The 144,179-nt window shown below is 39.7% G+C and overlaps 2 protein-coding genes across 6 annotated transcripts; one reads left to right on the top strand and one right to left on the bottom strand.

The window, feature by feature from the left end:
- The first annotated feature begins 55,478 nt into the window (after positions 1–55,478).
- On the top strand, positions 55,479–82,349 carry cracd (capping protein inhibiting regulator of actin dynamics). The gene is made up of 6 exons (XM_069924617.1): positions 55,479–55,609; positions 62,051–62,242; positions 64,150–67,006; positions 71,686–71,876; positions 76,889–77,054; positions 81,681–82,349. The coding sequence occupies exons 1-6, from the start codon at positions 55,508–55,510 to the stop codon at positions 81,839–81,841; spliced, it is 3,669 nt and encodes a 1,222-aa protein (XP_069780718.1). The 5' UTR covers positions 55,479–55,507; the 3' UTR covers positions 81,842–82,349.
- Positions 82,350–87,802: 5,453 nt separating this feature from the next.
- On the bottom strand, positions 87,803–137,301 carry aasdh (aminoadipate-semialdehyde dehydrogenase). 5 transcript variants are annotated; one of them, XM_069924611.1, is made up of 15 exons: positions 136,922–137,301; positions 132,827–132,947; positions 129,930–130,267; positions 124,508–124,700; positions 122,199–122,440; positions 120,755–120,861; positions 118,835–119,007; positions 117,459–117,678; positions 108,147–108,268; positions 99,310–100,156; positions 98,785–98,948; positions 97,017–97,142; positions 96,481–96,612; positions 90,147–90,562; positions 87,803–89,415 (listed from the first exon to the last, which is right to left on the bottom strand). In XM_069924611.1, the coding sequence occupies exons 1-14, from the start codon at positions 137,230–137,232 to the stop codon at positions 90,149–90,151; spliced, it is 3,510 nt and encodes a 1,169-aa protein (XP_069780712.1). In that variant the 5' UTR covers positions 137,233–137,301; the 3' UTR covers positions 87,803–89,415; positions 90,147–90,148. The 5 variants fall into 5 exon arrangements, with proteins under 5 accessions (XP_069780712.1, XP_069780713.1, XP_069780714.1 ...); XM_069924612.1 differs by having other exon boundaries at positions 87,803–87,930; XM_069924613.1 differs by having other exon boundaries at positions 87,803–90,267; positions 90,404–90,562.
- Between the last annotated feature and the right edge of the window lie 6,878 nt (positions 137,302–144,179).

Below are 144,179 nucleotides of genomic sequence, written 5' to 3'. Positions count from 1 at the left end.
GGGAGCAGGTAAAGAACAGCCCCCCCTGCCTTTTAATAACTCTCTGTGACCAGGTCCAGCCACATAGCCCTCTGGGCTCCTGTTTGATAGCCAAGGGTTTCTACAAGCGCAGGCAGAAGGCATATGGCAAGTATCCCTCCCGATCTACTGCAAGGACAGCCTGCTCCCCCAGAGACAACCCCAGGTAACTCCAACTCCCCAGAGGACGCCCATGCTTCCCCAGGATTGACAGAATCAGAGACTCAAGTTTAGCCAGGTGCTGAGGCCAGACAGGCTGGAACTGGACCCCAGGACCCCCGGGGCAAGCACTCACTTCAACAGAAGTATTTCCTAAACTATGTGGAGGTTGATGGGCTGTCAGAGGAAGAAATGCTTATGCTACTGCTAGTGCAGCTGGGGAATCGCCCGTAGTCCTTATACAGGATGCTAAGTCCTATTAAGAGGAGATGAGCACTTTGCAGAGACACTTTAATAAAGGGCACAGCGAGCTCCAATCCAGACACAGGCTCATGACCAGATCACAGCAAGCCGGGGAGTCTGTTTGGGATTTCATCCTCGCCCTGAAGGTCTTAGCTAGGGAGTGTGCTTTTAAAACTGTATCTGCTCGACAGTGTACGATCAGCTCATAAGAGAAAGGATTGTAGCAGGCGTCAGATCTACTGAGATCAGGCAGAGGCTGCTAGAAAAGGGGGACAGTCAGGCTGGAGGAGGCAGAAATTATCACAGAGATACTAGAAAGGAACTAGAAGATACTAGAAAGGAACTGGAGGAGGATACTTTGTTGGACTTATTAGCCCTGCACAGGTAGAGGAATACTAGTGTTCAAGGGCAACATATAGGACCAGTGTCCCCACTGGAATGCTCCAAGTGCTCCTTTTGCAGGCAGCACAAGCAGCCCAGAGCACTCTGCCCAGCTAGAGAAGCTAGCTGTTCAAACTGCAGAAAGAAAGGGTATCATGATAATGAATATGCATGATATGTATTAACCTGACCTGCAGTCAGATTGTATGCACTGGAGGTGGAAGGTGCCGGAATGAAATAAGGGAAGCAGGAAAATAAAGACACTGAGATGTTCAACTGGTAAAGCATGTGGTGATGATATTATTAATTTCACATTTCGGGCCACAAATGTGACATTGGCGACGAGGATAAACATTGTGGATTTTAAATGTGATAAACATTTTGGATTTTGAATCGGTGGCTTTGAGCTGCAAGGTTTTCTTCATGGCAGTCACAGGAGCTGAATTTCTAGCACTTCGAGGTGTTCCTCGTTTTGATCCGACGGGTGATGCAAGCACTGTGAGTGTGAAGTGGAAGGCATGGCTGGAGGAATTTGAAGCCTACGCCGACAGTCGTGGCCTATTTCTCGATAGCAGTACGGCGGAACAGAAAGCGCAGCGGAGGGCGTTACTTCTCTTCACTGCAGGACCCGCAGTTCGAGAAGCTTTTAAGATGCTTTTGAATACTGGAAGGAAGGAGGAATACCAGAAAGCCGTAGATGCATTGAATGCACACTATGTGGTGACACCGAATGCTACATTTCAACGCCATTTGTTTCACAAAACAAAACAAGAAGATGGAGAAACGGTTGCCCAGTACGTGACGAGATTGCGACAACTGGCTGTGGGATGCAATTACGTGGTAGCTGATTTGGACAACCAGTTATTGGATCAAGTTGTGCAGCACTGCAGATCAGACAAACTCAGAAGGCGACTGCTGGAAAAAAGGGGTGAGTTGAAACTTACCAATGCTTTAACAATGGCTGCTGCATTAGAGGTTGTTGAGGGGCAATTTCATAGCATGAAACTGAAAGACAACTCAAGCCAGCCCAGTAAAGACAAAGTTGGTCAACAAGTAAATAGGCTCTCACATAGCCATAGCCAGCCAAGAAATATGCCAACACATGACTTAGAGTGTTACAGATGTGGAAACAGAGGTCATTTTGGAAAAGACCCATGCTGCCCAGCGAAAGGCAAAGTTTGTAGAAAGTGTGGAGGTAAGGACCACTTTGCAAAGAAGTGCAAAAATAAGTCAAATGCAAACCAGAATGGGAAGAGTACAGCTTCTAAGGGCAAAGCTTGGGGGAAAGGAAAGTATCCTGGAAAGAAAGGCACTATTCGCCATATAGAAGGTGACCCAGAAAGGGACGATGATGATAACAACCAGGATGGGTAGAAATTCTATCAGTTTACATTGAATGATGTACATCATGAGAAGGTCCCAGTGATAATTGGTGGTGTGTCAGTTCCGGTCATTGTAGACTCAGGCAATGACAGTAATGTAATTGACTGACATTTATGGGAGAAATTGAAAAGAAAAAAGATCATTTGTACATCAAAGAAGTGTTCAAAGAAACTGTATCCATACACAGCAACCAAGCCATTGCAGACCATTGGATGTTTCACTGCGACTGTTGAAGCTGGTGACAAGTACACCGAAGCAGAGTTTGTTGTCATAGACAAGAGGGGAGAACCATTGCTGAGTAGACGCACGGCGCAAGACCTGGCAATACTTCATATTGGAGCTCGTGTCAATTCAGTTCAGTCATACGAGGATATGAAGCAAGAATTCCCCGCAGTTTTCCAGGGAGTAGGAAAGCTGAAAGGTCGACAACTAAAGCTAGCAGTGGACAAAACGGTCAAACCCAAGGCGCAACCAGTGCGCAGAACTCCATTTGGACTTCGTGGGAAAGTCAAGGCCAAAATCAAAGAGTTGATCGAGCAAGAGATTATTGAACCTGTAGAACATTCAACACAATGGGTCAGCCCAGTAGTGATCGTGCCCAAACCAAATGGTGACATAAGACTGTGTGTTGATATGAGGATGGCCAATGAAGCTATAATTCGAGAACAACACCCCATACCAACAGTGGAGGAAGTACTTCAGGAGTTAACTACCAGTCAGGTGTTCTCAAAAATTGATTTAAAATGGGGCTATCATCAATTAGAGCTGGACCCAGAATCCAGGGACGTGACAACATTTGTGACTCGCTGTGGATTGTACCGGCATCAATGCAGCTCCTGAGATCTACCAGTATGAAATCCAACGAGTGATTCAAGGCATTCCTGGAGTTGCCAACATTTCTGATGACATCATAGTCCATGCGGCGACAAAGGAAGAGCATGACAGACGATTGAGGCATGTGCTATCCAGACTACAGGGGGCAGGCCTTACTGTGAATGGAGACAAGTGCCAGTTTGGTGTCTCAGAGATGGACTTCATGGGACACAGGCTTACATGGGAAGGACTGAATCCAGCTGATGCCAAGGTGAAAGCTGTTGCAGATGCACATGAACCCCAGAATGCAACGGAGATGAGGAGCTTCTTGGGATTGGTTAATTATTGCGCAAAGTTCATCCCTAACTTTGCTACACTGGCAGAACCACTGAGGAAACTAACTAGGAAAGGTGTACCATTCCATTTTGGCTCTGAGCAGAAGGAAGCATTCACAGCTCTGAAACAAAGTCTGATGAATGCCGATACTCTTGGGTATTATGATCTGGCTGCACCAACCAAAGTCAAAGCGGATGCTAGTCCTGTTGGTTTAGGAGCTGTGTTGGTCCAGATGCGTGATGTGGGACCAAGAATCATTGCCTATGCCAGCAGATCTTTGACAGATGTGGAAAGGAGATATTCTCAGACAGAGAAAGAAGCACTCGAACTTGTATGGGCCTGCGAGAGATTCCATGCATATTTGTATGGCATTGAATTTGAACTCATCATGGACCATAAACCATTGGAGGTGATCTATGCCGCCAGGTCCAAACCGTGTGCCAGGATAGAATGATGGGTGCTCAGACTCCAACCGTACAAGTACAGAGTAGTTCACATTGCTGGGAAAGCAAACATTGCTGATCCGCTGTCCAGATTGTTGAAAGATGGATGCCCACAATCCAAGTCAGAATTGGGGACAGAAGCAGAGAGCTTTGTATGCTTCGTAGCTATTCAGTCGACACCGGAAGCTGTGACAGTGAGGGAAGTCGAGAGAGAGTCCAAACATGACCCAGAACTCATGGAAGTTAGAGAATGTATCCAAAGTGGTCAATGGGACAAATGCATTCACAAGGCATATATTCCCATTAGAGACAAACTTTGTTGCATCGGGCAGTGTGTATTGAGGGGGTGTAGATTGGTGGTACCACAGAGGTTGAGACCGAAGATCTTATCATTAGCTCATGAAGGACACCTAGGTATTGTTGGTACCAAGCAAAACTTCAGGAGTAAAGTATGGTGGCCAGGTTGTGATAAAGACGCAGAGAAATTCGTCAAAACCTGCCATGGGTGTCAACTCACAAGTAGGAGTAATCCTCCAGAGCCGATCCGGAGTACGCAACTCCCGACAGGACCGTGGATCGATGTAGCTGTTGATTTTCTCGGACCTTTACCAACTGGTGAGTCAATCATGGTAGTGGTAGATTACTACAGCAGATACTATGAGTACTTTGTGATGAGGTCAACAACCACTGAAAAAACAATACAAGCATTGGCAGAGATCTTCGCGAGATATGGATTGCCTGTTATGCTATACTCTGACAATGGTCCACAGTTCATTTCAGAGACATTTGCTGAATACATGAGGACCACAGGTATCCACCATCATAAAGTAACTCCTAAATGGCCGCAAGCTAATGGGGAAGTTGAGAGACAAAATCAGTCCATCGAAAAACGATTATGGATTGCTCATGCAGAAGGACAGAACTGGAGAGAAGCATTGCTATCCTATGTAGCTGTCTATCGGGCAACGCCTCATGCAACCACAGGAAAAAGTCCAGCAGAAGTACTTTTTGGGAGAAAAATCCGCATAAAAAAAGCCCGAAATAAAGGAAATCAGGGACGACCAGGAGATGAGGGACCACGATGCTGAAAAGAAGGGAGCAGCAAAGCTGTATGCAGACTCGAGGCGTGGGGCCAGGTACTCAGACATCATGCCTGGAGATAATGTTCTGATGAGGCAAGAGAGTGGTTGTAAGCTAGACACACCTTATTACCATCAACCCTACACTGTTGTATCCAGAAGCGGCAGTATGGTGACAGTCAAGTTTCCAGCTGGAGTCCTGTACAAAAGAAACGTGCCTGGTGTCAAAAAGTACCAATCCAGAGCGACACCGAGTGAAGTGGTTGGAAGTCCAATACGAGATGCTCAACCTGAGGGACCAGATGATGTTCCAGAGGTAATTACCAGCATTCCCGATGAAGTGGCCAGAGTACCAGAAACACCAGAGGCTGCAGCAAGCAGTGTTTGCGGTGCTGAGGGTGAACAACCAAGTTGCGACAGTAGCATTGCAGGAAGGCCAAGACGGGACAGGAAACCACCTAAGCGATATGAAGATTTTGTGCCATATTTCTAATCGTGCCCACATTATCACAAAAGTGAAAGTTTGTGATAGTTGGAAAGAGTTTCAATGAAGCGCAGTAATGTTACTCACCAAGGAAGAGAAATGCTAATGGGAACATTTGGACAGTGATTTGATTAATACATCATAAAGTACATGTATGAGTGCTGTATGAATTGCATTTTTGTTTAGTCGACTATTTGGTATTAAATGAAAAAAAAACAAAAGTATTGGAATTTAAACATGGGAGGTGTATAAAGTTAAATGTTTATATTTTGCATATGAGGTGAGCATTGTATTAGTATAATTACAGAAGAACAGTTGAGCTATTATATTACATTTGGTTATAACATGTTTATGTTACATTTTGTGAAGAGGGAATTTGAAGTTGTTTTTGTTTTGAATTTGAAGTTGTTTTGTTGGTTCAGAAGGCAGAAAAATGCTATTGATAGTGTTAAAGTGTTTACATTTAAACATAAAGATATAAAGTTTATTTCTGGTGAAAGGAGGGGTGTCATGATAATTAATATGCATGAGATGTATTAACCTGACCGGAAGTCAGATGGTATGCACTGGAGGTGGAAGGTGCAGGATGATGAAATAAGGGAAGCAGGAAAATAAAGACACTGAGATGTTCAACTGGTAAACCATGTGGTGATGGTGTTATTAGTTTCACATTTCGGGCCACAAATGTGACAAACGGTATTATGCAAAAGTCTGCAGAACCCTAAGGCTCCTACCCAAGCCTCTTCTCATGCAAATGAGAGGGGGGAGACCTCTTCTTCTTCCTCCTCAGGTAGACAGAAACAGAGTGCCATGTGCAGCTGACCATGTTGGACAAAGGATGCCAGACAGAGGACACCACCATCAGGGGAAGAATACGACCCAGAGTTATACTATGATCAGGACGCTTAATACCAGAACAGAGGATATGCCATGTTGGCCTCTCTACGTCTGAACCAGGCGAGTCTACACAATTTATCAAATGCGACTGTTAGTATTAAAATTTTGGGGTCGAAATTAAACTGCCTGATGGACAGCAGGACTACTGAAAGTTTCATAGATTGGGGGCTAGTAGACCGCCTTACCCTGAACACATACTCTTGTGACCACCAGATTTTGTTTGCATCCAATAGCCACACAACTAAAGTGACACACTTTTTCAAGGTCACGTTGGAAGTACAAGGCAGAGTACAAGGAATTTAAATTGTTAGTTTTTCCCTGTCTCTGTGCTCCCGTCCTGCTCGGGCTGGACTTTCAATGTCAATTGGAGAGCATCACAACGGTTTACAATGGGCCCCTTCCCCCGCTGCTCCTTGACTCGCCTGGTTCAGACGTAATGAGGCCAGCATGGTATTCTGGTATTCAGCGTCCTGATCATAGTATAACTCTGGGTATAACTCTGGGTCGTATTCCTCCCCCGATGGTGGTGTCCTCTGTCTGGCATCCTTTGTCCAACATGGCCAGATGCACATGGCACTCTATTTCTGTCTACCTGAGGAGGAAGAAGAAGAGGTTTCCCCCTCTCATTTGCATGAGAAGAGGCTTGGGCAGGAGCCTTAGGGTTCTGCAGACTTTTGCATAATACCCTTTCTTTCTGCAGTTTGAACAAACAGCACTGTAACCTGACAGCCCTGAATGTAGAAAATCCCCCACTATTCACTCACCTCACCCAGGACTGCACGCCAATAGCCACCAAGAGCAGGAGGTACAGCCTCCAGGACAAAGAGTTCATTAGAGCCGAGGTTCACACACTCCTACAAGAGGACATAATAGAGAAGAGCTTCAGCCCCTGGAGAGCAGTTGTAGTAAGGTCGAGAGGCAGAAGCAGCGGATGGTGGTCGACTACAGTCAGACCATCAATGTTTACGCAGCTGGATGCCTACCCACTACCGTGCATGGTGAACAGCATTGCGCAGTATAAGGTGTTCTTCACTCTAGACCTCAAGGCAGAGTATCACCAATTGCCAATCAGAGAGAGCGACCACATATACATGGCGTTTGAGGCAGATGTCAGACTGTATCAGTTTCTCCGTCTCCCCTTCACCATCATTAATGGTGAGTCACTGTTGCAGCAGGAGATGGACCACATAGTAGATGTGTATCAACTCCAGGTGGTGTTCCCTTACCTCGACAATGTTACCATTTGCGGCCACTCTCAAGTCGACCATGATATGAATCTCAAGCATTTCTCCAGACAGTTAAGGAACGTAACCTAAATACAATAAGGACAAATGCATCTTTAGCGCTAAGAAACTGGCCATCCTGGCATACGTAGTACAAGATGGGGAAATCAGCCTGGACCCCGCCTGCATGCGCCCTCTCCTAGACCTCCCAGTCCCTCACACACAGAAAATGTTAAAGAGATGTTTGGAACTCTTCACGTACTATGCACAGTGGGTTCCCAACTATGGCATCAGGGCCCGACCACTCATAAAAGCCTTGGCATTTCCTCTCGGCCCGGCGGCTGTCAAAATCTTTACAGAGATTAGGGACCTGATTGCAAAAGCAACCCTGCAGGCCATAGATGAGACGATCCCTTTCCAAGAGGAGACAGATGCCTCAGATGTAGCATTAGCGGCCACACTGAATCAGGAGGGGCGACCGGTAGCCTTTTTCTCGCAGACCCTACAGGGGTCAGAGGTGAAACACTTGGCAGTGGAGAAGGAGGCACAGGCCGTCGTAGAAGCACTCTGGTCTTGGACCAACAATCAGTGGCATTCATGTTCGACAACCAGAACAGGGGGGAAATAAAAAACAATAAAATTTTGTGCTGGAGGATAGAACTATCCATGTATAATTATGACATTCTATACTGTCCCGGGAGGCTCAATGAGCCTCCAGACACCCTGTCCAGGGGCATCTGCGCGACCCTCAATCACACATCCCAGCTGCAGAGCTTGCACAATGAGCTGGGCCACCCGGGGGTTGCTAGATTGTTCCATTTCATAAGGACCCACAATCTCCCGTTTTCGGTGGAGGAAGTAAGGACAGTAAACAAGGGCTGTCCATCTGCGCAGAATGCAAAGCGCAATTCTACTGGCCAAACAGGGCTACATTGATAAAAGCCACCAGACCCTTTAAATGCCTCAGCCTGGACTTAAAGGCCCGCTACCCTCCTATGACAGGAATGTCTACTTCCTTAATGCCATAGATGAATACTCCCGCTTTGTAGAGCGCGTCGAAAGAACCAAAGACTTGTTGATCCAAACCAAGGCTTTTATTAACTAAAAGACTGGAGCATATCACAAGTAGGTCGACCCGTCCAGAATGACCCAGTCTGGCTAGGAGCAATCCTTTAAGACCTGCCAGTAGGTGTGGCTACACTCTCAGCCAATCACAGTCATCCTACACTACAATATGTACATGTACACATTGGTGATAGAATTTGTACTAACACACACTTCCTTTTCATAATTCCATGCCCCGATGTGTCGGCAGCCACAGTAATAAAGTGCCTGCAATCTATTTTCAGCATGTGTGGGTATCCTAGCTATATACACACCAACAGGGGTGCTGCATTCATGAGTGCAACAGTCCAGCAGTACCTACGGGACAGAGGTATCGCCATAAGCTGCACTACAAAAAGAATTGCCGACCAATACACCTCCAACAGCCAGTACCTGTCCGGAAACCCCTACATCCCCCCAGCATGCCTCTACTCTGCAGCCGACAAGCAGCCCTGCACCCTCAACCGCCCAACCTTCACTCTGTTTCGTGTGGTTGATGTTGGCCTCAAGTGTGGCCTGTTCTTAAGGAGCAGAGGGGGAAGGGGCCCATTGTGTACTATCGTGATGCTTTTCAATTGGCACTGGAAGTCCAGGCCCAGCAGGATGTGGGCACAGAAGTGAGGGAGAACTATCAACTTAAATTCTTCGTACTCTGTGCCCTGTATTTCCAGTGTGACCCTGCAGAAATGTTTTACTTTAGCTGTGTGTCTGCTGGATGCTAACAAAATCTGGTGGTCACTTGGGTACGTGTTTAGAGTAAGGCGTTCCATCAACCCCTGGTCTATAAAACTTGCAGTACTCCCGCTGTCCATCAAGCAATTTACTTTTGACCCATTAATTTTAATACTAACAGTAGCATCCGATAAATTGTGTGGACTCGCCTAATTCAAACGCAGAGAGGCCAGCATGGCATGTCCTCCATTCTGGTAGTATTCGGCATCCTGGTCTTAGTAGTACTCTGTATCGTATTCATCCCCCAATGGTGGTGTCCTCTCTTTCCACATTTTAAACAGTCATTTTCTCTAGCTGGGCAGAGAGCTCTGGAGTGCTTGTGATGCCCACAAAAGAGGTACTTGGAGCACTCCAGTGGGGAGGCTGCTGCTATGTGCTGCTCCTGAGCACTCGTACTCCTCTCTTTGTGAGGGGCTAACGGAGTCCAGCAGTGTATACTCTTCCAGTTCTCTCCTAGAATCCTCCAGAGCCTCCACAATAGTCTCTGTCTCTTCCAGCCTGACTATCCCTTTTTCCAGCATCTTTTGTCTGATTTCTGTAGATCTGACGCCCGCTACAATCCTGTCCCTTACGAGGTCATCCGCATACTCTTGGGCTGATACTGCTTTAAAAGTATACGCCCTTGCTAGGTCTTTCAGGAAGAGAATTAAATCTCTAACAGACTCTCCCGCTTGCTGTGACCTGGCCATGAGCATGTGTCTGTAGCAGAGCTCGCTGTGCCCTTTATTAAATTTGTCTCTGTAAGGTGCTCATAGCCTCTTGGGAGACCTTAGCATCCTGTATAAGGGAGTATAGGCAACCCACCAGCTGTGCTAGCAGTAACATCAACCCCCCCCCCCCACATAATTTAAAAAACACCTCTGCCACCAGCTGAAGTGCGTGCTTACTCCAGGGGTTCTGGGGTCCAGTTCCAGCCTGTCTGGCCTCAGCACCTGGCTGAACCTAACCCTTTGATTCAGTGGCTGGGGGGGTGGGGGTGCATACCGAGCCTGATCCCTTCCCCATGCGGCTACTCAGTCCTAGGGAAGCATGAGTGCCCTCTGGGGGATCAGGGTTAACTGGGGGTGTCACAAGGGCAGCAACCTCTCCATGCAGTCCTGGCAGTAGATCGTGATTGGGAGGGCGACTTGCCGTATGCCTTCTGCCTGTGCTTGTCACGATCCTTGATTATAAATCAGAAACCTGGGGGGTTGCATGGGCGATCCCGGTTCCGGTGAATTAACTAACAGGCGGGGCTCTTGGCTGCTCGTTACTGCTCCAGGATACTTCTGTCCCCCTTGTAGTCCATGGTCACTGGGTGAGTCCTTCTCTCCACCGCGATTTTGGTCCCGCAGCTCTCCGTCTGGTCCGTACTCAGTTGCACGTGCGTGGGAGCTATCTCCATTTCCAGGTCCTTAGATTGGGTTTTGGTGGAGTCGGGAACATGGGTGAGGGCAGAAGTAGCTTCCATCCTGGTTATATATTAGTCTATTAAATTGTGACTAACATCAACCACACGGAACAGAGTGCAAGTTAAACGTTAGTGCAAGTTAACGTGCAAGTCTAGGTCAGAAGGAGGAATCCAGCTCCAGTCAGCCCCTGGTGACCTAGTGGTGTAATAGCATATCACCACAAGGGTTATATGGTTTTCTCTGAGTAAGAGAGAGAGAGAGAGAGAGAGAGAAAGGAGAAGAGCGGAGAGAGAGAGAGAGAGAGAGAGAGAGAATTCAGTTCTACAATTTAAAAGCAGCAACTGGGACTGAAACATGATCAGCTAGCAAGCTTGTGGAAAACCCCATTTTGAAGACAAGCTAAAGTCCTAGTGGTCTGTACAAGAGGAGAGGACTGGCTGTATAATGTTTTATTTGAAATAAGGGAAACAGAAAAGGAACTCTGTTGTGACATGAAAGTAAGAGGTTAACATCTTGAAAACCCTGATGGGGCAAGTTTCTTCAATAAGATACTGAAGTGGCTGATTGGAAAGGATTAGTGTGGGTGTCAAACGAGCAACAAATCTCTCTCTGAAAACCATCAAGAACCTTCCTGAACCTGCTGAAATTCATAAATGTTAAGTCCTCTGCACAGTATAATTGCCTAATACCAGTGAACTTAGAGAAGTAAGGCTGGACTGTGAATCAAAGAACTTTTCTGAACTTGTATACACATTACATACACATTGCACTTAGAATTAGAAGGGGGTTAAGGTAGGTTAAGTTAATAGTAATAAGTTAAAGTTTGATCTTGTTTTCATGTTCAAAGATAATAAAAAGCAACTTTTAAATAACCATTTGAACCATTTGTCTTGGTGAATTTCTATTCCTGCTGGGTTTTGGGGTCCACTGGGCTCATAATATTATTAAAATGAGTGTTTAAAATGCCATGATACTATTAAAAAGCTGTGTTTATGCTTTTTGCTCCACTAATGTTATTTGCCATTTATTAGTCAATGATTGAATATTGTCTAGGTCTTGGCAGATGGTTTAGTTGTGGACTGCGTTATTGACTGATAAATTGAAACACAATTGTTCATTCATCAATAAATGTTCCCACTTCTGACCTTAAGTGTATCCATGAGGCGGCTAAAAATGATTAAGTTTATGATACTGCCCCGAGGAACTCCGGCGTGATACCCTAGAATGATTGACCTGCCACAACTACAAGAAATTTCTGTGAGGTATGACTCCAACTGTAGGAGTATTTCACCTTGATATTCATTGCCTTCAGTTTTGGCAGGATTATTTAATACTACATTTATTCAAATGGTGCTCAATCTCAAGCATGGTAGGGGCAGCGCGGGTGGCATTCTGGTTGGTGCAACCCCAGTGATCAGGACTGGGGTTTGAATCCCACATTGTCTGTAAGGAGTTTGTATGTTCTCCCTGTGGCTGTGTGGGTTTTCCAAGGCGCTCTGGTTTCCTCCCACCGTTCAAAACATACCAGAGGCTGTAAGTTCATTGGGTGTAATTGGACAGCATGGGCTTGTGGCCTGTTACCATGCTGTCTGTCTAAATTTTTTTAATTAACTTTAAATTTAAATAGTCATCATCATTTTGCCTCTAAAACTCAGCATTTTGGACCAGGGCTGTGATGTGTTCTGGAGCCTCGTGGTCCTGTCTAAAACCAAATGGGACCTTTTGAGTAAGTGTTCCTTGATAGAACTACTCCTGACAATAGTTAGTTTGGTGATGATTTGGGTACATTCTGGAACACGAGGATTGATTGCAGTATTAGAGTTGAATCCAAGTTAAAGAAAATTCACAACTTGCAACCAAATATTCTTAAATGTATTTCCTGGAAGCAGATCAAATGGACTCTGTGAATGCAGGTTCTGAAAGCTGGCTTTCTTGCTCGATGCTTCTTCGTACATCTCCTCTCAGCTGCATGTTTTATTGCATGGACTCTCAATCAGCCTTCCAATAAAGACATTGAACCTTATGTGCCTTACCATAAAAGGTTTACCTTTGACACATAATGCAGAAGAGAATAATAGGTTTTAGACTTTGACTCCTCCAAATATTGTAAATGTCTCTGTTCCATTCCCTTGGCTCACACTTGCTGGAGCCTGAGTGGATGACAGTTGAACAACACTGGTGAGTTTAGAAAATTAAATTGTGCACTTCAGTATGTTAGGAAACTGTGAAGAGTGATAGATATTTCCAGCTGTGCAAGAGACAATGAACTCTGATAATTCTCATGAATAAGGCATACAATTTCTGGAACTTGCTGAAATCATCCCCAGGTTTTTGGGATGAAAGTCATTCAGTCTATTAAAAATAAGGCTCTATGTGAAATGAACTTAATTTCATCCCTCCTAGTTTTTAATGGCCATAGAACTATGAAGACTGTTTAGAGAAATATTAAAATGGCTCTTGAGGGGTATGCTTCTGAGATGGATCAAGGCAGAGTAGCTGTGCCTTCTGTGCTTTCTGACGATGGGACTGATTAACTCAGAGCCTGTAGAGACTTTGCAGAACAATATAATACTGCTCTTCGGGAAAAGTTGGAGACAGAAAGTGGGAAACTATAGGTCAGTTAGCCTGCTATCTGTTGTTATTGCGGGACATTTAGAAAATCATAAGATTTTATGACCAGGAAATCAAGTTGAAAAAATTGTTATGGATTCTTAAAAGTTGTAACCAATAGGGTGGATAAAAGGGAACCAGTAGATGTAGACTATTTGGATTTTCAGGATATATTCAAAAAGGTGCCACATTCGCAAGATTAGACTGAATGTTGTTGATGTAATATATTGGCTAGATATATTTGGCTCAATGGAAATCAGAGGTAAATGGATCATTTTCGGATTGGCATTTAGTACCTGTTTGATGCAGATATCAGAACTGAGGCCTCAAAAATGATCTCAATTAATGACTTGTATAGGGGTTGGGAGTTGTTTCATAGCTAAATTTGCTAATATCACCAAGCTAAGCTTTGAAGAGAACACAAAAACTTCAAGGGTACATAGATTGATTTAATGTATAGCCAAGAAGATGGCAGGTGGAGTATAATGTGGGAAAATGTGAGGAAGAATGAAAAAGCAAATTAAATGGAGTGCGGCAATAAACTGTTGCAGTACCAAGTAGTGAATCATTTGCTCATACAGCAAGTAAGTAAAAATAGATTGTAGGACTTTATTGCAAAAAGTGGAAACATGTTCATAGAGCTTTACAGGATTCTGGTGAGACCTGAAGTACTGTCCAAAATTTTAGTTTTGAAATTTAAGCATGGTTATACTTCCCTCACAGGCAGTATAGAGAGGGTTCACGAGATTGATTCTAGGAATCAAAGTATTGACGTGAGGAGAAAGGTTGAGCAAGTTGGGCCCATGTTCATGTGAGTTTAGCAAATGAGAGATAATCACAATGAAAATCTGAGCAGTTTGACAAGGTGATACTTTCAGGATGTTTCCTCTAGGAGATTATCTACAAGCATGGGGGCAGGACATAGTTTAAGACCAAGGGGTTGCTTGCTTCATATTAAGGTGAGGAGCAATTTTATCTCTGATGTACAGGAATTTTAGCATTTCTAACCTGTTATGGAAGTGATTGAATGTATTCAAGCCAAAGATTGAAATTTCAACTACAGGGGAGTTAAGGGGTAATGGTGAGGGTGGGAATGTTGCATTTGGATCAAGACCGGATCAGTCTAGATTTTATTCGATGATGGAGCAGGGTCAAGCATCAGATTATGTCCATATATAGGTTGTTATGTTTCACATTTATGTTGCCTTCACTTTAGTTTTATTTTAAACAGATGTAGGTGTTTGAAAAGCCAAACTTACTCCACCCAGAATATAACCTTGATGCCTAGTTTGTTTGAATATTCAAGTTTCATCATTTGGACTTGAAACTTGTCTCCAATTACACTATAACTATTGCACAAATTTTATTTGATCAGGTATGATGTAAGTCTCATGATGGGTTATTGTAAGTCATGGAGCGTATTTAAATACTTTTACTTCATGGTCCAGTGAAATTCCCAAATAAGGGAAGAATGCCTATAATAAATTTCACATGAGGCTTGGAGTAAATGGCCCTGACCCCAAACATTGTTTGTAAAAGACTTGAAATAATAGTGAATTAGAAAGCAGGCACCAGAGATTGGATGAGTTGAGAATGTGTTGATGGAAAGTTTCTTGTGCAAGTACAAGGAGCTTTGCTTGGTTTAGTTTTGATTTCTTTTTTGTTTGGCACCTCTGATGCACCATCAATGACTCAAAAGACTGTGGTTGAGAAATCAACAGGCTTTTATTCACTTAAGAACAAAGGCATGTAGCCGACCACTACAAAGAAGCGCACACACACACACACACACACACACACACACACACACACACACACACACACACACACACACACACACACACACACACACACACACACACACACACACAGAGTGAGGCAGGTTAAGCTCACTCTTTTATTAGGACTGGAAAGGCCTCTTTTATACTGTTCAAGATCCCGCTGTTTTTGCTGATTGACTGAGCAAACCATATGAATAACTATAGCGGGCGGGAACGTTCATGCATATGAATGCCCTCTTCCCTTACCTGTTTCTGCTGAGTTAGCAGGTCAGCTTGACCAATGCTATTTTAGGCCTGTTGGTCTGATGCTGCCCCAGCTTCTACCCCCACAAGTTCGTTGTCCTGGGAGTCGCTTTAATGATCTCTGTCCATGTCTGCTGCCGCGCAATGTGCTGGCCCAATATCCACAATTGCGGGCCACCACAGGCACATCCATACTGTTCTACTGTCCTGCACTGAAGAGGGGGCTATGGAACAGTCACCTTTATACAGGAGCCTGTGGTTAGGAGCTACAGGTACAATCGGTCAATAGCTTGACCAGACAATTATACATAACAGTGGCTTCTCCCCTTGTTTTTAAAAAGAGTCCAGTGGGGAGAAAAGGAACTTACAAAATTACAAATTTAGTCTTTCAGGCGGACTGGTCATTTGCTGGGACCATCGTAGAACCGATTGTGGTTGCGATGCAGCAGCAGGGTCCTGGACGGTCTTGGGTGCCTTTGCATACTCATCAATGTTGCGCCGATGAGCCTGGTGCATCCTCACTCAGGGTAGAGGCAGGGTACAGGGTGTCAGATGTATCGATTGTTTTCAGTGGAGGGGGGTTGTGGAGTGATCAGCAGTGGTCTCCAGGGCCCCTGAGGGAGCCAAGTCCCTGACACAGACAGTGAGTTCGTGTCCGTCATGGTATGCCGTCTAGGTATATTTTGGGTGGCATGGAGGAGACCAGGGGGTCAGACATATGGTTTCTCACATGCTTCTGGAGTAGGATGGGCCCTGGGGACATCAGCCATGCTGGTAGTGTGGTCTCTGTCACAGATTTTCTAGGATATGTGGTATGGCGTTTGTGGGAGTGCATAGCACTTGATAGAGTGGAGTGCCTCTGGAAGAACTTGCCAGCAAGAAACTGGGAAGCCCTTAGACTGCAAGGCTAGGAGAACGGCCTTCCAAACTGTAGAATTCTCCCTCTCAACTTGCCTGTTACCCCGGGGATTGTAACTAGTGATCCTGCTTGTGGCAATGCCCCTGACCAACAGGTACTGGCGCAGCTCATCACTCATAAAGGAAAGCCTCCAGTCATTGTGGATATAATTGGGGAAGCCAAACAGAGTGAAGAGGCTGCACAGGGCCTTGATGATTGTGGCAGGGAATGGCAAATGGAAAATGGATGTAATCATCAAAGATATTAAGAAAATAGATATTGTGATCATTGGAGGGAAATGATCCTTTAAAATTGACACTGAGCCACTCAAAGGGGCAGGTGCCTTTAATTAATTGTGCCTTGTCTATCCTGTAGAAGTGCAGCTTGCATTAGGCGCAGACCTGGTAGTTCTTTGTCGTGGACCTGATCTTGTTGATGGAGTATGACAAGTTGCGTACTTCGACAAAGTGAAAAAATCTGGTAACCCCAGGGTGACAGATCATTGTGGAGGTTTTGCAGCCGGTCAATCTGTGCTCTGGCGCAGGTCTACGTCTACTGGCTCATTAAGTTTCCCCGACCGGTACAGAATATCGTAATTATAGGTGGACAATTCAATTCTCTACCTTACTGTTTGTCATTTTTGATTTTGCCCTGCTTCTGGTTGTTAAACATGAATGTGACAGCGCGTTGATCAGTCAGCAGGGTGAATCTCTTATCGGCCAGGTAATGACACCAATGCTGCACTGCCTTGACAATGGCTTGGGCCTTTTTCTTGACTGAAGAGTGTTAAATCTCAGGGCCTTTCAGGGTGTGTGAAAAAAATGTGACTGGCCAGCCTTCCTTATTAAGGATGACTGCCAGGGTGAAGTCTGATGCATCGCTTTCCACCTGAAATGTGGTGGATTCGACCATAGCATGAATTGTGACCTTGATGATGTCTGTCTTAATGCGATCGAAAGCTGCATGAGTCTCCACCACTAGTGGGAAGAATGTGGATTTGATAAGGGGGTGGGCCTTGTCTGTATTATTGGGGACCCATTGTGCATAATAGGAAAAGAACCCAAGGCACCTCTTAAGGGCCTTGAGGTTGTGTGGAAGGGGAAGCTCCAGGGGTGGTCACATGTGGTCAGGGACCAGGCTAATGACTCCATTCTCCACGACACAGCCAAGGATGGCCAGATGGATTGTGCAGAACACACACTTAGCCTTAATGTATGTCAGGTTAAGGAGCTTGGCTGTTTTGAAAAGTTTCTGGAGATTAGTATCATGTTCCTGCAGGTTGTAGGATCGAGGTTGTAGATGGTGATGTTATTGAGGTATGGGAAAGTGGTCCACAAATCGTACTGGTCCACTTGCTGGAAGATCAAGATGATGTTCGTGACATCAAAGGGAACCTGCAGGAAGTGGTAGAGGCAGACATCTGCCTTGAATGCCGTACACTGGCAGTCCTCTGGGTGGATAGGGAGCTGGTGGTATGCCGACTTCAGGTCAATGGTTAAAAAGACCCAACACTGAACAATTTGGATGACTATGCCAGCGATGCGTGGAAGGGGGTGTGCATCCAATTGTGTGTATCTGTTGATGGTCTGACTGTAGTCGATGAAAATATAACCATATAACCATTTACGGAGCGGAAACAGGCCATATTGGCCTTTCGAGTCCACACCGTCAATCCTATTCTTTTCCCCATTCCGAACCGCCACTACCTGCACTCTCCAAGGGCTGGTACTGGCTTTGATAATCCCCTCCTTGAGTAAGTGCTGTATCTCCCCAGATGAAGGCCCTGTCTCTGGCACTGTACCATCTACTTTTAGTGGTGATAGGATTACAGTCAGGAGTGAGGTTGGCGAATAACAACAGGGGGATGATTTTAAGTGTGGAGAGACTGCAGGTCGTGCTTGGTGGGCAGTTTGGTTGCTGGCCATGTACAATGGGGGATTGAGGAGGCTGTGTGGCACATAGTGGTCGGTTGGAAAATTGCCAGTTACATACGATGAGGTGTGGATGGGGCCCATCGAAATCTACTGTCACGCTTTTAAGGTGACACTGAAAATCAAGTCCTAATAGCATAGCAGCGCAGAGCTGCGACATTACCATCAGTCTAAAGTCCTTATATTCAGTACTCCATACTGTTAGAGTCACTACATAGAAGCCCGGGATGTCCACAGTATGCGATTTGGATGCCAAGGAGACTTTCTGGTTCAACAGCAATACTGTAAGGGAGAGGCACCACACTGTGTCTGTGTATAAGACTCTCCGTGCTCCCGCTATCAAATAAGCAACTCGTCATGTGGCTATTTACCTGGATATCCTTAATCAACCTGATGAAGTTGATGCAGACTGTCCTGGTTGAGTGTGATGGAGGCCAGTGTCGAGTCACTGCACATCGCTGTTGTGGTAGATGATGGTGTCCAAGATGGCAGCCTCCACGGCCCGCACGTAGCACTGCTTTGTGCCAAAGATGGCACCCAAGATAGTGGCACTCATGGATGGTACATGACACTGCTGTCCCCGGCTGATGGCAGTGTCCAAGAAAGTGGCCCCTACGATGCTGCTTGCGGTGGTGCTAGGAAGAGATTTTGATCTGCGCACATTGGTGTAGTGGCCCTTCTTCCCACAGCTGGAGCAAGTTGAATCCTTCACTGGGCAGTGTTTCCTCTGATGCTTGCCCAGGCCACAGAAGTAGCACTTTGGGTGTTCCCGGAGCATCGAGGCTGTGGTCAGGTCGTTACCAGAGCTGGCCGAAAGCAATGGGAGATGGTCGCAGTACTGCTGCTGTGGTCAATTTGATAGTGGAGCAGGGAGGTGGTGGCATGTCCCAAGATAGCAGCGCCCAGGGCAACCACAAGGTGGCTACATTGTCGGTCAAGTTGGCCTCTGTATTCTGGGAGCCACCTCCAGCATACCTGCCAGCTTGACTGCTCTCCACAGACTGCTCTCCCCTTGCTTCAAGAGTCTCTGTCATATTTAGTTCGACCTGATTCCTGTGACATATGCATCCCAGTTCAGGTTCTCTGAATACTTCGCAGCGCACATCCTTGCATTTGCAGGCCCTCCCGAGGGCTTGCAAGGCCCAAAGATATTCAGTGTTGGATTCACCGGGTCATTGTTTACGGGTCAACAGCAGATGTCTTGCGTAGACAACATTGATCTTACGCAGGTACTGTCCTTTAAGAATGTCCTTGGCTTCCTGGTACGATGTAGCATCCCTGATCATGGAGTTCACCAGGCTACCGACCTGGGAGTGCAGTACTTTTATCTTATTGGTCTCTGATTGCACAATGGTGGAGGAACCCTGCAGGAATGCTTCAAAACAGTGCAGCCAAAGCTCAAAGTTGGTGGATGCCTCGGCCAATTGGGGGTCGATATCCAGCTTTTCTGGCTTCAGGATCTGCTCCATTGTAAAAAACAAACTTTGTGAATAAAAATGATGAACCATCAATTACTCAAAAGACTGTTGTTGAGAAACCAATAGGCTTTTATTCACTTAAGAACAATGGCACATCCATGCTGTTTGACTGTCCTGCACTGAGGAGGGGTCTGTAGAACAGTCACCTTTATAAAGGAGGCTCCCCTGTGGGGAGGGACCACAGGTACAATCGGTCAATAGGTATGCCTGACCAGACAATTACATGCAACAGTGGTTTACCACAACTCCCTCCCTCATCTTCCCCATCCATTTCTCCCAGGTTCCTCCCCATTTCCCTCTAAATCTTCACCCCTTGCCCTGCCTAATCTCCACTGCCAAGGTGAAGCAGCCCATAAAATGTCCGAGTACCCTTTTCAAGGCTGCTCATCAATTGCTGATTGTCTCCCTGCTGATTCCCCCTGACCCCATGACCCTGCCCAGCCCCCATTACAACAACTATGCTGCTGAAAGCCTATGGCCTAGCGTAAACTACTTGGTCCTCTCCATTTCAATTTTTTTAAACAAAATTGGTTTTATTTTCATTTTTTTTTCTTTTTTTTATTTTTCACACTATAAACCATACTGACCAAAATACATACAGACACTTTTCTCTTGAATATATAGTCATTTTCTCCCCTTTTCCCTCCCTCCCTTTCCTCCCTCCCTCCCCCCTTCCCATTTATTCAAAGTTCAATCTATAAGATACATTAAACCCGTTAAACAATGTCATCACTTAATAATAATAAACTAGAAATTTTTGTCTTTTACTTTTATATACTGAGTCAGTTCATTTCGTTGTCTTCTCCTTCTGTCATTTTAAGTGGTGGAGGTCCATGGTAGGATTTCTCTATTGTATTTCATGTATGGTTCCCATATTTGTTTGAATATTGTGATGTTATTTCTTAAGTTATATGTTATTTTTTCAAACAAGGGAAAAACCAGATTGGACCAGATTAGAGCTAGATAAAATAGGGGAGAAGACACCTGAACATATACTATACAAGTGGGATGAAAAATTGGTACAATGTAGGAATTCACCAGTATTGCACCATCTGCTCAACATTTGGAAGAAGATTCACGTAGAAAGGAATAAAATAAATTATCAACTACCAAAATTAATATTGACACAAAATCAACTAATCCCTTTCACAATAAATAACCTTTCCTTCTGAGAACGGGAGAGAAAAGGGATCAAAAGAATAGAAAATTGTTTTTCAGGAAATAAATGATTATCTTTTGAACAAATGAAGGACAAATATAATATAACTCACGATACAAGGTTTGCATACCACCAACTAAAAACCTACTTGAAGGACAAATTGGGAAACAGTCTGAGGTTACCAGAAGGAAGCAATTTTGAATATATGATTACAGACACAATGATAATTTAAAAAATTATAACAAACATGTACATCAAACTGCAAGAAAAGGAGAATGTGGAAACAAACTGTAAACCTAAACAAAAATTCTTGAGAGAATCTCTAGTTCATGCTTCCTGAAATCAGCAGATCACCCTTTCCTTGTGCTCAGTGGGCAGGTAAATGAGTTCCAGAGAGTGATTTCCTAGCCAAAGGAGCTGGATTTACTCTGCAGTTGTGGGATTATCTCAGTTGGCAGCTCTTTTTTTTAGCTTTATCTATCAGTATTATTCAACAGAAAACTAGTGACCTTAAGAACAGACCATTAATGTGGTGTCAGAGAGTTGGACAATACAGAAACAGGCCCATCAGTCCAACTTCTCCTTGGTGTCCAAATTGTCTACCTGAGTTGATTCAGTTTGCTTGAGTCATGACCATGTTCCCTCTATCTTTCCTATCCATGTACCTGAACAAATATTTTGTAAACATTTTAATTGTACCTTTCTCAGTCACTTACTTAATATCTACCACTCTCTGTATGAAAATGTTGCCGCTCAAGTTCCCTTTAAATTTTTTACCTTCTCACCTTAAACCCATGCCTCTTAGTTAAGAAAATTTCACCTTGGCAAAATCATTATTACCATTCACCTTGTCTATGCCCTTCATGATATATATCTCAGTAACAAAGTGGAAAAGATCTTGAAACCTGCTGGGAACCTTAACAATTGTGGATGCTTCAGTGCTCTAAAAACTCTCTGTGAACCAAATATTCAAGGACCCATAACACTAAGTATTTATAGTGTCAGAGAAGCAGTCTGTGGCTATTAGGACTTTGTCCTGGATGTCTGTGTATGAATCCATCCCACTTGTTATGTACCAGTCAGCAGAGATAGAAATCAGCCCGATGGTGTTATATTTAAAATAATGTTTTTAATTATTAATTAACAATGATGTAACATTTATCTAAATATAACTAAATTTATCTACACCTACCTAACTTAATCCCAAATATGCATGAATATACTTGTGTGTGCAGAATACACCAAGCCCCAATTCTCGAAAGGCAGTTCTGCAGTGAACTCAGATTCACTAAAAGCCCCTCTGAAGATCATGGTAAGACCCTACCCTCAGTTATAAGCTAATAAAAGCATATGTTCTCCCTCCAGTCTGAGAGCTTTTATTCACGCTACAAATTTATTTGCTTATTCCCTAAACGATTGAAGTGCTACTCAAGCCAGGTATGCTGCTGAGAGACCCTCTGTCCCCTGACGTGGCTGAGGAGTTCACGTATTGGCTAGACTGCTTTCAGGCCTACCTGAATGTGACCAGAGACATCTTCCATACCAATGAACTCAGTAGGTCCGCACTCATTTTGAGGGTAGGAACGAAAGGCTATGCAGTCATCAGGGATTGCTCTGCATATGATGCTGTCTTCAAGGCGTTGAAGGCTCAGAACCTAAAGTCGCAAAAGAAGATCCTAGCAAGGTACCAACTCGCTCTATATCATCAACAGCCAGGAGAGACCATCGATGACTATCTGTTGGATCTGTGAACACTTGCCAAGAAGTGCAGGTATGAAGCGGCTACAAGCTGCGTTCATGAAGAAAAACAGATCTGGGATACTCTAGTCATCGGGGTCCGCTAATGGTATATGAAGCAGAAACCACTAGTGTTGGGTAAGAAGGACCTGGCTAGTCACGTTGAACTGGCCAAATCGTTGGAACAGGCCAAGCTTGAGAACGACGACCATGAAGCTGCCTCTTCCTATGCTAATGAGTGCTCCTACGCTAGGGAGTGCTTTTTTTTGCGACAAGAGCTAGCATCCCCAACAGCGTTGCCCATCTAAAGTCTCAGTGTGTTCCAGCTGAGGCAAGAAAGGACATTGGGCGAGGATTTGCCATGCGAGGGGAAGCCTGGGGAAATCCGTGGCCTGCACCACTCCCAGATCCGACTCCAGTCATTCTGCCCAGAATTCACCTGAACCCACTTGCTGCACTACATGCTAACGGAGGGTGGCAGTGAGGAAATGGCATGAAAAGGCTTGTCAGCCATCTTGCTATGACTCAAATTTAAACTCAGCACCATCACCATCAGAGGAGGAAGGAGGGGGGCCATCTTACCGCGCCACAACTTTGACGCCATCTTACCCACGGGCAACCCTGGATGGTGGGGGCTACTTGTATGCAACTATTCATCTCAGCTGTCTATTGTGCTATATGTAGAGGGGAGCTTCCAAGTAATTGCAATGCATTTTTTAGCCACTGCTAAGGCTATTTTAACAAATTAAATTTGGAATTGGTCAGTTTAGTACTTATTTCAATAAAATTGCCCAAAAGATAAAGCTCTGGATTGCCTGTGAAGGTCACCCATTATTCTTGTTAATATTTCAATAATATCCTTCCAAAAAGGTCTCACATTCACACACATCCACGTAGCATGCAAGAACATTTGTATATCTATCCCACATCTAAAACACATTTCTGATATTTCAGATTTTGATTTATGTAATTTCTATGATGAGGTATAATTAATGTAGGAAATTATGTTGCATTATCCATATCTTGCCATCATAATTGATGTCATGCTATCCAAACACCAATCAGACCAGCATCTTTCCATTATCGTAACACCTAAATCTGACTCCCATCTCTCTCTTGATCTCTGCAAACCTGGTTTTGCACTTTCATTCTGGAGAGCATAGTACATCTTAGTTATAAATTTAAGCATATTCTCCAACCAAATCATTCGTTCTATTTCAATAATTTCAAGTGGAACAAAACTTGGCCCTTATTTTTCTCTTACAAACAATCTTAGCTGCAGAAAACAAAAGCAAGTCCCATTAGGAATCCATATTGATTTCTTAATTTTTCAAAAGATTTAAGAGATCCCTCCACATAACAATCATCAATATATCTTATTCCTTCATCATACCGTGTATTTAATATTTTGTTTCCCGGGATCATGGGCAGGCAGAACATTCTTACATAATGGTGTTCTTAATGAGATACTTGCTTTATTTTCCAGTGCGCTGATTAATTTCTTGCCATATTCTAATCATATGTAATATAGGGTTATCCATCTTTTTTATTATTTACTAAACACTTATAAATAAAGTCCTTTCATGATAAAAAATTTTGCTTGTGCAGATAAATAATATTTTTTAAATCCAGAACTCTATAAGTCCTCCCATATTAGCTCTTCCAATGAAATTCTCAGCACTTTGTTATTCCATACAAATTGCCTTATATAATTATTCAATAATTTAAAGAAATTTTTAGGTAATGCAATAGACAATGATTGAAAAAGATACTGTAATCTTGGAATCACATTCATTTTAATATAATTTACTCTTCCTGCTAGAGCAGTGGTTCCCAGCCTTTTACTTTCCACTCACATACCACTTTAAATATTCCCTATGCCATATGTGTTCTGTGATTAATAAGGGATTGCTTAAGGTGGTATGTGGGTGGAAAGTAAAACTTTGAAAACCACTGTTTTAATCATTCCAAATTGATTTGTTATGTGGACAGTTTCATATCTCCAAAGGAAATTTTTCTCTGGCAAAATATTTCAGTAATAATTGGGTCTCGAGCAGTGATTCTCAACCTTCCCTTCCTCCTCACATACCACCTTAAGCAATCACTTACTCATCACAAAACACTTATGGCATAGGGAATACTTAAAGTGGTATGTGAGTGGAAAGTAAAAGGTTGGGAACCACTGCACTAGAGTAATTGGCAGGTCTTTCCATTACTGAAAATCTTTCTTGATTTTTTTTAAATAAAAAAGGAGTGTAAAAAGATTAAAGGTTAAAAGCTCCATTTATTGTTACATAATATTATATTTAAAATGTAACATACATGAAATTCCTTAACTTTGTTTACTGTAAGGAAGACCTTTTTCCAGTGCCCCTCACAGAAATGAGGCCCCAGCGAGGAATGAACGTGACCCCTGGTTAAAAAAGACCACTATTCTAACCACTGAGCAGTCAGAGCCTCCTTAATTATATAATTAGATTTATATAAATTCTATAAGTTGATATCTGTTGTTATTCCTAAATATTTGATTCTATCTATCTTCTATTTAAATCTACTACCTTTTTGATATCTTTCATAATCAAAAATTTTCAATTGCATTTTCTTACTCTTGTCCATATTTATTTTCTAACCTGATATTCTTCCGTATGTTTCAAATGTTGTTTGTAATTTTATCAAGGATTCAGCCAGGTCTTAGTTATATAATGACACATCGTCGGCAAATGAACTAATTTTATGTTCTTCCTGACCAACATTGAAGCCCTTAATGTCCAGATCTCTCCTTATAATCTCCACCAATGGTTCAATGGTTAGGATAAAAAAGTGCCAAAGACAAAGGACACCCCTGTCTACTTGACCTATTCAGGTAAAAACTGCTGACATTTGATTGTTGATTATAATTGTGGCTTGTGGTTTATGGAAAGGGTTCTAATCCAGTTTGTAAATTTTCTTCCTCTACCAAATTTTTCCAATGTTCTAAATAAGAAAGACCATTCTAATCAATTAAATGCTTTTTCTACAGCTAGAGAGATGGTTATGCTTGGATTCAACTTTGATTTTGCCATTTGTATTATGTTAAATAGTCTACTTAGACTATTTGAAGAATGTCTTCCTTTGACAAATCCCATCTGATCTGGATGTATTAATTTTGGTAAATATTGTCCCAATCTATTAGCTAATGTCTTTACCAATTTTTTTATAATCTGCATTTAGGAGTGATATGGGTCTATATGATGAAGTTTATAATGGTCTCTACCTTTCTTCGGTAGAACTGAAATTATAGCAGTTGAAAAAGATTCCGGGAGCATCTGGGTCTCCACCTCCCAGCCCAATATATCCATCATAACAGATACCAATAAATCTTTAAATTGTTTGTAGAAATTGGGAGGAAACTCATCCTCCCCAGGAGATTTGTTAGCTTGTAAAGTACCCAAGGCTTTCTCAATTTCTTCTTTCGTGAAAGAGGCATCTAAATCAATTTGTTTTCTAGCTTCTAATTTTGGAAGTTCAACGTTTGTTGAAAATTCACCCATCTTATTTTCATCTCCTAATAGTTATGAATTGTATAGTTTTGAATAGTATTGTCTAAAAGCATTATTTATTTCTCTTTGTTTATGTCTTTTACTAACACTCTCTGTTTTTATTGCATTTATCATTCTAGAAGACTCCTCTTTCTTTATTTGCCAAGATAAGGCTTTGTGCACCCATTCCCCTAATTCTTAAATATTTTTGTTTAGTTTTTAATATATTTCTTTCTGTTCTATACATTTTTAATTTGTTATATTTCAATTTTTTATTCTTTAATGGTCTATATTTTTATTGTGACTGTTCTCTGATATTCTTTTGCCAACTTCTCTAGACTATCTAGTTTTGTAACATGCTCTCTCTCAAGATTTTTTTTGTATAGGAATCCACTTTTTGTATCCTCTTAGATAAGCTTAAGCATATCCCGTATTAACATAACATAATAACATAACAATTTACAGCACGGAAACAGGCCATTAGGCCCTTCTAGTCCCACCTCCCTGCACAATGCCCATAACCCTCCATCTTCTTCTCATCCATATACCTGTCCAACCTTTTCTTAAATAATACAATTGACTCCGCCGCCACTATTTCTCCCGGAAGCTCATTCCACACGTCTACCACTTTCTGAGTAAAGAAGTTCCCCCTCATGTTACCTCTAAACCTCTGCCCCTTAATTCTTAACTCATGTCCTCTTGTTTTAATCTTTCCTCCTCATAACGGAAATAATCTATCCACATCCACTCTATCTATCCCTTTCATAATCTTAAATACTTCTATCAAATCCCCTCTCAACCTTCTATGCTCCAAAGAATAAAGACCTAATCTGTCCAATCTCTCCCTATACTCTAGATGCTTAAACCCAGGTAACATTCTGGTAAACCTTCTCTGCACTCTCTCCACTCTGTTTATATCCTTCCTATAATTAGGCGACCAGAACTGCACACAGAACTCCAAATTAGGCCACACCAACGTCTTATACAGTCTCAACATCACCTCCCAACTCCTACATTCCATGCAATGATTGATAAAGGCCAGCATACTAAAAGCCTTCTTCACCACCCTATTCACGTGAGTTTCTACCTTCAGGGAACGATGTACCATTACTCCTAAATCTTTCTGCTCTTCTGTATTCATCAATGCTCTCCCATTTACCACGTATGTCCTGTTCTGATTCTTCTTACCAAAATGAAGCACCTCACACTTATCAGCATTAAATTCCATCTGCCATTTATCAGCCCACTTTTCTAAGCAGCCCAAATCCCTCTGCAATCCTTGAAAACCTTTTTCATTATCCACTATTCCACCTATCTTAGTATCGTCTGCATATTTACTAATCCAATTTACCACCCCATCATCTAGATCATTAATGTATATAACGAACAACAATGGGCCCAATACAGATCCTTGAGGCACACCACTGGTCACCGGCCTCCAACCTGACAGACAATTATCCACTACCACTCTATGGCCTCTCCCTTTCAGCCAATGTTCAATCCATTTGACTATCTCAAAATTTATACCTAAAGACTGCACCTTCTTAACTAACCTTCCATGTGGTACCTTATCGAAGGCCTTACTGAAGTCCATATAGACAACATCCACTGCTCTACCCTCATCCACATTCCTAGTCACCTCTTCAAAAAATTCAATCAGATTGGTCAAACATGACCTTCCTCCCACAAATCCAAATTGAGTGCTCCTGATCAGACCCTGTCTATCCAGATGTTTATAAGCTATTATCAGTAGATGAAAGATTGGTTTCACAAAATAGTTCTATAAGTCTCTTTATATACTCACAAAAGTCCTTCCTTTCCAACAGTGTGGCATTGACACACCATCTGTATACATGTGTTTCCATTATTGCAATAGTTAAAGTTAGTGGTGAATAATCAAATAAAAATCTCGCCAAATAATCCATTTTTACCACTCTACTTTTTAATTGGGCAGACATTAATAACAAATTAATCCTTGTATGTGAATCATGTACCCTTGCATAGAATGAGTGTGGTTAAGCTGCTTCCATACATAAATCAAATTAAGATCCTTCATAAATGATAGTGTCAATGTTTCATCTTTTGCCCTTGACACTGTTCTGCCTGATTTATCCAGTATTGGATCTAGACAGACATTAAAGTCTCCTCCAACCAATATATTTTGTCTTCCCTCTGCTGTTTTTTAAAAACAAACATCTTTCATAAAGGCTTCATCATTGTAATTTGGTGCATAGATATTCATAAATATTCATGATTCTGCATAAATTTTACAATGTACCATTACAAATCATTCGGCTTGGTCAGTCAGCGTCTCTTCTATTATTATTGGTATAATTTTATTAATTAGAATCCTTACTCCTCTTGCTTTTGAGCCAAATGAAGATGATATTACTTGTCCCACCCATCCTCTTTTAAATTTAGCATGTTGTGATTTGGTAAGGTGTATTTCTTGTAGAAAGACTATATCTGCCTTTACTTTTTTAGGTGTTCCAAGACCCACCTCCTTTTCACTCTCCCATTTATCCCATTAACATTAAGACCAATAAATTTTAACTTTCTATCAATATTGATTTTTCAGACAAATATTGATTAATACTAAAACCTTTACAATTGTTTAAATAATACAGTGATCTTTCCCCTTTAAAAAAACACATACAATGTCCCTGCCCTGATGGTGTCGTAAACAGGAAACCCCAAAAGCACATGAAAAAAAGCCATCAGAATCTCTCAAGGAAGAAGAACCCCTCCCTTTATCACCATCTTTTATAGACACTCCTCTCTGGGCACCATTCTCCTCCTTAGAACGGAGTCTCCACCTTTTCTGAGCTCTCCATGAACATTTCAATAATAATCTTTATTAAAGATTATTATTCAACAATAAATACAAGACAGTTTTTTTAAAATACCACTTTTACTTAGTCCCATTGTAATCATTCTTCACAGTATTCCTCTTTGGGAGCCTTAGTCTTTTTATAAGCCTCACAGAAAGTCTTCCACCTCATTCTTAGTAGTGAAAAATCATCGACTAACTTCTGCTATTTTGACCCTCAGAGTCATGGGGTATATCATGGAATACTTCAGGTTTTTGGAATACAATTGTCTTTTTACATCATCAAACTCCTTCCTTTCTTAATCAGAGTAGGAGTAAAATTTTTAAAAAGAATAGCACTTTTTCATGCTCAATCTCAGCTGGACCATTATTTTGCTTAGAGTATTTATATGCTGCTCCCAGAATCATCTCCCATTCCTGGGTCTTACCAGGACTGTCATGGTCGCTGATTGCTGGCTCTCTTGCATTAAAGGGTCTGGTGAGCTATTTCAATATGCAGTTTTTCTCTGAATTTGTCTTCTCCCAACACTCGTGGGATCCATGATTCAAAGAAGTTCACTGGATCGCTTCCCTTGATTCCTTCTTTTGTACGTTATTTCGTCTGCTAAAATTCTCCATGTGGTCAATCTTGTCCAGCAGACCTTGTCGGTCTGGCTCCCATTGTTTCACATCTTTCTCCAAAGTTTTGAGCTTATCTTGTGTTTTTACTAAGTCTGCTTCTGCTTGGGTCATTCTTTCCATTAAATCTTCAATTATTTTTTTTAAATTTCAGTCATCTTTTCAATATTTGTCTCTTATTACATTTTCAGTGCCAGCAAATCAGTTGCTTAAGTTTCCATCTCCTCCAGGATAATATTTAGATATTTCCCCGAATCCCCAACTCTGCCGGGGTCCGCCAGTCCCAAGACCACCTTCGCGCTGCTCCCTTTCAGACTTCCGTTCGATGTTGCTGGCCGCATTGAAATTTCTTCATTTTTTTTTTGTTCTCGGCTGCCTTAGTTTCTTAGTAGTTGTTTTATCCATTTTTTAGTTAAAAAATTCTTAATTTTAAAGTTATAACCATCTTTTTAATACTCTTCATGGAGAGCTCAATCAAAACACATCTGTCTAGGTCCTTCGCATGGCCACAACTCTCCAGATATTTTTGCTAGGAAATACAGTGAGAAGGTTTCTTTTCTAAGTTTATCTCTAACATTTATATAGCTATGAAAAGAGCACAATTACAAAGGAAAGCATTGCAATGGAAAGGAGGTTCAAAAGCCACAAAGCATGGGCTGCATGATAGCACTCTTATGGGGTTCATTCAGAAACCTGATGGCTGCAGAAAAAAACACTCTTTAAGCTTGGCACTGTGCATCTTCACACTCTTAGGCCTCTACCTGATGTGAGGAGAGAGAATAGCTTGTGTCTGCGATTTCCTGGGCCCTTCAATATGCTGGCTGCCTTTCCTAGACAGCAGGAGATGTAAATGGAGATCATGGAAGGGAGGAATGTTTGCGTTATGTTCTGAGCTGCATTCACTATCTTCTGTAGCTTTTTCAATCTTGAGAAGAGCAGCATCCATACCATGCTGTGATACATCCAGAGTGTATGCTTTTGATGGTGCACCTGTACAAGTTGCTGAGGGGTTAAGGGGGACTTGTCGAACCTCTTTGGTCTTCTAAGGAAGTAGAAGCATTGGTCCACTTTCTTGACTGTCACATCAATGTGCTTGTTCCAGGTCAGGTTGTTAGAGATGCCTTTCCCCCCCAAGAACTTGAACCTACTCTTTCCACTTCAATGCCATTAATGTGGACATTGGTGTGGTCTCTGCCCACAGGTGTAACCAGGTATAGAGGTAGAGCCAGGTTGGGGGTGATGGGAATGGTAATGGAGGGTGAAGGTAAAGAGGCTGGGAGATAATAAGTAGAAACAACAAAGGACGGCAGATTCTGGAATATGATAAGCAAAGAAGATGATAAGTGGACCCAGATAAGGGAGAAATAATAAGAGGTGGGGGAGTAGTTGATAGTGGACTCAGTTTGTTAAGTGTGTAGATTATAGGCAGATGTGATCAGGTGAGGTAAAGGATCAAATGGTATAACTGGGGGTCTGTGGAGTTAATTTGGAAAGATTGTGGATTGAGGGAAACGTGGATGATCAGAAAGAGAGAGGAAGTAATAGAGGTATGGGTTACCTGAAAATGGAAAATTCAAGTTCATGCCATTGGATTCTATACTACCAATGTGGCATATAATTTTCTTCTAGTTTGTGTTTGGTCTCATTTTGGCAATGGAAAAGGCAGACAAGTCAGTATGGGAATAGGAAGGAGAGATGAAATGGTATGCAATGAGGAGCACAATATGGCATTATGAACCAAGTACAATAAAGCCGTTACACCAGTGTTCTCAATTTTTTCTTTCCAGTCACATGCCACTTTTAAGTATTCCCTGGCCATTGGTGCTCTGTGATTAGTAAGGGATTGCTTAAGGTGGTATGTGAGTGGGATGGAAAGGTTGAGAATCACTGCTCCAGGACCAATTGTTACTGAAATATTTTGCTTGAGAAAAATTGTCATTGGCCCATTTCCTTTGGAGTTATGAAACTGGGCACATAATGAGTCAATTAGGTACAGTTAAAACAGTAGTTTTCATACTTTTTCTTTCCATCCCCATTCCAACTTAAGCAATCCTTTACTAATCACAGAGCACTTTTGGCATAGGGAACACTTAAAGTGGCATGTGAGTGGAAATAAAAAGTTTGAGAATCACTGCGTTGCACAGTATATGCTTGGTCTTGTTCAGTAGAGGAGGCCACACTGCATGCACTAAGATTATAAGAGATGTTCATGCATCTCTGCCTCATGTGGAGGGGCTGGATAGTGATGAGGGAGAAGTAGCCTTGGGACAGGTATTGAATCTCCGACGGTTGCAGGGAAAAGTGCCTGGAGAAGGATGAGCAAAACAAGGATTTGTGAAGAGCATTGTCCCTGTGGAAAGCAGAAAGGGGTGGAGAGGGGAAGATTTGACTTCTGGTGGCAGCTGGAAGAAATGACAAAGAATGATATGATGGATGCAGAAGCTAGTGGAGTGAAAGGTAAGGACCAAAAGAACTCTGCCTCACCCTTCCCCATCCACCCCCAACCACCCCCAACCGGGAAGAGAGAGAGTATGGGAAATGTTTTCTCAGATTAGTCCCTCAGTTTGATAGCATTATATGTCTTTGACACCAAGGCTTCTGTTGGACTGAGACCTGATGTTCAAGTTCATGTTTACGTTTATGTTTATCTGATTGTTCATATACAAGCCAACAAAAAGGCTTTTCTCCTGACCATGGTTCACACACACAAATGCACAATACAGTACATAATGATCATATACTTAATCAAAACCAATATGTTCAAATATTTGGGCTGATTTACACAGTTACAGCATACAGCATTGAGTTCATCAATCTCACAGCCTGTGGGAAGAAGCTATTCTTCAGCTTGGCTGCCCTGATTTTGATTTTCCTGTACCTCCTTCTTCATGGTAGTGGGTTGAAGAGTGTGAGCCAGATGGAAAGGGTCTTCGATGATTCCCTGAGCCCTATTTAAGCAACACTCTGAGTAAATGTCATTTGCCAACCAACTCTGAGAATCGACATTAAGTCCATGTCCCAAGGATCACTAAACATTGTGGGAGATTAGCCACAGATGCAGTAACACTGTCCCTAGTCAGCAAAATCTAGACTTTTGTTTCTTGGTTTTTTATATTGGTTCCGACAATGCTGGAAATGAAGGGTGCTTCTTAAAGATGGATCCAGTTGTTCTCAGACAACACATTCTGGTTGCAGACCACAGTATTCAGAGAATGAAAAATAAGACACAGCCTGAGAAATTCTATTGTACAGTGCATTGTTTTGTTTGGATAATGTGGAATTTTATTAATGAAGTATTCTGCTGAGGAAAATTGTTCTATTAATAGAATAAATTATTGCCAACAAATCTGCAGCCAAGTTTATATGTTACCTGATTTTGTTTCCTATCTGGAGTGCATTATGGGATGCTGATTGACTTTTGCCAATTCCAGCCTACTACCAGAGGCTTGTTTTACCTTATAAACCTGAGGTAGGAAAGCCTTTCTCTGTCAAGGCCCTTAGGAGCTCACATTTGCCTCGTTCACATTTTGAGAGGTACAACGGTTAGATGCGCTGTCGTGTGTCAAGGAATTATTATAAATTTTGTTCCTTTGCCTGAAATAACTTAACACCTTGCAATCTTAAGAGCTTGAACCAGGTTTGAACTTAAATGCTTTTAATTTATGTACATGTTCTTTTTAGCTAAAAGAAACTCTAGTCTGCATGAAGAGAAATGCCTGATTGCTTTCGTAATTGCCGTTTGACCATCCTTTACATATGACTATTCTGTTCATTCTAGCATTAAACCTTTAGCATAACAGCAATTAGAATACATAAAAGTGTATGTGAATCTTGCAATTAACAGAGAAGAAAAAACAGGGCAAATTCCAACCATTCAGGAAGCTGTTCGGTAAAAAGAGAAGGAAGGTGCCTCCAACATTTGCTGAAAAAGTAAATCTAAAATCCAGTCACTCATCTGGGGATGTTCGAAATGGCATTGGGTTAGCAAATGAGGAATCCGAAGATGAATTAAGGTAAAGCCACCTTGAATAGATACTTTTCTGCACAAATTAAAGATGAAATGCATTAATATTTTATAGTACGATGAAGTCTTGATTAATGTTTCACTCGGCAGCAATTTTTGTTAATTCACAATAATTGTTGGATTGATACATTAGAATTAGGATGTCATGAGAAATTTGAATAGACAATTGGAGTTGTAAATGTACAGCATGAGAACAGACCCTTGCCTCAACTCGTCCATAACAGCCAAGATATCCACCTGAGCTGGTCCCTTTTGTTTGCATTTGGCCCATATTCTTAGACCATTCCTATCCATGTAAAGTACCTTTCTCAATGTCTTTTAAAATATTGTATTCGTACCCACCTCTATTGCTTCCACTAACAGCTTCTTCTGTATGAAAAAGCTGTCCCTTTTGAAATCTTTTGCCTCTCACCTTAAATCTATGCATTTTAAATTGGGGCAACAACTGTGACCATTCATGTAGCCTATACCCCTCATGATTTAGTACACTTCCATAAGGTCAAACTTCCTCAGCCTCCTGCATTCTGGGGATAAAAATCCCATCTTATTCAGGCTATCCTAATTCAAGCCCTCTAATTATTATACCATTTCCAGTTTAATGACATCCTTCCTATAGCCAAACAATAGAACTGCACACAATATTCTAAATGTGGCCTAACCAACATTTTGTAACGCTGCAATGTAATGAGCCAACTTAATGCCCCAACCAACAGAGGGAAGAGTCATCACTTCCAGGGATCTGTGTAGCTGTACTCCCAAGTTTCTCTGTTCTACAACTCTCTCTTGAGGCCTAACACTGACTGTGTATTTTTACAGGTTAATTTAAGGAAAATAGCAACTCTGTCTAAATGCTCTTCAAAATTAGACCGTGAGTCATCCCAATGAGTCTGTTCCACCATTTAATCATGATCCAATCTGTTTTCCCTCTCAGTCCTACTGCCTAGCCTTCTCCCCATAACCTTTGATACCCTGACTAATCAAAAACCTATCAATCTCTGCCTTAAATTAACCCAATGACCTGGCATCACAACCATCTGTGGCAACAAATTATTCCACACATTATTCACCCGCTGGCAAAAGAAGTTCCTATACATCTCTGTTCTATCCTGAAATTGTGCCTTCTTGTCCTCTTTCACCATAGGAAACAACCATTCTATATCTACTCTGATCGTCCCTTTCAACGTTTGACATGTTTCATTGAGATCCCCCTTCATTCTCCTAAATTTGAAACAGTGCAGGCCAAGAGCTGTCAAATGCTCCTCATATGATAACTCTTTCATTCCCGGAATCATCCTTGTGAACCTCCTCTGAACCCTCTCCAATGTCAGCACATCCTTTCTTAAATGAGAAGCCCAAAACTACCTACAATACTCAAGTGACTTATAAAGCCTCAACATCACATCCCTGCTCCTATATTCTATTCCTCTTGAAATGAATGCTAGCATTGCATTTGCCTTCACGAGGACTCCCAGGTCCCATTGCATCTGGGTATTTTCAATTTTCTCTCCATTTAGAAAATAGTCTGCCTGTTTATTTTTTTCTACACATATTTCACTTCTCTGCTCATTCTCCTAATCTAAGACCTTCTGCAGCCTCAACACTTCCTGCTCCCCCACCTACCTTCATATCATCATCCATAATTTAAATCATCACTATCTAATGTAAAAAGAAGCAGCCCCAACACCAATCACTGTTGAACACCACGAGCAACTGGCAGCCAACCAGAATATTCTCCCTGTATTCAACTTGGCTTTCTGCCAATCAGCCGATCCTCTACCCACCCTGTTATACCATGGGCTCTTATCTTGTTAAGTAGCCTCATGTGTGGCACATTGTCAAAGGCAATCTGAAAATCCAAATGCACAACATCCACTGCATCTTATTTATCTAGCCTGCTTGTCACTTCTTCAAAGAATTCCAATACATTTGTCAAGTAAGACTTTCCCTTAAGGAAACCCTGCTGGCTTTAGTCCATCTTGCCATGTGCCTCCAAGTACTCCGTAGCCTCATCTTTCATGATTGACTTCAACATCTTCACAATCACTGACATCAGGCTAACTGGACTATAATTTCCTTTCTGCTGCCTCTCTACTTGAATAATAGGATGACATTTGTGATTTTCTAGTCATCTGGGACCACACAAGAATCTATTGATTCATGAAAGATCATTACCATTGCCTCCACAATCTCTACCACTACTTCTTTCAAAACCTGAGGGGAGACTTAGTCATTCAGCTTTCTGGGCACCTTCTCCCTTGACCTCACTTCCCTTCCCTGATACCCTTTCACTATCTGACATATTACTAATGTCTTCCACAGTGAAGACTAAAGTAAAATACTTATTTAATTCCTCTGACATCTCGTCTCCCATTATTATTTCTCCAGCATAATTTTCGAGTGCCCTATAGCTACTCTCACCTCTCTTTTACTCTTCATATACTTGAAGTTTTTGCATGCTCTTTGATATTATTTGCTAACCTGCTTCATTTTTCTCCCTCCTTATGAGTTTTTTTGCTACCTTCTGCATTTTTTTAAAACTTCCCAATTCTCTATCTTCCCACTAATTTTTGCTTCCTGTATGCCCTCCCTTTTTATTTTACATTGGCTTTGACTTCCCTTTTCAGCCAAAGTTGTGACATTTTTTGATTTGAATATTTTCTAATTTTTGTTGTGTACGTCTCCTACACCTACCTCATTTCCTGCAGGAATCCCATTCATTGCTACTCTGCTGTTTTCCCTACTAGTGCCCCCTGCCAATTGACGTTGGCTAGATTGCCTCTCTCACGCCACTGTAATTCCCTTTACTCCATTCAAATACCAACACATCTGACTTTAGTTTCTATTTGTTGCATTTCAAATTTAACTCAAACATATTGTGATCACTGCCTTTACTCTCAGCTCCAAATCAACTCTGGTGCATTACACAACACCCAATCCACTGGGCTCATCAACAAGCTGCTCTAAAAAGCTATCTCATAGGTATTCTACACATTCTCTCTAGTTTTTCTAAAGTAATTGCATATTAAAATTCCCTGTGATTACCATGAAATTCTATGCATATATTCCCTTTTAGATGTTTTCCATAAATGATGTACTAAATATTTCTGAAACTGTATCTGATCACAATGTTAGGAATGAAACCATAGAGTACAGCAACAATTAGAACTGTATAATTATGTGGTTTTGTTTTATTTTGATAATAGGTATTTGAATTTCAATCATAAATTCAAATGTTTAGGGTATTTAAGATACAATTAAGCATGTTGCAAATCCATCTTAAATAAATCTCCCAAAAAACAATGATTTTTTCCAAAAAAGGTCTAACTTTTATATTAAGCCCATACTGTATGTAAAAAAAAAGTACCTGTCTGTTCTCCACATCAGAAACACAAATCCGAACTAAAACCATACTATTTCAACTTTTCAGGGGTTAAATACAATTGATGTAAAGAAAATTATAATGAACCAAACTATATCTCACATTAATTAACTTCGTAACACTATCTACACACATATTTGACCATTCCTCCCAAGCTAAAGTGATAGATAAATCCTGCTCCCATCTATCTTTCATTTTACACACATCAACCTTAGTAATCTTTTCCTGTAGTAACATATACATTTCCAAAATAAACCCCTTCTTTCCTTTATCAGCAATTAACATCTCAAATTTCGTTTGACCAGATAACACCAGTTCTCGTCCAAAATTTTCTAACTTGATCCGTTGGTGTGTTTATTGGGTTTATATGAATATTCTGATGACAGGACTGGAATTGGATAAACCCCAAATTGCATTTATACGTCTGGGGTTGGCAGTAGCTAGGAAATGTATAGCTAGTACGTGGAAAAATGACATTGAATTGAATATACAATGATGGCAACGATGAATTACAATCATGTCTTTATTTGGAGAAGATAACTTACAACTTGCGAAATAATTATTCTTTTTTTGTTAAAATGTGGACTTTATATTTGGAATGTATGGGTTTGGATATTAAGCAAATCTTTTTTATTTCTTATGTAAAGGGTTGCCACACCAAGCAGCAACCATAAAATACCCGGCATAATTTTTTTAGCTCCGAGAGAGGGTGGGATGTGGGGGTTGGTTTAGGTGAGAAGGGGGGGGGGGAATAGGGGGGTTAGTAGGGTTTTTTTTTCTTTTTTTGTGTGCTGTTGTTTTTATTTGTTATATTGTTTTGTATGTGTGTATTTTGTAAAACTTTTAAATAAAATTTTCAAAAAAATGATACAATTAAGCATACCTAAAGCTTGTCTCACTCTTTTTAATAAAGCTCATTTCCTCAATTAGAGTTAGTGGCTTATATTGTTAGAAAATATGAATGTGCTCAAAGGAGATCCATTGATAAGAGCAAAGAGTTTGTGCCTTATAATCCATTCATACATAACAAATTCTGCTATGGAGTTAGGATATTCCACCTTTGGATTCCATCTTTGTGTTCTGAAAGTTTGAATTAATTGTCCAAGGAGGACTCAAAACTGAGCCACCAACCTGCATTTTAGTGTTACATTTGTAAACCATATAACCATTTACGGAGCAGAAACAGGCCATGTTGGCCTTTCGAGTCCGCACCGGTTCACTGATTTTGTGCGCCCTCTTCAGGCATTGGTCCTGGTAGATCTTCATTCAATAACGATGGGCGAATTCCATGCAGGTGAAGCAACCACAAAACATTATTATTTAATCTCAACTCATATTTACCTTGCTAGTCATTTTTGCCTTGTCTCATTTTTTTTTCCCTCCAAAAGCTGCTGAGGTTGAGACAAGCCTTTGTAATCCACCAGTATATGAGTGCTCTGCTCTTTGACCAATTGATATAGATATGCTTGCTAGATCATTTTAGTTTAATGTAAGCACCTCTGCATCTACATCACCCTTCTTGAATCTTCTCATAATATCTCATTGCATTTTGTTTCATATTTGGGTTCAACTGGGTACGAGAAGCAAGTTCCCTGAATTAAACTATACTCTGTGACCAAATTTATGAAATTTAATGCCACATGAGTGATTTGAAATTGGAATCTCTCTCCCTAATGTTGGTCCAAAATAGTAGCTAACTGGCTGCCATCTCCAGGTCTCTGAGAGACCAGAGATATATGACAGTTGTTTCCAGCAGATGCAATTGATTCTGCTCAATTGTAGCTATAGCAATAAATGAATGTTACATTGGGAAACCAAATATTTTCCTAGGACTATTCTCCCCCTTCCTTTCAACTTTGACATTCAAAGTGCTAGCTAATTGGAAATTGCACATCCATGAATGAAGTCAAGGAATAATGCATGCGTAGCAACTGTGTCACAGTGTGAAATGAAGAACAAGAAAATGATCAAATGTAGTTGAGTCGAAGTTGAGTAAAAGTTATTTACTCAGACACCTGCAGCTTTTTAAAACCCCGCACATTCTAAATGATGTCATCGCATTGTGATGTCATGACATCAGTCAGAACCTCCTGAGCTGGTTCAATTAAGCCTTTGGTGAGCTGTTACATGGAACCCACCCCCCCCCCGCCCCCACTGAGCCAGCAATAGGAGGCTAAACCTCTGGTGCCATTACTGTCCACTACTGTTGGGCGGTTGTCCATGCCTTCACATCGGGGTCATGGCAAGGACTGATCAAAGTCGAGATGAGCGGGCTTTGGTCGGTCAATCGTAAATGCCTTTGGATGTCCTTCAATGTCCAGTACACAAGTTGTATGATTGTTTCATAGCACTGAAGGGGCTCTCATATGGCCTCTGTAAGAGTGGCCCATGTACACCTCTACGCACAAACGCAAACACAGTCGTGGAATTCCTTTGGGATGAAGGGTGTTGTTGTTCTATGCCTTGACATGGGAACTGGGGCCAATTTTCCAAGCCACTCCAGCAGTCTGCCTAAGACTTCAGTCAGTGGCATCTCCTGTCCACGTGCTGCAGGCGCGAACACCCTAGGTACAATGAGCGGGGCTGCATAAACCAATTCAGCTGATGAGGAGTTGAGATCCTCCTTGGGTGCCGTTCTTATTCCCAGGAGGATCCAGGGCAGGTCATCTGTCCAATCAGGAACCTGGAGGTGGGCCATTAGTGCAGCCTTCATGTGCCTATGGAACTGCTCCACCAAGCTCTTCGACTGCGGATGGTAGGCTGTCATGTGGTGGAGCTGCTTTCCCAGCAGTCGCGACAAAACATCCCAGAGTGTGAAAGTAAACTGTGGGCCTCTGTTGGAGGTGACGTGTGTGGATTAGTTGAACCGAGATACTCAGGCAAAATTAAAAGCATGAATTGGTCAATGAGTTCATCATAGGAACCCCCTCTGACCATCTAGTGAATCTGTCGATGACCATTAACAAGTACCTAGACCCTCATGAACCCAGAAGTGGGCCACCAATGTCGACATGAACGTGGTCGAATCTGCGCTGCGGTGGCTGGAAAGGCTGAAGCGGCGCCTTCACATGCATTTGCACTTTTGCACATTGGCAATCCGTGCACGTCTTTGCCCAGTACGTGACCTGTTTTTTGAGTCCATGCCATACAAACTTATTGTTTATCAGGCAGACTGTTGCTCAAATGGAGGGTCAGGACAGTTGGTGAATGGCATCAAAAATGCAATGTCTCCACACAGCAGGGACAATAGGGTAAGGTAGACCTGTGGAAACGTCGCACAGGAAATGGTATCTTGTGGCCCAAAGGCTACATTCTCGAGTTGCAGGCTCATGACAGCAGTTCTATAAACCAGGAGTTCGTCATCATGGCGCTGAGCTTTGGCAAGCCCCATGTAGTCTACACCCGGAGAGAGGGCACGTACGGATTGAATGAAGGAGCTGGACAGGGCATCAGCTACCACATTACTCTTACCGGAGATATGTTTAATCCTGGTTGAAAACTCGTATATGTAAGATAGGTGGCGTTGCTGACAGGCTGACCAGGGATCTAACGCCTTCGTGAAGGCAAACGTTAGTGGTTTGTGGTCAGTAAAAACTGTGAAGTCCCTGCCTTACAAAAAAATTGTATAAGTGTCTGACCGTTAGGTATAGCGCCAGCAGTTTCCTATCGAATGTGCTGTATTTCATTTCTGGAGGGCGGAGGTGCCTACTAGAAAATGCTAGAGGCTTTCATTGTCCATTGGTGTACTGTTCCAGGACCCCACTTACTACAGCGTTGGATGTGTCTATCATCAAGGTGGTTGGTGCATCCATTTGTGAATGGACCAGCAATGTTGCCTTCGCTAGGGCATCTTTGGTCTGCTGGAATGCTACCATCATCTACTTTGTCCACGCGAGTTCTTTGGCATCACTGGACATGAGGTCAAAGAGGGATATGAGCTGCAGAGGGCAGAAAGCGATTATAGAGATTGACCATCCTTACAAATTCCTGGAGTCCTTTGATCATATCGGGCCTCAGGAATTTGAGGATTACTTCCACCCCGGCTGCTGATCTGATGTCCCAAGAACTCGATAGAGGACTGCCCAAATTTGCACTTGGCAGGGTTCACAGTTAGCCCAAACTCCTGTAGGCAGAGGCAGAGTAAACGCAGATGCAGCAGGTGCTCTTTGTAGGAGTAGCTGGCGATGAGTATGTCGTCCAAGTTACAAAAAGGAAGTCCATGCCATGACCCACTATATCCATTAGTCGCTGGAATGTCTGTGCAGCATTTTTGAGCCCAAAAGGCATTCTCAAAAACTCGAAGAGGTCGAATGGTGTTATAATGGTGGTCTTGGGCACATCTTCTGGAGTTACAGGTATTTGGTGGTACCCACTCACCAAGTCAATTTTAGAAAATATCCTGGGCCCATGAAGATTAGCTGTAAAGTCCTGTATATGGGGCACAGGGTAGCGGTCTCCAGTGGTAGCATTGTTGAGACACTTGTAATCCCTGCAAGGTCTCCAGCCTCCCATGGTTTTGGGCACCATATGTAGCCCATGGGCTATCAGACCTTTGTATGATTCCAAGTTCCTCCATTTTGTGGATGTCTTGTTTTGCAATCCGCAACTTGTCAGGGGGCAGACGTCAGGCTCAGGCATGTAGACGAGGTCCTTAGGTGAGAATGTGGTGTGCAATGGCATGTTTGGGAGAACTGGGGAGTGACAATGTCTGAAAACTCCACAAGAAGTTTGGAAAATACATTGTGGGACGTTAGTTTGGCTTTTCCAAGGAGGCAAGTTTGGAACATTGTGGTGTTCACCAACCAGCGGCCTTTTATGTCCACCATCAGTGAGTGGGCACTGAGGAAGTTGGCACCCAGCAGCAAGAATGAACTTCCATGCGAATTTATTATCGCCGCATTTCAGTGGTGCATGTGCCATACGTACGAATTGAACTGTTATTCACCGCAGTGAGCGCTCAACCCACACTCCTCGTATGGGTGTCAAAGTCCAAAGGAGGAAGGACACTAATCTCCACATCCATGTCAACTAGAAACTTGTGCTAGGAAAGTTTGTCCCAGACATAGAGTAGGCTGTTATGGTGGCCTGCCGCTGTAGCCATTAGCAACAACTGGCCATGGCATTACCCAGAAAAGTGCAAGGGGATCGGCAGCAGCGAACTCCAGAACTCCAGTATTAATGGTAAAAACACCAGGTGGTTGTCACGGAGTCATGCTTGTCTGAGGTAATATATGCCCTAGTCACCGATACTTGTGAAGCCTGTATCTTTGGGTATGACACTGCACTAATTTCTGTGGACCTTGCTGTTTCATGAGCCACAGAGTGTCTGCATGGGCGCTCAATTTTTGAGAATTATCAAATTTCTAGTCAGCTAACTTGAGGCAGATGTCTTCTGGCATATGCTCTAAAAGCAACTGCTCGAAGAGCAAGTAAGGCATATGGCTGTCTGCTAATCTCAACATGTCATTCATTAACTCCGAAGGGGGGCGGTCCCTCAGGCCATCAATATGGAGGAGCTGTGAGACTCACTTATGCCATGAGAGACTGTACATCCGGAGAAGGAGGATTTTTAGGGTTTCATACTTGCCAAGAGCTGGTGGGTCCCAAGGAAATCCACCACTCAACCAGCTGTGTCTTGGTCGTAAGCGCTTACCACATGATAGTACTTAGTGGCATCTACTTCTATCTTGCAAATGTGGAACTCTGCCTCAGCCTGCCTGAACCAAACTTCATTTGAGTGTCCAAAAGACAGGCAGTTTCAGCGAAACCATTGCTTTGTCCATGTTGGGCCCATTGGGGTTGTTACAAGCCCAGAGGACCCCAAAACCTAGCAGCAATAGATATTCACCAAGACAAATGGTTACTTAAACAAAAGTTGCTTTTAATTATCTTTAAACATGAAAACAGAATCACACTTTAACTTGTCACTATTGACTTAACTAACCTAACTTAACCCCCTTCTAATTCTAAGCGCACGTGTATGTAATGTGTGTGTAAGTTCAGAAAAGTTCTTTGATTCACAGTCCAATCTCACTTCTCATTCCTCCAAGTTCACTGGTTGCATGCAATTCTTATACTGTACACAGAATGTAACATTTATAAAATTCACCAGGCGTTGATGCTTGAAAGGTAAATGGTTACCACTCAGGAAGGTTCTTGTCGGTTTTCAGAGAGAGATTTGTTTTACACTGGACACCCAGCCACTTCATTGTCTTGCCGAAGAAACTTGCCCCCTCAGGGATCTCCAGATGATAAACTCTTTCTTTCAGGTCACCACAGAGTTCCTTCTTGTTTCTCTTATTCCAAGTGAAACATTAGACAGCCAGTCTTCTCCTCTTGGATGAACCACAAGGGCTTTGACCAGGCTGAACTAAGCACTCACAACCCGTCTTCAAATGGGGTTTTCCACAAGCTTTCCAGCTTGTCCTGTTCCAATCCCAGCTGCTGCTGTTTTTGTAACATTGTAGAAATTATCTCTGTCTCTGACTCTCTCAAAGAGAAAAGCCTCTTTGAGACTCTCTTCTTGCAAAACCACATGACCCTCTTAGAACAGCAAGTTCCACTGCAGACAGAATGTGGCTCTGACAAGCTCTTTCATCTGTTGCCTTTTTGTAAACAACCCATTAGTGAAGTCCCTTGGGCACTCGCCAAACCTCTTACAAAGGCTGTGGGGCTGATATGTCTAGCGTTAGTAGAGCTCCGGTATTTAAAAAAGGATCTGTTTTAAAGTGTTTGTATGTGACTTACATTAACAAACCTTCCCCAATTTATCTCCCAAAAACATATCTATATACTCTGTCACAGGGTCACCAATGTAGCAAATGTGTTGTAGTGCAAAATAAAGGATGAGAAAATGATCAGACATTGTTGAGTCGAAGTTCAGTAAAAGTCATTTTAGTATTTTAATGTACATATTTACAGAAATTACAATTGAAATTGTATAATAGAGAATTTAACTTGATTAATCTTTGGTATCTTAAAATAAGATTTTGTTTAACAATTATTGTAACAAATGTCATATTATTCTCCTAATATTTTGAGTATGTTTAATTCACATTCCATCACAGAATTGATTATAAAAATGCCAGATTGAAAAATAATTGATTGTACTTCAGATTGTGAATTTTAAAAACTTTCAGAAAAAAAATCACCTCTAAACATTTCATTATGCTCTGCTTTTGTTGCATCTTGTGTTGCATGTACCAGTTACCTACCACCCTCCAAAAATGTACAGGGTTTGTAGATTAATTGGTGTATATTGACAGCACATGTTTATGGGCCAGAAGGCCCTTTACCATGCTGTATTTCTAAATTTAAAGAAACACATTAGTCGCTGTCGAGCACAGACCTCTTCCGTGCTCCATGCAATGACAGTTGCCTAACAAAAATTAAAATGAATAGAGGAAAGAGATGTATAATAGCTCATTGTGTTTTCACCTCCATGACTTTGGTTGAAAAGACAAAACTTATAAAGTCTGACAAAAGCTGTTGTATTTTATGTTTCTCTCATCATAATTTCCCTTACCTTTTCATTGGAAAATCCACTTTGTAGAGGGGAGGGGTATTACCCTAAATACCAGTCAAACTGTTCTTCGGGATGAGCCTTAAAATTGTGAAGTTTTGGAACGAATACTTTTCGAGTTTCAACCCGAAGAACAGAATACTAAAAATTAATATCTGCAATTTTTCAGAATCAGATTTTTTCCGCATGTATAAATCACAACAGTTTTGGAAAAGTTAGTTCCTTACTGGTTAGATCTTTGAATGAGCGCATCAACACCAGCTTCTCCCTCCCCCACCTGGCACTTTTCCTAGTAATCAGAACAGAAAATGCCTGCTGCCCTCACCCAAAGATAGTTTGGGCAGAGTACTGGCATTCTAGCTGCCTTGTCTTTACCTGACGGATTTTTGAAGTGAGGGCTGGGTCTGATTTCCCACTCACCCAGGGAAAGTGCATGCATAATACATCGTCTCTCCTCTCGGTGTAGTGATTGCTGTGTGGCTGCTGTCTGGCTTATCAGGCAGGAGGTCACTGCAAATAGCCTCCCCTACATTACTGCATCCGTTACAATACCTTCTCATTGGTTCCTCTTTTTTTCACTGAGTTTGCTACTTCATGGCACAACCAAGTGTCCGGCAGTATAACTGGATGGGTAGGCTGGGCTTGTTATCCTTGGTTGACAGCCAGCCTAGAGAAGGACAACTCTGATTTCAAACTTGGGCAGATAAGGCTCGTTAGCCTTGTCAGGCCATCCATCTAGGAGAAGGACACCACGACATAACACCTACAACCCAAGCATCTGGCTGTCACTGGCCCAGCTTTCTGGTCGACAGCATATAAACCACAGCTGTAAAGGGTGGGGCAGTACTGCTCACTCCACCTAAATAAATCAATTGTGCAGACTTGAAGGACATGCCCACATCCTTGACCATCCTCCCAAATCATTCATCGGCGAGACTGAGCTGAAGACAGTCTGCCAGTTCAGCTACCTGGGTGCACTATCTCATCAGATGCCAAGATCGATAAAGAGGTTGACAACAGACTGGCAAAGGTAAACACCACATTCAGCAGGCTGTACAAAAGAGTCTGGAACAACAAGTGTGTACTGCTATGAGCCCAGAGGACTCCAAAACCCAGCAGCAATAGAAATTCACCATGACAAATGGTTACTTAAACAAAAGTTACATTTAATTATCTTTAAACATGAAAACACGATCAAACTTTAACTTATTACTATTAACTTAACTTAACCACCTTCTAATTCTAAGAGCACGTATATGTAATGTGTATACAAGTTCAAAAAAAGTTCTTTGATTCATCGTCCAATCTCTCACTTCTCACTCCTCCAAGTTCACTGATATCAGGCAATTCTTATATTGTGCACAGAATTTAACATTTATGACTTTCACCAGGCTTTGGTGCTTGAAAAGTAAATGGTTCCGCTCAGGAAGGTTCTTGTCAGTTTTCAGAGAGAGATTTGTTGCTCATTGGACACCCACAACTGATTCCTTCTGATCAGCCACTTCAGTGTCTTGCCAAAGAAACATGCCCCATCAGAGTTTTCCAAATGATAATCTTTTATCTTTCAGGTCACTACAGAGTTCCTTTTTGTTTCCCTTATTTCAAGTGAAACATTGTGCAGCCATCCATCTCCTCTTGTATGGACCACAGGGGCTTTGACCAGGCTGAACTAAGAACTCACAACCCAGCTTCACAATGGGTTTTTCCACAATCTTGCCAGCTTGTCATATTCCAGTCCCAGCTGCTGTTGCCAGAACAGAATTTCCCCTGCAGTTGCTGCGGCCAGGCATGTCTGTCCCGCGTTGGCCTCGTCAGCCACCAGTGAGCCTGCATCAGACGTGGACAGCCCCTTTCTAAATCTTGGTTCGTGAAGCTAAGCCATGATTGAAATGTGTGTTTAACTATTTCTTATGTCATAACCATAATGGTGGTTAGCTACCTGAGCTGGACAGGACAGGAAGCTTGATGAAAACTGAGGAGAGAGACATAAGCAACCTTGAATAAAGGAACTCTGTCTTAAAAAAATTCTATAAATGGATATGCTCTATTTAGAAAGATCTGTAAATAAATCATTTCACAAAATATCTGTTAAAGTATAATTGGAAAAAAAGGAAGTGAAATATAAATCTCAACTTAAAAATAGAAATAATGGAGCTGAATTTGGAAATTATTTATTGCACCTTGAAAATTGATTAACATTAAGCAAGTTAGTCATGCATTTTGTACTTTATAATCCCATCTATGAAATGTTGACAGGTCTACTAGCACTACCAAGGCAACAAGGGCATTATCCCACGACAGTATTTTTATCCCAGAGGGTTCAGCATTTAGCAGATCAAAGGCACAAGTGACAGCTCAGAAAAGCATCCTGGGAAAAGTTCGAAGTCCTCAGGTGAGATGTATTTTAATGACAGGGTATTGTCTGTGTGGTATATTTTCTGTTTGGATCATTAAGACCTGGCCTTTAAAAAATCTCGCATCACCTTCTGTTTATGAGTGCAATGGTTGACTCAAACTAATCTCAGCTTGCAATGGATTGACTCTCATTCATAAAATCCCCTAGAATAAAAATCAAGATTAAATACATAAGATAGAGAATATTCACTAATCCTAGAGCAAAAAAAGTTACTTGCAATAGTGTAGACAGATTAGTGAACCAAAAGGAAGTTTTAGAACTACTAACTCTGAGATGCAGAGTGATGGGGTAGCAGCTATAAAAAGCTTTCTGTTGGCTCAGCATGAGTTGTGAAAGCAGGACCACATGAGAAAGAGAGCAGATTTTCACTTTACTTGCTTGCACTGATTTTGAACTAGAGGTGAGCTGCAGAAGCAATGCACTACGCGGGGATCCACAATGAATAAAACTGCACACTTCAACACTTTCTTTAGGTGACCGAAAAGCATGTGTTTTAAGGATTTTAACATCTACATAATATTTTGGTAACTTTATTTCAGTTACAATCTTACAACTATAAGATTGGGGATATCACTTCCAACTTGTTTCTGGATTTCAACATAATAGACACAGCGCAATTGATTCAAAGAAAATGTGAAGGTGGCATATTACATGAAGGTGATTTGGGTACATTCCAGTTTACTTATTGTAGCAATAGGCCTATGGCAGATACCATCTTACTGACTCTACACAAAGCTCTAGAACACCTGGACAGTAAAGATGCATTCATCAGGATGCTCTTTATCTTCATCCCCTCAAAACTAATCAGTAAACTCCAAGACCTGGAACTCTGTGTAATTGGATTATGGATTTCCTCACCTCCAGACCACAATAAGTGACAATTGTTAAGAACATCTTCTCCACAATCTCCATCAGTAGTGGAGCACCACAGTGCTGCGTTCTTAGCCCTCTGGTCTACTCACTTTACACCTATGACTGTGTGGATTGGTATGACAATAACACCATCTACAAAATTTGCTGATAATACTCAATGTAACCAAGACTAAGGAGCCGATTGCTGACTATAGAAAGGGAACATATGAGGTATAAAATCCAGAGATCATTGGGGAGTCAGAGGTGGAGAGGGTGAGCAAATTTAAGTTATTGGGAGCCACTATCTTGGAGGATCTTTCCTAGACCGGACACATTAATGGCATCATAAAGAAAGCACGTCAGTGCCTCTACTTCCTCAGGAGTTTGCAAAGGTTTAATATGACACTAGAAACCTTGGCAAATATCTACAGATATGTGGTCGAATGTGTGCTGACCAGCGGCATCAAGGTCTAGTATGGGGACACCAATGCCGCTGAGCGTAAAGCCCTGCAAAAGGTAGTGGATACAGCCTAGGACATCACAGGCCAAACCCTCCCCACTATTGAGAACATCTACAGGGAACACTGCCATTGAAAAGCAGCAGCAATCATCAAGGATCCACACCACCCAGCATATGCTTTGTTTTCACTGCTGCCATCAGGAAAGAGGTATAGGTGCCACAAGACTCGCACTCACAGGTTCAGGAACAGCTGCTACCCTCCAGCATCAGACTCAACAACAAACTCAATCAGGGACTCATTTAAGGACTCTTACTTGTGCACTTTATTGATTTTTTAAATTCTCTCTGTAATGCACAGTTAGTTTGTTCACATTCATTATCTGTTTACAGTTCTATATTTGTTTACATGTTCATGCTGTGTACCGGGTTGTTTTTTTGCATTACCAATAAGTTTTAATTCTACCTCGCCCATGGAATAGGGTTGTAAGTAATGTCATGTATTTACTTGAAATTTAAATTTTATATTTAGACATACAGCAAGGTAACAGGCCATTTTGGCCCATGAGTCTGTGCACCCAATTAACCTACACCCCTGGTACATTTTGAATGATGGGAGGAAACTGGAGCCACTTGGGGACACGTAAAGAACATACAAACTCCTTACAGACAGCACGGGATTTGAACCCTGGTCCAGTCCCAATCATTGGTTCTGTAAAGGTGTTGTGCTTACTGTTATGTCAACCATACTGTCCCTACTCTGACAATAAATTTGAAATCTGAATCTGAAATGAGAAGAATTGCCAATAAGTGGTCATTCTGCCTCACACCCAGAAAAAAGAATCTCAGGGTTGGATGTGATGTCATGTATGTACTCTGATGATAAATCTGAAATCCAACAATAAGTGTATGAATTGTAAATTGTTTATTTGTGTAACATGTACTGAGATATAGGGAAAGAGTTTGCTTGTATGCATCCAGGAAAATAAACCCATTCACAAATTCAACAAGGTGTGCAAAAAAAATCTAAAGTGGAGAATATAGCCTTACAAGAAGGTGCAGACGTTTTCTAAAGAGTGCAAGAGCCATGATGAGGTAGGTTTGCGAGATCAAGATATGATCTTTAACATACGTGAGGAGTCTGTTCAAGACGTTGTCAACAGGAGAAAGAAGATGTAATTGACTCTGGTGATACATTTTCAAGCTCATGTAAGTTCTCCCTGACAGGAGAGGGGAAAAGGCTGTATGACTAGGTTGAGATTGGTCCTTTATTATGTTGGCTGCTTTCCCAAGGCAGTGGGAAGTGTAGATGGATTCAGTGGAGGGGAGGTTGGTTTGCTGCAAAGGCCTGGGTTTACAACTCTCTGCATTTTCTCGTGGTCTTGGAAAAGTCAACTTGTCCCATGTCAACTTGTGATGCAACCAGACAGGATCATTTTTTATGGTTTTCTATCTATTAAAATAGGTGTTGTGGTGGGGTGGGGGTTAATTTCTTCAGCCTTCTGAGAAAGTATCTATTTACCCATAGATACGTTGTGAACCAGGACAAGTTGTCCTTGATATTTACACCCATGAACTTAAAGTTCTCGCCTTCCTCCACCTTTGCACCACTGATCAGACAGGCATGTGCTCCACCCTGCTTCCTAAAGTTGATGACCAGCTCCTTTATTTTGCTGACATTAAGGGGAGAGATTGTTCTGACACCATGCCACTTATCTCTGCAGCATTAAGTAGTAAACTCAATTATTTGAGCAATAAAATATTTTCATATGGCATAAAGGTTATATTGACCTCGTTTGCATGTTTTATTCTGGCCTGTTGGATGTATGTCTGCTTTTCTCTAATAAAAGTGCCTGTCACAGGGCCTTAGGTGGCATGGGGTACCTCATGGACGGTGGCTAGGCAAACACTTTATTGTGATGGATATGTTTCAGGTTATATGATCCTCATGAATGCCATCCAAACCCAAGTAAGGATAGAATCTGACCCTAAACAGCAAGTTCCTGTTCTTGTACTGCAGGATGTGTGTCTACATTAAGTATTCATTTGAATACATTGCTGTTATGCACTGATGAAAGCAATTTCAACATTCAAAGGTATTTAATTCTTTGCATATAAAAGTATATAAAACGCCTCAAACCGTGCATCTTGGCGCCTCACAGTTTGGCGGGCAGCAACCTCCTTTGAAGAAGACCGCAGAGCCCACCTCACTGACAAAAGGCAAAGGAGGAAAAACCCAACACCCAACCCCAACCAACCAATTTTCCCTTGCAACCGCTGCAATCGTGTCTGCCTGTCCCGCATCGGACTTGTCAGCCACAAACGAGCCTGCAGCTGACGTGGACTTTTTACCCCCTCCATAAGTCTTCGTCCGCGAAGCCAAGCCAAAGAATGTGAAATGCAAAATCTTTACATTCTTACATTTTCAAATTAATTAACTACATGCCTTATGTGGATTGACAATTGATTTTGCCTTGCTTTCTTGATACTGGATGGAAATATTTTAGTGGATTACACAGCAGATGCTAGGTAAAAATCAAATTTATCCCTTGTCCTGCCAAATGCTTCAAAACTAGTGGCTCTCAACCTTTTTTTTTCCACTCACATACCACTTTAAGTAATCCCTATGCCAAAGATGCTCTGTGATCAGTAAGGGATTGCTTAAGGTGGTATGTGAGTGGGGAAAAATAGGTTGAGGACCATTGCTCTAAACTCAATTGTTACTGAAATATTTTGCTTGAGAAAAATTGACATTGGAATTATAAAACTGTACATAACGAGTCAATTAGGTACAATTAAAACAGTGATTTTCAACCATTTTCTTTCCACTCACATACCACTTTAAGTAATCCTTTACTTATCACAGAGTGCCTATGGCATAGGGATTACTTAAAGTGGTATGTGAGTGGAAAGAAAAAAGGTTGAAAACCACTGTTGTAAACTGATTGCTAAGGATTTCTTTTTACCCATAACCTATTTCCTTGAGTGATATCTTACGTTTCCAGGACATCACGGAAATAGATGCTGCATCAAGAATGAAATACTTACAGCCACTTTCTACAGCTCAGTACACAATCTTTCCCCAAAGACATTAGCATGTTCGGCATGGTGCATCTGGGTTGCTAACAATTTATGGGACTATCCCACTGTGAGTTAGCACCTCCTGGTGAGGAGAGAACAGATTTGCAGAAAGCTGAGAATTGCAGAATGAAGAGTTGCAGTTGATTTGAAATTTGAAGAATATCTGTGGTTATATGTAGTTTGCTGTAAATTAATTTTAGTGAGATTATTAAACAGCATGGTTTCTCTGAATTATATGGCTCAATCAACAGTACTCAAATCTTTCACTCTCTGTAGCAACATTCAAAATTTTGGTTGGGTGAACTGAAACAAATATCCGCATAAAATTACATCTAATAAAAATATGGCTTGCCATTGGGTGGAGTTTGCTCAGTTTGGCTGAATCAAAGTAAGCCATGTCCTCAGATTTTCTATAATTAGCTGGACCTGAAAGGTGAACTTTGAAAACCAGATGTATTTAGCTGTACAATAATGGTGGCACAAGGTGCACGGGACAAGGGACCGAGTCTACAACCTATCTTGACAACCTTGCAGTTAAAAACAATGATGTCTCCCTTCTGGACAGACTGAACATCTTCAATCCATGGTTTGTTGAGAAGAACAGGATGATACCAAAGAAAGCTCCCTGTCCTCCTGATTAAAAGGCCCATGGCATAGCTGTGGCCAAGGTGAGGAGAACACTATCCAAGGCAAACCCACACAGGCAGCAGAACCTGACATCATACCTGGTTGTGTACTGAAGGACCAATTTATAGATGTCTTCATGGACATCTTCAACATCTCACTGCAACATCCTGGTACCCAAGAGGTGACAATAACAGAGCTCAATGACAACTGCTCTATGGCACTAACCTCCACCATTAAGAAATGCTTTGAGCATCTTGAGATGAAACACATCAAAGCACACCTCCCAGAGATGCTGGACCCATTTCAACTCGCTTATCAAAGAAACCATTCCACTGACAATGCTCTAGCCTTATCCCTTACTCCATCCTGACCCACCTGGAGAACAATGCCTCATTTGCCAGGCTGCTGTTAATTGACTTTTGGTACAATCATTCCCAGAGGCTGGTGGAGAAGCTGTCCTCGATGGGACTCAACACCTCTCTCTATAACTGGATTCCTAATGGAAAGACCACAGTCTGTCCAGGTTGGTAACAGGCCATCGAATACCATCACGCTGGGCACTGACACAACTTAGGCCTGTGGGCTTAGCACATTTCTTTTCTGCTACTGATCCATGACTGCAGCATAAAATTTGAAGATTACACAATGGTAGTTGTCTTCATTAACAACAACGATGAGTTGCACTGCAGAGAAGAGATGGAAAATATTGTGATAAGATATGAGAGTAACAACCTGAGTCTGAACATGGACAAGATGAAGGAGATGATTGTGGAGAAACAGGAACAACTACCCTCCACGACACATTAACAACTCTGTAGTGGAGAGCACCAACTTCCTTGGAGTTCACTTAACTAGTGACCTATTGTAGACACACAATATCCCCACACTTGTTAGGAAGACGCAACAACTGTTACGACTGCCCTTGCTGAGAAGACTGAAAGGGCGAGGCTACCAGTCACCAACATCTCACCCTTCTACAGGAGCTCTATTGAGAGCATCCTGGCCAACTGCATCACAGTGTGCCCACTGTATGGGCAATAGACGGAACTCTATATCAACTCTGCCTGCCTTGCGTCCTGGAGAGGCCAGTCCAGCTACTACCGGCAGCGCAGTACCTATGGTTTACAATAACCAATGGAGGCCACAATACCTTTCCCAATACTTAGAAATAGAATAGGCCTTTTGAACTCTGACATCATGTTTTCCAACCACTGCCCTGAAACAATGTCTTTAAACTCTTGGATTCTCTGATTCCACTGTGATTAAGCCTTCAGAACCACTGTTCATATTGTTTAAACCTGCAGGTTCATGTTTCTATGTTTGTAATCTCCTGGGACTCAGCGCCTATTGTTTAATCAGGGCCTTTGTTCTAACTGTTTTTAATTTTCAAGGACTATGTTCTCCACTGTAAAAGTTCTTGGAGGCTCTGCTCCTAGAGTCATAAATGTTGAAGAAACTTTTGGCACTGAATACAGGATAAATATCAGGTAACATCAGAGGGGAAAAAAAATCAATCAAAGATTGTGGGACAGTTTCTATTGGCCTTTTGCTTCATTCCTCATGAATATGGTCATCAGGAAAGCTGTTTAAATTTCCTGTGCATATACAAAGGATTTGGAGAAAGTCAGCAGGTCAGGTAGCATCTATAGGAAGTAAATGGAAACCAACTTCTTGGGCCTGGGCCTTTCACCAAGGTGTGAGCATAAAACAGACAGGCACTTGAAAAAAAGAGGTAGGCAGAGGGGGAAGAGGAGAGAGGAAGGGGCAGGAGGAGGGAGTAGGAGCACAGGCTATCAAGTAAGAGGTCACAGGTGCATAAAGTTGGGAGAGTAGGTGAAAAAAAGCTGGGGGACTGGAGACAGAGGGATAGCGGATGGGAGAGACTCAGGGAGGGGTTTAAAGGAAAATAGAGAAGTCAATGTGATGCCATCTAGTTGCAGACAGAATATTTGGTTTTGTTCCTCCAATTTACGGGTAGCCTTGGTTTTGGAGTACATGAGGTCATGGATAGTTATCACAATGTGGGAATGGTGTGTGGAATTAAAATGGTTGGCAACTGGCAGCAGACAGAATGAGGTGCTACATCAGTTGGTCCTGATATTGCATCCTCTACAATGGTGAGGCTGGATGCAGGCTAGGAGATTGGTCGCACTGTCAAACCATGATATCTATACTTCGCATCTCTTGGACCTTATTCAATTATACCTTTCAGCCTGGCATTCTGAACATTATCCTGGCACAAGTACATTCATTCCCTTTCTGCCTTTCTAGTGGTAGGCTTTTGGTTTTCTGTCCAGATACAAAATAAGCATTTATTTCTATTCATTAATCACTAAAAATACCTGTATCTATAATGCATCCTTGTTCAGGTTTTCAGAAAATCAGGTGGACCTCATTCTCCATGAATATTGTTGGAGCTACACTCATCCAGCACATGGAGATTGTTCCATCACACTCCTGACTTGCACCTTGTAGATGTCTTGTCAAATAAGGATAAGTTACTCCCTCTAGATTACCCAGAACTTAACTACTGTTGTGGTTACAGTATTCATCACCTCGATCCAGCTACATTCTAGTCAGCTGATCATGTAAAATCTGGATGTGGTAATCCCCTTGAGTGATTGGAGTCTTTCTTGTTTGAAATAGTTGGTGCCTTCTGTGGCATCAGTGTTACTTACTGTTTTGTTATTCCATGCCTGCATGTTGTCCGGTTCGTGCTACAATTCGACATGAGCATTCGAGAACAGATTTAGGAAATATCGGGGTATCAGGGAGCACAACACTCATGTATCAACTTAAATACTATTTGTCCAGTCACTATTACCTAGATGTTCCTCTGGTTTTACTTTTCTTTTGTGTGGTGGTTTACTCCCTACTGTTAGGGTCGATAGTAACTAGTCCCTTATTGGAAGAAAAGTTCCCTTTATCCATTTTACCCTTTCTCTCAGCAGTTAATATAAGGATGAATGAAATTGAAAATCGATTGTTCTTGTCTGTGTAGTCATGCAGTCTCATCATGTAGATTATTGGGTCATATTTTTGTACTGCAGTTACACTGTCTCTATTAAGTATCACTATTCCACCCTCTACCTCTTCTACCCATTTTCTATTTTCAGTAGCACTCTATTTATTTATTGTGTTGTGAACAAGAGTCAAATAGTCTTATAAAATATTCAATACTTCTAAGCTATATGGGTCTTTTTGTTTTAACTACCCCTAATGTTCATTAAACATTCCTCAAGAGGAATCCTTCCCATTTGGGAAAAAGAACAATTGAATCTATATACCGTATCCCATTTTGGGTAGGAGAAACCGCAACTTTTTTAAACCATCATGCATATTGCACAATAAATTATCCATCACTCCTTCCAGATAGAGTGGCTTTCATTCCATTGAATACATGCTCTCTTTAATGTGATACAGGACCAAAAGTATCTACTTGTGTAGAAGGGAGGAGGATGTACTTCGGTGGACTGTGATTGTGTACGTTTCGTCAGTACAAATGACACGGGAGAAAACCATATTGATATTGTAATTATAACTGGACAGTATCCAAAGTGTGAAAAGTAGATGTAGTTTTCATATTGTGCTCTATTTTAGCATCAGCTGGAAAGGAATATTAAATTTGGTCAACCACTGTACACTCTAACAGTGAAGAAAATGGAAAATACCAGAGCCAATTCAGAAGTTGATGGGCTTTCCAGAAATCTTTTGGATGAACATACGCAACAAGAAATCCAATTACCTGGTTCAGGACTCAAGGTAAAAGATTAATTTTCTCTGGATTTCATCAACACACATTGTACAAAATCTGAGCAATATATTCAAGATTGTCCAAGGATTCAAGGATGTCTCCTTGTCATCCAAAAAATTCTTTTAGGTTATAGTTATAGGTTCATTTTCACAACAACATGGAGATGATGGAGATGTCAAACACTCGCCATACTTTCTTTTAAGTTAAATGATTACCAAAAATTAGATGAACTCTTTCTCCTTGGTGGAGACCTCTGAATCAATTAGTAATGACCAAGTATGATTTTAATGTTTGTAAAAGCTGAAATGTCAGCAAAGAACACCAGCAGCTTTGAAGAGATTCAGAAATAAAGCCCTACATATTTGAGAGGATACTTTCTGAATAAGAAATAGCTTTGACCTGTCTATTGGAGTACAAGTAGTATAGAAAAAAATAATGTAACAATTCACATAGCTGCAGAGCATTTTCATGGAGAGAAAACAAAAATAGTACACAGGAAGAGCTCAGCAAGTTGAGCAAGATCCATGTGGAATGTTAGGTGCAAGTCAATGTTTTGGGTTGACTGAATTCTGCTTCCATTGAAGTTGTTCCCTCCACCTATTATCGAGAAGTGGCTGAGAGTACATTAGACAGAAAAGACTAAGTGCATCAAGACTGAGAGAGAACAGAAAAATTTGCCAGTATACAGCAATATGAATTGGGGTGGGGGGGGGGGGGGGGTGAAGGGGTGTGGGAATAGAGGCCGGTCGGTGAGAGGTAGAACCAGATGTGAAGAGGCTATTGGGCAGATGAAATCAGGTGTTGTGGAAGGAGAGCACTAGAGGTTGGAATATGGAGTGCCATTGGGTGGTAGATTACCCAATTGGAATATGAGATGTTTTCCAATTTGTGTTTGGCTTCTCCATAGCAATAGAAAGCCAAGGACAGGCATGGCATGACAGTGCGAGAGTGGGAAGGAGAGCTAAAGTGACATGTTGCGACGGCTTCTGTGGATAAAGTATTAGTGGTCTGCAAACTAGACACCTCGTAGACTAGAATCCTCATTTGGTTTCACTTATCACTTATCCTCCCCCTCCCCCCCCCCCCATATTGCTAAATATCAACAATCTTTCCAGATGCAGGGTCTCAACGCAAAACATTGACTGACACCTTTTGCCCACAAATGCCGATTGACCTGCTAAGTTCATAAGAGCATTGTGTTTTTTGTTATAGATTCTGGCATCTACAATCTGTTTGGTCTCCACCATGAAAAAAAAACCTCTTTTAGCAATTTAATAATTGACCATTGTCTTTTCAAAGTCTCTTGCAATGAATAATGAAAATGTTCTTGAATGATCACAAATGTTGCATGAATTTGGGGGACGTGGCAAGATGGCGTAGGGAGCGGACGTGCATTCCCGGTCTCCCCCAGGCAGTTATATAAATGCCCGTTTTAAGAATATTTCTTTTCTGTTAAAAGTCTTTGTTTTGTTTATCAATTGATTTTAGTTTAAAATGGCAACAAAGATTAAGGAAAATAGAGTTCAAATACAGAACAAAACTACATTCTCCGACTTTGGAAGAAACTCGGCCTACTTGCCCAGACAGAACCACGGAGTCAAGGCTGGAATTTTCTTAAGAACGGAGCTCATTTATTGGACTGTCGGATAAGCTGGCCTTGGACACCCCTCTGAAAGATGTTTAAAATGGCAACAAAGATTAAGGAAAATAGATTTCAAATACAGAACAAAACTACACTCTCCGACTTTGGAAGAAACTCGGCCTACTTGCCCAGACAGAACCACGGAGTCGAGGCTGGAATTTTCTTAAGAACGGAGCTCATTAATTGGACTGTCGGATAAGCTGGTCTTGGACACCCCTCTGAAAGATGGTGATGAATATTGATTTGAAATGTTTTATGAAGATAAATTGCAGTAATTGGCATTGGTTGCCCGTGAGTTTTAAAAATCCAGATAACATTAAAGTTTATTAGTGATTTTTTTTGGATGGAATATCGGAAGGATGAATTTATTATCTATAAATACAGAACAAAATTACATTCTTTGACTTTGGAAGAAATTTGACCTATTTGCCCAGACAGAGCCGGAGTTGGTGCTGGAATTTTCTCAAGAACAGAACTTATTAAAGTTGATTTCAGACTCCTTTTTGAAAGATGGCGACGAATGTTGATTTGAAATATTTGAAATATTTTCTGAAGATAAACATATATATGGAACTCCTTGACCTGCAATAAGGTTTATCAGTGATTTTTTTTGGATGGAATATTGGAAGAGTGAATTTATTATCTGTGAGTATGCATACATTGCAAACAGATTTTAATAGTTTTGAAAAGGTTTTTTTAAACTAAACAACAAGATCAGTTTAATATTGAGAAAATTGGAAAAAACGGAAACTATTATTAAATTTGGAAATTCAGTAGAAAGAAACTATGAACAAGATTGATGATTTATAAAATTAAAGTCGAAGGAGCAATGTCCAAGAAGAGTTAAAAATTTTGAATAAGTTTTTCTTGAAAATAAACAATAATTTCAACTTAACATTGAGAAGATTGACAAAGTGGAAAATTTGGTATTAAATTGGGAAACACAGAAGAAAGAACTTATGAATAACATTGATGCTTTAGAAGATCAAGACCGAAGGAATTATGTTCAAGAAAATTTTAAAAGATTTGAAAAAAACTTTTTTTGAAAGTAAGCTACAAATTCAACTTGAGACTGAGAAGAATGGAAGATTCGGTGTTGAACTGGGATGTTCAGAGGAGTTTTAATTCAGTGGATGAAATTCAGGAAGACTTGAAAAAAAAATTTAAAAAAAAACTTTTATTGATTGTAAACAATGTTTAACTCAGTGTTGGGAGGGTGGAAAGGGCGCAAAATTTAATATCAAGTTTGGATTTTCAAAAAAAGAGTTTATGAATAAGATTGGTTAAATTGATGGACCGGGGTTTTATGGATATAAGAAATGATGATTTTTCGATTTATACATGTATTTTGTCTGCTTGGGGTGGGGGGGGGGAGGGGGTGGTACTTCTGCTCCCGAAAGTCATATGCCACTTGTGGTTTATACCACACCCATTTGGGTTTTTGGGAATTAACCACCACAAGGTGGTTTCCTAAGGGGTTAGGGGAGGTGGGGGGGGGGGTGAAAATTTGAAAATTATTTAGTATCTATGATGTAATATTATACTAAGTCAATTTGAAATGAATGTATGGAGATACTATAAATAAATTTCGAAAACAAATGTTGCATGAATTTTAGAAAATTAACTTCTTTACCATTAGTTAAAATTTTGTTGCATTGCCTGCAGTCATTGACTAATGTAGAACATTTATTGCTTTCTTCTAAAATTATTTTATTGATTTTTATCATAAAACCATACATTATAACTTAATATAAATTAAATATAATATACATTTGGATTGGTATCATATCATATTCCAAGCTAAACATACAGCAAATAGTAAAAAAGAAAAGAAAAAAAAGGTTGATTATAGAGATCTAACCCCATCCACCAACCAAGGTTGAAACTAGTATTCAAGCAGACTTGAAATTGAACAATGGCCTCCAGAGATCCGACAAAACATGCCCATTTACTGCATCCCCACACCTTGATTATTCCAATTATGAAATTAAGCTATAATTGGACCCTGAATCTTAACAAAATAAATCTCAATCTTCCTAACATTATGTCTGATTTTTTTTTCCAAACTTAGAAAGGGCATATCTAGTAACCATTGTCTGTGGGTGGTGGAAAGTTATCTTTCCATTTCGGCAATATTCCTCTTCTCGCCAGTAACGTAGAAAATGCTAAGACCTGTTTTTGGTTAGACATTAAATATAAATTTACATCACTGGAGAAGCCAAACATTGCATTCTAGATATATCCAAAAAAAAAGCCAAAAATGTTCTGAAAATAGCTGTCTAATATTCTGCTAAATTGGGATAAAACTATATGTATCAAAGAGGCTTCAAATCTTTTACATTTGTCACACAATGAGTTGACATCTGGATAGATTCAAGCAAGCTTAAATTTAGAAAAATGTACTCTATGCACCACTTTAAATTGAATCAAACTGTGCCTAGTGGATAAGAGCCAAAATTGATATGCAATCTTTTTTTGAAATAGACATATTAAGATTATTTTCCCATTCAGTTTTGATCCTAATTAAAGAGATTGTTGTTAAAATCAATATTTTATAATATAAGGCAGATATCATACCTTTATATACAAATTATAATACAAAAAGTTCATCCAGAAGATATGGAAATACTGAAAGTTTAGAATGAATAAAATGTCTAATTTGATTGTATCTAAAAAAGGGTCTGTTTGGCAGATTAAATTTCATCAATTGTTGTAAATATGCAGAATTTTGTTGCATAAAAAGATAGTTAAAAGTTTTAATTCCTAGACAATTCCATTCTTCATACTTTGCATCTAAAACAGCAGGTTGGAATAAAAGATTGAGTAGAATAGGACTAGTAAATTTAAATCCCATAATTCCAAAACAAATTCCTAAATTGATTCCAAATCTTCAATCTTTGTCTCCTTATTGAATTCTTTGTTAATTTTGGAATAGAGAGAGGTAGAGGTGAGCCCAATACCACACATAAGGAAGCATTCTAAGTTTTCCATCCAATTGGTGCAGTCATCTCTATTATCAAACTGGAAGAGCAATAACATATTCCTTATGTCATTTCTTTTGTTCTAAAGATAACTTCTATTTATTCTTGGTTTCTTTCCTTGCCATATATATGACATAATAGATAATTCCAATGCATCAAAGACTTAGAAAGAAAAATTGGTAATAATTGAAATAAATACAAAAATTTTGCTAAAATATTAATTTTAATCAAATTAATGTGGCCTATCATGGTAAGAGAAAGTGGTGACCATCCAGAGAGCTTCTGCTCCTAATTAAACATGTAGTATATTTTATTTTTTCTTTGCAATAAGACCAAAGATATCAAAACACTGATAACAACTTGCTAGTGTCTGAAAAATATTCCAAATTCTACTTTGAGCATGACCACTCATTTAGCAAGTTTGTCTGCAAAATATCACTTTTAAAATTTAACATTCAACATTCAGTGTTAAAATATATAAATATTTTCAAAAGAAGAAAAATTGAACAACCAAACCACCTAGCATTAGTGAACAACTTCATATCAAATGCTTTCCACAAATACTGGAAGTATTAGCTTAAATATTATGCTAATTAACCCGGAGGAATTAATTATATCTATTTTGAATGAATTCTGATTATTCTCTATTGAGAGATTTTTGTCCACATAATAGTGAGATGTGAAAATTAATTATTGCCATACTATGTTAGAGATGAAATCATGTTTAATTGCTGTATATGTCATATATTATTTGTTTTTTGAACGAATAAATAAAGTTTAAAAAAAAGAGATGAAACAGAAATTTATATCAAATATCTTTGTTATGCCTTGACATTTAAGTCATCAAGTCAACTTTATTTATCATTCATATCATGCTCGCATGGTAGGATGAGATAGCGTTTCTCCAGGACTACAGAGCATATTTACATGGATATATGTTAGGAAAGTAGTTAACACATTAAAATATTAAGGTACTAAGTTATATTCACTTGAAGTCTACAGTTCACTAGCCACATTGTACTGGGAGTTCAGGAGCCTGATGGCTTGGGGGGAAAAGCTGTTTCCCACTCTGGATGTAAGGGCGCAAGTGCTACAGTGCCTCCTGCTAGATGGCAGAAGGGAGAACAGTTTACATGCAGTATGTGGGGTGGGGGGGGGGGGGTGTTCACAATGTTTTGTAAAAATTAAGTGGATTTCCTCCTTGTTTTCCATTTTTACATTTCATATTGTCACTTTTACAAATATTTACAGTGTTAATCCATCCTTTACTTTCATTTTTCCTTCTCCAGTCTCATGACTTGTTCAACAGGCTAAGCCCAAGTTTAAATGAAACAGGCAGTGAATCTGGAGAACAGGTAATTTACTTAAATATGGCTAAAAAATGATTAATCTAGATACTGTATTTATTATCTTCTAAGCTAGAAAATAAAAATGTTAAAAAAATTGTTGGTATAAAATTGTCATAAATCTGTTCTGTTTGTATATTCTGCTGTATAATATTCCAGTTGGACATAATATAAATTATTTTTTAAGCTAGCACCAATATTTAAGCACAAGAAACAAATGCTAGAAATGCTCTGCAAGTCAATCTGAACATTTGTGGAGGGAGAAGGATTAGGGTAATATTTTGGGCCTAAACCTTCATCAGAAGTAATCTGTATGTTCCAGTTTCCCTGTATCCACTGCATTTTAGATTGAATTCCAAGTTAAGTAAATTTCTAAAAAAACATAAATTATGATTTCTTGAGTTAATTTAGTTTATAAATCACCAATTGTTTGTTGCAAGATGCACCTATATTCATATGAATACAACTGTTATCCTATAGGTCCCACAAGCTCGACCTGCATGGCCCAGCAGCACCCTGGTTTACACAGGTTCTGGTGGAACCATTGAATCAATCAATCTTGATGCTGTCCCACAGTCAATGGGTCGCCTCGACAATACTGCAGCTAGGCATAAACTTTCTGTCAAGCCACGGAATCAAAGAGTATCAAAGAAGCATGGCAGACTGGCACTGGTAATTGTATTGCTAAAAAATTTGATTAAAAAAAGTTGTACATTGTTGCATTTAAAGTCTGGATAATTTTCAGTCACAATATTACATGATAACTACTGTTAAGAAACCATGGAAAAAAATCATTATTTTTATTCTATAATTATTTTCCGATCATGAAATTATAATATGGTTTAAAATGACTAAACCATTGTTGAAAATTATTGGGAGGCATGGTTAGCACAACGTTGTTACAGTGCCTGCAATCGGGGACTTGGGTTCGAATCCCAAGTTGTACGTAAGGAGTTTGTACGTTTTCCCCATGTCTGGGTGTGTTTTCTCCCACCTTTCAAAACGTACTGGGGTGGTAGGTCAATTGGGGGTATTGGGCAGCATGTGTTTGTGAGCTGAAAGGGTCTGTTACCGTGCTGTATGTCAAAATTTAAAATTTAATTTAAGTTAATCATTGTTTGAACTATTAAGTTATTCTTTATTTTATTGAATAACAATATAAATAAATTTAAATTTATACACAGCACAGTAACAGGCTCTTTTGGCCCATGAGCCCGTGCCACCCAATTACAACCAATTGTCTTCAAACACACAGTATGTTTTAAATCATTCACTTACTGTTGAAGCATAGAATATTACACCCTTACCATACTAATGTACCATACAAACTTATCCTAGTTTGCCCATGTGCTTTTTTTCTTATTAATTTATTGAGCAGGGGCACCAATTTTCCTTGTATTAACTTGCATGTACCATTTTAGGTGGTGAACCATCATGCACACATTAGCTATATAATGGGTGGAAAATTGCCTAAGGGACATTAGGTTTGTCCAAAATTCCAATTCACCAGTTTTTGTTCCTGATTTATTTAAATTAAAAAAAAACTAATGGTTCCAATTCTATTATATAGGCCTTTAGCCGCTATGCTAGCATATGGTCTATTCCAAAATAATCTGACACTTAGCTTTCTAGTTCTGTGTTCATAACTAAAGTTGCACTTTGCTGGTGAACTTCTATACTCCATCTGCTCTTTTGCTTTAATGAATGTCCTATAATAGTTTGCACAAATCTGCAGCATCTAAGAACCAGGCAAAATTTTCTATGAATTTATCTATATCTTTTAACTTATTTGCTTCATACTTTTATTTATAAAACCAAAAAACAACTGTACTTTTTAAATTTTCTGACACAGCAATTTCACGGTATTATATATTTGTAACTTTGGGATCCTGGTTCCATATCATTCATCAACTGTCCAATTAACCGTACAATTAGCATTGTGAATAGCACATTATTACAGTACCAGCGACCCGGATTTGAATCTGTAAGGGGTTTGTACATTCTCCCAGTGTCTGCGTGGATTTCCTCCAGGTGCTCCGGTTTCCTCTCACCTTCTAACAACATACGGGGTTTACAGGTTAATTGGTGTGATTGGGAGACACAGTTTGTGGGCCAGAAGGGCCTGTTACGATGCTGTATGTCTAAATAATATACTTCACATTCCAATTATTCCAAAATAAGGGTGTATTCAAAATTGTCCAGAATTAATTGTATTTATAACCAATAATTAGCCCAGATATGCAGCTGAAAACTTGGAATTATTACTTCATATTCTGATTGCAAAGGTTACAAGGCTACTTATAAACAGTTATGTTTCTTTTGAGGGTATAAAACATAAGGATTTGTAACAAACATATACAAGCCCTTGACATATACTACAGCTAGGGTGAACTGATTTATTCAAGGCATGCACCTAAAACCTATAAATAGATTAATACATTATTAAATTATCATTCTTACCAGTGGAGTACAAATATTTCATCCACAAACAGAGTGGGAGGTGGGGTTGGATTAGATGTGAGATTTGAGGATGGTTTATGGAAGACTTTGCAAATAATTAAAACCTTTGCATCTTGCAGGAAATGCAGAATGTGATTGTCCATGAGTTTGAATATGAGCTTGAAAAGAGGGTGCAAACTCATGTGGAGAATGGACAAAAGCATTATAAAACTGTAGAAGGAAAACAGAAGGAAGAAAAAGGACATAAGGGCCAGGAACAAAGTTGTAGAGATGAAGGAAAGAAACATAAAGGGCAGAAAAAAGATGAAACCCAATATGAATTCACAGAACAAAAGAAACAGGAAAATGAACAAAGGCAAGAAGCACAAAGAATACAAGAGCAAGGACAAAGAAATCAAGAAGTAGAAGAGCAAAAAGTGCAAGAGGAAAAGCAAAGAGAAAGAGAAGAAGCGGAGAAAAAGGTGAGAAAGGAGGAGCTGAAACAACGAGAAGAAGAGGAACAAAAACTGCAAGAGGAGGGGCAGAAACGAAGAGGAGATGATGAGCAAAAGTTAAGAGTGGAAGAGCTGAAACAAAAAGAAGAGGAAGAGAGACAAAAAGAAGTAGAGGAACAAAAGCTACGAGAGATGGAGCAAAAAGTGCGGGAGGAAGAGCAAAGACAAAGAGAAGCGGAGCAAAAAGTGTGGGAGGAAGAGCAAAGACGAAGAGAAGAGGAGCAAAAAGTGCGAGAGGAAGAGCAAAGACAAAAAGAACTAGAGAAACAAAAAGTGCGGGAGGAAGAGCGAAGACAAAAAGAACTAGAGAAACAAAAAGTGCGGGAGGAAGAGCAAAGACAAAGAGAAGAAGAGCAAAAAGTGCGGGAGGAAGAGCAAAGACAAAGAGAAGAAGAGCAAAAAGTGCGGGAGGAAAAGCAAAGACAAAGAGAAGTAGAGGAGCAAAATTTAAGCAAGCAAGAGCAGCAATGCATTGAAGTAAAGGAGGAAAAAATCCATAAGGAAGAACAGACACTTTATGAAGAAGAGAAACAAAAGAGGAAACTAGAAAATAAATATAATGAGACAGTGGAATTTAAAAAGGAGAATGAAGAAGAAAAATGTTTGGAGCCAAAGGAGATAAATGAAAATCAGGAGAAAGAAAAACTACATTATAATGATGCTGAAAGCAAACAATGGAATGAAGAAATACAAAGAAAAGATTTAGAAATGCACAAACAGCAAAAATTGCAAAAGCAGCACAATTTTCAGAATCTACAAATGGAAGATGAAGAGAAGCAAAAGAATGGTAAAGTGTTCAATCAAGAAGAGCAACAATTTCTTGAAGCACTGGAAGAGGACCAACGTAGAGAGGAACTTAGATGGAAAGATCTGGATCAAAGACAAACTATGTCACAGCCATTTTCATTCCAAGTTGCTTCAGGAGAGAAGCAAATTATTTTTCCAAAAGTTAATCTGACTCCTGTGACCCATCCAAGAGAAACTGTGCCTTCTTATGATACAAATGTTTTACAATCTTCTCCAAAGTCAAGTAAAGGTCTCTCCTCTTCAAGTTATGTTCCCCATACAGCCATATTGGTCACTGGAGCTCAGCTTTGTGGTACTGCTGTTGATCTGAAAGAGATTAAAGATACAGCCTGCAAGTCTTTGCTTGGTATTTCAGAAGAGATAAAAACACCAGATTTACCATTGATTGAAAGTGCAAACAAGCCTAGTCCTGATGTGAGAGGTAGAGCTGGAAAGTCAAAATTCAATCTAGGACAATCACTTGACCAGTCAAGAGCTTTAACTGAGTGGGCTGCCATTAGGGCAAAAATTCTTAAAACTTCTAATGAAAAATTGCAAGAAAGGGAAAGACGGGTTCATAGCAGACTTAGTGATGATTGGACGGCCTGCAAAGTTTCCAGTTTGCATGGCAGCTTGAGAAAAACGCTGTCTGCTAATGCAAAATTTTCCATCACCCCCGCATGGCAGAAATGGGCGGATAGCAATAAGGTCAATGACGGTGATAAAGTAAACATCTCTCACGAAAAAGAGAAGCAAAATATGCCGTATAAAAATGTGCCTATGGCTAATTCCACAGTGGCACCTTCTGAACCTAGTAGTTCTTTGACATCTGGAAGCATTGTACAGGATGCAACTGAAGGTGGTTCACACACGGAAAACCACAATATTAGGAGGCCAGATGCTGCTGAAGGCTGCAAATTTGCCAAAGATCTTCCATCATTTTTAGTTCCAAGTCTTCCTGCAACACCAAGGAAAGAACATTCACTGCCACAAGCCCAGCTTCCACTTGGAAATCAAGCAGCTCCAAATGAAACTTCACAAACTGAGGGGACGATGGATACATCACCATTTGGCATAAAGTTACGGAGGACTCACTATTCTCTACGGTTCCACTACGAGCAGCAAGGAGAACAAAAAAGGAAGAAGAGATACAGTGCTGGAGACAGTATGGAAGGTATTCCAGCCTTTCTAGCTGCAAAAGAGAAAGAAGGTGAATCTTGCACTGTTTCGGGTAAGCAAAGCTCTTGTACCAAGAATAATATGAATAATAACACTTTGAAAGACAGCTTAAGTAGTATTTCAGACGTTTCACAGCCTGGAATTACACATCTAAGTAGTGTTGATGTCGCAAAACATATTAAAAATAAACTTGCTGCACTTTCAAATCAAAAACTTTCATCAAGACCACAAACATCTCAGAAACCAGCTTTAGCACCCAAGCCTTCACAGTTCACTGCACCTCCATCCCCTCACATTACCTTAAACAAGACAAACTTTATTAACATTGCAGATCACAAAAACACAAAGACTTCACTTGATTCAGATGTGAGGAAAGAAGATGAGAAGAATGGCACCTCAATGCAAACATGCAGATTAAAGAATGAAGAAGAAACAAAAGATAAAAAATCTCTTTTCCCATCCATCAACCTTCCATGGAGGGAGCGGGCAGAAAGAAAACCTGACTCCATTAAGAAAGGTAGGCAAAGTGTGAATTCTTTGCAACTATTTTGATTCCATCATGCTCTATTAATAATAGTAGGATTTTCTGCTTCTTCACAAGGGTTCTGCTTTTCAATTCCTCAGAGCATTGAAATGTAGAAAAAAAAATTGAAAACTCACATTTATAAAACATATTTTCTGACCTCCACTAGCTCCCCAACTACCTCAAAACACCACACAACCAAGGTAGTCCTCTGTTTTCAAAATTAGTGATATTATTAAGAAACAGTTATCAGTTTGTTCACAGTGGGTGGATTGATTTTAAGTGGTGGCTGATTTATTTGAAAGAGACCCACATGATTGTTTGCATTTTATTTTGAGAACAGATGGGGCACCAATTCACAATCCCAAAAAAGTGGTAGCATTCTATCAATAATATACTGGGATTAAATTTTTGTGTTTTCTTTATTTTGTGTCCCTGTTCTAGTGAACATTATATTCATGCACCCAGGATTATGTAATGTATGATAGGCTGATAGAAATAAAATACTGTACAACAACTTAAACAATTCACAGAACCCTGATGAACTTTAAAAAAAAACAAATTAAGGGGCCATACACAAATCTTCTCATGACGCAAAGGTAAGAAGACTACAGATTGTGTGGGGTTATTATTAGAGCGATTTATTAGAGCGATTTGAAACTAGATTACAAGAGAATTAAGGTGCTTTTTAAACATGGTCTAAACCCACTACATAATATGGTAATATGGAAAATGAATATTTAAGGGATGGTGGAGGAGTGAGGGCATTAGATATCTGGGTCACTGAGATTGTTGCTGAGGAAGGTAGGAGGTGGGCCATGTACAATTCAAATGGATTACACCTGAGCGACAATGGTGGCAACATTTTTCAGGTGATAAGAGGAGAAGTGAGTTCGGTGGATTACTTGCTCAGTTGTGGAAAGTTTCAGCTAATTTGGCAGAGAAATGAGACAAAGAGTATGAGTGAAGTAAGGTTGAGGAAAAGAAAAATGTAGATGAAAAACAAAGTCAATCTGGTAGGTAGAACATACAGTGACAATAACGCCATAGGGAAGAATGCAAGGTTGGATTGCATTTATTTCAGCATGAGAAATATGATATGTGGAGGTGATCTAATAATGTTGCTATCATTGTATCAAAGAAATATTAGTTGAAAGATTGGCAGGATTGCCATCTCAATATTCCAGGATCTTTAGGTATCATGGGGATACACAAAAGAGGATGTGGGAATGCAGATTCAATCAAAGAATCCATGACTACAATGAGGAATATTGGTATGCCAGGAGGCTCTTCAAATGTGGCCATACTGGTAGAGCTTAGAAATAAAAAAGAGATAAATGCTTTATAATAGACTTTCAAACAATTGGTAGAAGATAGAGGGACAAATATAAGACCATAAGATATAGAAACGGAATTAGACCATTCAACCCATTCAGAGAGCCATGCCATTTCACCACAGCCCATTCTCCTACCTTTTTGCTGTAACCTTTGATTCCCTTCCCTACCTCTGCCTTAAATATCCCCAAACATTTTGGCCTGCAGAGCCATCCACAGCAACAAATTCCACAAATTCACCACCCTCTGGGTAAAGAAATTCCTCCTCCTCCCCTCTGTTTTAAAGTGACATTTTTGCATTCCAAGTCTGTGCCCTCTGGTTCCACACTCTCACACCAAAGGGAAACATTCTCTCCATGTCACTCTATCCAGGCCTGTGTTGTCAAAATTAATCATATTATTAAGAAATAGTTATCAATTTGAGCACAGCAGGTAGTTTGATTTTAGGTACTGGCTTATTTATTTGAAATAGTCCACATGATGTTTTGCATTTTCTTTAGGGGACACATGAGACTCCAATATAAGGAGATCCACAAAATATGACAGCTCCAACAGAGCAGGATTCTATCAGAAACAGACTGGGATGAATTCTTCTTCTCCCCAACCCAAACCCAATTCTAAATGCAAAAGTTCAGATTTTTAAAAATTCAAATAAATTTTAAACAATAATCATAAAGAGATGATCCTAACCAATTCATTGGGAAAACTGAATAACCATACTGGAAATTAAACAGAAAGTGCTGGAAACACTCAACATTTCAGTGTTATTCACTCTCCATTATCCAAACTCTTCCAACTAATTTTACCACTCAATTTCACCTGGTCCTGACCCTATCATAGACTTTCCCTCTTGTTTTCACCATCTCCATCCTTCTCTCTACAACTTTATATTTATCTTTAACACAATCTAGTTCAGATGAAAGGACAATTCTGTTTCTCTCTGCACTGATTCTTTGTTAAAATTCAGATCTTAAGCATTTTCAGTGTTTTGATTTTAGACTTAATCGGACTCTAAATATGGGTTTAGACATAATTGGCCCAGTACATTCCAGCCTGGATTTAAAACCATCCCTAAAGAAAAGGGTCAAGTATTTATAAAATTCAATAGCCCCTATCCAAATAATAATGAATTCATCATCTGCTGAAAAACTGGTATATTGAATACACTTTTAGAAAAAACTGGTGGTTGAAATTTATATAATCATTCAATTATATCAGAAAAAAAGTAAAAATTTGTTTTGTATATTATTTCCAATATTCCACTGTCATCTACACTAATCACATGACTATGTTGGCAGTTTTATAAGAAGCAGTAATTAATTTCCATGTTTTTGTTTTCATTAATTGTAAATAGGCAACAAGAACAATTTTTAATAATGAGTTATAGTTGAAACATGCACTGACATTCATGTTTGCATTGTAAATTTTATGCTTAGACCCAAATTTCATCCATTCATATAGGTTCCATGGAAACAGTAAAGAATGTTATCACAATTAGTATTACTGTTTCTTCTGTCTACCTATAAATTTATCTAAATATCTTTCAAGTATTGAATTCAGTTTATTCTTTCTCCATTTGAGCTGGTGATTGAGCCAAGCTTTCTATTGGTGACTGGGGTAAAAAGCTCTTTCCTGGAACTGAGTACCTAATGCAGTTTGATATTTCTTGCAGAAACACCAAGATAGGTATAAATGGTAATCAGAATTCTTAATTATAAAGATTCCTAAAAAGGAAAATAAATAATAAAGCTTTATTTTTATTTTTTGACTTGCAAGGTTCAGAAATGCAATTCTGAGGATAATGATGAACTTCTCCTGCTCTTGCTCTTTTGACTTTGGCTTCCATTTCCTCCTCCTTCAAGCCATGCTGTATTTGGATCCAGCCACTCTGCCACCAACAATCTACTTCACTGGTTAACCACTCAGTACCCACAGTTTTCAGAGCATTTGAACAACCTTAATCTGTGAGGTTTCATGCCAAAGGGGGGAAGGGGGTTGAAGATGCAAAACTCTTTCAGGATGGTTGATTTGCACATGATGGTTCCCATTGGCCTACCAGTTGCTATGATTCCGTTTGATCAGATCAAGCTGGACTGAGCTTGCTGCCTTGAACTGACACGCGCCTTTGTGCTGTTTGCAGATAACCTCACTCATTGGCTATTTACTTGCTAGAGTTCATCAATAAGTTCAAGAGAGCAAATGAGGCACATCTCTGAAATATCCAGGTAGCTGGCAACACTGGAAGCAGAATTTTGCCTTCTTTAAAAAATGTATAAAATATGAAAACATTAAACCAAAGTATGATCCAAAAATGAAACCTACTTTATTTCCTATTTGGAACTCTACATTATGTACTGTGAGCATTGAGGTATTGGATCCTGAGCCAGGTCTGAATAGGATTCACCAACAAACCTGGGTCTTGTCTCTGGAATGACTGCTGGATTCCGCCTTCCAAATCAATCAGTATATTCCTGAACTTTAATGTTTCAATACATCTGTAGTGACTGACTGGCTGAAAACTGACAACTCCAGCCAAAATAATTTCATTCAACCCAATGAGTCAGTCAACAGGTTTGATACCATTGACAAAATGTGCAACAGAAATAATAATAATATGATCATTATTAATATTTTAATCTTAAAAGTCAGATGTCTTCTATTATCTTGTGTTGAATTTGGTTAGAAAGATATTATTTAAACGTCATTCAGCATTATGTAATTTTAATTTAAACACAGTATCTTCACATTTGCTGGGTAATGTCTATAGTGCAATGCATCTGGTCAGGTGGGAATAGTAGCTTAATCCCTCATGTAGGGTGTTACCAGACACTTTTTTTTCTGAGGGGAAAGTAAGGAAAGATCAATGGAAAAGAACAATAACCACAAAACAGCTCTATAGTTCCATTTTATGATGGTTAGAAAGAGAGTGGAGTCTACAATCTGGTTGCTGAGTTTCCCTGTAGGTTGTGCTTTCTTAGGCAGGGCAGAGGGGAAACAGCAATTTTGTCCTGAGATCTACTTTATACATATAATATCCTAGTAGATATTATCATTGATATTTACCTTGTATATTGAATATTTATCTCACACTTTTCTTTGATCAATTAATTGACTTACATTATTTAATTATCAAGATCTCAATGTCTGCATTTATGTGGCAAAAAATCTAGAGTCAACATTTTGAGCAAGGAATACTTGATTTTACTGTTCTGATCAAGGTTTCACTAATCTCTTAGCACAAGGCATAAACTGGGTTAAGTTATCATTTGGGTTAAAATATCTGTCCATTCATTATCATTTTTAATCAAGCTACTTTTCCTTTATTAATGTGTTTGCAGAAAAGCCAATTCTCCAGAGCAGACATTCCCTAGACAGTTCAAGGCTTGTGGACAAAGTTGAATCTGCCCAACCACTCTGGATTACACTGGCAATGCAGAAGCAGAGAGGGTTTCGTGAACAGCAAGCGAGCCGAGAGGAGAGAAGGCAAGCCAGAGAAGCCAAAATGGCTGAAAAACTAACGAAAGAAAATGTATGCTCCTCTTTCTATTTTATGGTTTAAAATTTGACTAATTAAATTAAAGGGACTGCATATCAAGTCTGGTGGAAGATGGTAAAACTTGGTTATACTGTATTAAGATTATAATTGTATATTAACATACAAAAATGTTTTAAAAATATTTACATGTCTAAATTCATACATTTCAAATATGGAGTCCATATTTTTTTCAAAACAAGAATAATTATTTCTCAAATTATATGTAATTTTCTCTAAGCATAAACATGATTGAATTTCATTATGCCACCTCTGTATACTCAACTCTGCATCATTTTTCCAAGTTACTGCTATACACTTCCTAGCTACTGCCAAACTCAACCGAATAAATGCAATCCAAGATTTATCCAAACGCGCTGTTAATGGATTCATATATCCTAATAAACACAACTATGGATCCACATGCAAATCTATTTGAAATAAATCTCGCAAAAATTTTATAATCTTTTCCCAAAAGGGTTTAACCGTTGTTCAATTCCACACAGAATGAACAAAAGTACCTACCTGATCTCCACACCAAAAACACAGATCAGCATCTCTAAAACCATACCTCTTTAACTTTTCAGGAGTTAAATATAACTGATGTAAAAAATTATAGACAAAACTATAAAACACACATTAACTAATTTTGTAACACTATGCAAACATAAGTCAGACCATTCTTCCTCAGATATAGAAGTAGATAACTCCTGTTCCCATTTATCTCTTATTCTCAGTACACCTACCTTCTTCATTTTTGACTGTAACATTGAATACATTTCAGAAACAAACCCTTTCTTTCCCTTATCCATAAGCAATATTTCAAACTTCGATTGTATTGGTAATATCATTTCTCGACCGAAACACTCACTGTTGTTTGGGAAATATGGAATATTAAGTATATTAAGTATACCCAAGTTAGGTTTGTAGTTTGTTCATCCAGAAAAGTTAATAAATTTGACCATATTCTAATCATGTTTGCAAATGTTGTTCTTGATTCACTTTGTATCAGGGAAGTGAATCACTACAATCATCAGTATTGATTACCAGTACATTATATAGTGTTATCGATGCGGCTTAAACATTCTACAGCTCAACGTGGACATTGACAAATATGAAATATATATTTTTGTAACTGCCTCCTTAGAGAAAAACTCAAACTATTTAGTCCATATTAACTTCCCTTTCAATCCAGAACTAGCAATGCATGGTGAGATTGGTAATTAATAACCTTGTGGTATTCAACCTCTGTGAAAGAGTGATCAGATAGAATATCATACTATGATGTCTTTGGATGATTTTATGATCTATAGTTTTAAAATAAGAACCTATGCTGGTAAGCAAGCTGAGTTGTCAAAGGTAATTAGGAAAAATAGATTTAAAGCTGTTATGGGAGATAGTGGCATATCCATGGGTTAGAGTTTGTAAAGTGTGGTCAGGAAAGTTTTCTTAATCAGCATGTAGAAGAACTGACTTGAGAGGGGGCAGTATTGGATCTCCTATTAGGGAACAAGATAGATCAGGTGATAGAGGTTCATGTTAGGGAACATTTTGGGTCTAGTGATCACAATACTATTAGTTTTAGTCTAGTAATGGAAAAGAATAGAGGTGGACCAAAAGTTGAGATTCTTGATTGGAAGAAAGCAAATTTTGAAGGGATGAGAAAAGATTTGGAGGTTGTGGATTGGGATGATATTTTCAGGGAAGAATGTAGCAGATAAATGGAGAATATTCAAAGGAGAAGTTCTGACAGCACAGAGTTGGTATGTCCCCATGAGGATTAAAGGAAAGGTTAGAAACTGTAGGGAGCCTTGGTTTTCAAAAGATATTGGGAACTTGGTTCAGAGAAAGAGGGTCATGTACAACAGATATAAACAGCAGGGAATGGATAAACTGCTTGAGAAATATAAGGAGTGTGTAAAAAAATCTTAAGAAGGAAATTAGAAATGCTAAAAGGAAATATGAAGCTACTTTGACAGGAAAAGTAAAAATAAGTCCAAAAGGTTTCTATAGGTACATTAAAAGTAAAAGAAAAGTGAGGGATAAAATTGGACCCGTTGAAGGTGAGAAGCCAGAGGAGATGGTTGAAAATTTAAATGATTTTTTTTCTTCAGTTTTCACTAAGGAAAAGAATATTGAGCCAGATGAAGTGAAGAAATATGGTAGGGAGCTCGTGGATAATATAAAAATTAATGAGGAGGTGTGTTGGCTATATTTAAAAAGATCAAGGTGGATAAATCCTGACAAAATATTTCCTAGAACCCTGAGGGAGGTTAGTGAACAAATAGTGGAGGCATTGACAGAAATATTTATAATGTCACAGGCCATGGGGGAAGTGCCAGAGGACTGGAGGGTGGCTCATGTTGTTCTGCTGTTCAAAAAAGATCCAAAAGTAAACCCGGTAATTATAGGCCTTTATGTCTGACATCAGTGGTGGGTAAATTAATGGAAAGTGTTCTTAAAGATGGTATATACAACTATTTGGAAAGACAGGGATTGATCCAGAGTAGTCAGGATGGTTTTGTATGTGGTAGATCAAGTCTAACAAATCTTATAGAGTTTTTTTGAGGAGGTTACTGAAAAGGTTGATGAGGGGAAGGTGGTGGATGTTATCTATTTGGACTTTAGTAAGGCTTTTGATAAAGTTATCCATAGTAAGGAAGGTGGAAGCATTAGGTATTAATGATGAAATAGTGAAATGGATTCAACAGTGGTTGGATGGGAGATGCCAGAGAGTAGTGGTGGAAAATTGTGTGTCAAATTGGAGGCCGGTGATGAATGGAGTGCCTCATGGATCGGTACTGGGTCCACTGCTGTTTGTCACTTATATTAACGATCTAGATGATAGGGTGGCAAATTGGATTAGTAAATTTTCAGATGATACAAAGGTTGGTGGTGTTGTGGACAGTGAGGAAGATTATCAAAGCTTACTGGTGATATTGGACAGTTAGAAGAGTGGGCTGGAAGATGACAGATGGAATTTAATACGGATAAATGTGAGGTGATACATTTTGGTAGGACTAATCAAATTAGGACATACATGTTAAATGGTAGACAATTGAGGAGTGCAGTGGAACAAAGGGATTTAGGAGTCATGGTACATAATTCCCTGAAAGTTGGCTTTCATAAATCAGAGTATTGAATACAAGAGTTGGGATGTTATGTTGAAGTTGTATAAGACACTGGTGAAGCCAAATTTGGAATACTGTGTGAGGTTTTGATCGCTGAATTACAGGAAGGAGATAAACAGAATAGAGAGAGTGCAGAGGAGGTTTCTGAGAATGTTGCCGGGGTTTCAGGGTTTGAGTTACAGGGAAAGGTTGAGCAGGCTGGGACATTATTCCCTGAAGCATAGATGATTGAGGGGTGATTTGATAGAGGTATTCAAAATTATAAGAGGGACAGATAGAGTCAATATGGATAAGCTTTTGAGGGAGATTCAAACATGAGGGCATGGATTAAGAGTAAAAGGGGAAAAGTTTAGGGGAATTTCTTCACACAGAGGGTAGTGGGGGTGTGGAATGAACTTCCGACAGAAGTGGTAGAAGTGAGATCGATGTTAATATTTAAGGAAAAGTTGGATAGGTATATGGACATGAGAGGTATGGAGGGTTATTGGCCGAATGCAGGCCAGTGGGACGCGGTGGGAGAAATTGTTCGGCATGGACTAGAAGGGCCAAACTGGCCTGTTTACGTGCAGTAAATGGTTATATGATTGTAGTGATGACGCAGCAGGCTGAAGGAATTGAGCAGGTAGATATTAAGAGAGAGAATGTGCTGGAGCTTTTGGAAAGCATCAAGTTGGATAAGTTGCCGGGACCGAATGAGATGTTCCCCAGGCTACTGTGGGAGGTGAGGGAGGATATTGCTGAGCCTCTGTCGATGATCTTTGAATCATGAATGGGGATGGGAGAGGTTCTGGAGGATTGGAGGGTTGCGGATATTGTTCGTTTATTCAAAAAAGGGAGTAGAGATAGCCCAGGCAATTATAGACCAGTGAATCTTACTTCAGTGATTGGTAAATTGATGGAGAAAATCCTCAGAGGCAGGATTTATGAACATTTGGAGAGGTATAATTAGAAATAATGAGCATGGGTTTGTCAAGGGCAGGTCCTGCCTTACGAGCCTGATTGATTTTTTTGAGGATGTGACTAGACACATTGATGAAGGAAGTGCAGAAGTAGTGTATATGGATTTCAGCAGGGCATTTGATACCTTCTGTAAGGTTGGTTGAGAAACTGGCCTATTTCTGTGCAGTAAATGGTTATATGGCTATGCTTATATGACCTTTTACTGTAGGTGAAAAGCAGGGAAGAATTTCTCTAGTGGAACTGTCACTGTAACTTGTTTTCTTTTGTGAATAGAATGTGGTTGTTAATCTGTGGATGAGAATAATGAGTGATTGTAAGATATTCAGCTCTCAATCAGAGGGAAACTTTTGACAAACAAGTATAGAAAATGTTCTGATTTCCTTTTTAACAAAATTGTGGTTTGAAAAACAGTTTTGACAATTGCTATTTTAAATTACTTAATTTTGAACTGGAGATTGTATACATTTTACTTGTATAAAGGGCAATTGTTCATGAAGAAAGCTAATGTTTATTACTTCCAGAATATTACAAAAATAGAATGGATTCTCTGGTCAACATTGCCTTACAGCTTCTATAAATTACTATCTTTTCCCGATTTACTCTGAACATTTTCAAATGTAAAGATGAGGGTAAAAGCTATTGGATTAATTCAAGACTAATTAAATTTGGGTAAAAAAGAATATGTTCATTCTTCATTTCATATGCGAGGTTCATGCAGAGAATGGGTCAGTTGGTGGAGGAAGAGCAAGCAGCGGTGAAGATGTTCCAAATGGATTATCTCCAGAGATAATCCTAAAATTGAGGCCTTTCCTCAATTGCAATTTCTGAGTAAAATATCTAATGTTATTTTTGTCAGAACCAGGGTCAACAAAAAGTTAAGACAGATGAAACATTTCTTTTTACAACTTGCCAATACAGGTAACAGTCTCCAGCTCTACAGACGTCAAAACAGACAACCATTATACAAATTCACTGAATAAATCTACTCAGGATGAAGAAAAGAAAATCGGGATCAATATTGTATCAAAGCTGGAACGCCGTGAACATCTGAAAAAATCTGCGACACTTCCAAATTCTGTCACAGGTAATTGATGCATTCCTTATCCAAGAAAGAATATATTTCAGAAACATTTTTATTTTCATCATTAATTAATTCTGCTGCTTTGCAGATATTTTGGAAAGTTGAATCCTGATACACATTGTACTGCTAAAAGTTTTTCTCCTCAGTTTCTGTGAGAATGTCAAGTCACAGCCTGGACTGGTCACAGGTTTCATTTTCAGGGTGGTTGTTGTTTTATTAGCCTTTAGTTAAGAGCAACATCCCTTAAAATCCTCAGGATGTAATGTTTTTGGGGTAGGAATTATTTATGTGAATCAGCAACTGTCCTCTGAAAGGCCAAGCAAACCACTCAACTGTACCAAACCATCTTGACAGAGGGGACACAATTATGGTGTAATCTGGAGCAAAGATCAAATTGCTGGAGGAACTCAGCAGGTGGTGTAAATATGTGAGGGAAAAAGAAATGTTGACTTTTCAGGTTGAGACTTGCAGCATAAGAGGTTGGGGAGAGGGGTAGGGATGAGATAGGAGCCAGAAAGTTATTGGTGGACCAAAAGGTAGGTGAAGAAGGACAGGCAGATGTAGCCAAGTAGCAGAAGGGAAAGGGCAGAGTCAGCACAGGTGAGTTATCAGTGGAAGAAGATAAAGAGCAAATGGAGCCAGGTGGGGAGAGGCAGGATGAAGGTGAAGACAGCAACTGGAGGGCAATGACCAAGACCACCACAAAGAGAACCAGTGCTGACAAGGAAGGTGATAATGGGAACCATTGGGGAGTTCTCCCATTACTTGTGTGGGTTTTCATTGGGGGCTCCAGTTTCCTCCCACTGTTTGAAATGTACCAGGGATTGTAGGTTAATTGGGTGGCACAGTCTTGTAGGCCAAAATGGCCTCTTACCATGCTGTATGTCTTTAAAAAAAGAGATGAAGGGCAGATGGAACTAGATTGGGAGGACACTTGTTGGGTGACATAGTTAGTACAAAACCAGCAACCCGGTTTAAAATATGGCACTGTCTGTAAGGAGTTTCTATTCTCCCTGTAACCGCATAGGTTTCTTCCCACATTCCAATAAAGTGTGGGATAAGAAAAAATGTCATTGGCCCAATTCCTTGGGAGTTATGAAATCGTGTACATAATGAGTCAGTTGGGTATGATTAAAACAGTGGTTTTCAAACTTTTTCTTTCCACTCACATACCACTTTCAGTAATCCTTTACTAATCACACATCACCTATGGCATAGGGATTACTGAAGGTGGTATGTGAATAGAAAGGAAAAGTTTGAAGACCACTGATCTAGGTCATTTATAAAGATCACAAAGAGCACGGTTCCCAGAACAGATCCTTGCAGAACTCCACTCACTGCGGAACACACACAACAACCTGTGTGTGAGAGACTGCAGGCAAAGGATTAGGGCTACCATTTCATGTGAGTTCTCATTGAAAGAATCTGCTCACAGTACAAAAAAAGCAGCTCTTCCCCTCATTGCACTCTTCTGGTCACCATAGCAGTTTTCTATGGAACTGGACTAAGTTCTTCCATCATGTTCTTTGTGTGTTGTACATAATGCCTCACCCTAAATGATGTCCTAAGTCCTGTACTCATTGTGCTGACTGATGAAGGCAAGAGTGTGAAATATCTTCTTCACCACTCTGTGCCACCACAATCAAGGAACTATATACGTGTATCATTAGGTCTCCCTGATAGATTCCCCAACACCGTACTGTGTACATTTTGCCTTGAATTAACTGGTCAAAATGGAATACATCGTGCTTGTCAGAGTTAAGGACCATCTGTCATTCATTCATACATTTCCCCAGTTGATCTAGATCCTGTTTTAATTTCAGATATCCTTCATAATTCACTTAATTGTAGCCAAATCATTTACAGTAGATGGCAAACAACAGTGGTCCATTCATTGATTCTGCAGCGTTCTACTGGTCATAGGCCTCCATTCTGTAAAGCCACTCACTACCAAGCCAATTTTGTAACCAATCAACTTGATCTGGATCCCATTGGATCTAGCCTACCATGCAGGACCTTGCTAAGGTTGATATAGACAATACCCACCAAACACTCCGCCCTTGTCAATCCTCTTAAAAAAAAACCTCAATTTTGTGAGATACATTTATGTTCCTGAATCCAATCTTGTCTCGTCTTTCCAAGAGCTGGTAGATCCTGTCTTTCAGAATGTAGAGGCTTATAGCATGGATTACTTTATGTAATCAACAAAAAGGCAGGCATAGCTGGGGCCCATGCAGGTATCTTGCCCACATGGGTTCCAGCTATGCCTGTATTTTTGTTGGCCGCATGGAGCAATCCATGCAATAAGGCTCAACTCTTCCTCTGCTGCATTGACGACCTTGGTGCTGCCTAATTCCCCCATGATGAGCTTGTCTACTTTATCTACTTTGCAGCCAACTTCCATCCTGGCCTCAAATTCATGCTACATCTCTAGCAACACTCTTCCCTTTCTCCATCCTTCTGTCTCCATCTCAAGAGACAGACATTTCCGACAAACCTATCAATTCCCACAGTTGTCTCGACTACACCTCTTAATGCTGTGTCCCCTGTAAAAATTCTGTTCCTTTCTCCATCTCCCATCATATCTGCTCCCAGGACAAGGTCTTCCATTCGAGATGGCCTTCTTCAAAGAAGTGGCTTCCCCTATACAATCAACTGGGTCCTCACCTGCATATCCTCCATTAACCCTCAGCGTCCTCAGCGTGACAAGGACGGGATTCCCCTTGTTCTCTCCTACCACCCCACTAGCCACTGCATCCAACATATTATCCTTCACCATTTTCGCCACCACCTTCTCTACCTTCTGCAGGCTTTGCTCCCTCTGTGACTCCCTTGTCCATTCCTCCCTTCCCATGGCATCTCTGACTGTATGAAATGCTACAATTGTGCCCACACCTCCTTCACCACCATTCAGGGCCCCAAGCAGTCCTTCCAAGTGAAACAACACTTCACTTGTGAAGCTGCAGGGGTCATCTACTACATCCAGTGCTCCTGTTGTGGTCTTCTCTACATCGGAGACACTGGACGCAGACTGGGAGATCGCTTTGTTCACCACCTTAGCTTTGTCCACCACAATAGCAGGGATCTCCCAGTGGCAACCCATTTCAATAACTCACCCCATTCCATGGTCTCATGCACTGCCAGACTGAGACCACCTGTGAATTGGAAGAATATGATCTCATAATTCCATCAAGGCACCCTTCAACCAGATGGCATTAACATCAACCTCTGATTTCCTTTAGCCCCCCCTTTCCCCAATCCATTTCTCCTGCTTTCTTTCCTTTCCCGTCTCCTTTCTAGCTCAGCACTTAGAGCCATCCCTCCCCTGATCAATTCTCAGCTTTTTCCTCATGTCCTACCCATAAAACACCTTTTATCTGCTGCCCAATTCTAACACCCCCCCACCCCCCACCCCCACTGCCCTTTCTTCCCAGCCCTTTTATTCATGCAGGTTTGGTTTTCATTCGTACCTTGAGGTAAGGCTCAAATCAGAAACATTGATTATATATCTTTACCTCCTATGGATGCTGCAAGACGCGGAGTTCCTCCAGCATATCTGTGTTTTTACCATTGATGTCACCGGTCTGTAGATCCCGAGCCTGTCCTTGCTGCCTTTCTTAAATGTAGGCACAATATGAATCACCTTCCATTCTTCTGATACCTCACCCATGGCAAAAGATAATGGAAATATCTCTGCAAGGAACCTGAAACCTTTTCCCCAGCTTCACATAATAATTCCTCCAGCATTTTTTTGTTTTTATTACAATCACAGGATCTAGACTTTTGTGTTTTTCACCACTATTCATTTCCCTTAATTCTTTGGCTTCCATGGCCTTCTCCATGGTAAATACAGCTGAGAAATATTTATTGAAAATGTTGCCCATCACCCTTGGGTCCACATACCACATTAATGCTTAACCATTCACTCCCTAATTACATTTTTGATCTTAATATAGTTGTAGAATCTCTTGGGATTTTTCTTCACCTTATCTGCCAGAGCCATCTCATCACTTTTTGTCCACCTGATTTCCCTTTTTAAGTGTACTTTTACATGAGGGGTTCCTTTGATCCCAGCTGTCCGAATCTGGTATGTATACACATCCTTGCTTTTCCTTACTTCCATATCCTTCATCAGTCCCCCTAATTTTGCCAGCCTTTCCCTTAATTTTAAATGGAACACACTGAGCTTCAACTCTCCTGCTATCACTTTCAAAAGTCCCCCACTTTCCAGATGTCTCTTTATCTGAAAAGAGCCTGTTCCATTCAACTTTTACAATTTCCAGTCTAATGGCTTCAAAATCTGTCTTGGCCCAATTTAGGATTTATGAACCAGTCCTATCTTTTACTGTTAAAAGTGCCAGTAAGAAAAAAAAAATCATGTGCTCCTTTTGTTGGCTTGAGTGGGAATATTAATCTCTCTTAGCAATTCTTGTTTTAAACAGTCATCCTGGAATATTTAAAATAAATCTGGACAAGATGGAGATAAATGAAAGGTCACTGAATAACATTTGTAAAATTAATTTCTTTCCAGTAAACTTTTCTTATAGTAAATTGTGATGCATTTATCTTGTATCTTACTCTTCAATACATTTATTTTTGGTATTTTCTTTCTAAATTCTCTTTACATAGTTGAAATTTGTGATTCACTAGCTCCAATTCCACCAGTAAAGGAATTGCCGAAGAGATTCTCAACTCCTGATGCTGCACCAGTATCAGTGGAGCCTGCCTGGTTAGCTCTTGCCAAGAGAAAAGCTAAAGCTTGGAGCGACTGTCCACAAATAATTAAATGACTCCATCTGGTTTGGGAGCTGCTCTCATGTCCTGTATAACAACCATTAAATAGTGCTAAAGTGTATTTTATTTTGCAGATAGATTAACAAGTTAAAAACATCTCTGCATGGGCTGCAGACATCACATTCCTCAGTAAATCAAGAATGCAAATACTGTGTACATTGTAAATGTATAATTCCATTCACAGGTTATGTCGTTTTTCCAATAAACAGTTTAAATTTGAACATAGAGAATTGCACTTGCCACTGCATATATTTAACTGTTGTGTGCTACATATGTCAAGGTATTGTTCACTCCCTCTGCCACAACGTTACACCTAAACATTATTTTAAAGTGGTTAGAAAATATCTTAACTTTGTTCTCAAATTTTTCATTTTGACTTTTAATATTGGGTAATTTAAACAGCATCTTATAAGAATTCAAATGCAATAATATATTTTCATAACTAAATGAAACACTTAATTTATTCATTACTTGAAGTATTTAATGTGTGGGTTAAATTTTGGCATAATGTACACTCCTGTGATTCTAAAATACAAAGATTTCTGCTGAATTAACTGGTTCATGTAATCAAAACTTAAAACTGTTCTGTGGACCAAAACTAAAGATACTGAGGTAAATATCTAAACAAATTACCCACAGGAGTTCAATGTGATAGAATTATCAACTCCCCTACTCCATTATCATTTTTTTATTTTTCATATTTCCATTGGGAATAAGGAATGGCGATCTATAAATTATAGAGTATGACTATGGAGATCTGTGTTGTAAATTACATTTCCAGCACTGATTTTGGATGTGCATGTACCTCTTCAAACTCAGTGGTCTATCACGATGTCCTGTTTCTGACTAAATAAGCATGTTTTGTTTTGTACACTTAATAGAAAAGTCTAATTTTTAAAATGATTGAAGACTATGGTGAATAAATAACTGCTGCACTTGTACAGGAGTTGAGGGAAACCTGTAACAAATGCCATCTGTTTTATTCCTGTATTTCCACAGCTCTTATCTCAAAGTTATATGTGGACTGATGGGAGAACCACACCAAAATTTAGCCCTCTTGCATCCAACTGATCCGTTTTTCATCACCCTGTTGTAGCTGATATGCTACTCCTCAAGGCCAAACTTTCCACATTAAAAACCCAGGCTTCACATTAAAAACTGTTAATATTGCAAACTTCTATAAAGAACACACCCCACCTCTATCACTCTATTTCCCATGCTGTTTCTTATTGCTCAGCCTCTCTTTCATTCCTTTGTTGATTTTGTCTCCTACTCCCTTATATTTTTACTTCCTCTTTTCTGTCCTCCTTCTTCATAAATATTTCCTCCCTTTGGCACTCATTTCTTGTTCTTCATGTTTCTTTCCCTCCATTAGAATTACATATATTTACTGAATTCCTTGAACGTCTGCCCCATTTTCACATCATTTTAAATGCTTTGCATTTTCCCCTTTCTCTCAGTTTTTGTTGACAGCCTGATCCTCCTCTCCAAGTCTCTCTGCCACACTTGTGTTGCATTTCTCCATTTGTTTCTTCTCTCTACCAGGTTAATTTGCATATATAAAATGAACACACAAAAGATATTTAACATCTGACTACAACTATCACCTTACCATTGCTCAAATTTTCTACAGGAAACAAAATGTGAGTCCTGCATACTGCTTAACGTGATATTTATGAATATTCCAATAGCCAAATGTTATAAATTGAGCAGCAGGGATTTCAGAATTACTTTAGGTTGGAAAAAATAATTAACATTTCTCACATGATATTTTGTTTTCCATTACTGTGAAGAACAAACAGCTTGTGACTATTTAACTTTAATTTTTGATATTATTCATACTTCACGTGATCAGAATTGAACTAATGAAACTCTTAAATATAGCTTGCTTGGGTTTTTTCTAAATTGATCCAATTTGATTATATCAACTTCTACCATTAACATTTAAACAGTGGGATCCAAATTATTCAAAAATTCAAAAAATTTTTCTGTTAAATTTGCATTCCAAAATAATAGTTGCAAAGGAAAGTAAGAGGGAGGCAATAGAAAAAAAAAATGAAATTCTGTCATCACTGGTCATTTAAGATGAAACAAATGTAAAGGACAATTTAAAAAAATGTAAACATACACTACGGTATCAGGCCATTTCGGCTCCTGAGTCTGCGCCACTCAATTAACCTACACCCCCGGTGCATTTTGAATGGTGGGAGGAAATCTAAGCACCCAGGTAAAACCCACGTAGACCCGGAGAGGACGTACAAACTCCTTACAGACAGCGCAGGATTTGAAACCTGGTCCCAATCGCTGGTGCTGTAAAGGCGTTGTGCTAATTGGTAGATAGCTTAATAATACTATTCCCCGGTGAGTTGGTCATTGGCACGACAATTATATTTCCAGTTATTTGGATATCATCTGGTTTGGAATTAGACAAGTTATTCTCATTAAAACCAAGTTTAATATATAATTCAAAGACTGACATTAATTTTAAAACTGCAGTATTTGATAGAAAGCACACACCACTTAACCTCATCTATGACATATACACATGAAAAAATCTTGAATTTTTAACAAAATATAGAGCACACACTCCATCTAATGTAACATGTTAATCTGCCTATCAGAATGCAAAATTTAAATTCACGGGAATAATTAAATTTTACCCTAAACCGGAAGAATAATAATTATTTAACATGCATGGAATGTTCAGCACACTAAAACTCTGTTTTTAGAATATCGAAAGGAAAATAAGCATGGCTAAAATTGTGGCAGGAACTTAAGTAGAAATGGTAGCAACGAGGAATAGAAAATAGCAGGCTGGAAAATTTGGATTAAAAAGCCAATTTTTCCTGCCATTTAAAAAAAAACAGTAATCTATCCATCAGTAATTTTTTTTTTAACCTGTATTTTGTTTTTGCCAATTTATGCATTTTATTGTGATGTTTTTTAAATTTCATGAAACTTGATCTAGGTAGGTACTTGAGGAACCACAACTTAGGTTTTCTCGATGAACTGACTGACATATGAAACAAAAATTAAAATTTAATTTATATCCAAGCATTTTATACCATGGCATTTGCTAATGTAATTTCATTACATTAGGACAAAAAATTCAAACTGCACAAGTCCAGAAATAAAATAATGATTCTAATCTAGAAGCTCTTGTAGGCATTCTTTAAAGATGTTTTATTACAGTTTATCCTTTCAGATAAGAGTCGACATGAATATTATTACATTGTCAACATAGAGCTTTTCATGTATTTGATTGATACAATTCTGACACACTATGAAGATAGGATCAAGTGTATTAAAATGTATGGAAAACAATAAAAGTGCAAATTGTGTATACGTATAGGTAAAATGCAAGCAAACTAGCACAGAAAGTTTAATCACACTACTCCAATAAATAATTTTGTTTGGAGTGCCAATTTATAAGGTCAGAAACTGAAATGTAATATCTGTATGTTGTCCAAAACTTTTGCTCAAGCTACTTTGCACTAACAAATATTAAGTACTATTATTGCTGTCACTTTATATTCATCCTTTAAACTCATTCGCAGTATTTGTTGAGCTAAATATTTGTATATGGAGTTTCCATTCATTCAACACTGAAAAAAACAAGCACTGTGTAGTTAATTTTAATAGTGAATACATTATCAAAACCTTTATTCAAGGGCAAAATTCTTACCTTTTTTGGAATACAATTTTTTGTCTTGATGAATATTTTGTTTATAATTTTAGATTTTCATTGTTTTAACAATGTAGACACATTATTTCTGAAATCGTACGTATTAATGTCAGTTACATAATCAAAATAACTGATCCTAATATTACTACTCTTCCATTTATGTGATATTATGATACAATGTTACTGTAACTTGGCTTAATTTTATTTTTAAAGTGTTGAAAGTGCAATTGTTTTTAATTGTGTTGTTTCTAAGTTTACATTATTTTAAATTCCAACACCACTTATTCCTGTACGTATAATGAAAAAATGTTGAACAAAATAAATATCTTTTATTGACCATTTTTTTTTACCTCTGGTCTTTTACTTCCTAAAATCTTAAAGGAATAAAAAAAAAGACTTGATTCAAAAATACACTACGGTATGTACAGTAAGTTTCTGATAATCTGAAAACCACTTTAGTGAAATTCTCAGTTATCGGAGAAAATTTTCTGCGGCGACATGACATCACAAGTTGAATTTTTTTAAATTTGCCGTGCTCAAGTGGGACTCTGACGCGCAGTTAGCGCTATTTTGAATCCAACAGAGCTCTTGTCTACTCAAGGTAAGAATTAAACTTTATTTTATCCTTGAAAAATCTTCCTTGTTCTTTGTTGTGGTTTTCGCCTTCCCAAGATCGTGTTCTATGGCGAGCTCTCCACTGGCCACCGAGACAGAGGTACACCAAAGAAGAGGTACAAGGACTGCTTAAAGAAATCTCTTGGTGTCTGCCACATTGACCACCGCCAGTGGGCTGATATAGCCTCCAACCGTGCATCTTGGTGCCTCACAGTTCGGCAGGCAGCAACCTCCTTTGAAGAAGACCGCAGAGCCCACCTCACTGACAAAAGACAAAGGAGGAAAAACCCAACACCCAACCCCAACCAACCAATTTTCCCTTGCAACCGTGCCTGCCTGTCCCGCATCGGACTTGTCAGTCACCAACGAGCCTGCAGCAGACGTGGACATACCCCTCCATAAATCTTTGTCCGCGAAGCCAAGCCAAAAAGAAGAAATGCTAATGCTACTAGGCTGGGATTGGAGCACGGACCTTGGTCTCCTGGGCAGGTTCGGCAACGGCAAGGGGAGGTGTCTGGGATTGGAGTGGGGACCTCAGGCACCAGGGCAGGTTCGGCGATGTATTGGGGATCCAAGCGGGAACCCTGGGGTTCTGGGTAGGTTTGGCAATGGCAGTGGGGAGGTATCGAAGATCGGAGCAGGGACCTTGGACTCCCGGTCAGGTTCGGCAATAGCGGGAGAGGACTTGGGATCGGTGACGGCTGAAACAAGTATTCTGCTGCTTAAACTGGAGAGCTTAAAGCAATTTCTCAAATAATCCAGAAAATGCAGTTAACTGATACATGTCCTGTCCCCAGCGTTTCAGATAATCGGAAGTATACTGTATTAATCTCCTACGTCTTACCATACAAATCCAAACAACTGTGAAACATGGCAGGCAGATATTTGTTTTGCAGATAAAGGATAATACTTTTTCATTAACCTCATTGTGGTGTTTAAGTACACTTAATCTTCATTATTACCATTTTTGCAATTACATAGAGTTGGAAATGGATAGATGGAACATTTTATCTCGTTATATTGTTGAATCAATGAAATTAATGTACAGAATGTTTGGTTCATATGGAAATTATGCCAACCTCTAAAATTAGGTTTGTTAGAATAATGATATGAGATTCAAGGAATAAGGGAACAGAACTATTTCCTTAAATGCAGAGTAAATTCTTTTTGTAAGCTTATATTGCTTATTTCAAAGAGTGTTGCCTCTACATAACTACAGATTCACAATATTCCAAAGGGCCTGACAGCAATGGGCTTCTACCTCCCTTCACAGAATAATTATGAGGTAATGTAGGAAAGATAACAGTCAATTTATAGAAAAAACAGCAGGAAGATATTGGGCTACTAATGCTAAATAGAGCAGCTGGCATTCAATTGTTCCTGGCAGTGCAAGTCCAATGCCAGGACTTTATTTCGTTTCCAATAACAGACTCCATGTAGTGTGCAATGAAGGATTCCAGATGTGTGGAGATTCTCCAGAATTACATTGGGGAAGTTGCCTCTGTGGCCTCATTGTGCATGACTCCCTGTGGGTCAAATCAAGTTTATTCAATCCACGAACTTTATATTCAGTTTCAGGTTGTGGAATGAATGTACATTTTTATTTACACTTTGAATCTGCGCACTACTCGAAAGAAGACACACCCACGTAGTGTAGTTAGGTTAAGCTCGGTTTTATTAGGGCTCACACTATTTTGGGGTCGCTGGTCGTTAAGCAGCACTTGCTGTTCACCTGCTGTTTCGCTTGTCGGAGCCAGTCCTGCTGCGTGGGCTGCTGGCCTTTGGCTGCACTCACCGCAAACAAGAAACACTAATGGTTTGTATCAAAGATTTAACTATAATTATTTGATATATTGTGCAAACAAGAATTTGGTTACAGGTCATCTTCAGATTATAAATGCCCACAAATGAGTTCCCAGAATAATAAATACAAAAGTCCGATGCATACATTCACTCTTATGAAAGGCAGAACTCATTCCCCCCCCCGTCTATTTTTAATAGATGTTCTTTATCATCAATCTTGTGCTATGGAATTCAATACTGTGGAAGTATGGTTACCATCTTGAGCGATTTTTGTGCATTTTCCCTCCTTACAGATAAATTCAACTTCTGGATATCTCCAAGAATAGAACCTGTTTCTTGGGGAATGACCTGTCATGCACATTGTCTTGCATCCTCCCTGAGCACAAAACCTAGCCGCTAATGCGTTACAAACTTTTCACATAATACTATATTCCACAAATTAAAAAGTTACAATTTAATGACAGTACTGGGTTTTAGTTGCAGGAACAGATTTAGTAGTACACCCTCATACAAAGACTGCAGCGGTTCAAGGCTGGCACCACCTACTTAAAATTGATTAGGGATGAGTAAAATATGTTGGCCTTGGCAATGTAAACCACCGTCTCCAAATTAATTAGAAAGAGAAGTCACACTCATGAAAGAAGGAATAGTCAACTGTTCTAACACCTAAAGGCATTCACAGAGCAATGTTCAAGTATTTATCTGATTCCCCCAAGACAGCTTCTCAATGTAAAACATCCAATTCCTTTCTACCCATCGATGCTCCAGCAATTTGGTTTTTTTTTGCTTCAAGTATTTATTTATTAGTGAGACCTGAATTCTATCCAAACGCAAGCGAAAGTGCACCTGATAGTGTAAGGTAAAACATCATGAGATGTGAATGTGTAAGGAGTTACCCTGGGCAGGGCTGTAACAAGATGTGAATGCATCCTTGTACTTACAAGATAAGAGAGACATTGATGGATTGAGAGGCAGGAAGCTAGCAGGGAAAGGATAGCAACAGTTTTAGTCATTGGACAAGTAATGATATGATGATGTTCTAAGCACGTATCCAAGGGTATAAAAAATCACCATTTTGCTGATAACGGCAGAATGCATTCTCCGACTAACATTGTTAGTTGCAAGTGTTACAATCCGGTAATAAAGAACAAAGAACCCTGATTTCGACTCAGTCTGGTGTTTGTCTCACTCATTCATGAACAAAGCAGACCTAACAATAGGCTGCGTGCAACTCTTTACAAAAGAAAAAATATTTTTTTCGATAAAACTTTGATAACAGGTCCTGCATTTATAGCTGCTGTCTTGTTACACTCCAGGAGACAGAGATAAGCCTTGAAGATGCAGTTTATGTCAAGGCCATTCAATTACATTATAGTAGGGATTTCTCAGTCTTTGATCCAATGTCAGTAAGAGGGTGGTGATGCATGTCCAAATCCATATCCCTCCAAGCTGTTTCTATCCATGTACCTGTCCAAATATTTTTTGAAAGTTGTTATGGTACTCACTTCTCCTGACAGCTCATTCCATATTCCTACCACTCAGTATGCAAAAAAACCTGATCCTCAGATCCCTTTTAAATCTTTCCCTGCTCATCTTAAACCTATACCCTTTAAATTTTAGTTTCACCTACAATGCAAAAATGTTTGCAACCATCCACTTTAACTATGGCCCTATGATTTTATAAACCTGTAAGGTTAAGACCTCCTTCGGTCTGGACCCAGTCTTCCAGATACAGATCCACATCTGAAAAAATTGTTGATTCTCAAAGCTGAAAAGAATACAGAGTGGCCATAGCTGTAGTTCAACACTATTACAGCACCAGTGACCAGGGTTCGAATCCGACACTATAAGAAGTTTCGATGTTCTCCTAGTGTCTGCGTGGGTTTCCTCCAGCTACTCCCCTTCCCTCCTACCCTTCAAAAATGTACAGAATTTATGTTAATTAGTGTACTTGGATGGCATGGATACGTAGGCCAGAATGGACTTACTGTGCTGTATCTCTAAAATTAAAAAGTTTAAGTCCAATTAATCTTAGAGCACCAAACTTTTTAAGTAAATTTGTATACAACTGATATCCTTTTTCATGCAACTTGGGTTATACGTTAATAGCCCATTCAAATATGGCCATTCCCTGTATTTAAATTATGATAAATATTTCTAATTCCTGGGTGCAATGAATCATTTAGGAAAGTACTCACTTTCACCCAAAGGAATCTTTTTTTTGTTCTGCTGTAGACATCTCCAAACAATAAACAAAGTTGTTCCTACAACCGACAATTAGTGTATTTCTCCATAAGACTGGTGAAGAGAAGACTTCACCTGGAAGGGAATATGAAGTAATCAATTCTCCTGTTGCAGCAGCAAGAATCCATAAGCTTCCATCTGTAGAAATCACAGCAATCAATGTTCTATCATTGAAATCACAGCTGGAATAAACAAATGGAACTGCATATACTTGCTTGCTTGTTTTAAACTTCCATGCTAAATTTCCATCTTCATGCAAACAGTACACAAAAGAGTCATAAGACCCAAATATTATTTTCCGGTTTGTTGCAGAAAAGTTGCAGATGCATGGTGAAGAAAAGATAGGGCCTCCTGTTTCGAACTGCCAAAGCTTTGAAAGGAAAATATCTTTGTTAAGAGATCATATTTTCTTGATATAATAGTTTAAATCCTTGCAAACTCGCACTCAATTCTGATTCTCAGGTGCAACAAATATTGTTTTTCAGTTAAATGCGATACAAGCACGAGAAGAATTGCATTGTGAGGACTTTTGAGAGATACACACGGAGGGGGTAGATTAGTTTTATGTTTTCTTTTTTTTTAAACCCAAATAATTTGGTAAATAGGTTTAATTATGTAATTGCTTTGTTTCTCATATGAATAGGCAACTGGTTAATGATGTTATATTATTCTTTCTGATTTTCTTTACATGTACATGAGATGACTGGTTATACATCTCATTGAATTTTGTATGCAAGTTCATATATTAAACTCAATTTTAAAATATTTTAAAAAGAGAGATGCACATTGGCCAGAGAGAATTTTACCACTTTTCTTCAATAGACCCTCCATATCTACAAAGAATGGAGGGATCTCTCTTCTGGGAGTGTAACAGGTCCTCATTAATGCACTGAAGAGTTCATTTAGATTATTGGCTCAAGCCTTGGCGGTGGTTCCTGCACCCACTACCATCTGATCCAGACTAGTATGCCAACCCAGTGAATTCTCCCACTGACTTCATGAATGTACCCATTAACTATTTCTAATAATGTCAATCAACATACTCTAGAATTATCATACAAATTAAACCCCGGAACTTTAAGGAGTAACTTTAATGTATTTCAGACATTTTAAAATATGATTAAATTTTGTTGGACTTCCGGTTGGCTGCACATGGGGTAACAGCAGCAATCTAATGCTCCTGCTTACTTTACAGTTCTTCCATCTATTCAGTTCTCTATTTTACAACTAAAGTGCTCCATATTACTTGCCTTTCTTTTTTCTACTTATACTCACATTGAAATGGCTACAAGAAGCAAATTTGGGAAGTGTCAACAAATCTGACTATGGAGACTATTAATGAGGGACTGAATCAGTACAGATAGATGATAACCAATGATCTTAAGGAAGTCTTGGGTCAGATTAACACTAAACTTGACCAAGTCCAAAAACTAACTAAAGTACACGGTGAACGTTTGACAGCAGTTGAGAAGGAACTGAGCAACTTAAATGAATGGATCGATGAAGTGGAAAATACATGCTCTGGATTAAGTGGTAGCAATTTTAAACTAACGGCGAACGTCGTGGATCTGGAAGGTAGGACCAGATGACAGAATCTGTGAATCCTGGGTTAGCTGAATTTACAGAAAGTGGACACTTACAAAATTATTTTCGGAGTTGTTTTATAAAGTCTTTGGGAAGGAGCATCTTTCATCTCCCCCAGATTGATAGAGCTCATCACCCTTTATTACCTAAGCCGGTTCCAAGGCAAAGACGCCGTTTGGTTATTCTTCGGCTACATCATTATCAAATAAAGGAGTTTTTGATTCGTGAAGCTCATTGAAGAAGGGCACTTGAATATCGTAGTCAGTATATCAGAATTGTAGATTACTGTCCAAAAGTCATGTAGGAGTGCAATGAATATAGAGAAGTTATGTCGGAGCTTATATAAACGTGGTTTAAAGCCTACCTTGCTATATCCTACACATCTCCACATTATACTTTCTAATCGTCAGAAGAAGTTGTTCCGTTCTGCTGTAGAAGCTTGGAGCTACCTAGAAATTCTTACCACTTACATCGTGCCCAGCAAAAACGTCTACTTGAGGATTGAAGTTGATTGACTATTATTAATTTTCAGGTTTTCCAACATTTTTGGTTAAGTATTGGATGGTTCTTTTTGCCTGGGCATTTTTTTCTCTTTTATTTGTTATTTTTTCCTGGGATAATAAACCTACTGGTGTTGTATTTATGCAAGTAATTTTCCCTTCTCCTTTTATTAAGTCATTGAATTATTACAAAAAGAATACTGAGAAATAAATATTCATATTCAGTAATTAATTTTCAGTAATATTGGCTCAAATTTGCTTTAGTATTTTTTTTCTATTAAATTTATTGAATTATTTAATAGAGAAAAAAACACGAGAAATTTTAAAGTAACCATTGTTTTGATGGTGGTCATAATAAAATTAATCATAGTTTCGAAGAGCTGTTTATATTTACATTTGTAGCAATGGAGCTAATGTCAACAGATTCAGCAAGGAGAATTAATGGGTGTGAAATGGTTTGTTTTGGTAAACTTGCTATGAAATCTCTAACAGCTGTCTGATTTTGGGAAAGGAGGGGTGGGGGAAGAGGTTGTGGGATTTTCTTTTCTTCGAGGTTGTTTTGACTTTAGGAATATGTTTAAACTTCGACTGTATAATGAATTTTGACAACATATCACCAAATTCATATTTTTACTTCAAGGCTGTCACCTGGTGGCTAAATATTAGATGTACTAATCAATCTAAATTAATTATGGAAAATTATGGATAATTCTATAAACTTTCTTAGTTGGAACATAAAAGGTATGAACCATACCTTTTACAGTTAAGAGTATTCTCACATATTAAACAGTTTAAAGCTATTATTGTCTTTTTAAAAGAAATGCATATTCGTAGTTGTGATAATTCCCACCTTATGACAAAGTGGAGGGGGCACGATTTTCATTCCTCCTTCAAGGTTAAAGCTACGGGGATTTCGATTCATATTAACAAAAATATTCCTTTTATCTATCACAAAGTCATATCAGATATAAATAGTCGATATATCATTGTTTCAGGGAAACTGAATAATAAAATGGTAGTTTTTGCTAATACTTATGTCCCTAATGCAGATGATGTGGGTTATTTTTTTAATGTTTTCTTTATTCTTTACTTGATTTGAATTTATACTCTCTACTATTTGGTGGGGATTTTAATTGTTGGTCATTTGTCTTTTAAACCTACCATAATGAGTAAATCTGTCTGCCTTATTAATTCATTAATTTTTATCAGATTGTGGGATTTCTGATGTTTGTCATTTTCTTTATCCAAATAGTAGAGTACTCTTTCTTTTCACATGTTCATAGAACTTATTTGCAAATTGATTATTTTTTTTAATTGAGAATCAAATTATCTCACTCATTCCTGTAGTTATTAAACTATAGTAATATCAGATCATGTCCCTGTTATATTATCTATGACTTTTCCTGGCTTTCCTCAAATAAAAAGACATTGGCATTTCAATTTGACTTAATATCAGATAATGACTTTGTAAAATTTATGGAGGACAAGATAACCTTTTTCTTTGACAATTTGTAAGAAGCTTCTCGTCTGATTGTTTTGGATGCTGAAAGCTTTTCTGAGGGGGCAAATTATTTTTTGTACTGAATGTAAAAAAGACCAATCAAGAAAGATTAAAATTTATCTCCATGGTGATAAATCAGACAAGCTTTTAGCTAACCAGTTGAGAGGTTTTGCAGCCAAGCAGCAAATTAGAAAGATCTGAAAGGACGATAGTAATATTACTATAGACAATTCTGAGATAAATGTCATATTCAGGAAATTTTTCTCCTGACTTTACACCTCTGAATTCACAAATGATAGTAATTCAATGGAAAATTTCCTGGATTATCTAAATATTCCCATGCTTTCATAGGATGAACAAATGAGACTAGATGAGCCTATATCGTTGCTGCTATTTCTTCACTGCATTCAGGAGGAGCTCTGGGACCGGATGGGTTTCCTGAGGAATTTTAAAATTATTTTTCTCAACTATTTGCATCTCAATTAAGTTTGGTGTTATTGGATTTGTTTAGGCATTTAATGAAGCACATATATCTCTTATTGCAAAGAAAGATAAAGAACCAATTGAGTGCTCCTCTTACAGGCCAATTTTTGTAAAAATTTTGGCTGAAGTTGTGGCCTGTATATTGGAGAATATCTTACCATCTCTGAAGACCAGACTGATTTTATTAAAAACCATTTTAATAAAGTTTGGTTATTGGATACTTTGTATTTACCTTTGAGTGTGGTTCCCGAATATATTCTCTCCCTTGATGTCGAGAAAACAGTCAATTGAGTTGAATGGAAATATTCATTCAAAATTTTAGAAAAAAAATCAATTTTGGATCAGGTTTTATTTCATGGATTACATTATTGTATTCATGCCCTATGGCTTCAATTCTCATTAATTTTTAACAATCACAACTTTTCAATCTTCAGTGGGGAACCCGTCAAGAGTGCCCTCTAAATCTATTATTATTTGATTTGGTCTTAGAGCCATCAGCAATTGCATTTCAAGGGTGTGGTGGCATTTCAGGGATTTGTAGAAAGAGAATTAAACAGATGATCTTCTGCTCTACTTATCAAACCCTGACACTTCTTTACTGTCCATGCTGTCAATACTTTCCCAATTCAGTAAATTTTCAGGATATAGATTAAATCTGCATAAAAGTGAACTTTTCGCTTTGAATACATCTGCATCAGTGTATGCCAATTTCCGTTTTAAGATTGTGGAAAACCAATTTAAATATCTCAGCATTAAAGTTACAAAGAATCATCAGTACCTTTTTGAAGATAATTCTTACATTATTAAAGCACATGAAACAGTCTCTAACACAACAGTCGCCCCTCTCTTTATCCCTGGTCAGTCATATTAATTATATTAAAATGAATATTTTATCTAAACTTTTATACCATTTTCAGTCTATACCAATCTTCATTCCCAGATCATTTTTTGATTTACTTGATTTGATTATATCGTCTTATATGTGGAAGGGCAAATGCCCTCATCTAAACAAAGTTCATCTTCATAAACCTAAAATGCATGGAGGCATGGCTCTACCTAATTTCAGATTTTACTAGTGGGTGGTCAACATACATAACTCTATGTTCTAGTGACATTTTTATAATCAAGTTGACGTCCAGATGAGTAGCAATGCACTTGAATTCTGGTAAAAACCTTTCGTTTCCAGCATTTCTTGGATCCTCAATTAGGTATTGAATGTTTCAAAGATCTTTTTATTGACAACAGTTTTGTGTCATTTGAACAGATTTCTGGAAAGTTCAATTCACCAAATACTAATTTTTTCCAGATATCTGCAAATCAGACATTTTTTTAAATCTCAGATATCTAATTATTTAAGGGCACTTGATGTGAACATTGTTAATGTGTTATTTAGGCTACAACATTCTCGTACATGTTTAATATCTATTATTTATGATAAACTGATGGGTTTGAGACATGCCCCTCAAGTTAAAATTAAAAATCCCTGGGAACAGGATTCAAACCTCACATTAACGGACGTAGCCTGGGATCTAATTCTTAAGCTGGTTACATCCTTATGTGCCTGTCATTGGTGTTTTACAATTTCTGGAAATTTCTGGAGGGAGGTATTTCAAACTCTAGCTTTAATTCTTAATGTAAATTTAGAGCCTAATGCTTTGGTTGCTCTTTTTGGTACAACTGGAGAGGATGATACTCTTTTACCTCCAATTAAATGTTGTGCTGTTTTTTGCATCTCTCTTGGCTAGACGATATTGTTTAGATAGAAGGATGTTGCCCCGCCTACTCATGCTTAATGACTGAGGGACATTATGTCCTGTTTAAATTTAGAAAAGATACTTTACTCAATTAATAATTCAAGTATAAGGTTTCAAATGATGTGGGGACCATTCCTGAGATACTTTCATAACCTCTGGACATAATATTATTTTTGAATTTTAATAGTTGCTGTTTGATTTCATGAACGAATTTTAGATTTTCCTTGGGTTAGGGGATAGGGTTTAGAATGCTCAATGTGGGAAATATTTTCTTTTTGATGCAATTTTGAATTATGGTCGTCTTATATGTGTTTTATAGTTTGAGTTATCCAATTTCTCATTAATATTATGCATTCCATAAATATTTCTATATACATGCTTATTTGTGAAAATCAATAAAAATATATATTTTTTGTCAGTTATCAAGTTAAAATACTTATCTTTAAAATGTCAACTCAGACCGTACCTGATCACCATTATGGCGAAAGCAAAGCAGGTTCCCATCCACACAACCTACATACACACACTGAGAAGTACACTGCGGTGAAGAAAATAAGGGTTTGCCACAGGAAAGTTTCCAAATTGGGGTTCCAGTCTCCTGTTATTATGCATTTAAAAAAAAATCATAGTCTTAACACAGCTTATTCTCTTTCCATTTTCATTAATCGTTGCAGAAAAATAATCAAATTAATTTCCACTTTCACCACTTAAATAAATGAAACTCCTTCTTATCTTATCAGATTTGTCCAAAAAAATTTAATGGAATTTTGATGTACCCGACTAAAATTGAATATTTAACGTTTGTGAGCAATATAAACATTACAATTCAAATAATAATTTAGCTTGTCAATTGTGAATGGCAAAGTCTTTAAACTATCCTAGTTACAATACACGTGATATACAATGTACTTATCTAATTGCAAGTTGTACATTTTCACAATTAAACTGAAAATGGTGCAGTATAAATTGCAGGATAGTGTAGTGTGTATATCATAGACTTACTGGATTGACAGTTACCAATGATCCCCCAAGAGTTGCCACATAAAGCAGCCTTGGGAATTCGTTTAAACAGGGAGTTGAGAACACTGCACCTCCTCTACAGTGCAATTTCCAGATACATGTTTTATCCTAGACACAGTGAAAGAAAAAAAATATAAAATTTTGAACATAATATTTTGAAATAATAAACTTTGAGCATTTGATAACAAACAAGGGACTGCTTATATCCTGTCACCAAGAACTTATTTCAAAAATTATGATAAAAATATCCTCTGAAATATTATCTTCAATATATGTACTTCAAAGCTGAATTTTGATGAATGTAATCTAATCCTGAAATCACTAGATTGATAATTTTGCATAATAATCCCTACTATGAGCACAGGTAATTGAGGTATCACAAAATCTGGCAAACGTTTTCCTTAGTGTGGTAAGGTTAGCACCACGCTATTATAGCCTTGGTTCTAATCTGGCGCTGTCTGTCGTGAGTTTGTACGTTATCCCTGTGCCTGCATGGGTTTCCTCCTGATGCTCCTGTTTCCTCCCACCCTCCAAAATGTACGCGAGTTTAGGCTAATTGGGCGGCATTGGCTTGTAGGCTGGAAGGGCCTGTTACCATGCTGCATGTCTAAATTAAATTTCAAATGAATCTTGAATATATAGTCACCTCTATCATGCCAATTTTCATGCCAATGTTTATGCTACGGTGTCTGTGCTGCTAAAACATTTAGCTATTTTGTTCCTTTAGAACTTTGACATTCAATCAGTCTTTTCCAATCTACCAAACTTTCAGCTCATTCAAAAACCTGCTGCCACATCAGAATTGATCCAAAGTCTAATTTCTCTGCTCCAGGTCTGACCAAGCCTCAAATTTAAAATTCTTATTCTTGTGTCCAAGCCTTCCAAGGGTTTTGGGGCCTAATTAGCTCTATAGGAGATAATAATCATTGTTTCACACAATGAAATCCAATACTTCCATGTAAAACACACGATTCACAAAATGCTGGAGAAACTCAGCTGGTCAAATAGTGTCCTTCATGTAGCAAAGGTGAAAATACAGAACTGACGCTTCCAGCTTAAGCTTTTCATCAAGGTCTGGAAGAATGTTGTCAGGCATCCAAACAAAAGGGTGAGGGGTGGAAACAAAGCCAGGTGACAGGTGGAGAAGGGAGGGACAGCAGCGATCGGGGGGGGGAGGGATGGCTGGGTGAATAGAGAGGGAAGAGACATGAAAAAACTGGAAAGGGGGAGGAGAAAAAAGGGAAGAAAGTTAGCAGAAATCAGGGAAGTCGATGTTATTGCTATCTGGCTGGAGAGTGTCCAGACCAAAAACTGAGGTGTTGTTCCTCCAATCTGTGGGTGGTCTGGGTGGAACAGTACATAAGACTAGGGACAGACATGTGAGCTTGGGAGTGTGACTCAGAATTGAAATGGTCTCTCTTACTATAGCGGAGGGAGTGAAGGTGCTCAGTGAAGCAATCTCCAAATTTGCGAATGGTCTCTCCAATATAAATGCCTTCATATTAAAAACCTTATTCCACTCCAGCTACACTCTGTTCATCCCCTTCCAACAGGGAGAAAATTCACGTGTGAGATCACACCCCAGCAGATTTAAAGATAGTTTCACCAGTTTATCTCTCTTTTATTCTGCACTTTTCTATATATATGTGTTGTTCTCTGCCTGCTTGCAAAACCTTGATCACTGCATTTTTAATATATGTGACAATAAACTTGAACTTGTACTAAATTGATGAGCTGCTTTGATTCTTACAAGAATATCCAAAGCATAGACATGCTGGTCATGTGATCCAACAAAGACCAATCCTAGGTCAGGATCCACAACAGGAGAACTTTTCACTGAATTCTGTGTGCAAAAAGTCCAGTATGTTTCCCCATCAATGCTTCTCAGGACATGTATGGAACCATCATAACAACCTAGAAAAATAAACAATAAAATTACTGCTTGTTTTAGTATGTCAAAATATACCTAGCATTCTGGGTTTCTTAATAGAGGTATTGCTACACAAATGTCATTTTTATTGTTCCTTTAGGTGTATAAAAATATTCCCTCCTATTTATTGGTCGTGAAAAATACAAACAGTTCTAATTGGAATCATTGAATTAGCTTGTGATATGTTCTACACCTTCAAAATTAGTTTTCGTACAGTGTTTAAATATATTTGAGAATTTAAGTTTGCCAACAGGATCATTCATCTTACATTCTGTATCGTAAAGTCATATAATTCTTGTTTCAATGATCAAAGTATGGCCTAAACAGTAAATATCTGGTTCATACCCACAACAATAAAGTTTCCACATCTGGACAGACAAGCTGATGACTCAATTCGATCTCCAAGAATCCGCTCCCATTTTATTTCTCCAGAAAGAGCATCAATTGCTTGCATCCTGTGAGAGTGAGATCCAATGTACACGGTGACATCTGAACCATTATTCCCTGATATTACCAAGAGAGGAGATGCATCCACACATTTTGCAGTATCAGATTTCCATCTAATTTTGAATGATACTGTTCTGCAATAAGCTGCCGGATCATCCAGAATGAATTTTTCTTTGCTGTGCGAGAAATTTACTATATGGTTTTCAAACATTTCCAGACATTCATTCTGAACTGACATTTTCTCTTCATTTATCGATGCATAGACATTCATTTTTTCAGGCGTTTTAGAACAATTAAGTTCCTTCTTTTCTTTTTCATTTGAATTAGCTGCTTGTACACCAAGTCTGTCTGCAGAGTTTAAATTTATGTGAAGCTTTGTGATCCTACTTCCTCTACTTATAGTAGTAATACAACAATTAATGGCAGTTAATTTCCACTGGCTAATTTGTTCTGAATAAAAGTTTGCACTTTTATACTTCATGATTTTTGGCTTTGTTCTTCTGTTCATTTTATCATCAAATTTTTCCTTGTTCTCAACTTCAAAAGGCATTTTATTGCTAATATAATTGTAAATGTCTAGAAATGAGCTGTTTAAAATGACTTCAGTGAGTCCGAGTATTTTTTGTCCGACAAGTGTCTCAATTTCTTCTACAAGCCTCAAAGCTTTTAATGAATCCCCTCCACTGTACAGGAACATGCAATCATCAGGGGGATCTGTCATATCTTCTGGAAGATCGAGAACAACCTGCAAACACAAAACTGCATAAGGAAACAGAATGGACCACGTGCTACATCTGTAATTCCATTAGTTATACCAAAAGGCAGATAATTCATCTATTAGAACATACAACAGTACAGCACAAGAACAGGCACCTCAGCTCCAATGTCTGCACAAAACATGATATTCAAATTATACTAAAATTCTGCTGATTGCAAATTCTACTAATTGCATGTGATCCCACTATTCCCTGCACGTTCATGCACCTATCACTTTTTAAAGAGCCGATAATGTTTTTAAACTAAAACCCCGCAACCATGGGTCTGTGCCCATGATTTGCGGAGCCTGCGCTCGGCAGCAGCCATTAGGGGTTGCAGACTCTGGGGAGCAGTGGGCCAGTGCAGGGCAGTAGAAATGGGGAGAACACCATCCACTGAGAAAAAGCAGAGGAGACTCCCCTACAGGACGGTGACCACTGGAGTAGGCTCAGCAGCTGAGAAGCATACATGCTAGCTGACAAAACTCACATCTCATAAACAAGACATAAATTGAAGTTTAACACACTGAACAATATTTTCTGGATTAATAATTATAAATATGTATTTTATTTAATGGGACTTTTTCTATGTTGAATATTATGAAGAAATTAACTCAAAACTGCTGAATTTGTTTTGTTTTCAGTTTAGGTGGGTACATTTTTCAACAAAATAATACTGATGCATGATGGTGCATAGAAGACACTCGATGTCACTGTGCTAAATAGAGGTCAAATCTCTTAATTTACTTGTAATTCTTTATTTGCTGGGGGGAAAAAATATTCTGAAAGAGTGAAAATTGTGGTCATCCATGGAACTCTAGCTTGAACTTCCCTACCCTTCCCTTTCACGAGAATATAGAGTATGGCTAAAAATTCACATTAAATGCAATAAATTGTTCAATTACAGTTTTATTCACAAGGTTCTTATTCCAAATTGACCTAAGCTGGTTCTGTTCACATCCCATTCAGCTTGGTCCTTTTCCAATTAACTATTTTTCTTTGCAATCATTCTACTTTCATTCTAAAGTTATGATACTATGACCACTAATTACCTGATGCTCACCAGCTGATAACTGTCACATATGATTGGACTAATTTCACCAAAAGCACAGAACACCTTGGAGTGAAAACTGGGAAATAAGTGAGGCCAAGTGGAGCAAATATCAATGAGAGAAAAAGTGGATCTTGGGCTTTATTACTAGGAACAAACAGCACAAGAGCAAGGTGCTGTTTAATCTTAACAGGTAACTTTCTGTTCTAATGTCCCTACAACATTCAATTTAACAGTCCATGTAAGCACCTTGAAACTTAACATAGCAGTCAACAGAAATTATCAGCGCCTAACTCACCCTCCTTGGATCACCAACTGATGACACAGGCTGGGGAACCTATATTTAACGCACACAAAACCTCCAACCACTCGCTGTCAGGGCCGAGCCAAGCGTGCATGCATCACCATGCTCCGTGGCGCATGTGTACTGGTGCACACACCAGCCCCCGCTGAAACTACTGACGCCAGGGCCACGCCAACCATGCATGTGCCATCATGCTCCTCTGGCGCCATAAATGGTGCCAGCCTTCGCGCATGTGCCAACAGAATAGGCCTACTTACAGATCCCAGGACACTGCCGACACAACAGGTAAAAAACAAAGGCTTCAGCTCTAACATCGGCCCCTAATTATTACACTAAGATGTAATGTCTCTAATTCTTCTTTGGCTTGGCTTCGCGGACGAAGATTTATGGAGGGGGTAAAAGTCCACGTCAGCTGCAGGCTCGTTTGTGGCTGACAAGTCCGATGCGGGACAAGCAGACACAGTTGCAGCGGCTGCAGGGGAAAATTGGTTGGTTGGGGTTGGGTGTTGGGTTTTTCCTCCTTTGCCTTTTGTCAGTGAGGTGGGCTCTGCGGTCTTCTTCAAAGGAGGTTGCTGCCCGCCAAACTGTGAGGCGCCAAGATGCACGGTTTGAGGCGATATCAGCCCACTGGCGGTGGTCAATGTGGCAGGCACCAAGAGATTTCTTTAGGCAGTCCTTGTACCTTTTCTTTGGTGCACCTCTGTCACGGTGGCCAGTGGAGAGCTCGCCATATAACACGATCTTGGGAAGGCGATGGTCCTCCATTCTGGAGACGTGACCCATCCAGCGCAGCTGGATCTTCAGCAGCGTGGACTCGATGCTGTCGACCTCTGCCATCTCGAGTACTTCGACGTTAGGGATGAAAGCGCTCCAATGGATGTTGAGGATGGAGCGGAGACAACGCTGGTGGAAGCGTTCTAGGAGCCGTAGGTGATGCCGGTAGAGGACCCATGATTCGGAGCCGAACAGGAGTGTGGGTATGACAACGGCTCTGTATACGCTTATCTTTGTGAGATTTTTCAGTTGGTTGTTTTTCCAGACTCTTTTGTGTAGTCTTCCAAAGGCGCTATTTGCCTTGGCGAGTCTGTTGTTTATCTCATTGTCGATCCTTGCATCTGATGAAATGGTGCAGCCGAGATAGGTAAACTGGTTGACCGTTTTGAGTTTTGTGTGCCCGATGGAGATGTGGGGGGGCTGGTAGTCATGGTGGGGAGCTGGCTGATGGAGGACCTCAGTTTTCTTCAGGCTGACTTCCAGGCCAAACATTTTGGCAGTTTCCGCAAAGCAGGACGTCAAGCGCTGAAGAGCTGGCTCTGTATGGGCAACTAAAGCGGCATCATCTGCAAAGAGTAGTTCACGGACAAGTTTCTCTTGTGTCTTGGTGTGAGCTTGCAGGCGCCTCAGATTGAAGAGACTGCCATCCGTGCGGTACCGGATGTAAACAGCGTCTTCATTGTCTCTAATAATAATCACATAATTATACAATCAATTATATAATAATTAACTACATGACATTCAAAATGTTACACAAATCTTCTTTCTTCATCTTTACCACTGTTCTGCAGTCTGTGTAGTGGGCAAAGTACAAAATACAAAAATCCACCAAAATAAAGTCAATTTGTACTTATTGTAGTTCCTTCATCTGTTGTGGAATTCTTAAATTACATTCATCAATCAGTAAACCCTAGATCTTCCTCAGACAATATAGACAGTTTTCTTTTTGAGCTTACCACAAGGTACATCTTCATTATGCCATGTTTCTTCCTTTTTCTAGCATTCTGCTTCTCATAGTAAGAACTTGAACTTTTAAAACCAGATTTTGAAGATTTATCTGATCCTCTTGATTTTAATCAACTGGTCTCTTTAAACCTTCCCTACAACAGGTTTGCTCTTCCTTTGCTTTCTTTTCCAGTTGGTCTGGGATAAGGTAAGATTCAAATGACATTAGTTCTTTAAACTCATCAACACCCACAGAATCCTTCTGTAAAGAAGTAGACTGGTTCCACTTAAGGCTCCTACAAATTTCTTTAACTAGAACTGCAGCCTTTTCAACCACTCTGGCTTCTGTCTTTTCCTGCAATCCCAGATCTGATTTTGCAACTTCCAATTCAGTCTGATTTTCTGACAGTTTATTTTGAAGCCTTTTATTAGACTCTCCCTGAATTCAACTCTTTCGATAAGAAAGTAATTCTCTCAATATCTTCCGAGAAGTTACAAACATGATCTGGAGTTAAAAGCTGGCGTGATACATTGGTAACTCTGGTCAGCCCTGCTGTAGCAAACTTGAAGTGTCTGAATTTCTTCATCTTGCTTCTTACATTGCTAAAATGTAATAATTCCCTCTCTTTCTGCATTGTTATTAGCTGGGTCTTCATGATACATTCTTAATTGTTTTCTGTAGTCAACTGTCTTGTGTTATCAACCAATGACTTCTCTTTCAAAAGATGAATCTCCTCTTTCAACCGTTTGCATCGATAAAATGAAATCTTTCCTCAACTGTATTCATTTCCTCAGCAGTTATTCTTGTCTTCTGTTCTCTGGCTTTGGAAGTTCTATCTACAATTAAATCTTTCTGATTATTGTTTTCATGATTATCCAATATTTCCAAGACCCCTTTCAAAATTTTGTTTTCTGAAGGCATTTGGACCAAATTGTCAGTCATATGATCCTTTATTCCATCAGCGTAATTTTCTGCGTTCTCCAGTTTTGAAACATGTTGCAAGATTTCTTCATTGACCTTGTCAGCTGTGACCTCTGGGCTACAGAAGCTACTTTCCGTTTAGTTCTCAGTCATTTGTTTTAGCCCTGCCTCAGATTCAATTACACAGGAATAATCCAGCAGTATTTGCAACATCTTCTAATACTTCATTTCAGAATCAGAATTTTATTGTCATTAACAAGTCATGCAATTCGATGTTTTGCGGAGGCATCATAATGCAAATGTTCAAATTAAAGCCATCTTACGACATTACTATTTTTTAAAAAATGCACGAAAAGTAAGGCAGTGTCTATGCTTTATTGATTATTCTGATGGCAGTGGGGAAGAAGCTGTCCTTGCGCCGTTGAGTGCTCATCTTTAGGCTCCGGAACCTTTTTCTCAATGGTAGCAGAGTGAAGAGGGCATGGGCTGGGTGGTGGAGATCTTCGAGGATAATAGAGGTTGCTTTTTTAAGACACCGATGTCCTCAATGGAGTGAAGTTTTGTGCCTGTGATGCAGCAGGCCGAGTTAACAACCCACTGGAGTTTATTCTTGGCCTAAGAGTTGGCGCCTCCATACCAGGCAACCAGCCAGAATTCTATCCACAGTATACCTATAGAAGTTTACAAGAGTCTTCGGTGACATACCAAGTCTCCTCAGACACCTCACAAATTATAGACACTGGTGAGCTTCTTTGTGATTGCATCAATGTGGAGGCTCCAGAACTGATCCTTGGAGATGTTGACATTCAGAAATTTGAAGCTCATCCAATGTTGATGAAAATGATTCCTTCAATATTAGTTTAAAACCCTTTAATTTGTTTTCACATTGATCTGTTTTCTTTTTTTCATAAGTGAATTTCTTATTTACAGTCTTTTGCTGTTCCCATAACTCATCATGTTTCATAACTGAATCCTGTTGACATCTCTGTTAAAAGGGGTGATTATTGGTGAACAAGACCCGGCAACTTCATGCTTGGGGAGGATTTGTCCATGCCTTGTGACTGTGGTACAAAAAGGTCCTGCATTACCATCAAATGCTCTCATTTCATGTGATGACATCTTACCATCAGACCCCTGAGATACGTCGCTTCGAACAACAGATCCTTTTAAATTTGTCAGTACCTTCACTTCACCCTTCTTAGCAACAAGTTTTAATTTCAGATCCTTTTTCTCTTTAGCTGCTCCTCCTATCCCATTTGCTGTTTTATTTGGTCCATTCATTGCCTCCTTAGCTACTCCTCCTGTTCAATTCACTACTTTATTTGCTGCATCCTTAGCTGCTCCTCTAAGGTGCATCTTTTTCAGTTTGAACAGCAGCCAACTTGGCCTTAGCTTTGATATATACATATTTATTTATATGCAGAGGTACACTTGGAGGGAGTGGGCAGAACCAGTGTTAACAGCTCCCATCTTGTGACAGTTAAACATAACAGCCTCCTATCTACTGGCAACTAGCCACTAAAGCCATGAGGCATAGTGACTCAGCAGCATTCGTAGGCCTACTGAGAAGCCCTGGCCTACTCAACGTAGTTATGTCATGAGGTCATTACCACATCAGGTGTCATGACGCCAGGTCACATGTTGTGTGTCTATAATAAGCCTGATAACACTGTAATAAACATTTTTCGCTGGCTGACACTCAGATGTGGTCTTGTTATTTCAACATGATGGCGCAGAAGAACAAACATCATCTGCCACACATATAACATGAGGCACTTGAAGAACGGGAAGTCCTGGAGCCCACTTTGGAACTTCTTTTGCTTATCCTGCTTCCTGGTTCAAGAAATGCAGGTGTACATACTGTTGCATTCCTGTTTTTGGCATTAATTTGTACAGGCACTATTGAGAGTTTGCCGTTACCGGCCACAGTAAGACCACTCGTCTGAACCGAGGCTATAACACTGTTTTGTGCTGGATTTACTTCTGGTACGTCAGTTGTTGCCGGAAGTCTGACTCCTTTACAAATTCAAATCATTCGTTTTCTTCCCTTTCATCCTCTTCGTTGACATTTTGTGATACATTTTTAGCCTTTTTCGTACCACTGACTCAAGAATTAGCTGATGTCATCTGCAGAGCTTTCGCGGAGTCTTTACTCTCATCAACCGAAGCTGCCTATTCTTCTTCAATTGCCAGCTTCAGTCTAGCGAAGAGAGCACCCTTGTCACCTGTTGTATCTAGCCTCCAACACTTTAGTTCTGCTCCGAGATCCGCAACCCTCATATCTTCAATACTTTGCTACTCTACACCTACGCCTGCGGTAGCTGCAGCCATTTTACTCATCTTGTTCCACCGTCCGTTGAGGTGGAGCACCAAGCATGCACAACACAATCCAATTCAACAGTCCCTATTGGATTAGCGGCAGAAAATCCAAACAGTGTTCAAAACTTGCCATAAATACACAGAAGGAGTCCACAGACGTAAGCCTACCGCTTTTGATGGTTCTAATGTGTTGCTGTTATTCAAGCGAGTTTTCACTGCAACATCTGTCTACAATATCACTGATTTTAAAGAAATGGCTTTACCAACGTGACAACAAAATCCTCTTCTTATAGATTAGAAGTTTCAAACTCTTTTTCTGTCCACTACTCAGGGCAATGAATGTGGATTACAAACTGCAGAGCAACTTTACATTTCTAAAATGGCCACCATATTGCTTTAAATACAATTCAATTTCACTTTACAGCAATCCAAATGTTCCAGTAAAAGAATAGTTTCATGTTGACTAAATTTATTTTGACTAATATAGCGACTTCATTCCAATAAAAATAGTAATTTGAAGGCTAAGTTAGGTGTTTGTCTGTGACGCATTTCTTGAATAATCGGTAACAAAGCCTAAACAGTTGTTATTAATAAACACAAAAGTGCTAATATTTGTAGTAAATACCAATTAATTTTAACAAGTAACTTTCCGTTCTAACATTCCAATAACGTTTGATTTAATGGTTCATGTAAAGTAACTTAACTTAGCCTATCGGTTGACAGAAATTATTGCCGCCTAAATCACCCTCCTCAGATCGCCAACTGATGATCTGGGCTGGGGAATACTTATTGTGCGCAAAACTGCCTACACGTGCTCCTTTGGTGGACATGCTGGCCCCAGCTTCAACTGCTCTCTGCCGGAGCCAAGCTGAGAGCGCAAGCGTCACCACGTTCCATGGTGTATGTTTACTGGTGCACACGCTGGCCCAGGCTGAAACTGCTGCCGCCAGGGCCAAGCACCACCATGCTCCTCGGGCACCATAAATGGTGCCAGTTTTAACGTATGCGCAAACGGAAACAGGCCTTCTGGGACACCACCAAAGCCCACAGCCACATAGTAAGAAACGAGCCTAAGGGTCTGGAATGCACTTGCAGAAAAACAGTGGAGACAGAATCATCTGAGGGGTTGAAAATGCAGCTGTATAAGCAAAGAAAAAGATAAGCTTGCCATATTATGGAGAGAGGATGACAGACTATAACTAACTGGGATTGTTCTTACAATCAGCCTAGACCCAATGACCAAATGGCTGTTCTGTAACTATTCTATGAATTTCATTTTCAAATATTGTACACTCTACACTATATTCAAGAATTAAGCAATGTTACACAAAATAGTATTAAAGTATTTTTTTGCACGAGGATTACTGAGTTTATTATCTATCTTACGTATTTATTGTCTCTTTTAATTCAATTAGTTTACTATTATAGCTTCTCTTTATAAGTATCTGCTCAACTGCAGCAAGTAAGAATTTTGCACATATGTATATTGTACCATGTTGGATTCAATGAGACGAGTAACACATCAACCATGACAGTTAAATGCGATCTTCCTGTTTCTTTGAGAATGAATGATTTAAAAATTTGATTGAGGTCCACTATCTTTTCTCTAGTGTATGAATATAAATGAAAAGTGATCTAATGATTGTAACTTTTTAAAAAGCTTACTTTCCAAAGCCGATGAATACCTTCCCAAATTTCTTTTCTCCCCAGCCTGCAGACAGAGTTCAAGTTTTTAGCCTTTTTCATTTCTTGATACGTCTGAATCAAAGAAGTTTGATCTATTTTTCCTATTTTTAACAGATAATGAAAAAAGTATTAAATGAATATCAGTTTGAGTGAAATAATATCAGCTGTTAATTTACAAGACTGCTATCCAGAGGTCTACATAAACAATTCGAAGCTCCAAGTATAATTAATTCACTGACCATTCAAATATAATTGATTAGATGTTTGATTGAATGGAATGCAGTTTGTTTGGCAAAAGAAAGTGCTAAATAATGAAATGAAAGGCTTGAATTTAGAAAAGCATGCAGTGAGAGGAAAATAAACTGGGCTGTTCTGGGGCAACCAAGAGACTGAACCACGTCTGATAGAAATAAATGACTGATTATCAAAATAGAAGCCAACAACAAGGATCAAGAATGATTGGTTGCTAAATTACAATTTTGGGTAAATAAAGGTCAAATACAAGTGCTGGGAAGACCAATAAAAGTCTAGAACCAAATATTAAACTAGAAATTGTCATGAGATCTCTCAGGAGAGTTTTTTTTCTAAAAGAGCTCAGCAGGAAATTATGTGGAGTCTTTAAAGTGGATTGTACCTTGCGTAGATTCAGCTGACATCAAAATTCTGTAAATTGAATGGTAGGCAATATTTCTAAATTAAATGCAATCCCATCACCAAAATCTCATAATACTTAAAAAGAAATGTTGATCAAAAGCTTTCTCATTATTAGTCTGAGCATAGGTGAGAAACAAACTTTGAGCAGCTTTTTCTTCTAACAATAACTGGACATTTTGGATATATGCAATTGAGACAAAAATGAAGTTCAAAATCATATTTGCAAGTGTACAAAGTAGTTGGTAAAAGAATAAACAAAAAATGAACTAATAACTTGACTTCCATGAAATAGGAAATAGCAGAATACATTCACAATCTACGAGTTCTTCTGAAACAAACATCTGAAAGGAGCATATATTCAAGCGAAAGAATGAAATGAATGAATCAGAAACCTAGCTCACTCATATTGACGCTATAAGTTGCGAGTGCAAATGAATAAAGAAATCTACAAAATATTTAGATTTTCTGAAGCAACATGGCAACGATAAAGATATACAAAGCCATAATAAGTGTGCATTTTAGATAACTTGTATGTGAACGCCAGCATATCACTGCTCTTGAAAGGGAAGAGGTGATATTTTAAAAAGATAAAGATACAGAGAGAGCGAGCAAGGCAAAAAAAAAAGTTTTTGAGGTTGAAGCAAATTTATGGCCAAATAAAAAAAGTAAATAGATATAAATGTTAGAAATTTGAAATAGATCATTGTGATGGGTTATATTATATATAAATGTCTTTAAAAGAGATGCATTGTGAGAGATTTAGTGTAGGTCACCACAAAAAAAGACAGTAACACTTCACAAAAGTCATCTCATTTAAAATGTAAGAGCTATGCATAAGGAGAGACATAATGTCCACAGTGACTTTACAGAAACATTGAAGAATGTCTATGGAGACTTTACAAGTAGGTGTTAATTGGACTGATGCTGTGGAGTAAATGGATTATTGCTTTGAAAGCAACAGATGCAGAAACTGATTCTGGTGTCGGCAGAAACTGATTCTGGTGTCGGCAGAAACTGATTCTGGTGTCGGCAGAAACTGATTCTGGTGTCGGCAGGAACTGATTCTGGTGTCGGCAGAAACTGATTCTGGTGTCGGCAGAAACTGATTCTGGTGTCGGCAGAAACTGATTCTGGTGTCGGCAGAAACTGATTCTGGTGTCGGCAGAAACTGATTCTGGTGTCGGCAATTTGTCTGCTTGTTTGAAACCCCATTTTGAAGACAGATTATGAGTTCTGAGTTCAGCCTGTTGAAAAACCCTTATAGTTCTTACAAGAGGAAGTGGCTGGCTAGAGTGTTTCTCCTGAAATAAGGGAAACAAGAGGAACTCGGTGGTGGCCTGGAAGAAGAGGTTATCATTCGGAAAACGCCCGTTGGGGAAAGTTTCTTCGGCAAGACACTAGTGGGAAATGAGTTTGTGTGTGTCCAACAAGCAACAAATATCTCTCTGAAACCAACGAGAATCTTCCTGAGTGGTAACCATTTACCTTTTCACTAGACCCTGGCGAAAATACATAAATATTAAATTCTGTGCAGAGTATAAGAATTGCCTAATACTGGTGAACTTGGAAGAGTGAGAAGTGAGATTGGTCTGTGAATCAAAGAACTTTCCTGAACATATACACATTACATATGTGTGTGCTTAGAATTAGTAGGAGGTTAAGCTAATAGCAATAAGTTAAAGTTTGATCCTGTTTTTATTGTGACAGAATATAGATATGTTTTTGGGAGATAAACTGGGACAGGTTTGTTAGTGTAGGCCACATACAAACACTTTAAAACATATTATTTAAAATACTGGAGCTCTGCTAATGTTAGACATATCGGGGCCTCAGAGCCTTTGCAAAAACTCTGGAGAGTGCCCAAGAGAATTCACTAATGGATTGTTGATTACAAAAAGACAACAGATGAAAGAGATTGTTGGAGCCTCCGACAGTCTGGAGGAGAACTTGCTATTCTTGGAGGTTCATGTGGTTTTGCAAGTAGAGAAAGTTAAACAGGCTTTCTCTGTGTGTGTGTGTGAGAGAGCGAGACACACACACAGATCTGTTCTACTATGTTATACTCAGCAGCAGCAACTGGGACTGGAACAGGACAAGCTGGCAAGCTTTTGGAAAACTCCATTTTGAAAGATGGGTTGTGAGTGCTTAGTTCAGCCTGGTCAAAGCCCCTGTGGTTCATGCAAGAGGAGAGGACTGGCTGTCTAATGTTTCACTTGAAATAAGAGAAACAAAAAGGCACTCTGTGGTGACTTGAAAGAAAGAGGTTAACATCTGGAGAACCCTGGGGTGGGGGGGGGGGGGGGCAAGTTTCGTCAGCAAGACACTGAAGTGGCTGATGGAAGTAAATCAGTTGTGGGTGTCCTGGAACAACAAATCTCTCTCTGAAAACTGACAAGAACCTTCTGAATGGTAACCATTTACCTTTCAAGCACCAAAGCCTGGTGAACTTTATAAATGTTGAATTCTGTGCACAGTATAAGAATTGCATGCAACCAGTGAACTTGGAGGAATGAGAAGTGAGATTGGACTGTGAACCAAAGAACTGTTCTGAACTTGCACACACATTACAGACACATGCACATAGAATTAGAAGGAGGTTAAGTTAGGTTTGTTAAGTCAATAGTGATAAGTTAAAGTGTGATTCTGTTTTCATGTTTAAAGATAATTAAAAGCAACTTTTGTTTAAGTAACCATTTGTCTTGATGAATATCTATTGCTGCTGGGTTTTGGGGTCCTCTGGGCCCATAACATAATGCTCGATATACTTCGATCACAAGCATCTGTAAAGAGAGAAACAAAACTAACATTTCAAGTTGATGAACTTTCATTAGAATTAGGAAAAGTAGAAAATATGCTTTAAGTTGAGTAGATGGGATATGAGGAGAGGACAGAATATTTCTTGTATCATATCATATCTTGAGATACATCTGCCCAAGATCTTGTGATCCATCATGCCAACATCATTATAACTAACACATTTACAATTTACCTAGTCCATAGCTCCACTTTATTCTTTCCCAAATTCAGTGCTTCAACAAAATAATTTTCTATTTGCTTTCAGATGACAAAGAGTGCAAACATCAAGTTTTAAATGTTCTTCCAGATCTTTCTCCCTGTTCACTTTCACCTGACTCATCTTTCCCTCAATCATACTGGTTGAATTTTGCTCTCACTACCCCTTCTGATCTTCTCTTTGATCGCAAACGAGCAGTCCTCAGCTGAAGCCTTATTATCATAAGGAATTCTGAGGCCAACAGGACAATGAGTTATTTCTCCATTGCTTCCAACCCCTGCACTCATTTCTTTAGATAGGATTCTTTACCCCGTTCCTGATCCACTCAGATGCTTCCCTCTGGACATTCATCCTCTCTAGATCCATTCATCACTAAGTGCCAACATGACAATGACTGATTTATTTTTCACTGCACTATTCCCTTAATGAACTACCACGTTCTGCTCACTAAGCACCTACCCTAATTGACATCAAAAGTGGCCACAAGGGTAATGCTGCTCCATGTTGAACTAACCTCTCCATCAGAGACCAAGTGCCAGCATTCTGATATCTCTTCTAACTTTTCTTTCCACCTTAGCCATTGCACCCCACCTCCCAGTTATTTAACTAATTTCCCCCTCAAAATTTTCTCCCCACTACCTCCAGATTTGTCTTCATGCCATTCATGCTTCTACATCCATCTCAAGATCCACTTAGTACCTGTTTCAACCTGTACCTGTTTTACAGAACTTTTTTTCCAAACATGACTTTTTTTTCTCCCAATATAAATTGTTAAATTAAACCATTCAACAATTCTATTCATTATTGTCACAGGTACTAAGATAGTGAACTTATTTGCATACTATCCAGACAAATCAAGCCATTTGTAAGTACAACAGGTAAGCAAAGTAAAACAGAAATGCAGAATATCGTGTTAACACAGTCTTGCCAATCACATCTTTGACACCACTGATGCCCTCTGCCACTTTGACAATTTCTATCCTCATTTTCACTATCGAGATCCATCCCACAACATTTCCATTCATCACCAAGATTGCCTGCAGGCCCTTTTGACCAATCCAACTACATCCCCCTTCCTTCATCTAGTTGTGCTTAACCTCACAATAAACAAAGTATTCTTTATGATACTATCACCTCTTGGATCCCTCCCCCAACTTATTTTCCCTTTATAAATTATCTTTGCCTTGATAATGATTTCTACCCAAGATTCTAGCTTTTGTGTTTCTCTATCCTTTGTCTCAACTCACTTCTTCCAATCACACAACCAAACAATGCCCATTTCCTCCTCAAAAAACTCTATGAGAATAGTTAAACATGACCTACCAAGCATAAAGTCATGTTGACTATTCCTAATCAGTTTCTGGCAATCCAAATAGTTGTATATCTGATCTCTTAGAATAACTTCCAATAACATAGCTACTTCTGACATCAAGCTCACTGATCTATAATTTCTACTTATTTTTGGAGCCTTTTTTTTAGAAACACGGAACAACGTGAGCTATCTGCCAATCCTCTGGCACCACACCTTCGGCTAAGGACATTTTACATATTTCTGCCAGAGCCCCTACAATTTCTGCACTTGCCTCCCTCAAGGTCCAAGGGAATATTTTTCCACCTTTGTTTGCTTTAAGACAGCAAGCACTTCCTCCTCTTTAATAGGTTACCTGACCTCACTGCATGTTTTCCTTCCTTCCCACAACTCTGTCCCTTATCTTGAGTGAATACTGATGTAAACAAAATTAACATCTCCCCATCTCTTTCGGCTCCATACAAAGCCGACCACTCTGATCTTCAAAGGGATAAATTTTGTCCCTTTTGCTCTTAATATACCTGTAGAATCACTTGGGATTTTCCTTCACATTGTCTGCCAAAGTAACCTCGTGTCTTCTTTTAGCCTTCCTAATTTGTTTCTTGAGGTTTTTTTTGCATTTTTTATACTCAAGCATCTCATTTATACCATATTGCCTATACCTGCTATACATCTCTCTCCTCTTCCGAACCAGATCCTCAATATCCCTTGAAAAACAAGGTTCCCAATACCTGTAAACCTTGCCTTTAATCCTGAAAGGAACATACAAACTTTGTACTCTCAAAATTTCAGCTTTGAAGGTCTTCCACTTATCTCACACATCCTTGCTGAAAACCAACTTCTCCCAAATCCACACATTCTAGACCCTTTCTCATTTCCTCAAAATTGGTATTTCTCCAATTTAGAATCGCAATCTGAGGCCCAGACCTATTCTTGCATAATTAACTTGAAACTAATAGCATTATGATCACTGGACCCAAAATGCTCCCTTACAAATACTTTGGTCACCTGTCCTGTCTTATTCCCTAATAGGAGATCCATTATTGCACTCTCTCTAGTTGGTACCTCTATATATTAATTTAGAAAACTTTCCTGAACACATTTGACAAACTCCAAGCCACCCAGCCCTTTTACAGTATGGGAGTCCCAGTCAATATATGGAAAATTAAAATCTCCCACTGTCACAACTTTGTTTCCTGCAGCCGTCTATTTTCTCACCAGATTTCCTCCTCCAATTCTCGTTGACTACTGGGTGGTCTATAATACAATGAGTGTGGTCATACCTTTTCCGTTCCTCAGCTCCACCCATATTGCCTCAGTAGATGAGCCCTCTGGTCTGTCTTGCCTGAGCACAGCTGAGACATTTTCCCTGATGAGCAATGCCACTCCTCCCAAACCCGGAACATTGAGCTGCCAGTCCTGGTCTTCCTGCAACCAAGTTTCACTAATGGCCACAAGGCCACATGCCAATCCACGCTGTAGAGTCTAAGCTCATCTGGCTTTCCTACAATACTCCTTGCATTGAAATATATGCACCCAAGAACATTTCCACCACGTACAACCCTTCTAACGATGCATGCAATTTTCATGTCATCTTTTCCCCCCTCCACTCCTATACCTGCTCTGGCACTCTGGTTCCCATTCCCCTGCAAATCTAGTTTAAACCCACCAGAGCAACACTAGCAAACCTTCCTGCAAGGGTACTGTCCCCTTCCAGTTCAGATGCAAACCATGCTATTGGAACAGGTCCCACCTTCTCTGGAAGAGAGCCCAATGATCCAGAAACCTGATGCCCTCCCTCCTGCATCATGTCTTTACCCACTTGTTAAGCTGCAACATCCTCCTATTTCTAAGCTCACTAGCACATTGCATGAGTAGCAATCCTGAGATCACAACTCTGCATATCCTGTCCTTCAACATAGTGCCTAACTCTCTGAATTATTCTTGCAGAACCTTATCACCCTTCCTATCCATGTCATTGGCTCCTATATGAACCAAAACATCTAGCTGCTCACCCTCCCTCCTGAGAATGCTGTGAACTCGATCTGAGATATCTCAGACCCTGGCACCAAGGAGGCAACATACCATCCAGGATACTCAATCTCTTCCACAGAACCTCTTATCTGTCCCCCTAACTATGGAATCCCCTATCACTACAGCTTGCATCTTCTCCTCCCTTCCCTTCTTAGTCACAGGGCCAGACTCTGTGCCTGAGACCTGATTGCCATGCCTTGTCCCTGATAAGTCGTCCTCCCCAACATTATCCAAATGGTACACTTGTAATTGAAGGGAATGACCAGAGGGATGCCCTGCACTTGAACACGCCGGGCATAGAGAGATTTGGAATTAATGTAAGCAATTGAGATTAGTATAGATACTATTAACCTAGACATGGCGGACCCATGAGCCTATTTGTTTGCAGTATAAGGAGTCTTTCACTCTAGATGAAATATTCCTTACATCACACTTACTCAGGTACCCACTTCTCATCTTTCTTAATGGATTGGTGCTGTTTCTTGCATCTTATAGAAACACAAAAATGTCACTTTTGCTTCTATTTTGCACCCTGTTCTCATTTTCACATGGTCCATCTCAGACACTTCTCTCCTGCCATCTTACTGGATAGGGCAGCAACCAAAATCCATTACCAGCCAACAAACTCCAAATGCTGTCTTGACTGCACGTCCTCCTAATGTGCTTCCTATGAAGATTCCACTCCATTCCACCAGCTCCTTAGCATTTGTTCTGATGACAACTCCTATATTATACCAAAAATTCTGAAATACATACTTAACTGCACATTCATCACCACCAAAGTTGTATGCAGTATCAAGCATTCTTACCCCTTTTCTGGCAGTTCTGTTCTTAACCACCTTCTTCCTAGCTAGATTATGGATTGATTTTACCTTGTTCTCACCTTCCACCCAATCAATTTCTTCATTCAATATTCTCCATAATTTCCACCACCTTGAAAACGATACAACTATATCCTCTCCTGTTTCAGCATTCCCAAGGGACTGTTTTCTTAATCACTCTTTCATCTCCAAGAATAATAATTCCTTTTTCATTGCATCTTCCAATGAAATTACAGAAAATTTCCCTTTGTATCAGTGTACAACCTGGATGGAAGCCATTTCATCCATCGAGCTATGCCATCTCATAGAGTAATCCCATTTCCCTGTGACTTACTGCACCCACATTCTCTCCACTCCCACTCAGATTCTATCACTCCCATGCACCCTGTGATCATCGGGAGAACATGTAAATTATACCTGGACAACATTAGAAGTCAAGGTTGAATCTGGGTCACCAGAGCTGCAAGAAAGCAGCTCAACTAGCTGTGTCACTGCATAAAATTTGCCCTTTTCCCTCCTCATTTTCCATTAGCCAGAGATCCATCCATTCCTTTCATGCAAAGCAGCAATTCACTTGCACTTTTTAACCAGTTAATGCAATAGATTTGGTGTTCATAATATGGTCTTCTCTATATCAGAGAAAACAAATGCAAAAGGATTCATTGCTTTCCAGAAGCAATCCCCAAGGGAGACCCAATCCATCTCCTTCCTGCGCACTGTTTTTAGTTTTCACTGGAGCAGTGCAAGATGCCAATAATAAACTTGAAGAACAGCATTTTGTCCTTTGACTAGGCAATGAATATAACTATTTCAAAGAATTAGTGTTTTCATTTTAGACTAGAAGCAACCAGTTCTAATGAAAGGTCATCAACCTGTGATGTTAACTGTTCTTTTATCATCACAGATTCTGATCAGACTACTGAGTTTTTCCAGCAGTCTCTTATTTCAGATTTCCTTCAACTGGTGTGTTTTGCATCTCTCAGTTCTAGTACAATTAAAATTACTTCCATTATTATAATTTATCTACTTACAGCTCTTTCAGGGTGATCAGCTGAAATTAACAAACTTTCAGCATTCTCTCTTAGCTGCCATAAACATTCTGTTCATTCTATCCACTGCACCTTCTCTCAACTTTAAAAATAGTTTGATTTTTAAAATTTTCCTGCTTCTTTTGCAAGGTCATCAACTTCAATGGGTAGCTCAGTTTCTCTGTGTTCAAACACTACATGACCTACTGAGTAAATTGGGCAATTTTGTTTCCATAATAATAAAAAAATAACCAGCTTCACTAATATAGCATTTGTGCTGTTCTCAGAACCCAATCTGTCTGGTATCTCTCAAAACAAAGCTCCATTCCCTCAGCCAAAATTTGGATAAGACTTACAAACGATGCACATTGAAATATCACATTTAAGAATGAGGCAAAATCTTAAATAGAAAATAAATTGTGATTTAATTACCATGAGCTGTGAACGATATTGTACGGATCTGGACAACATCATCTGGAATAGCATGAGAAGGGACCAATTTTCCAAGATCAGAGAGGACTCCTCTGCAGAAATTAGTGGAACTCTTGTTCTGTTGTTCAGGTGAGCCTCTGGGCACAACAAACAGAATCAGCTTTTCCTGATCACATTTAGTCAGTACACAGGCTTCCACTTGTTTCAAGCTTTCAGCTACCTAGAATTATTTAGAATACATTTGTTTTTTTTTTCATCATTAAGTTCAATAAAATCTTAAACAAATCCCAAAATGTTACCCAATTCTTCAAAGGAGGTCTCATTTAAGCTATATACAATATGCAGTAAAATCTTCAGTATCTGGAATTCATGCAACTGGCAAAAAAAAAAAGAGGAAATAAATAAATATTTAAAAAATAAAAATTTAAATAAAAGTTTAAAATTGTAAAACCAAATGTTCTCCAAAGCAACACAACCCTTAGTGTAGATGGGAGGAAATATTCAGCCAGCGGAGCGCTCCAGTTGTGCCCTGCCCGCAGCAGCTGTTTCAATAAAGTTGGGTTTGATTAAAATGATAGCGCCCAAGATGAAGAGCCAGTTGATGCCGCTTGCTGCTGGGGCGACTTTCCAAAAGTGTCTCCCTATCCCTGCCTAGAAAGAATTTATATCTTTATTAGCCATAAGTATATTAGTAAGGCTTTATCTGTAAACTTGGGGGAGGGGGAGTTAATTATGACGGTGGCATGGTTATCGCAGCAGTTAGTGCAACACTGTTACAGCGCCAGCAACTGAGACTCAAATTTAAATTTAAATTCTCTAAGTTGCAGGAATGACCTGATTAATGTGAACTATACATAATTAAGGACTACAATCCTGATTTTAGTTTTCAACTTGCTTTACATTTTGCAGTCTTTTAAACTGTTTATTCTTAATGCAGGTATATTAGTTAGGCATTGTAAGAGTGTGTCTCAGGCCACTGAAAAATTGCATATCTGGCATCCGCAATCCCCGTAGGTGCCAGATACTGATGATTTTGCAGTATATTAAAAGTCTTTTTGCCCAATCACTTCACAAGAAAAGCCTACATGCAGTTCCTTTGTGCTTTGTGTACAATAATACCAAGATTCCATCTCCAAAAAAATTACATTTTTTGACATTAATGATATGACCTGAAAATATCTGAATGAATAGCACTATTCCTTGTGGCACCCAAATGGTAATTCTATCAAACTGAAAAAGACATGTTCATGCTTTCTGTTTTCTATCCTTTAATAACCTCTGGTAATACATGAGCAGATCTCTATCCATGAGGCCTTCAGTAACCACGCTATCTTAAGCAAGTGTTACTTGTATCTTATGTGGTAGAAATAAATTACCTGCTGTATGCTTTCAAGATTTACACGTTTCCCATGACGTTTAATTTGGTTGTCTTTACGACCTAAATAATACATCTGTCCATCTTTAACCATTACCCAGTCCCCAGTGGCTCTCATAATTCCCGGGAACACAGTTATTTCATCATTTAGAAAACATACACGTTCTTTACCACCTGGATAAGAATAAAAGTACAAATGTAATTTACTGACATGTAACATTTATAAACAACAGATTTAGAATTATGTTGCTCATCCATTTATATGGCCACTTGCTTGGGTATTAATATGCTTCTTCTAAAGAGGTAATATATACAGTATGTGTGATGTTATGAAACTCACCATATGTTTCCAGTTATGCATAAGAAATCATAATATGTGTAAAGGTAAATGCATATAAAATATCAGTGTATCTTTTTCAGTTACATTGCCAAGTAAATTGGTGAAATGAAAGAACTCTGCTTATCCACGGCAAGGTTAACCTGACTGAAATTATGGGATTCCAAAATAAAGAGGCTCAAAGGGCCAAGGGATGATCCATCAAAGCTTCCTCCTGAAACCTCAACCATCAAAAATGTTGACCTTCAGTCAGTCTGATTCACTCCATTTGAAATCAAGAAATGAGTTACTGCACTGAAGACAGCAAAGGCTAAGGGACTAGTCAGTATCGGAGCTGCAGAATTGAAAACCTGAACTCTAGAGCTAGCCATTCTTACAGCTAAGATGTTTCAATAAGGTAACACCCGTAATATGAAAAAACTGCCCAGATTTGTCATGTTCTGAAAACACGGAAGAAATCCAATTGAAGTGATGGAGGATATTATTGAAAATGTTATCAAATGGCAATTACTTATCAACAATATTCCCAGTGATGCCCAGCTTGGGTTTCACAAGAACCACTCAGCTCCAAGAACTATCACAGCATAGATCTAACAAGCTGAACTGCAAAAAGTGGGACAAGATGACAGTTTTGAAATTAGGGCAACATTTGACCATGCATGGCATTAAGGAACTCTAATTTTAAAAAAGTGGAATTAAGAGCAAAACACTTCAATGGTTGGGATTCTACCATGCACAAAGAAAGAAGATGAACAATACTGAATGTCAGTCATTTTAACCGAAGGAGCTCCTTAAGGTAATGGCCTTCACCTGTTTCACCAATGATCTTCCTTCAATCGCAAGGTCTGAGGAGAGGAGTTTTACTGACAATTAATATTTAAAGAGCAGCACAAATGTCAAGAGCTCTGTGAAATGCTGTTGACCTTCATTCAAGTGCAGAAAATGACATTCTATCAACAATTATTCTAGTTTTAGGGGTTTCGGAGATATCAGCATGTACAGAAAAAGAGAAGTGTTGAAGATATGATTTTACAACACGTGCGTTGTCCTGCTTCACCATCACATACCTAAATAATATCATGCACCCCCTGTCAAAGAGTTAAAGTCACATTCCAGCTTCTTTAAATTTGTCACAAGCTCTCACAGTTACAGAATAAACTTTCCTGGGAATTTGAGTCAGTCATACAGCATCAACACAGGCCCTTTGGCTTACTGAGACTGCATGGCGATTCACCCATTTTCATTCATCCGACATAAATTCCATGTTTTATTTTCTCCTCATGCTCATCTACTCCCCCCAGATTTTGCACTACTCTACAGACTTGGGCCAATTTACAATGGTCAATGAACCTACCAAGGAAAGGAATGCTTGCAAGTTTAGGACTTCTACATTAATGCAAGACCCCAAAATATAGAATTCTGCATGGAACAGCACTGTTTACCAACAAGACCGGCTATGAATGGTAAAACTTTGATGTTATCAACCAGAAATATTACTGTTAGCAATATATTCCTTCCATAAGGGAAAAACCAGCAGCAAAATAATTATTTCAGAATAAAGTTGCCAAAAGAAAGAGTCTCTACCTATGAAAACCTGCCCTTCTCCTTCCTGGATTACTTGGCCAGAGTCATTTACAACATCCAAAATGGTTCCTAAAAGAGGGAATCCTAAAGGCACTTGGGCTTCATATCTAAAATGCAAACAGAGATAACAATCATTCCCAAATTACAATCAAGACATAAGCAATTTTATATTGACATGGATCACAGGAATTTATTTTTAAAGAGATAGATTTTGAAGTAACATTCTATTTATGTCAGGATAGTCAGGTAACAATGAGAAGCTGGAGGAACTCAGCAGATCAGGTAGCATCCATGGGCAAAAATGGTCAGTCAACATTCAAGACTAAAGGAAGTGGTGATCTCAAGTTTATCGAGGGAGAAAATAGTAACATAGTTACTTGACAGTATGGTGGCCAGTATCGGAGGTCAGTACAGAGAGTAATTAAAACTGCTGAGAAGATTACTGTGCTCTCCTTTCCTTCTATCAATGAAATCTACAGGGAGTTGTGCTTAAAGAGGGCCCAGAGAATTACTGAGGACCTTTATCGTACAGCCTGCAGTATTCTAAGCCCCCTTTCCACTGGTACCTTGTCCAAGGAATTAACTGGGACAAGGTCCAGTGGAAAAAGAAAAGTGTCAGCATGCCGTCGTCAAATGACATCATTTCATGCCGAGGATTAGCCACCTCAACCCCTACTCATATCCCCAGCATCAGCTGATGCCAGCGTGCTGATAAAACCAGTGGAAAAGGGACAGCAGAAATTCACCGGTTTCCAGTTGAAGGTAGAACACTCTGATCCCCAGTAATGAGTTGGCCCAGTAGAAACGGCATAAGGGGCTTCCTATCTTGGGACACTGCACAGCTAATTAACTGGGATGCTAATGGAAAAGGGGATTTGGAGACACCACCTTCAAGGAAGAAGTAGAGGAGCATAAAGAACAGCTCCTTCCTGCAGTCAGTGAGGCTGTTCAACAATTGTAGATACCTGTTAATTATTTTTATTTAGGATCACAATGTTTATATATATTGTTTGAGTGTTGGGTTGTACTGTGTGCCTGCACTTTGGTACGGAGATGTGCTGTTTCGTCAGGTTGCATACATACACTTAGTTGACAATAAACTTGAACTTGAATGAGCTAAATCTTCCCATTTTTTGCTGGAGGTTCCAGTTGATAGCACTGTTTGTCAAAGATGTAAAAACTATTTAAATATATTTTGCACTGCAGGAAAAACCCTTCCCCCAGTTCTGTAGGCTGTTAAAAGCTACTGGGGCACTCTGGGTTTGGAAACTGGTCACTAAAAGAACATAAGAAAATAGAAAGACAAATAAAGCTATTATTAGGTAACCTAACCAACATTTAACTCAAAAATTAGTACCAGAACAATTCATGTTTTACTAATATGCATTGGTACCACAATGGGACCCAGAATGTACCCAATGAGGATCACAATAAGTAGACCTACCCGCTGGCATAATGCAGGGTTTCTTCAGGAATTTTGTAGCACGTGGCCCAACATGACACTTCAGTAATCCCATAAAGATTGAAAATTTGAGTTTTGTTTCCTTCTGCACACCAGTTTTTCAGTACATGTAATGAGGGAAATGCTTCTCCACCAAGTGCTAACACACGCAGTGATGAATTAGTTGAAAGCACTACAGATTTCAAAATGTTGGATCCAAGACTTTTAATTAAAGTTGGGGTGGCCTGGAGAAAGATGGATTTAAAGTTGTCATTCTTGTTCAAGTTTAACCTTAGATCTACATCCAGGTTTATAGATGCCTATTTATTGCCTGATTCCCCATTTTCTTCCCTGATTTTCTTGAAAATCTAGACCCATTAAGAGGTCCAATTCCATAATGTTTACTAACCTTAAATATTCATGAGATTATCCTCAAATTTGAGTTAGGTAGCAAGTACTAGTGGACTATTAATTTGAGTCACAGTTGACAAGGTGGGCAACCTTTTACCATGCGTGGGCTAGATGGTGGGTCAGTGGTTGAATGGCGGGCTGCACTGATGTTACCATAAATGAAATAAATACCAACACCAACACCAACATTATGAAATTTAAGTTTTCGATTGTCTTCCTTGAAGTACCTAATGTACAATGTATGAACATAAATGACGATAATTTATCAAAAAATAATCCACAGAGAAAGATCAAGCAATGAGGTCAACCATATTCCTTCCAAAAAAAAACAACGATGTATTTTGGAAATGCAGCGAAAATCATGAGTTAGTCATTAAAATGACACAATACAAAAAACATAAAAGTCAAAAAGGAGAAAAATAAGTCAGAATGAAAACAAAATAACTAACCTCAAAACAGACTGCAGTGAGAAGGGAAAAATATCATAGTGAAGAGGGGGAATGTCACACAAAGAGAGGGTGCTCTCAGGCAGAGAGAGCGCATGTCACAGACAGAAGATGAGTCTCACAGAGAGAGGAAGGAACAGAAAGAGAGGGATTTACACAGAAATAGGGGGCCTCCAGGGCAGAGGGTGCAGGGTGAACCTCCAGAGTTGGGGGGGGAAGGTGGAGACCCTCCAACAGAGTTGGGGAGGGAGGAGACCCTCCAACAGAGTTGGGGAGGGTGGAGACCCTCCAACAGAGTTGGGGAGGGTGGAGACCCTCCAACAGAGTTGGGGAGGGTGGAGACCCTCCAACAGAGTTGGGGAGGGTGGAGACCCTCCAACAGAGTTGGGGAGGGTGGAGACCCTCCAACTGAGTTGGGGAGGGTGGAGACCCTCCAACTGAGTTGGGGAGGGTGGAGACCCTCCAACAGAGTTGGGGAGGGTGGAGACCCTCCAACAGAGTTGGGGAGGGTGGAGACCCTCCAACAGAGTTGGGTGGGTGGAGAGCATTCAACAGAGGGGGGGAGGAAGCCTCCAACAGAGTTGGGGGGGTGGAGAACCTCCAACAGAGTTGGGGGGGTGGAGAGCCTCCCACAGAGTTGAGGGGGGGGGGAGAGAGAGAGCCTCACACTCCAGGCAGTAGGTTGCCTACCGCTGTCCTATACTTACATAAACATCACTATAAAAGTTTTCAAAATGGGTTCAAACAGTAGGGATGAAGCAATACCACTATAAACCAAATTACAATAATTTACAGGAGCCAAGGATATTTGGGGAGAGGTCGGACAGTAGGCCATTTAGCTCATTCAACAGACTTCACCATTGAGTGAAATCATGGCCACACTTTGACTGAATTCTACACTGGACAATTTTGTTGCATTTCTTACTTCAACCCGAAGATAAAAGATCATCGGATCTAGTATAACTCGACTTCTGTGAAAAAGAGCTTCAAATTGCTTCCATTCTTTACCTGTAGAATATTTCTCAACTTTTGAAAGATACAATTCTGTGGTTCCAAAACAGTGTAAACAATTTCTCTCCATTCGCCCTACGAATCCTCTGAAAACTAGTCAAATAATTCGCTATCCGTCTGAATTGTAGGGAAAACTATTTCAGTTTGTATAATGAAACTAAGAAGCCAAGGTATCAGTCTATCAAATTAAGTTGCACTCCTATCAAGGACTTTCATATAGTGTCATTCTTGTAGTGTGTCAGCCAGAACTATTTCCTGTACTGCAAATGTTTAACCTCTTTCATTCCAACTCTCTCAATATTAGCGCTGTAAATTATGGTTTCTTTTAAAATATTGATCAAATTTTAACTAAATTCTTTAAACCAATTTGACTTACAAATAAATTGTAAGCCAATGTTGCATGACATACAGAATAATTTTCATACCATTTCTATACCACCATACCTGCATTACAGACACATTGTGATGACTAAAAAGAACTTTAGTTAGTCTCTTTGGCATCAATTTAATGGCTGGTGAAACAATAAGTAGTGTGGCTCCACTGCAGAGTGCCATAAATATTTCAATAATTGAGGGGTCAAATGTCAGAGGAGAGGCCATAAAAATTACATCATCTGAAGAAATATCGAAGATTGACCTGTAAGACAAAATTAAATAAAAGAGCAATAATGAGGCCTATCAAGTTTAACATTTTAAGAAGTGCTTTACTGCAGTCTAAAGCTCCTTTCACATTTGCATCCCACTAAATTGGTTGTTCAGTGTCTTGGGATAGGAATGGGGGTTTGGCTTTACACATTTGACCACTCCTAACTGGGACAATGAACATGTTCACACTTGCAAGGAGCCATCCCCAGGGTTAGGACTGTTTTACCTTCTACTGGTGATGTCATGACACAACGAGTGATGGTGAACCAGCCCTAAATCCTGAAATTAATCATGCATAATTATAACAGTATAAGCCCTTCAGCCCCTGTTGTTGTTTTGCTGACCTATATAAACCTTTATAAGCGACCGTAGGAAAGTGCAATAGCGGACAATTTTTAAAAAGGGTGGAAAAGTTGGTAGCGCTTTAGCATACAATTTATATTATATAGCTTGGGAAAGTTTGTAGCGCTATAGTGCACAATTTATACAGTGTGGGAAAATTGATCGCACTATCATGTACAATTTATAAATACCGTGGAAAAAAGCAATGGCTGACCTGCCCTCCCAGGATTCTATATGGCAGAGAAAGGGCTGTATGCCTGGCTGCATGCATGGAGTATTCATAGAGTGGCTACATGGCATTCTGGGAAGTCAGATCTGTCATTGCTTTTTTTGCCACAGTCTTTATAAATTGTGCGCTATATACTGCTACCAATTTTCCCATGCTGTTTAAAAATTGTCCATTATTGCTGTTTATTTTCTCCCTCTCTTCCACTGCTACTTTCCCATGGCAAAGTTTATATATTCATTTTAATCTTTTCTTCCTGCACTCACGCAAAAACTTGGGTCATTTCAATTCCACAATTCAATTAGCCCTTTCACACTTGCCTGATTGCAACGCCAGCGTCTGCAGACGCCAGGGATTGCACTAGGGGTCGAGGCCGTCAATCCCCAGTGTAAGATGATGTTACTTGACACCGAAGTTGAGCTGATTTTGCTTCCACGATTGCACTTTAAAGGCCGATTGCAAGTGTGAAAGGGGCTTAAGATCACAGTGAAAGTATAAATGGAAGTGATTTGATTTTGCAAGACAAAAGGAAAAGATAGAAATCTTTCAGTTACAGAACAATACAAATAATGTAGTCTCAGTATGTCTTTTAGTTTAAGTAAACCATTAAAGCTGCTAAACTATTCTTTGTTGACACTAAAGTAACAATCTCAATGATACATAGTTACAATTACACAAAACTTGCCTAAGGTCCATTTCATGTCGGGCCTCCGCCTTGAGACTGGCTACAGAGCAGATGGAAAAATAGGAACTTACTTTTTAGACAGCAGCCCTAAAAGGCTGCTCCAGCATCCCATTCATATCCAGAGGCACCTCATAGTGCCCTCTGGATCTGATGGAGGTGGGGCAACTGGTGCCGTAACGCTACCCACCATAAATATGTGGCAGAGCAATGGTCGTCTTCCCTACCCATTATCCCCATGGCAGCTGAAACCGCTCTATGGTTCCCAGAACAGTTCCAGCTGCATGGGGGATTATGGGTAGGGAAGACAGCCATTGCTCTGCCACGTTTGCAGCCACAGAGAGCAGTCATGAAGGCCGAAGCGGCCCGGCATGGCTGTCGCAGCCCGCACCGGCCGCTGCCTGAGGGCTCCCACTACCCTGCCAGTCCCCGTTGTGCTGACTGTCCCAGCTGACAGCTACTGCTGCCCAGAGGGCTCCCACTGCCCCAACTACCCCAAGGGCTCCCACTGCATATTGATCTAAGGCAGTGGTTCTCAACGTTTTTATTTCCACTCACATACCACTTTAAATATTCCCTATGTCATAGGTGCTCTGTGATTAGTTAGGGATTGCTTAAGGTGGCATGTGGGTGGAAAGAAAAAATTTGAAAACTACTGTTTTAATCATATCTAATTGACTCGTTATGTGCAGGTTTCATAACTCCAAAGGAAATGGCCCAATGACATTTATTTATAAGCAAAATATTTCAGTAACATTGGGTAAAGAGCAGTGGTTCTCAACTTTCACTTCCCACTCACATACCACCTTAAGCAATCCCTTTCTAATCACAGACCACTGATGACATCGGGATTACTTAAAGTGGTATATGAGTGGAAAGAAAATAGGTTGAGAACTACTGCAAGGTAAAGCTCCAGGTTAGTACTCAAAAAGTTCCACACTCCCAGAGGCTTTAGCCATTTTCACTGGTGGATGAAACGCCAAAAACTGAACCAGATTATTCATAACCTATGTCACATGTAACTGCAAGTTCATCTTTAAACCAAACATCCATTTCGTCGTTAAGATAATCTGTTTTCATTCCTCAATAATGTTAGACATTGGCAGCCAAAACCTTCATCCTTGATTGCAATGAGCACCTTAAAAGCATTGTCTATAATCCTGAGGTCACCCAAAATTTTGAGCTCATCTCCTAACCCACGCCAACTCCTGTTCATAACTATATCTGTTATGACGATGGCTCCCAGTTAATCAGCACTTCGATTTTAAAACTCTTTTCAAATTCTAGGATGTCTTGCCCCACAACTATCTATTTCTACTTTCCTCTAACCCATCAAAAATAATCTGCTTCTCATCAGATATGGGTCAGAGTCAGGCCGGACTAATGTGAGTAGGACATTTTGGTAAGTGTGGGCAAGTTGGGCTGAAGGGCTTGTTTCAATGACATTGGTGTGGGGGGCTGCACAGAAGGTGGGGGGGGGGGGATCTTGCACGGTGGGCAGGGAGGGCTGTGTTTCCACAACAGTGGGTGGGGGTCTCCAACGCATAAAGCTATGGAGTCGCTCAGTCAGAGTGGGAGCCTCCAATGCAGAGAAGGATATCATGTTTGCTACATTATAGCACAAAATTTATTCTAAACTTATTTCAATGGTTGGAGCTTTCAAGCACTCCAATTTTATTTAAAGTTGCCATCAAAACAGTGTTTTCCTGATTTTTTTCATACACTTCAACACAATGCTGGTTTTATACTTTCAAGCCTATTAAACTTTACATAGATCCATAGCGTGCAGGAATAGGCTCTTTAGCCCATGTGTCTGTGCTGAACGTGCCATTCAAATCAAAATAAAAATCTGCTGCTTTAACTTGATACATATCTCTCCATCCCCTGCATATACAGTATATACGCACCATTTTAAGATATCTCTAAACTGAAAATACTAATGATCCATCTTGCACATTCTTTCCACTAGTAATGACGAAGAAGGAAATCAACAGCCCTCTCTCCTTTACAATGGTTGCAATTGGCACCTTCAAAGTGTACAACTTAAAACTGTATGCAGAAGTGTGACTGACCTAGAGCAGCTTTGAATGTACACTTAAAAGAAGTTGTATTCATCCCGTATGTCAGTGTAAGTATAATGTTCCTTTTTTGCCACCTCATTGAACTTTCATTGTGAATGTTTTTTTTTAATTTTCAATATGCAGATTAGTGCTAATTATACATTTAAGATACATTTTAAATTTAAAATCACTTGAATAAATTAATTTTGCTAAACCTCCTAATTTGTCATTTATATGCTTTTTTTTGGCAAAATGTTCCAAAACATCAGTTTTCATGCCAGCTCTCACATTCACAATTATAGATTAGCTTTCTGTATCTGTTACCACCTTTATGTTAAGTGGTGAAAGGCCATTCTGATGAAACTCTCTACTCATGGATTCTGCCCGATTTACATAGAGCATGGAACAATACAGTGCAAAACAGGCCCTTCAGCCCACATATCTGTGCCAAACACGAAGTCCAAATCAAACCAAAACTCAGGAGCTCACACATTATTCATATCCCTCCATCTCCTGCATAATACAATGCTCTTAAATGCTACTATTGTATCTGTTTCCATCACAACTTCTGGCTGCTCTTCGAGGCACCATTCTTTGGGCAAAGTATTTGCCCTGCACATCTCTCTTAAATTTTCTCCCTCTCACCTAAAGGTACGTCCTCTAGTGTGTAGGATTTTTACCCTGGGAAAAAGTCTGTCCACCTTCTCTTGATTTTATAAACCTTCATTAGGCTTCTTCTCAACCTCCTATAACTCAAAGAAAGTAACCCAGGTTTGTCCGATCTCTCACCATAACTCAGACTCTCCAAACCAGGTAACGTTTTGGTAAAACTCTTCTGTACCCTTTTGAAAACCTCAACATCCTTTCCATAACCGGGCAACCAAAATTGCACACAGTATTCTAAGTGCAGCTTTAGCAAAGTTTAATGTAGCTGCAATAGGATTTCCTTCTTTCTATACTTAATATTCCAGCCAATAAAGGCAAGGTCCAGTGTCCAGTGCCTTCGATACCACCCCATCTACTTGCATGGCCACTTTCACTCAAGAACTTTGACTCAAGATCCCTCTCAAAATCAATACTTTGAAGACCCCTTCCATTAACTGTATATATTCTGTTTACATTTGACTTCCCAAATGAAACACCTACTTGTCCAGATTAAACTCAATCTGCTATTTCTCTACCCAAATTTACTGAATATTTTCTATTTGTTTCAGATTTACAAAATCTTCAGTAATTTGCTTTTGTTAAAGTACCTGTAGTTATTACCTGCAATGAATGAATAGAATATGGCTCCCAAAAACATGTCTCCTTGCCCAAGTTGTTTTGGTTATATACCCTAATACATTCTATCTGGCTTGGTGTTAATTTCTTTAACAATGCCTTTTAGATGTATTTGTATTATATCCATACAACAAATTCTGGTATTCGATTGTCCTGGGTTTCTTTACCATTGGTTTAAGATTTTGCTCTGTCAAGGTGGTGTGATATCTGTGGTACATGGGCACCCTACATTGAAAGAAAATGAAATAAACACAAATATCACTCAACAATAATAAAATCATTTTCAATTCCAAAGGAAACTGCCTAAAATCCTGTTGACTTTTAGTTACTTTTGTGCATAAGCTTTGTTCCCCATATTTCTAATACCTTTCCTTTACATTAAACTACAAATCTTAGGTTAAATTAACAAATAGGTAGCACTATTTATTGTTTGCAGGACAGATTCCATGTTTCTATACCTTTGATATGTGAAGCATTTCCCCACTTCCATCCTGAAATTTAGCTTATTATTCATTGCTGTAATTTCCCCAATCAGTGGAAATTATTTCCCTGCATCCAAATTATCATATCAATATCTGGTATTAATATCTACAATTCTCGAAGTTAGTAATCTTTTGTGATTAAACTTACATGAGATGCTGTATATTAGGAACAATACATTGATGAGGTACTCGAACGATTTTTGGAGCTCCTGTAGTACCTGAAGTTTGCAAAATATAGGCCAAGAAACCATGACAGTCCAAATGTTTATATGCATGACTTCTGTTATTCTTGTCAGTTGCCTGAAATCTACTTTCTTTTAAAACTTCTACTTTACTGCAAATAGCATTTTCTTTGCTTCTGGGTTCTGAAGCAATGGAATCCATATCAGTCATCAGCCATCGAATCTTAACGAGCATAGCATTTAGTTTTGGTATATCACACTCAACGTTAATACACAACCAGGTTAACAACGAGTCTCTGAATTTCTGTAAAATAAAGGTATAGAATACTATTTATTATCTTGACAAAAATTAGCTTTAAAAATTAAAGTCACAATTCTTTTATCAATGCAGGGCTTATACACAGGTAAATAAAAAACACATAGAATATGAATAAATATGACAGTAGCCTTGTGTTTTTATGAATAAAAAAGGAAATGCTGGAAACACTCAGCAGGTCAGGTAACATCTGAAAAAAGAAACATAAGGCACTTTCAGGTGGCCAAAATCCCCCGATGTAAAGCCGCATATTATGCCAATATGCGGCTGTCGGGAGGCCACTTGAAAACGCAGAATGTGCATGCGAGGCGAACATAGTAACCTTCCTCCGGGAGGGATAATCGCAGGAGCACTGAGGTCCCCAGCGGCATCTGAAAGCAGCCGCCAGAAAGCAGCTGCTAAGGGGATGACAATCAGCTGGTGAGCACATGACAGCGCCCCCCCTCTCAGCTGCCCCTGCCCTGACCCCATACTGAGAGTGGAGCAAGGAGATCTGTGTGAGGAAGTCCTCCGCGGGACGTCCCCGCGCTGACAGCCCGCGCTGGCTGTCCCAGCTCTGACAGCCAGCCATCCAAAACCTGAAAGCCCCAAGGGACGGGAACTGGAGTGCACTGCAAGGCGCCTCCCATGAAACTGTCCCTTTCAGATGGCCAGCACTGCGCTTTCAGTGCTGCCACCTGAACGACCATTTCACAGGTCTGAATCCGCTTCTGCAGGTGCATTCTTGACAGAGAATGCACCTGAAGAAGCCTATATTTAATGTTTGAGAGAATCAGATCCTACCTATTTACTCCACCAAGGTATCTCATAATTTTACACTCCACACTCACCAGCTAATCAACCTATCGACTAGCATACAAAAGAAGCAACCAGGAAGAATATGCACACTCACTGCAGGCAGTAATGAAGGTCAGGATCAAACATCTGTGGCACAGCAATTCTGGTACCTCACAGTTCCAGAAACTTTGCTGTAACAGTAACTGAGTTTTCGTTCCTCTTGACAATGATGTTGCTGAACCTGCTGGCCAATTCATGCATTCTCTAGTTTCAATCAGCTTTAGAATTTTCAATGGTCACCTTTTGACTGTCCCCATCCATCTCCTTCTATTTACATCTTCTATTAAAAGATCATTGTCATTAGACCCTTTTCCACTGGTATCCCAGTTAATTGGCTGTGCAGTGTCTCAGGATAGGAATCCCTTATGTGCCATTTCGATTGGCCCACTCTTAACTGGGACACTAATTGCTTTTCCACTGAACATATCCCCGGGGATCAGACTGTTTTACCTTCAACTAGAAACAGCTGACTTTCTGCTGTCCCTTTCCCACTGGTTTGTCAGCACACCGGCATCAGCAAACGCTGGGGATATGAGTAGAGGTTGAGGTGGTTAATCCCTGGCGTGAAATTACGTCTTTTGATGCCCGTGCTTGGACAATGTTCCTTTTCCACTGGACCCTGTCCTAGTAAATTCCCCGTTAATTCCTGGGACAGGATGCCAGTGGAAAAGAGGCTACAAACAAACCTTCATCACCATCTCTCAGAGACCACAACCACTAATTGGCATCATTTGGTATTCACACAAACAAAAACATTTGAGATCCCGCTGACTTCTCTGCAACCAAAAACATTATTGGCTCCTGGCTATTCCTTGGTCCTGCTGAAAAGGTCATTGACCTGAAGTGTTATTTTTTTTCCTCTTTCCATAGATGCAGCCTAACCTACTGGCTCGTTTCTGGATTTTCTATTTTTATTGCAGATTTCCAGCATCTGACAGTTTGTTTCCTTTTCGAAACTAGGCAGAGTAATTTGCTTAGAATAGAAGTGAGGAGAAAGTCTGTGTGGACAGATGGATGCCTGTGTACCAAGGGTATCAGATGACATGAACAAGGAACAATGTGAACTTGAAATACAATATATTCAATATCTTATTAAATAATGGAGCCACATGGCCTATTTGCTGCTAATCCTTAGGTCATAATATAAAATGCATTCAATTTTTCCCTTGAAATTATCAATGCTTCTATGATTCTAAGATATTTCATACTCCAACACTAAACACAAAATTCATCTCTCTGTGAAGCCTTACTAATAATCATTGTTAATTCTCCAATTTAGGTTGAAATTGTTTTGCTTATAAACCCACCACAATTTAGAAAATCTGATTTAAGTGCCCTTTATTGTGTGTCCACAGAAAGCAGGTGATCCAGAATCAAAGGACACTAGAAAAATCTGGATTTGTTTACAGATATGGTTATCATAGTCCTTTTAGCAAAGAATTCTCAAATTTTCAAAGGGGAAAATGATTAACTGTTGAGGTATTTGACAAAAATTATCCATGAGACTTTGAATGGATGCCGCACATGAAAAAACAAATTCTTGAACCCGATGCGATATATGTATTTAAATAAACATTTCACTTAATGATTTGAATACTTCAAAGAACACTCAAATTTTATCTTAAACAATAAGCAAGGATTAATTCCAAATAAGCGAGCATTTATTAATTGTTATTATGTGTTTATATTTTTAAGAGAAGAGCAACTCACCTGCATCATATCTTTCTGAACAATTAAGTACTTCAGTTTGCACATTTGAATGAAGTAAGCTGATAAAGTAGGAGGACTTTCTGGATCAACTGGGCAAAACGCTGCTCCAGCTTGAAGAATTCTGAAAGTGCACAGAAACATAAAATACCATCATTTCTGAAATATTTACTGTCATTCATATTTTGTAAAGCAAAGGTGGCCAAACTACAGCCCTGGATCAACTGCAGCCCAATACCCATTTTTAACATCGTCTCTAATATAAATTGCACTGAATGTACCTTGTACATCTTAGTTTCAACACTAGATGTCACTGTCATTTACCAACTACTAGACTGACCATTGAAATGTTACTCACCAATGAAAACATTTACTTCAGTTGATTAAACATGGCAGAACCAAAAAGTTGTAAAAGAGCAAAGTGCCACAGTGGGAAAGTGAGTACTTCTTCACAGAAATCAAGGGGAAATGTGTTTGTTGGATTTGCAAGGAATCTGTTAACTTTAATAGCCTATTGGAGTGTGGATTGTGGAGGGTCGACAGCATCGAGTCCACGCTGCTGAAGATCCAGCTGCGCTGGATGGGTCACGTCTCCAGAATGGAGGACCATCGCCTTCCCAAGATCGTATTATATGGCGAGCTCTCCACTGGCCACCGTGACAGAGGTGCACCAAAGAAAAGGTACAAGGACTGCCTAAAGAAATCTCTTGGTGCCTGCCACATTGACCACCGCCAGTGGGCTGATAACGCCTCAAACCGTGCATCTTGGCGCCTCACAGTTTGGCGGGCAGCAGCCTCCTTTGAAGAAGACCGCAGAGCCCACCTCACTGACAAAAGGCAAAGGAGGAAAAACCCAACACCCAACCCCAACCAACCAATTTTCCCTTGCAACCGCTGCAATCGTGTCTGCCTGTCCCGCATCGGACTGGTCAGCCACAAACGAGCCTGCAGCTGACGTGGACTTTTTACCCCCTCCATAAATCTTCGTCCGCGAAGCCAAGCCAAAGATATAACTTCTCTGTCTGGAACCTGATGGGAATGAGGATTGTGGAGGGTCAAGTGACCTCTCCGACTGGAACTTCATCAGAAGTCGCATCACCTGCCAAAGTTGGAGTCTACCCACTCAGTGCACACCTAACCTCATGATTAACCTCACATAACCTCATCTGGACTCTCCAGATTACTGTACTATAAAATTCACCACGTGCAGTAGCTCTTCCTCTTTTCCTCCTCAATCCTGAGATGAATCCTGCCCCACTCCAGGTCATGACCTGTGGACAATGCTGTGGACATTGGTAAGGTGTGCACTAAACAGCAATCTGGAGCTATGCTAGACAAGGTCATGAACTGTGGACAATGCTGTGGACAATGGTAAGGTGTGCACTAAACAGCGATCTGGAGCTATGCTAGACAAGGAATGGAGGGCAGTGCATTGTAATCCTTGGTTGTTACAAGTTTGTACACAGTTACTAGTATCAGTAGCATTAAGTCTGATGAGACTGGGTTGTACTATGCTTGTAGGCCTGTACACAGTTACTAGTATTGGTAGTGTTAAGTCTGATGTGACTGATTACATTGTGTTTGTACGAGTGTAAGTAGTTCCTAGTTCGGTCGTGTTAAGTCCGATGTGACTGATTTCACTGTGTTTGTACAAGTGTAAGCAGTTGCTAGTTAGGTCGCGTTAAGTCCGATGTGACTAATTTCACTGTGTTTGTACGAGTGTAAGCAGTTGCTAGTTTGGTCGTGTTAAGTCCGATGTGACTGATTTCACTGTGTTTGTACGAGTGTTGCTAGTTTGGTCGCGTTAAGTCCGATGTGGCTGATTTCACTGTGTTTGTACGAGTGTAGGCAGTTGCTACATCGGTCGTGTTAAGTCCGATGTGACTGATTTCACTGTGTTTGTACGAGTGTAGGCAGTTGCTACATCGATCGTGTTAAGTCCAATGTGACTGATTATACTATGTTTTATGATTGGTAGTAATATTGCATGTTATCCCTGTTGCGATCCCCTTGTGTATGTTTTAATAAATATCCTTCCTGTGTTCACCCTGTGTCTAGATTCATTGCTCTCTAAATCCACTGAACCTTTTCTTTCCACACAACACCTATCTACAGATTTACACATTGCATCATAATCATTAAGGTGGACACTTGGGTCATGAATGTTGGAAATTACCTTGACCCTTTCTTGATCTTTTCTCCTGTTCTTATTTTGCACCCACCCAGCTATTTATTTTGCACTGCTTTTTGAAAAAGAGATTTAAAGAGTTTTATTGCATTCATTTAAATTTTGGAGCAGCAGATACAGAAATGCTTACTGTAACATGAGCACATTAATAAACTACAGTAATGTCAACAGTTAAACTGTTTAATAGTATCGTGTAGTTAAATTTTGAGAGAAAATAAATTTTCGATGGCACAGGGATTTTTTGGTCTAAAAACATTATTTTTCTTGAAGTGTAATGGGTTGAAAGCTGCCAGGCTTAATATTGTTTGGCCTCATATTATTCTCTACGTGGCCCACAACTAAAAATATTTGGCCATCCCTTTTGTAAAGTCTAATGAAAAAGCAGGCAAATTACATAGTTTTCATTTCTTGTGATGCACTCATTAATTTGTTCCGTTCTCTCGATATTTAGGCTACTGAACTAAATGTGGCTCATGGTCATAAAATAGATGGATAAAGGATAAATTATAGAGATTATGGGGACAATTGAAAAGTTAGAACAGAAGCCCAAGCAAACTTAAGGATCCAGTCACACAGTTCGTCATAATGTAGACAGGGGACACTGAAAAGACAAATCAGAAAGAGAAGCCTTATCCTTCACAAATCACTGGTCATACTTAGATTGCAAGTTACAGAGAAATAAAATTGAGGAAAAGATTTATTGAAATCATATCAAGGATTAAGAACTTTTGACTGGAGAGGATATGATTGTTCAGGAACAGTTGTACCGCTCCACAATCAAAGTCCTAGTCAACATTCAATCAGAGACTCATTTAAGGACTCTTATTTTGCATATTATTTGTTACTAATTTTTTTCTGTATTTGCACAGCCAACTTATTTACATTTCATATCTTCCGGTTTAGACCACCAATAAGTAGAAATCCTGCCTGACCTGTAGGAAAAACAATCTCAGGATTGTACGTGATGTCATGCATGTACTCTGACCATAAATTTGAAATTTGATGGAATCATTTTAAAAAAGCTGTTCAAAATTAGAAGGGGGCTTCATTAAATAAATGTGGAAACAGAAGTAAATTTAATGGCAAAGAAATATCCACAAGGTAGATTTCCCCCCCCTCAAAAAAAACCAGATAGTTGTTTTGATCTGGAAAACACTATCTAAAAATGTCGTGAAAAATAGTAAAATAACTTTTTTTAAAGTTTTACAAATATTTGAAAAAAAATCCCAATCCATGGAGGAGGAGCAGGTTCTTTCAAAGACCTAAAATAAACATGGGCCAAATTCTCTTTCCACAGAGAGCGATTTTAAAATAAATATTGTATTTAAACAGAAAACACTGGAAGAAGCAGAGTTAAAGTTTCACTTCAGGACAAAGTCCTTGCTTCAGAACAGGGAAAAAATAAGATTGAGTTTTGAGAGGGAGGGGAAGAAAGGCTATATATCTGATGGGGTGGGGTGACCAGGGTTGCTGTGGTGATAAGATGAAGATACCATGTATTTGATAGATTATTGAGAGGAAAGTAAAATATGTAAACTGAAGAGCTGCAAAAAAAAAAGCCCTCCAGGTTTGACTATACCAGTGCAGAGAAAAACTGTGTTAATGTTAGAATGGATGACCTACTGTGCATAAGAATTGCTCTGTCCACCACGACCGCCAGGAACTCCCACTGGCAAGCCACAAGCCACTTTAAATTGTTTCTGCAAGTGTGAAAGGGGCTATGATTGAACCCTTCCACTGCAACTGCGCCTCCAAATCATTGGTAGTGCTCGGAGGTTTTCACCTTGACAGCAATTAGAGGAGACTAATCTTAATGCTGTCTTGATATTGCTTTGAAAGTACGACCAACACAATGATGACAGTTCAATGACCTGAAGCAAGTGAGAGGACGGAAATAAACGAGCGATTACCCTAACATGCAGCTGGGCAAGTTTACGGTCGGATGGCAGTACAGGCCGATCGCATATCCGTGGCTGAAATCACAGTGCAGCTGCAGCCGCTCTCGGAGCTCATCGCCCAGGCCAACCGCCTGGCGGTACGTGTAAGAGAAGCGACCTCCTTCCGCATCGCCGTCGTAGCACACCGCCGTCCTCGTGCCGTGTCGCGCCGCCGCGCGCATCACCAACTCCTGCAAGCGGCCTGCACCCGCCTCCGTCTCACCCCTCGCTGCCATCGGCCGGCCGCACGCGGCATCTGCCACCGCTCCCCCCGTGCCAAACATCACTGAAAGCTCCTCTGCGTCATCACGTCACGGTCGGTGCCCCGACAACAAACTGACGGCGGAAGCCTCGCTCGACGCCTCACCGCGTCATCCATTGCTTGAGCTAACGTCATGACGTAATTCGATTACTGTTCACGTGGTTCAAACGAACAAGAGATCCCGACGTCAACTTGGAAATGTGAAGCATTGTGACGTAGAAATCTGCAAGAAATTCTAATCTTGACGCGTTTTTTTTATAGACTGCAGATGTTGCAACCTAGAGCTAAATGCAATAAACTGTTGGAAGAACTCTGGGGGCAAAGTTGTGGTCAAAGTTTCGGGTAGATGCACCAACATCTGCAGACACCGTGATTGAAGTAAATACACGAAACTAGAGAAACTCGGGAGGTCAAACAGGCTGCTTTACATCGCAATGGGAAAAATACATAACCAGCGTTTCGGGCTTGAGCCCTTCATCAAGGCAGGTTCAAGATACCTTGATGAGGGGCTCAAGCTCAAAACGTCGGTAATGTATTTTTCCCATTGCTATATAAAGGAGTCAGTTTGACCTACTGAGTTTCTCCAGCTTTGTGTTTTACATTTAAAGTAGATCATGTTACATTCATTGGAGCGACTTCATCTCCAACATCGAAGTACTCGAGATGGCATCGAATCCACGCTGTTGAAGATCCAACTGCGCTGGGTAGGTCACGTCTCCAGAATGGAGGACCATCGCCTCCCCAAGATCGTGTTATATGGCGAGCTCTCCACTGGCCATCGTGTCAGAGGTGCACCAAAGAAGAGGTACAAGGACTGCCTAAAGAAATCTCTTGGTGCCTGCCACATTGACCACCGCCAGTGGGCTGATATCGCCTCAAACCGAGCATCTTGGCGCCTCACAGTTCGGCGGGCAGCAACCTCCTTTGAAGAAGACCGCAGAGCCCACCTCACTGACAAAAGACAAAGGAGGAAAAACCCAACACTCAACCAACCAATTTTCCCCTGCAACCGCTGCAACCTTGTCTGCCTGTCCCGCATCGGACTTGTAAGCCACAAACGAGCCTGCAGCTGATGTGGACATTTACCCCTCCATAAATTTTCATCCGCGAAGCCAAGCCAAAGAAGAAAGAAGAAGAAAAAGATCATGTTACACTAATGCATATCAAGCAAAGGAGAACCCAAGAGGTTGGATCAATTAGATAACTCCCTTTGAGGGCAATTAGGTATAGACGTAGTATAGTCCTTGATCACATTTAAAAAGCTTAAGACTAAGTACAATGTTGATTAACATCCCAGTTACGAAGACAAGGAATTGCATCTCTCGTCGGTGACCATGACATTTCAAAGCATTAGGTAGAATCATAATTGATCGTCACGTACAAGTCACGAAATTCACTGTTTTGCGGCAGCATCACAGTGTAAACATTTATCTAAAGCACCTTACAAAAATAAAAATATGGTGCCTCAAAAAGTCAAATGTTATTTTTGTTCCTAGAACAACCTTGCGTGGTTTTAATACTTAAACAACTTTATTTTTTGAACTGCTTGAACCAACAATGCAACCAACTTCTGTTTCTTGTTCCCGCGCAAGTTGCCTAAAAAAATACTATGTCGACTCCACTCAATCAGTCTCTGAGGTGGTTTAACAGTCCTTTTTGGTCTGGTATGTGTTTCCACCAGTGTATTGCTTACATCTGCTGTATTAATAGTTGAGCTCTAAATAACATGTTCCTTTTTTGTATGTGCTGGCCCCTTTTGTGTCCCTCCCTCTGCCTGGATCGGATAGAAATATTTCCTCTTGCACAGAGTGGGCCTCAGAAGACATCTGATGGTGTCAGCAAGTGCAGCCCCAAACCCTGAGAAACGCTAGTGCTGCGTGTGGGTGGGAGGGAGTACCCCCTTTGGAGGGGGGGAAGACATAAGCCCCCCCCCTCCCCATGAAGCTGAGCCCACTTGCACATATCCTGGCATAGACCATGTGTCAGAATTGTGCTCTCAGATTTGTAATTGAACTCCAGGCTTCCGGACAGGTCGGTAATATAATACTGTTTCATTTTTACTTCCTCTTCCACTTTAGCCTGTTTGACCTTGTGTGCTCCTTTAGGTGTCAGCAGATTTTCATGCATTGGGAGGTTAGTCCATATACATCAACCCATCAGCATTTGGGCAGGAGAAAGGCCATTCTGTAGAGACACACTTCTGTGAATCATTAAACTTCTGTGGAAATTCTCTCATCTATCATGCACTTTCTTTATGAGGCTCTATACCTTGACAGTACTCTCTGCTAGGCCACTAGACTTTGGGTGATGTGGACTTTAAGTTATATGTCAAAACCCCCAAGTATTGGCAAAGGACTCAAATTCACTGCTCAAAAATTGTGGACCACTGTCTGATACTACTTCACAAGGAACTCCATGCCTCTCAAACACATTTTTTATGGAAGTAATAACTGCTTTGCTGGATGTTGAAAAGTCTGTAACTGCTATATGATGTTCCCATTACAGTCAACATCTACTCCATCTTTGAAGTAAGGCCTGTCTGGTACAAGGTGTTGTGTAAGCAGTTCTGCTTGCTGCTTTGGTCCTCTAGGTAAGGTATATTTCGCATGAAGCAGTGGTCTATCTTGTGTCTTGGTTCATTCTTGGCCAGTACATCACCTCTTAAGCTCTATGTTTTCATTTTTCCTCTTCAAGATGTCCTTCGTGTATCTTCTGAAGCATTTCCTTGAGAAGCAACAATGGAATCACAAACCTGTTCCCTTTGAAGACCATATTTTTCACAACTGACAGTTCATGCCCAATAATCCCAAAAACCCATTGGCAGTCATTTTTAGCTACTGGCCATTCTTCTGTATTGTATCTTTGGGCTCTTTCATTGTTTCATCTGCCTCTATTACTTTCCTGATCTGTTCTGTTCTATCCCAGGATACTGAAAATGAGGTGATAATCATGTCAACATAGGGGTGTAGCTCCACATTAACCTCTTGGTTGCTCTTTTTCTTGTCAACTGCTCGAGACACGTAGATTATTTTCAAATCATATTTCTGCAGTCTTATCAACATGTGCTGTACTCTCATGGGACAGTCATTCAATGATTGGACATAATTGAGACCAGTGGTTTACGGTCTGTCTCCACTTCAGGAGCTTGTCCATAAATGTATTGATGGAACCTTTTGCAAGCATAAATGCTGGCAAGAAGCTCTTTCTATCTATGCATAGTTGGCTTCTGCACTTGTTAAATCCCTTAATGCATAAGCCACAGGTTGCCATATGTCCTCATGCCGCTGCAGTAGCACTACTCCATGCCTATGTTGGGATGCATCAGCCAAGATCCTGGTGTGCCTATTCAGTTCATAAAATTTTAGTACAGGCTCTTCTGTAAGGACTTTTTTGAGTGCCTGGAAGCACTCTTCTTGCTCACGTGAGAGAGATCCACTCATTTTTCTGCTCAAGGAGTGACCTAAGTGTCAGGTAAATCACCATTCCCCAAGAAACGCCCCACCTCCTCTGTTTTAGAGCCTCACAAAATTCTCAATGGCTGATGTCTTTCTTGGATCAGACTTCGCTCTCTGTTCAGATAGGTCAGCTTCTATTGTTATGGACCTTGACAATTTTGTTTTTTTCTTGACAGGACTGAACACGCTGCAGGGGATTTGACAGTTGTAGTAGCGCTAAGGTACCACTAGGGGACTTTAATCGCAGTCAAAGGACTGAACTTGCTGAGGGGGCTTTGACAGCGGCTAGGAGTTGTAGTAGCGACATTTTGACAACTGTCAAAGCACGAGAAACACGCACCTGAAGTTCGTGGGCTCGCAGGAGAGCAAGCCTGCAGCTGCTAACCTCTCCGCCAGTGGGGAGAGCTGGAGGCAGCCCTGGGCAGCTTAAAAAGCCTAGAGTGCTAGTTCGAGGGAGGTTTGCTGGTGGAGTGTGCAGGATTGATCAGTGCTTCTCCTATCCCTTTTCAAAGAAGAGGACTCGTGTGCCAGAAGGACACTTGTGAACCCTAAGGAGGGCTTTGGAGGGTCACCAGACCACTCAAGTCTAAGGAAGAACTTGTGTGCTAGAAGGGCACTTCTGAACCCCAAGGAAGGCTTTGGAGGCATGAACCTCGTATAGTGATCAGGAGGTCATTGTGGATATTCCTGGATAAAAGTGAAGGGCAGTGGTAGCCCATTTGAACCCCAAGGTAGTCTTGTGGTCCCCTGACAGATTTATGAGTACCGTGGGGTTTCTTTAGAAATTTTGGTGTTTTTTTTTGGGGAGGGGCACATTTCAGTCTGGACTGTAATGGTCTTTTTCCCCCCACATATACTTGTTGTTAATAGTGTTGTTGTAGAGTTGCCATTAAGGCTGGTGTTAAGTTTATTGAGTTAATTCTATTGCTAGTTTGGTTAATAAATTTAAAACTTTACTCATTCATTTGTGTACCTTCTAATTGCTGCTGGGGAGTGTAACAGTATGAAGGTCTGTGTCTTTACGCCAAACTCTTCTCTTTATTTAAAATTGACATTCTGTATCATGTCAACCACTTGCCTTAGTTGTGTGTCATATTCATTCATGGTGGACCCCTATACAATGATGTGGACAAGATCTCATATGGTAGCTGAAGAAAGTGGTATCTTCCTTGTGGAGTAGCAAACTTGCCTTATTGATCTTCATCTGCCAAACCCGTGATGATCTGTCAAGCTTGCTAAACCACTTGGAACCTCCAAACTGGGACATAATTTCCTCCTGTCAGCAATTTAAAATGCTCTTTTGATGGCTTTATTGAGATATCTTGGGTCCAGACATTTATGCAATGCTCCATTTTCTTTTGCACAATGACCAGAGAGCAGATGCAACCTGTAGGTTCTTTAAGTTTATTTCTAAGTGGAAACAAATCTTTCATGGATGTATGGACAACAGGTGCCATTCTCTCATCTACATGGATCTTTTGTACATCAGGTAAGCATCCAAGCCCCTCAAAAGCATCTGTTCTCTTCCATGAGTGTGCTCCTCTTCAGTCTGAAGCCACTGAAACTCTTCACCAAGTTGAGCTCTTCACATGCACTCAGACCTAATATTGGAGAATATTCTCTTCTACAATCAGTAGCTGTGACTTTAGATGCCACCTTTTGTGTTTGAAGATCACCATACAGCCCTTTTTTAAAAAAAAACTGGAATGTTCTCTCCAATGAGATGTTTTTACTTGGAACAAAATACTCCAATTTTGTAATCAGCATGTCCAACACAACTGTTTCATTTGAAAACTGATAGATGTCCAAGGCATCTTCATCCATCATGTGCAGAAATACACTGTTTTTCATCAGTCTCCTCTGCTCCACCAACCTCTAAATAAATGTTGAACCATGTTTCCAATTATCAGTTAGATTGCTGGTAAATTGCATCAGTGTGGGAGAACTAACCTTATCTATCATGGGAACTATTGTCTTATATAATCATCTAACAATTAGAGCATGGAAACAGGCCAATATGGCCCTTTTTGTCTGTGCTGAAAGACATACTCTCCTAGTCCCACTGACCTGCATTCTGCCCATAACCTGCCATACCTTTTACATCCATACCTATCCAAATTTTTCTTGATAATATTGTACCTGCCTCCACTGGAAGTTCATTCCACATAGATCTCACTCTGAGTAAAGAAGCTTCCCTTTGTGCTGCACCTAAACTTTTGCCCCCTGACTCTCAGCTCATGTCCTGTTTGAATCTTCCCCTATCCTCAAAGGAAAAAGTCTATCCACATCTACTTTCTTGATCCACCTCAAAATTTTAAAGACTTCTATCAAATCTCCCCTCAGCCTTCTACACTCCAAAGAACAAAGACCTGACTTGTTTAAACTTCCTCTATAACTTAGGTGCTAAAACCCAGGTATCATTCTGATGAATCTTCTCTGTACTCTCTATTTTGTTCACATCCTTCCTATAATTTGGTGACCGGAACTGAACACAATATTCCAAATTTGGCTTCACCAATACCTTGTACAATTTTAACATTACCTCCTAACTTTTATACTCTCTACCAGTGGTTCTCAACCTTTTTCTTTCCACTCACATACCACTAAGTAATCCCTATGCCATTGGTGCTGTGATTAGTAAGGGATTGCTTAAGGTGGTATATGGGTGGAAAGAAAAAGTTTGTAAACCAGTGCTTTAATTGTACTAATTATGTGCATGGTTTCATAACTCCAAAGGAAATGGACTAATGACAATTTTTCTCAAGTAAAATATTTCAGTAACAATTGGGTCTAGAGCATTGATTCTCAACCTTCCCACTCATACCACCTTAAGCAATCCCTTACTAATCACAGAACACATGGCATAGGGATTACTTAAAGTGGTGAGTGGAAGGAAAAAGGTTGAGAACCACTGCTCTATGCTCTGATTTATAAAGGCCAGCATTCCAAAGGCCTTCTTCATTACCCTATCCACCTGAGATTCCACTTTTGAGGACTGTGTACCATTATTCCTAGATTTCTGTTCAATTGTGTTCTTTAATGACCTGCCATTCACCACATTTGTCCTATTTTGATTAGTCCTTCAAAATGTAGCACCTCACTTGTCAGCATTACTCACACACTTCTGACACCATGTTATGTTTGTTCCTTGAAGAACAACCTTGCATGGCTTTAATGCTTAAGAAACTTTATTTTTCAAGCTGCTTGAACCAAGAACATCTGTTGTAGTGTACATTTTGTACCCACCCATGTTGCCTACTTGGAAATATAGTTATTATACACACAACATGAGTTCAGAAGAATGAGAGGAGATCTTATAGAAACAAATAGGATTATGAAGGGTATGGATAGGATAGATGTAGGAAGGTTTTTTTGAGCTGGCTGGGGAAACTAAAACGAGAGGACACAGCCTCAAGATTCGGGGGAGTAGATTTAGGACAGAGATGAGGAAAAATATTTTTTTCTCAGAGAGTAGTGAATGTTTGGAATTCTCTAACCAGGGAAGTGGTTGAGG

Source organism: Narcine bancroftii, chromosome 3 (assembly GCF_036971445.1).
Source record: "Narcine bancroftii isolate sNarBan1 chromosome 3, sNarBan1.hap1, whole genome shotgun sequence".
In the NCBI taxonomy this organism is placed as follows: Eukaryota; Metazoa; Chordata; class Chondrichthyes; order Torpediniformes; family Narcinidae; genus Narcine; species Narcine bancroftii.
This window is presented reverse-complemented; position numbering and strand designations above follow the sequence as displayed.

What these genes read in the sequence shown, in the direction of transcription:
- cracd (XM_069924617.1), top strand. Translation starts at nt 55,508, where the DNA reads ATGGAAAATACCAGAGCCAATTCAGAAGTTGATGGGCTTTCCAGAAAT. An exon ending in AGCATGGCAGACTGGCACTG is followed by an intron (nt 62,243 to 64,149) that starts GTAATTGTATTG and finishes TGCATCTTGCAG; the next exon opens with GAAATGCAGAATGTGATTGT. An exon ending in ACTTCCAAATTCTGTCACAG is followed by an intron (nt 77,055 to 81,680) that starts GTAATTGATGCA and finishes CTCTTTACATAG; the next exon opens with TTGAAATTTGTGATTCACTA.
- aasdh (XM_069924611.1), bottom strand. Translation starts at nt 137,232, where the DNA reads ATGTTTGGCACGGGGGGAGCGGTGGCAGATGCCGCGTGCGGCCGGCCG. An exon ending in TTGCCCAGCTGCATGTTAGG is followed by an intron (nt 132,948 to 136,921) that starts GTAATCGCTCGT and finishes GTGCACTTTCAG; the next exon opens with AATTCTTCAAGCTGGAGCAG. An exon ending in ATCTTGAAAGCATACAGCAG is followed by an intron (nt 117,679 to 118,834) that starts GTAATTTATTTC and finishes AAATAATTCTAG; the next exon opens with GTAGCTGAAAGCTTGAAACA.